This window comes from Convolutriloba macropyga, chromosome 10 (genome assembly GCF_964194025.1).
Source record: "Convolutriloba macropyga chromosome 10, txConMacr16.3, whole genome shotgun sequence".
NCBI classification, from domain to species: domain Eukaryota; kingdom Metazoa; phylum Xenacoelomorpha; order Acoela; family Convolutidae; genus Convolutriloba; species Convolutriloba macropyga.
In genome coordinates this window covers 49,405,445-49,537,350 of record NC_134477.1, presented here as the reverse complement: position 1 = coordinate 49,537,350, position 131,906 = coordinate 49,405,445, and the positions used below count along the sequence as shown (strand labels likewise).

General features: G+C 37.1%; 1 protein-coding gene across 1 annotated transcript; it reads right to left on the bottom strand.

Moving 5' to 3' along the window:
• Positions 1-17,950: 17,950 nt before the first annotated feature.
• On the bottom strand, positions 17,951-84,959 carry LOC142348181 (uncharacterized). The gene is given in 20 exon segments (XM_075399423.1): positions 17,951-19,027; positions 22,654-22,941; positions 23,313-23,397; positions 23,399-23,484; positions 23,863-24,056; positions 26,717-26,849; positions 27,150-27,284; positions 31,148-31,388; positions 36,194-36,211; positions 45,011-45,218; positions 61,539-61,654; positions 62,014-62,103; positions 62,575-64,276; positions 69,923-70,074; positions 70,757-70,878; positions 72,708-73,692; positions 82,178-82,428; positions 83,312-83,373; positions 83,814-84,175; positions 84,593-84,959. Coding segments are annotated over 20 exon segments (6,129 nt in total). The 5' UTR covers positions 84,866-84,959; the 3' UTR covers positions 17,951-18,401.
• Positions 84,960-131,906: the final 46,947 nt, after the last annotated feature.

Genomic DNA, 131,906 nt, shown 5'->3' with positions numbered 1-131,906 from the left:
GAATCAGACTCTAATTCAAACTCTGATTTTTGTCTGAATCAGACTCTGATTCAGACTCCAATTTTTCTCTGATTCAGACCCTGATTCAGACTCTGAATCAGACCTTGATTCAGACTCTGATCTTCTCTGAATTAGGGAAATTTCTTAGCTATGTTTATGAGCCAGGCTGAGTTTTACCATTACTTTTGATCTCAGGTCCCTAAAATATATAAATTCATTTAATTAATACCTGTAGAAATTGAATTTTATAGTATAGGTTGTCGGAAATCTCCTCAAATCAATTTAGAGAATGACTTTTTGAGATATTACCCTCTGTGGTTTTTACCCTCCTACTTTTTAATTCCGGGCCAGAGACGGGCAGCGGCGGAATTACATGAAAACGTATAGGAGAATCGAGCAGAGTACTATGTAAAAAAAACTAGGCTCAAAACGATCTCTCCGATAAATGGAAAGTCTATGGCTAAAACTTTTCACAAAATACGTACATACCTTCATACATATATATATATATATATATATATATATATATAAATAGATACATACATACATATATATACATACATATAAACATACATACATACATACATACATACATACATACATAAATACATACATACATACATACATACATACATACATACATACATACATACATACATACATACATACATACTTACATACATACATACATACATACATACATACATACATACATACATACATACCTACATACCTACATACATACATACATACATACATACATACATACACACATACATACATACATACATACATACATACATACATACATACATACATACATACATACATACATACATACATACATACATACATACATACATACATACATACATACATACATGCATGCATACATACATACATACATACATACATACATACATACATACATACATACATACATACATACATACATACATACATACATACATACATACATACATACATACATACATACATACATACATACATACATACATACATACATAAATACATACATACATACATACATACATACATACATACATACATACATACATACTTTTTCAAATGAACACATTCGGCCTAAATCATTTGTCATGACATCATAATGTCACTTTTTTTCAAATACTCGTATTCTGACCGAATCCGAGTTCGTACCAAAGGCTTATTTTTTTATTGTATTGTTGCGAAAAATTTTCCTCTGTTTTTCTACGAAAACTAGGCTTGACGCAAGCAATCAAGCAATTTTAAGGAGTGTTGTTATTGCTATGACTTTGTTTGTTGACATGCACACGCATTTTTATTTGTTGTGAATAAACGTTAAAAGTTAGATTTTTTTGTGTAAATTTGGAAGAGTAAGAAAACTTGATGCTTGTATGAGGACTTTTCTCAGGTTCCCCTACAGCTGTTGTTTGTTGCATAATCCATTATGAGTCTAATTTCTGAAGAAAAAAATTTAATAAAATTTGAGTTTTATGGAATTATCTGTCAAAGACATGTTCCTGATTTTCACCATTCGTATTCTACTTTTGACTGTGGAATTTAGTTACAAATAAAGTGGAAAAATTTTACTTACAAGGTCAAAACGGTTTTACATTTTGAAAAAAATTGAAAAACTCCATTGCAATCGAAATTCTTTAAAAGATGACAACTTTAAACGATGACAAGTGTTTTCTGACCAAACTTCTGGGAGCTTCACAGTTCAAGGACTTCGTACAGTTGATTCGATTTGAAAAATCAGGGAAAACAATGTTTTACTTTAACTTCAAGACCCACTATATAACTGTTTATAGAAAAAATTGCAAGTTCCTTTTCTATAATGACAATTTCTTTTCAAAGAAACGCTTTCTGGCCAATTTTTTTTGTAGATTGGCAGTTTGCTTAGACCCGCTAGTTGTATCAGTGAACAAGGTGCTCAGATATGCGGCAGATTTTGTGAAAATGATCAGAATCATAGTTATTCTTTGTATTCGAGAAAGTTCAAAAAAACTCAAGTTGCCTATTTTTATCACTGCTATTGCTGCAGAGGCCTATTTCAAAGCCGGTTTTGAAAATTTTTTGCTTTTCTGCCGCGTTAAAATTTCCGATTTTTTTTCTGAATTAGAGCTGATTCAGAAATTGTTATTCTGATTTTTCTCTGATTAAGAGATTTTCAGAGAAGTTGATTTTTAATTTTTCTCTGAATCAGAGAAAGTCAGAATTTGTTCTGTATTATCTCTGATTCAGTTCTGAAAACCCAAATTTCTCCGACTTTGTTTTGATTCAGTACTGATTCTCTCTGAGGGTTAGGTACGGGCGTATATACACTCTTATTATCTCTGAAACTGAGAATCGAAATGAAAAATCTTTGTAAACTCCTGCACTTGATTGAACAATTGAAAAGTTAACCTCCCAAAATAATCCCACAAAATTTCTTCGGAAACAACTGTAGAAAAGAACGAAACAAAGTTTAGCCCGTACTTAACTCAAAAGCAAATTCAGTACTGAAACAGAGTAAAATTCAGAAATTATCAGTACTGATCCAGACACTGATTCAGGTCACATTTCGCTATGAATTCCTCTGATTCAGAGTCTGATACAGAATCTGAATCAGACGCTAATTCAGACTCTGATTTTTGTCTGAATCAGACTCTGATTCAGACCCCAATTCTTCTCTGATTCAGACCCTGATTCAGACTCTGAATCAGAGCTTGATTCAAACTCTGATCTTCTCTGTATTAGGGAAATTTGATAGCTATGTTTATGAGCCAGGCCGGGTTTTACCATTGCTTTTTCTCTCAGGTCCCTAAAATATATAAATTAATTTAATACCTGTAGAAATTGATTTTTATAGTATAGTTGTCGGAAATCTTCTCAAATCAATTTAGAGAATGACTTTTTCAGATATTACCCTCTGTGGTTTTTCCCCTCCTACCTTTTCATTCCGGGCCAGAGACGGGCAGCGGCGGAGATACATGAGAAGGTTTATGAGAATCGAACAGAACACTATTTTAAAAAAACTAGGCTCAAAACGATCTCTCCGATGAATGGAAAGTCTATTACTAAAACTTTTCAATAGATATATAGATACAATCATAAATACATGTATATATATATATATATATATATATATATATATATAATTATATATATGTATATATATATATATATATATATATATATATATATACATAAATAGACAGAGACATAAATACATATATACACATAAACATACGTTCATGATTATTGTTGCATGATCCATTATGAAACTAATATTGGAAGAAAAAAATTAAATAAAATTTGAGTTTTGTGGAATGATGTGTCAAAGATATGTTCCGTTTTTCACCATTCGTATTCTACTTCTGACTATGGAATTTAGTTGCAAATAAAGTGGAAACATTTTACTTACATCGTCGAAACAATTTTACATTTTGTGACAAGAATTCATTTAAAACTCTTTGAAAAAATTGTAAAAGCTCCATTGCAATCGAAATTCTTTAAATAATGACAACTTTTTTAAAAAAAAAGTGAATAAGTGTTTTTTGACCAAACTTTTGGAAGATTCACAGTTCAAGGCCTCCGTACCGTTGATTCTATCCAAAATATCAGGGAAAGCAATGTTTTACTTTAACTTCAAGACCCACTATATAACTGATTATAGAAAAAATTGCAAGTTCCTTTTCTATAATGACAATTTCTTTTCAAAGAAACGCTTTCTGGCCAATTTTTTTGTAGATTGGCAGTTTGCTTAGACCCGCTAGTTGCATCAGTGAACAAGGTGCTCAGATATGCGGCAGATTTTGTGAAAATGATCAGAATCATAGTTATTCTTTGTATTCTAGAAAGTTCAAAAAAACTCAAATTGCCTATTTTTATCACTGCTATTGCTGCAGAGGCCTATTTCGAAGCCGGTTTTGAAAATTTTTTTTATTTTTCTGCTGCGTTAAAATTTCCGATTTTTATTCTGAATTAGAGCTGATTCAGAAATTGTTATTCTGATTTTTCTCTGATTCAGAGATTTTCAGAGAAAGTTGATTCTGAATTTTTCTCTGAATCAGAGAAAGTCAGAATTTGTTCTGTATTATCTGATTCTCATCTGAAAACCTAAATTTCTCCAATTTTGTTCTGATTCAGTACTGATTCTCTCTGAAGGTTAGGTACGGGAGCTTGAAGTAACAATAAGTTGTTTCGCAGCTTTAATTCATATAATGGTTTTATAGTTAGACGAAACCTGATGTTGGTGGGAGCTGTCCAGGGTAATTTGTGAAATTAATTCTTGCCACAAATCAATACTACAATCTAGACTATCCCAGCTATATTTCTGATTTCTAAATGTAGAAAAACTATTTCCTCTGTCTTGAGAAACTTAGCAACGCTACCTAATTCTAACAGCTTTTATTTGCCTTTGAAAATCCGTTGTCCAACATTTTATGGGACCAAAAATTTTCTTTTTTGATATCACAATCCTGTCTGCATAATTTTGTTCCTATTATATTCGGAAATGTTGGGCCAGTCAAATCACATCAGAACAACAAATATGGAAGTTGCCTGACCACTCAAGGTTACTAGCACACAATTTTTACATTTGGAGCACGAGGTTTGCGGCTATGATGCAAAAACGGTTCTTCAAACAACTGCCGGGGACAGAGCAGTAGTCTCAAAGAACTCCATGCTTTAACCAATGGAGCAAACAAGGAACAGGTGGCTACGAAAAGATAAGAAGATGATTTTAAAAATAGGAGTAGCAGATATCAAGGACAAGAAAAATAACAATTGTGTAGTATCGTCGAGCACTATATTAAGATGCAAGAACTGTAAGTGGGGCGTAACAATAATAGGTTGCTAGCGATAGGCCTGACATTGACTACATCAAAGGAACAATACCTCGCGCCTATTACCCTTAGAACAGCAGCGGGTGTAATGGGAGAGAATGGTTGCACAGATTAAATAACTACAAGTATTAATGCATCTTAGACTACGTAACATATCAATCAGTGCCCAAAAACCGCAACGAGGAGGCTTATAGAGTGGCCTGAAGAGGCGTTGTACGTAATATCTTACCCTCGAATAGAAGAGACTTTAATTCAATTATGTCCCGTGTGCTTGAATGTTTCTTCTCCAAAATCCGATAATTGAACAACTTCGTAAAAAACGGCATGCGCTGATGATTTGGTTGAAGAATCAGGTCTAAGAAATCAAAACGCTGCACTGAATTTCCGGTAAAATGTATGCAAAAGAAAGGTTAAATCTACACATGAAGAGTTCTGTAACTTAAGATCGTTTGCCTTATCTTGGAACTGGGGAATAAGAAGAATAGTTCAGGTTGAGAACACAGATGGCAGTGACCTCTGATCAGTCCCAAATTGAGCGCACACGGTGTGTTTCTGAACCAAAATTACAGGGTCTGTTATTTGATTCAAGCGCACAATAGTATGACCAGAAGTCTTTTTGATCCGAGGATGGTCTGATCTGAGGTCAATTCCGAATGGTTAAGTTATGATCAGAGTTCATTTCCGTCTTGGTTGGACTGATCAGAGGCGGATTCAGACGCACATTAGTCTGATCAGAGAATAGTTTGAGCGCAATTGGGTGTGATGGATGTGATCAGAGACCATTTCGAGCGCTTTTTTCTTTCCATTTTGTATTTTTTTTACTGAGAGACGTTGGCTCTACTAAAAAAGCATCATTCTGATCAGAGACACATCTGGAGTCTGATGGCTGTGATCAAAACCAAAAGAATCCAGCTGATAGCAGATGCCGGTCCACGTACGAAGAAATTTTGATTAACCGTAGAGTGCAACGTTTCTTATGGAAAGTTGTCAAAGTTCATCCATTGAGTTAAAAATATGCCCTAATGTATATAAAATATTTTTTTTCTAAAAAGTTGTATTTTATATTCATTAGCAAAACTTTCAAATCGGGTTTTCCGTAGATGAATTTAATACTGCTAACATCAATTTTTATGAAATGATTAAATTATAGCAAAATTATAGAGATTCGTTCATTATGAAAACCATTTATTGAGCAGACTATTTCGAGTGCAATCGAGGCTGATCAGAGGCGATTTTTAGTGCACGATAGTTTGATCAGGAGTAACTTTCAAGCGCACAATATGTCTGATCAGAAGTAATTTTGAGCGCACAATCGTCTGGATAATGGTCTGGGTTTGATCTGGGCCATAGTCACACAATCGCCTGGACAATGGTCTGATTTTGGTCTCATCAGAGGTCATTTCCGTCTGGCAAGGTCTGATCAGAGAAAACTTCGAGCGCATTCCGAGCGCAAAAGATGTTTTGAGCGCACACCAGTCTGATCAGTGGACACTTTGGTCGGGATTGTCTGATCAGAGGATACTTTCGTCTGGTACGGTTTGTTCAGGGGTCACTTCCGGATGGCACCTCAACCTGGGATACATATGTTTTTATTGGTTCTTTAAGTGAATGTGACCTAGTGAATGAAAGTGTCAGAGACAGGAGGGAAACCAAAGAAGCATCTATTGTTTGCGTCTTGATAGTATGACAAAGACTCTACTGTCAAGGGCAGCGGAGCCATATGCAGCAAAGAAAAAGGAGACAATGGAACCTGCCAGAGTGGAACCTGCCCGTGAAGATTTTGGTTGTACATTGTGTTTGCTTAACGTTTCACAACGTTTGCGTTCGAAGATCAGCTGAATGTAAAGAATGTAACAATTTTTAAAAGACTTCCTTATTTCAGACGGACGTCTTTTTGATCACCCAGTAATTATGGAGAGCATCAAACTCACGCACAACCATTGACAACGGATATCCGGTGAACAAACCTAACTAATGCAACTTAAAGGCAATTCCAGATGTGATCTACAAGGAGTCTAAAGTGAGCTGTATCACCTAAAACAGAGACGTCGGACCTACAAAAAGAGGGGGCAGATTAACACAAAATTTTAAAACCAGATGCAAGTCAATGCAGAGTAAGACGTGGTACGTGTACTGCAATAAAACAGGAGTGCTATCCCGGAGCTTGCTCTCAGAGTAATTCAGTTCTGATACAAGGAGAATCAATTTTAAACAAAACTGAAACATGCTGTTTACAATCAAAATCTATCGTTAAGGCTATCCGGAAAATAAATAAGTCTGCCTTTTTTCTGAGCATGGTTAATTTTGCTGTGGCTTCTTTCTGAACCAGCATGTTTATCGCCACATACTGGCCAGTCGAATTTTGCATTTCGAAAATTTGGATCAACTCACATGAGTCTCACGCCAAAATTTAAAAGTGGTGAACTTTTGATCTTGGGCGTATTTGATGAAGACGGGATTGAGTGCATGAAAAAAATTAGCGTAGGTTTTACTGTGTTTCATCAATTAACTAAACTTAGCCCATTTTTGTCTAATTAACACTGTTTAGAGGTAGAAACCGAAACTATAGAATGATGTTTTTTTGGTTCAGAACTCAATTTCAGTGCGATAGGTCCGGGTGATAGGTCCGCAGTGATAGGTCCGGGATGCCACAGAGAGTGTGGACAAACATAGAGAAAACACACCAGAGAAGACCTGAGATGTTCAACGAGCGGAACTATGTTTGAAAAACTAATTGCAGTATGCTGTATTCAATGGTCTCAGGGCCATGTGCACAGAGAATTTCTCACACAAAGAAGTGTAAACTCCCAGGCGAAAATAGCCAAAGCTGCACTCAGACGGAATGAACGAAGAAAAACTTTTCAGCAATTTTATTTTTTGGGAAATTAGAACAACTCGCATTGAAGAGATCGCCTAGAAAGCAATGAAGGATTCAATCAATTCCTGGTTAACGAGACTTGAAACCTAGTGAGTAAAATCACAGACATTTGTGGAAATGGGTGTCCCAACCGAAATCCTCCAAGGTGACTCATTGGTCAGTAGAGAAGTTGAAAACACGCTCTGTGGCAAAAAGTTTCAGTGGTTGCAAAAAAACGAGTAGTAATAAGTTAGAATCGCGAGTGTTGTTTCGTGAATTGGTATCTTCGAGGAGGACTGGAAAAATTAAAGTAGATGTGGCAAAGCATAATTCACATTTCAAACAAAAAAATCACAAGACAGTAATTATTTTGGAAAAATAAATTAAGTAAATAGTAAAAATAGTAAATAGAAGTTACAAAAAAACAGCAATTAAAACCCCTATTTATCTCAACTCTGTGTCGCACTTTAGCGGGCCGCTGACCCAAAAAATTTACTTCTGAAAACAAGGATAGAACTTTTAAAAAAATTAGAAACAAATTTTTCGCTAGTGATTTTTTGTTTTCTACTATCAAAAGAAATAAAATGCAACCTAATAATTAAATACACTTCAATTATTGTGTGCTCCGGCCATAACTACCATATCAGAAGAGCAATTTGACTATCAGGTACAATCTATGGCGTGGAACTCGTGAATCAAGTCGACATTTAGCGTTTATTACGTTTGTTTTTTTTCGACGTCTGCCCTTTTGTACAGCACTCATTGGCCAAAACAAATTCGTTTTGAGACACGTTCTGCAAATAAGGACCCTGGGTTTTAATTCAGAAATTTATGAAAAGCAACAGAAAACGATATTCTGCTCCCGACTCAGTTCCGATTGTCAGTTTCAAAATTTTTTTCCTACTTTTGTCAAATATGTCTCTATAAGGATGACGTACAATTTTGCCAACGCAAAACTGTGCTCATTTGATGAATTCTCGAAGCATCTTACTCTAAGATAGTCAACACTTGTTATTAAGGTAAAATAGTAAAATAGGGGATCATACTTCTGAAAATTAATCTTGGTCAACCTCCAGTAATTTTGCTTTCAAAAAGCTACCCAGGATGAGACCCGTAACCAAAGACAGGTAGTGGCCTGACCAAGTTTGGTCGCGGTTAAAGGTAAATATAAAGAGGGTTTACTTTGGTTGCAGATAGTCTGAACATGTACTGGGCGATCATGCCGTTTCATGTGATAGCCGGGGTTTTATGATAGTTCGTCATGATCATCGTACACGAGGCAGAGTTAGTTGTGTCAGCTTGTTTGGGAGCCACTTTGTGACCGATCTCTGAGCAGAAGAGTTTACTACCCCACTACAATTCCTGAAGGAAGACATACAATTACCTGTATGAAATGTGCGTCAGCCAGCAGAACTGGACCAGTGTCCGATATTTTAAATCATTGGTCCGCAATCTTGCAGAAATAATTAAGAGGCAAAAATACAGAAATCACCGTTTTAATCAGTTTTTCTGTTTGAAAAATAGTAAAATGCAGATGTCGAGAATAACCACATCAGGTCAAGTCTTGTTCTACAGCAGGGTCAACAAACAAAACAACTAGCCCTAGAAAAGCTAGGATTTGATTTTGAAAATTAAACATTCTTTAAAATCTATTTCAGAAAGTTGTGAAATGAAGGCAGAAAAAAAATTGCCATAAACCTGAATTACCCACAATCGTGAGAGCGAAATTCTTTTTCAAACACATTTGTTCTCACTCTAATTAAAAATAAAATAAAAAATGACAGCATAAGTCACTTATTTTTTCGCACTTTCTGTTTCCGTGTTATTAAAATCCCTTCTCATTTCTGGTTTGAAAAGACGCCAGAGCATGGAAAAAATGTGAAGATTTTTAAACAATTTTTCCAGTTCTGCGACCGTTGGTTGTAATTCTCTAGTTTCATACAGTTGCAGAAACAACTGGTTCCATTGTTTTTCCCAAAAAGTTTTATGTAAGTCTTTCAAGTATTTTTTAAAGCTAACGTTTATCACTTTTGAAAAAAAATTGAGTTTCAAAAAAATCAATGAATTTTGAGCATTGCGCAGTTTATTGACTTGTTACTAATTCTCATTGATGTTTCCAGTGAAGCAGATATTTCTGTTCAGTTTAGTTTTTATCTGTTAGTAATTTGGCTTTAATATTCTTTGTTAAAAAAATTACTCAGTTTAGATAATATTTTTGTAGCTGTTTTTTATTTGACTTGTTTTGTAGTCCCATTACTGGTACGTCTCATGACCTCTGGTACGTCTAATGCGGCTTTTAAAAAACTGAAATTTAAAAAGTCCAAACATCAAGACATACGAAAAAACCAAGATTAAAAAAACCACAAAAATTGCTTGAAAAATTGATATCTTAGTAGGTATCATTAGATATTAAATAGCAGCATTAATTTATTTAACGAGCAGTTTAATAAATATTTAGGCAGCAGCTAAAAACTCTATATAGATTGATTTTTGTTTTCCTATACAATTTTGTGGGACTAAAGTTGACAAATACAGCAGCAAATTGTGCCAAACCCACTAAATTTCAGTTTTTTGAAAACAAAAAAGAAATTCTACCATAACCTTATCTATCAAATGAATTAGAGGAAGGTTGTTATACGCCTTGTCAGAAATCCGACGACATCTGTCAACCATGAGACTTAAAAGTTGAGATGTCTAACAGAACCCCATGTAAACTTAAAACGCAAAATAGTCAAGAAAGTATATAGTGTCAAAGCTTTAAAAAAAACCATCAGCCACACACTGGAAACATTGAATGGTTTATGACTATAAACCACCACAAAATAGAATAGAGGCAATAATCAAAATATCTCAATATTTTCATTAAAAAAGCGTGAGAAAAAAGCAACCATTTTAACGATTCCAGAAACAGCATACATCCGCAATTAAAACAAAAATCAACTTTAGTCGAATTTGTAGAACACATATATCGAACTAAAAGAACAAACAATAAACAGTTGAGCATAGTAATTCTCCCCACTAAGTCGGGTCGGAACTGTCGAATTGTTTTTAAAAAAGAATTGTTGCGCAGCAGAATGTTCAGTTTTGCAAATCCCACTTGATTTGTGAAAACAAAATTGTAACAAACGAGCGATTCTGGCATCTTTTTTTGTCAATTGTTAGAAAATTGAGAGAGCAACCTACCGTAAATTGTGTATGGGATAAGCTTGATTTAGCTTGATCGGAAGCTCTACTTGTTCAAAGTATATTTGGCTAGAGAAATGAAACGTTGAGGAGAAAGAACATTAAAATGTGTAATAACAGATGCCCAAATTCGAGAACCTAAGACCAGTTGGTGCAATGGTTAATACCGGGCTTGCGAGTAAGAGATTCTGGCGAAAATCTAGTACTAGACCATTTTCACAGTTGTTGCGCTTGAACCCTAACATCTCTTGGATGAAACCATATTCAACCATGAAGAAACAAACAATTGGAAACCTTGGTTCGAAATCGTTTTCCAGGCACGTTTGCAAATGTAAACATAACCGAATAACGTTGCAAGAAAAACTCTCGAACAACTAGTGGGAGCTCAAATCAATTGCAATTTGCTTCAGAGGGCTAAATTCATTCAGGAGGCTTAAAATGATGTCATATGAGGATATTATATACCACTAGAACCACTAATGAGATTTAGTGAAAGCTACACTAATTTCTGCACACTTTTTCATTTGAATTTTAGTTGTGAACTACCGCCACTTGCGCTCATCTGTTGAACTACGAGAAAGAGAGCGAAATTTAGATCACGCAAAAAAGTCAAGGGCGTGAAGCCACTCGAGTCCATAGGATCAAGCAAAGATTTTCTATAAAAGAACGTCGACGGTAAAATACCAGCATGCACTCGAAGTGTCATATATTATATAATCTAATCAACCTTACCTAATTCAGAAGAATAAAAAACTTGAAACCAACCAAAAATATTATAAACCTTCGATACAATTTTTAGTTAATTTGAGCGGGTAAGGGGGAGTGGGTACGTAGGTGGAGCGGTGGCTACGTTGACAGCGAGGAGATAGGGTTAGGTGCAGGTAGGGGGTTTGATAACTGGGAGTGGGGTTGTAGTTTAGATAAGCAGGAGGTGCTTATATGTGCTCTCAAATTCTCAATCTTTTTACCTTGAACATTACCACTAGTTCCTAATTACTATACATAAAAAGCTGTTGAGGTCCAATGATCAGAAGTCAAAGTTCAAGAAAGGAGTTAAATGGTCAAATATGAAGTCAAATTTGAAGTAATGAACAAACTTGCTTCAGCTAAGCCGGTAGAATGCGAAGAACTTCACTAAGAAAACCATAATTGCAGCTGAAATAAAAACCTTTTGTCTTAAAACAATCTTTCGTAACCTACACAGGAATTTGCTTAAACAATTGCTAAAATCTACACCACTGTCACCACCAGAAAGATTTGAGCATCAACATCATTGCAGCAAGTTATATTAAAAACTATTACACCATTCAGTAACAATACAAAAAACGAACAGATTCAAAACACAAGAAATATTTTTGACAGAACAATTCACTGGACCTTTTATACCGCAAAATTGCATATTATTAAAAAGAACTCAACCAACTGTGCGATCCAACAGACACATTGCGAAAGCAAAAATCAGAAGTAAACAGAATTTTTCATTTAAAACTAATACAAATTTTTGTTTTCCGGTCACTGCGGTTAAGACAAATTAAAATACTTCTCTGGCTGGGGATGTCAAAATGAATCCTAACTATTGCAAAAACGTGATTAATCAACAAAACATTAACGAAAAAATTGCAAACAGGAAACCAACACCAACACCCCAAGAATATTTGCAGAGAGTAATAATCAAACACTGAGCGCATATTCAGCAATTACTCAGTGCTGCATTATAATAAACGCAAATGCAGAACTATGAGGAAAAAGCAGAAATCAAAAAACTTTCTCAACGATAAAAGCAGAGCGAACAAAACTATAGCGCGTATAGCAAAAGCTACAATTATACATGTCTTAATGTCGAGAACATGGACACAGTGTTAAAACAGAAACAACAAGATTAGTTCTTGTTTTTTGAAAGTTCAAATTAAAATTCAAAAAATGAAGTAAGAAAGCCACTACAATTCATCATTTACCGTTCGAGGCTTACGAAAGCTGACTAGCCAACGTCCTGTACAGATTTTAAAAACTGAAAACGGTGTTCGATGATTTGAAAGATCAACATTTTTTGCAAAGTCAAACTTGAATAAAATTGCTCCTTATTTTTTGAAAATTTTCAACGAGTTTCAAATATTTGATGTCAAAACTTAAAACGCAAAATAGTCAAGAAAGTATATAGTGTCAAAGCTTTAAAAAAAACCATCAGCCACACACTGGAAACATTGAATGGTTTATGACTATAAACCACCACAAAATAGAATAGAGGCAATAATCAAAATATCTCAATATTTTCATTAAAAAAGCGTGAGAAAAAAGCAACCATTTTAACGATTCCAGAAACAGCATACATCCGCAATTAAAACAAAAATCAACTTTAGTCGAATTTGTAGAACACATATATCGAACTAAAAGAACAAACAATAAACAGTTGAGCATAGTAATTCTCCCCACTAAGTCGGGTCGGAACTGTCGAATTGTTTTTAAAAAAGAATTGTTGCGCAGCAGAATGTTCAGTTTTGCAAATCCCACTTGATTTGTGAAAACAAAATTGTAACAAACGAGCGATTCTGGCATCTTTTTTTGTCAATTGTTAGAAAATTGAGAGAGCAACCTACCGTAAATTGTGTATGGGATAAGCTTGATTTAGCTTGATCGGAAGCTCTACTTGTTCAAAGTATATTTGACTAGAGAAATGAAACGTTGAGAAAGAACATTAAAATGTGTAATAACAGATGCCCAAATTCGAGAACCTAAGACCAGTTGGTGCAATGGTTAATACCAGGCTTGCGAGTAAGAGATTCTGGCGAAAATCTAGTACTAGACCATTTTCACAGTTGTTGCGCTTGAACCCTAACATCTCTTGGATGAAACCATATTCAACCATGAAGAAACAAACAATTGGAAACCTTGGTTCGAAATCTTTTTCCAGGCACGTTTGCAAATGTAAACATAACCGAATAACGTTGCAAGAAAAACTCTCGAACAACTAGTGGGAGCTCAAATCAATTGCAATTTGCTTCAGAGGGCTAAATTCATTCAGGAGGCTTAAAATGATGTCACATGAAGATATTATATACCACTAGAACCACTAATGAGATTTAGTGAAAGCTACACTAATTTCTGCACTTTTTCATTTGAATTTTAGTTGTGAACTACCGCCACTTGCGCTCATCTGTTGAACTACGAGAAAGAGAGCGAAATTTAGATCACGCAAAAAAGTCAAGGGTGTGAAGCCACTCGAGTCCATAGGATCAAGCAAAGATTTTCTATAAAAGAACGTCGACGGTAAAATACCAGCATGCACTCGAAGTGTCATATATTATATCATCTAATCAACCTTACCTAATTCAGAAGAATAAAAAACTTGAAACCAACCTAAAATATTATAAAGCTTCGATACAATTTTTAGTTAATTTGAGCGGGTAAGGGGGAGTGGGTACGTAGGTGGAGCGGTGGCTACGTTGACAGCGAGGAGATAGGGTTAGGTGCAGGTAGGGGGTTTGATAACTGGGAGTGGGGTTGTAGTTTAGATAAGCAGGAGGTGCTTATATGTGCTCTCAAATTCTCAATCTTTTTACCTTGAGCATTACCACTAGTTCCTAATTACTATACATAAAAAGCTGTTGAGGTCCAATGATCAGAAGTCAAAGTTCAAGAAAGGAGTTAAATGGTCAAATATGAAGTCAAATTTGAAGTAATGAACAAACTTGCTTCAGCTAAGCCGGTAGAATGCGAAGAACTTCACTAAGAAAACCATAATTGCAGCTGAAATAAAAACTTTTTGTCTTAAAACAATCTTTCGTAACCTACACAGGAATTTGCTTAAACAATTGCTAAAATCTACACCACTGTCACCACCAGAAAGATTTGAGCATCAACATCATTGCAGCAAGTTATATTAAAAACTATTACACCATTCAGTAACAATTCAAAAAACGAACAGATTCAAAACACAAGAAATATTTTTGACAGAACAATTCACTGGACCTTTTATACCGCAAAATTGCATATTATTAAAAAGAACTCAACCAACTGTACGATCCAACAGACACATTGCGAAAGCAAAAATCAGAAGTAAACAGAATTTTTCATTTAAAACTAATACAAATTTTTGTTTTCCGGTCACTGCGGTTAAGACAAATTAAAATACTTCTCTGGCTGGGGATGTCAAAATGAATCCTAACTATTGCAAAAACGTGATTAATCAACAAAACTTTAACGAAAAAATTGCAAACAGGAAACCAACACCGACACCCCAAGAATATTTGCAGAGAGTAATAATCAAACACTGAGCGCATATTCAGCAATTACTCAGTGCTGCATTATAATAAACGCAAATGCAGAACTATGAGGAAAAAGCTGAAATCAAAAAACTTTCTCAACGATAAAAGCAGAGCGAATAAAACTATAGCGCGTATAGCAAAAGCTACAATTATACATGTCTTAATGTTGAGAACATGGACACAGTGTTAAAACAGAAACAACAAGATTAGTTCTTGTTTTTTGAAAGTTCAAATTAAAATTCAAAAAATGAAGTAAGAAAGCCACTACAATTCATCATTTACCGTTCGAGGCTTACGAAAGCTGACTAGCCAACGTCCTGTACAGATTTTAAAAACTGAAAACGGTGTTCGATGATTTGAAAGATCAACATTTTTTGCAAAGTCAAACTTTAATAAAATTGCTCTTTATTTTTTGAAAATTTTCAACGAGTTTCAAATATTTGATGTCAAAAAATTTAATTTCAGTTTTTCTTAAGACAAAAATAAGACCCATGACTGCACAAAAAGACAATTTCTAACAATAAATTATGATACAAACAGAAAATGGTGAAAAATTTGACAAAAGCTATCAAAATCGGATTGTATAAAATTTTAATAAGTATCTCTTTATAAAGAGGCATTTAATGCATGATTATTCATAGAGTAGTTGCCATATGCACTAATTTTTGAAAAACAAACAGTTTGCTGAAAGATCCAAAATGAATAACTAAACAGTTGCGAAATGTCATATTTTGAAGTTCAATAGGATTATTAGGCTCTCAAAAGCACTCTGGCATAAATTTCAGATGGTTACATAACAAAGCATCGGATATAATTTATTTCCACGAAAAAACTGCAAGCAGAAAAACTCGGCCAATTGGACGAAAAAACAGCTAAATTTGTTATCTATGAGCCATTCTGTCAAAAAACACAGACGAAAAATCATTCCCTGAACGGAGCGCATTATCAGAAAACTTCTCTCCCTCGGAAATCAGTTCACATAAAATTTTACTCACTTCCGTACCAATACTCCTCTACAAGTCGTAGAAAGACAAACACGTTTACAAAAATTTCTTCGAAATTCGTTCGAGAGCAATTGATCAATTTAAACTGATATAAAAACCTGAATGTGCAATTGCATGGGTGCATCTGTTTCGAAGTCAAATTATTCAGACAAAAAATACTCTATAAACGAACAAGGGCGTGAGAAGCTAAAACACTCAAATTATTTCTCATCTCTGGATTGAAAACAGTGATAGCGGTAGAAAAATAGGTTTTGAATTTAAAAATGCGCTCAGCGTAGAAACAATAGTGAATAATGTAATGTATGTAATAATGCAGAACAGAAACTATTTTCAGCTGTCAAATTATAATCACAAATTGTGCGTATGACACCACACGACACACTATCTAATTGCCAAAATTATCAACGACATTTATTTTTTTAATCATCCTATTATTCCAGTAGCTTCAGTACTTTCAGTCGTTTCTCAAACATTTAACATATTAGCCGAATTTCCACAGGGTAAACCTGATAACGTCTCCAGAAATTTAGCTACGTAATATAGTATGTTCACTGCCTGTAAACATTTGAGAAATGTTTCAAATTTCATTTCATTAAAAAGGTTATACCAACACAAAAGAAGTTTGATGGAAAACTTTTAGCCCTGTCTAATTTCTGATCGCCAAACTTTTTAATGGTTATATAGGACTGCATAACCTTTTACCTGCACTCAAAAGCCATCAAATATTCATCAATACAATAACACATCCTTGTTAAGTTTCATTTTATAACTCAGCGACACTTTGAATAGAGAAAGAGCGGGTTTTAAAAATAGAGCACCAATTTTTAAAGAATTACAAATTTCATTTTTAACTTTTTCAGTGGAAACTTATTTAAATAGTTAATTAACAACTACTAAAACAAATTAATGTACGATTTTTTTCAAGTATAGTATTTAATCAAATCATGTGCAAAACTAATCAGCATCAAAATTAGCATTTCGAGCTGAATCATCATTTAATTAATAAACAGGGGCTGACAATAATTGCAATTGTAATAACCAGGATTAATTTCTCTTATCATTAATATTTATTGTTAAACCGGTGAGTTAAATTATGATGAGATTCGAGTTTTTACATCTCGGGTCAATAATGTTCAGGCTACAATTAGGGGATGGTTGCGTTATTTATTTTCAAAATATTGATTGATACGTACACGAAGCATTTGAAACAATGAGATGAAACGAATATTCATATCACTTTAGGTAAACGCGCGAACAGTTCAATTTCCCAATAATTGATCTCGTCTCTTACATAAACAAACGAAGAAAATAATTTAAACTATTTCGAATCTATGAGGCATAGCAAACTCATTTTTACCTGCTAAGCAAAGCAGAAACGTGTTAACGAAAATGTAAAGAGACGTTAGCAAAGTTCATCAAAATAGTTCTTCAAGAGTCTTGCAAAATAATAATCCCTTTTAACAAAAACGAAACACGGCACTTCTACATTTTTTCAAGTATTATCAGAAGCCAGTATTAACTAAATACGTTTTCAAGTATTATCTAAATTCACACCTAAAAATTTCTCCAGAAAAAACTTTTTTTAATCTGAACTCAAAAACAAATCAATTATGAAAAGCTAGTAATTGTAGTCAATTGTCGGGAAATCTGTTCATACACAACATTACAATTACAGTAGCGAAATCTTTGGGGTTTATTCAGAATTGAGTGAAACAATTTCACGCCCATGAAAGCATAATTATGGACACAACACCTCCTCCTCAATCCAACATCACTAACAACAATTCTTGTATCAAAGCAAGTTTGTTCATTTTTGTTTGTTTACTGAAATTGCACTGAGTTTAAACTGCACCACCACAATGAAAACTTGCCCAAACAGCAACACTGGGCAATAATTTTCCACAAAATGTGTAATTCTAAGTTTTGTCAAAAATAGCACAACGAGTTCAAACGTCAGTTCTGATAACTTTATTTAACTTGAAAAAGTTGACAATTATTTTTTACTAAAATCGGCGAAACAACGGAGATATAATTTACAGATAGATTGTTGACACACAAAAATGATGCTTAACAGTATGAACTTAATCAATGTTTGCAAGACTTGACATTGACGCACTAAACATGGTCAAAATCTCTCAAAATAACAAAATCCAATACAATTTTGATTTGTGATAAACTACATTGTTAACATTCTACTATAAGTTCATGTTCCGGCTTAACAAATCTAAACTTTTATTAAATAATTTCACATCCAAATCGCGCGTCAACTTCGGGGCGTTACCGGTAGGTCACTTTTACCGCCAGACTTTTCCGGAGTAAAGCTTCGTCTCACCGACTCCACAAGCGGTTCCGGGCTACTTAGAGTGGTGTGGCGGGCATTATGTGGTAAAGACAAAGACAAATGATCACCACTTTCGTGTCCAGTTCTAAAATGTTGCCCCCCAGAGAACCCTCCGCGTTGTTGGAAACTATTTTCACCCATTGAAGTCACGTATTGATTGTCGACTGCTTGTCGTGGTTGTGGCGAAAGACTTCCACCTCCGCGAGAGCGACCCGCCGAAAATGATTTTGAAGGTCCAGAAGTTGAAGGCATTTTGCCCGGAGCTCTGAAAGGAAACCTCAAAATTGGGTTTCCTCCACCTGCACCGCTCGCTTGCTGAGGCGGCAATGCTACGAAGTTACTGCTTTGTAAAGAAAGAGCTTCGTTTGTGAATGACATTTTATGTTGTTGCTTCTGTGTGCTAATTGTGGTTATGTTACTTCTGCTCGTTGTCGAAATGTTGTGTTTGTCAACAGCATTGGGATCGACTGAAAATTCTTTTCCCAAGGAGCCTGTAAAGGGAACTCGTGAACTCGATGTTTGCAGCTGTTTGGTGTTGTGACGTTTACCTGCAGAAATAATTTATGTAAAATATCTCCGCCTTATGGAAACAAACATAACAAAATAGGATCGGGAGAATTCCTCTAAAACTACGTGATGGGTGTCAATTGCAGCCTTCTTCAGCCCGGAAGATTTCTCTATCAGCCTTAAATTTATGTTATTCGAGCTATGTTATTTTATAAGTAAAGTGCAGCCAATTGAGTTCAGCTTCTTAAAAATTTTTTAAAAGTTTTGGAGACTGGTAAGGCCTATGGCTATACAAATGCTACAAATTTCGTTTGAAAGCAGCTAAGAGACAAAACAAAGCACAAAACGGTGCGGAGCACCTAGACAAAAGTAGTCTGAGATAACATCACCAAAGTCGCAACTTGCCTGAGATAGGCAAAAACAGAAACATAGCTGGTAGATTGCCAGAAAATAGCAGCAAAAGCTACGTAGATCTGCAGTCTCAAGAAGATATTAAAAGAAACAGACCAAAAAGAAACTCTTTTATTAAAAACTGAGATGCAATATTTTGATTAAGAATATGTTTAACTTATTGATGCTTCTATTAGCTATTCTCAAATAACCTTCAATTAGAGTGACACTTACCTCATCTCATTGAATTAAAGAATTAAAGTCACGCCTGACCAAAAACGTAATCACGCAAATGAACGAAAAGCTCGCTCCACAAAGAGTGAAACATAAACCGACTAATGTCGGAAGAATTGCTCTTGAACGACAGGCGAGGCAATTTAATTCAGGGGCTGTAGCCTAGATAAATTTTTTGTGGGTGCAAGAACAGTTTACCACGCCGGGATACGAACCATTGACCTCCCTCTCTCTGATCAGAAACACTGCCCCCTCGGCTATCAGGCCCTTCTTCCTATGCTGCAATCGATTTTATTTTAGCAACAAGCTTTACTTCCGAGTGAGAGCAAAAGAGATCACTCAAAAATGAAGAACGAACGCGTGAAAAAGTCAATTGAGAAGTCAAAGAAAGTTCTAGAAGAAAAGCGCAAATGGTGAAGCGAAAAACTTGCATAAAAAGACCAACACATTTATAATAATTGCTATGAATTTCGTTCAAAAGCAATTAAAAACATACCCAGCAGGTTCCCGGAAAATAGCCGCCGTTGATTCCAATAAGCATAATTGGGATTGAAAGAAAAGAAGATATTGAAAAAAAAAAGATTTTTGTACAAAAACATTTTTTAAATCCGATTTATTTTGATGGCATTTCGTAGTTGAACATAACGTACTTCTGTTTCTTAGAGAGAGGATACAGGGGCTACTATCAATACCAATAAGCATTAAAGATGGTAACTAAGACTTATAGGAACGACGTTAAAATAGCGGGCATTTAAAATTGGGCTTTATGGGTTTATCCCGTTTCTACTTCTGACTTCAATTTTTTATACTGATTCTGTTCATTTTGAATTGCTTTGCTGAGCAACTGATGTTCAAAATCACTTTTAGCAGAATGAGAGAAGAGAGAAACTAGCCTAGAGAAGTCAAAAAAGATATCACGCAAAATGTTGAAAAAGCGGCAAAATGAGGTAAAGCGAAACATTTTTTTATTCGACGAAGTAAAAAAACATAGCAGGACAAGGGGCGGGTTTCGAGCAGCTTCCGGGGTAAGAGTTACAAACAAATACGACTGCACCAAAATAAGTGCTAGATAGGGGTAAAAAAATACTACGTGACTAATATAATTCTAGTTAGGAAGACTAATAAAATTGCAACAAGCCTCTTTTAAGAGCAATTATTAAACTTAGAAAACGAGCTAAAATGGAAAATCCAATAATATCGGAGCGCAACTAACTACAAAGATTGAAATTTTTGTGCATAGCCTCGAAGCTTACAGCTGTTATACACTAAATATCTCGAAAGGAAAAGAAATGACATGACACTATTTGCTTAAAAAACTTAATGATAATATAAGCGACACCTGTAACACCATTGTAGTAAATTTTAAAACATAGCCGTCAGATTGCCGGAAAATACATGAATTGAAACAACTATAGAAAACATAACCGACTAAACGTCTAAACAATTGCTCTCGAATGACTATTGGGAGCTATAATCAATTGCAGCCTGCTTGTCGGGGGCGGGGGGGGGGGGGGGGGGGGGGGGGAGGGGGGGGGGGAGGAGGAAGGGGGAGCCTAAATGAGACTAAAAAGTTCAATAGTGAACTTCAAATAACCACATTAGAGGTTAACATATACCACTATTCAGATTTAAAGTAAAAAAATGACACCAGTTTCGGCGCATTTTTTATTTGACTCTTAGTATTAAATTGCCGCCAATTGAGTTCAGTTGCTTGAAATTGTGATTGAGAGAGAATCTTAGATCACGCGAAATGCAAAAAGTCACTAGCGAGAAAGCAAATCAACACCGTTTTCTCACTCTGCTTTAAAATTAGAGCGAAAAAATTTCATACCGCAAAACCACTCGCTTTTTCGCTCCACTTCCTGTTTCGGCGTGACCAAAATCACTACTCTAATTTGACTTCAAAAATCATGAAAATGTGTGAACAGATCTTAAAAAACATAGCCGGCAGATTGCCGGAATAGCTGCGAAAGAATAGACCTGCGTGCCATATAATAGAGATAGAAACATACAGATCTAAATTGAGAAAAAAAAATCGACGCCGCTCAAAAAAACTAGGTAAAAAACATTCAGCGATAAATTAATAAAGCTTGTTAAAATTCATTCCGCAGAAGCCTCTTATTAGGGACCTTTACTGCACAAATGAGTTCCTTTGACCTTAAACAAATTCAAATTAAACTTAAACTTTAAAGTGCAAAAGCCTATTTGCTGAGTGAGGTAAGTCACGTATGATCAAAGTCTAATCACCAAATGACCTAAAAACTTTTGCTAAAGCGAGTGAGAAATGACGTCACGCGTGCAAATGCCATTAGTGAGAGGATGAAGTCATTCAGAAAATTTGACTTTTTCAGCTTTTCTGTATGAACAAATGTAAAACGAAAAAAGAGCGTCAGACGACGAAACAAAAAAAAACATAGCAGGACAAGTCCTGACGTACAATTCAAAGAATTTTCATTGACTAAACAGAAAACTAGACCAAGAACGGACTCTGAATGGATTGGGAAAACCATTTAGAAAAAAATCCGATCCAAAAAATCGAAAAAACTGAAAATCAAAGTGATATTGCCGCATGTGAACAAAAAACCACTAGCCAGAAAGCGAATTTTTGTTCAAACCCCGTTTTCTCACTCTACTTTAAATTTAGAGCGAAAAAATTTCACGCCGCAAAACCACTCGCTTTTTCGCTCCACTTCCTGTTTCGGCGTGACCAAAATCACTACTCCAATTTGACTTCAAAACTCATGAAAATGTGTGAACAGATCTTAAAAAAGACAGCGCCCCAATACAATTCAAATTCTTTGAATTGTAAAAAACCAAGAGCACCGCAATATAGCTTCGCTTAGCTTACAGTTTCGCAGCTATAAAAAGACAGCGCCCTAAAACAATTCAAATTCTTTGAATTGCAAAAAACCACGATGTCCCTAATAATAGCCGCTATCGCTTCGTGGCTATTAATAAAAATCTTCATAGCATAAGATTGTTTTAAAAATTTCAGAAATGATAAGAGACGTGCAGATAACGACGTGCAGGTATCTTAACTTGCCTTCTAAAGTTTGCTTCTGTTGTGAAGAATTCTGCTCTGTCGTTTGTTGTGGTGGTGGCGACGCAGTAGGATTATTTGTAGGTACAGTGCTGCCCGTGGAGCTACTGTTGTTACTAATCGCAGTTGGTGTTGACGTGTTAGTAGTGTTGAGTGTGGATGGAGGGCTGGCTGTCTTAGCCCACAGAATGATGGCTGTGTGTCTCTGGTATGCAAATAAATGACGTCTATTCTCGGCCACCAGTTTGGCTTTTACTTGTTGCGGACATTCCTCGTCATTGATCTTGGACGCTAAAACGACAATAAAATTCACATCATTTTTTTCAAGTTATCAGTTGAAAAAGGAACCGCAAAAGTGGGCATTCGAGAACACCACGTCATTTCACTTTTCTCTAAACTTGAACTTCCCCTTCTCCTACGCGCGCCCCACCCATATCCCCTTCCATCAAAAATATGTTAAAACATGCATTAGTTTGTTCACATACAATGAAAAAATTCTGTTCACAGGTGGACGAAAAAGTTATTTGCAATTTATACAACCCGCGAAACTACACACCCCATTATGATCTAATTACGGTAATTCCTGGGTATGTACATTTTAGCCTGGCTAAGCTGGGGATGTAATTTAAAATCCCAAGCAGTAATTGCAAAAAGTGACTTACGCTCCCCGTCGACCACAACGTAGAGTCCAAACTCCTCAGGATTATGTGATATTTTGAGTTTATTGGCTACCATGGCACACACGTCCTGCAGCCGAGAGAGAAGGTGGCACTGGAAGAGACTTGGTGATGATAGTCTCCGTCTTCTCATCCGGGAACACCACTTTCAAACAACCTAAACATTCACATCAACGACATTAAAGCATACAATTCTCAACTTATAGATCTCTCTATTTCATTGGTACTCACCCCCCCCCCCCCCCCCCCCCTCAACTTAATGGGTGCATGTTATAATGCTATAATTAACACCTAAGTGAGCATGATGTCTAAGAAAATAAGGATTTACTGTGTATTGTACATTTTTAAATACGGATCTTGAAGAACGGATACCTTCGTTGTTTGATTAGTGCATAGTGGAATAACAATTCAAGCAACCAAAATAGTTTAACAGTGGTAACTGTCAAACAGCTCTCATGAGCATGAATAAAACAACAGACCAATCGAGTCCGGTGCAAATGACCAGCCCCCCCCCTTCTCGCCCCTGTTCACGTACCTTCCCAATCAGCCAGACATGGAAGTTGTTGGTGTGTAGTGGCCGTTCCATCGGAGCCTGCTCCTCCCAATGGCGAATGGAGAAGAGATCCAGACTTGTTGCTGGATGCGACTGAAGTTGTGTTCAACGCAAAGAGAGACGCGGGAGTGTTGCCCCCACTTCGCCCACTACCCATCGCAATTGGGGATCCACCCCTGTTAAATACACAAATAGCATCAATTTTTGTCTTTATCCGGATAAAATAATCGGGTTTCTATAAATTAAATGACTGCTACCGTTTTCTGTTGTTTCGGCGTGAAGTCTATCAAGGTCTTACTTTTTCAAATGTTTTTGAAAGAATATGAAACATACCCGGCAGATTGCCGGAAAATAGCCGCCGTTGATTCCAATAAGCATGATTGGGATTGAAAGAATAGAAGATATTGAAAAAAAAAAGATTTTTGTACAAAAACATTTTTTAAGTCCGATTTATTTTGATGGCATTTCGTAGTTGAACATAACGTACTTCTGTTTCCTAGAGAGAGGCTACAGGGTCTACTATCAATACCAATAAGCATTAGAGATGGTGACTAAGACTTATAGGAACGACGTTCAAATAGCGGGCATCTAAAATTGGGTTTTATGGGTTTATCCCGTTTCTACTACTGACTTCAAATTTTTATACTGACTCTGCTCATTTTGAATTGCTTTGCTGAGCAACTGCTGTTCAAAATCACTTTTAGCAGAAAGAGAGAAGAGAGAAACTAGCCTAGAGAAGTCAAAAAAATATCACGCAAAATGTTGAAAAAGCGGCAAAATGAGGTAAAGCGAGACATTTTTTTATTCGACGAAGTAAAAAAACATAGCAGGACAAGTCCTGACGTACAATTCAAAGAATTTTCATTGACTAAACAGAAAACTAGACCTAGAACGGACTATGAATGGATTGGAAAAACCATTTAGAAAAAAAACCGATCTAAAAAATCGAAAAAACAGTAAAAATCAAAGTGAAATTGCCGCATGTGAACAAAAAACCACTAGCAACAAAGCGAATTTTTGTTCAAACACCGTTTTCTCACTCTACTTTAAATTTGGAGCGAAAAAATTTCACGCCGCAAAACCACTGGTTTTTTGCTCCACTTCCTGTTTCGGCGTGACCAAAATCACTACTCCAATTTGACTTCAAAAATCATGAAAATGTGTGAACAGATCTTAAAAAAAAGACAGCGCCCCAATACAATTCAAATTCTTTGAATTGTAAAAAACATAGCAGGACAAGTCCTGAAATACAATCCAAGTAATTAAATGAAAGACACACCTAATGAACTTGACCAGAAGATCAATTGAACAATCCCAGCCAACAAGACAAAATCTCAAAAGCTGAGAAACTAAAAGAATCAAACAAACTAACCAAAAAAATTGCTATAACCCTTGAAGCTTTTATTTTGAAGGCCATATATGACTCATTTCAAAATACTCATTAACTCACGCATAAACCTTGAAAGATATGAATCTGCCACTAAAAGTAGATAAACTGCACAAATATGACAAACGCATCAAGAAACTGAGAAAAGAAAATTTAAAGAAAATTTCCAAAAATAGGGCTATAAAAAAGGTTAAAACATTTTTTTGACTCTGGAGTTCTGTTTTGTAAACCGTCTACAATATTTAAAAAGTTTCGTTGGCCAGTAAAGATAGTTAAACTCAGAGAATGACAAAAAAATCGAAAAATTTGAAAACATTCGAAAATTTTAATTGCAAGCTTTATTAAAAAATTCAATAAAATTGCAAAATTAAAAAAATGGAAACTATTTTATTGCCCTAAGAAACTATGCAGTAACATACTAGCAAACCCTATAGGAGGTTCCCTGGCCGCTGAATAAAAATTTCAAAAATTTAAAGCAAAAAATTGACACTTTATCAAAAAATTGGTAAAAGATATTAAAATGTTGATTACCATTCCATGGCCAAAAAAATTTTCAGTAAGATGTTAGCAAACCCTAGATGAGGTTTCTTGCCCCTGGGGCTGGAAAACTTGAATAATGACAATAAATGTCAGAAAATTTGAAAAAAATACAAGTTTGATTAAACAAAATTGAAAAAATTCATGAAGTTAAAAATGTTTAAAACCACTTCATTACCACTAGAAACTATGCAATAACCTATTATTAAACCCCAGAGGAGCTTTTTTGACATCAAAGTCTGAAACAACTCAAAAAATGACAAAAATTTTCAAACAATTTGAAAAAATTAGTATAAATTACCGTGTTTATGTTTGGAGTAGCAATAGATATAGCGCTTAAAGTGGCCGTAAAAAGCAATTACGTCTTGCAAAGGACCTTTATCAACTATAATAAACCTCAATTTTAGACTGGTCAAACAAAAGATCCAATAAATGAAAAAATGCTAAAAATTTCATTCTTTTAGGCTCAAAACTCCCAAAAATGACCTTTTAACCTTGAATTAAGGCCTTCCCAGTAGCTTCACCACTCTGTGTGCTTGAGGGACTACTAAACGCGGGCCTCTAAGGAAACTTGATGCCCGCTGAGCTTTACCTGTTTATCCCGTTTTAAAGCTCAAAGTCATGAAAAAATAAAAAGACAGAGCACCAATACAATCCAATTCTTGGATTGCAAAAATAGGAGCCCTATAATAGCCGGCTGAGAAGATGAGGGCGGCTATTAATCAAGATCTAAATTTCATTTCGGAACAGCGGTAACATGGGACGAAACTCATTTTGAGATGCTGCCTTTATCACCAAAATTTCAATTGATATTAACTTATGTACAAGTTTAAACTTATTTTTTATTCTGAAATAAAAAGTCCCCGTTCGCGTGTCAGCGTGAATAGATGACAAAAACAACCAAAAGCTCACCTTAGATGCTGCGATGTCTCTTGTGGCGACAGATGTCCTGCCATGTTGAACCCCCCTCCACTTCCAGGTCTCATTATCCCTCCTCTCAACTCTTCCCTCCTCGAAGCATCAGGCGATGACAGTGTGTCACTTCCTAAAAATCATACACCATTGGTTTCCGTGCCTTCAAACGTCCGCCTTTCTTCGTTCAGATGAAAAATTCAAACTTTATTTTTGTTCATTAAAAAAGTTCGTTCATTCATTAGTTGGTTTTTGCTCTTTCAAAAATGGTGTTGGAGGTCAGCAAAAAGCACTTGACAGAATATACAACTAATGTCGTTTTGAAGTATTCCAATAACTCGGCAGTCCGCAAATAATCAGCCTTTATAGGTAAGCAGTTTTTTGTAAATTCATTTCTCGCATATTGGAAAACGGAATAGAAAATAAAGAGCACCTCGTAGAGTGTGACTAGACTGTTGCTGCTGGATGTTCGAGGGTGGAGATGGTGATGCTTCTGAAGTTGTGGTTGTTGTGACTGGGGATGAAGGTGTCAGGGTTCCATTTTCAGGCATGTTCTTCAAGATGTGCGCTGTCAAAAAAATCAAATTACAACTTAGGTGATACAATTTTTGCATTATTTTGCAAACTCTTATACCTATTCGTCTTTGCGCATTCTTCAAATTTGGGCATAAATACATTATCTGAAGATTTTAAACAGCACGGCAAAAAATCATGATTGAAAATCATAGATCGCAGTTCAATCAATCTCAACTCTGACTTCTTTATTCTTAACTATTTTTCCTTAAAAACGTCTCAAAATTCGCTTATAGTTGGGAAAACCTCTGTCTCCAAAAATGCAGAGAATTATCATTCTAACAGTTCTTCCCCATTTCGCAGCTCAGAGCAGGAATTTTCCAAGAAACTGTCAAAAAATTTTTTTCCAAGATTGACAAATTGCAGAAATCGGGAACGTGATGATATGGTTCTCTGTCACGCAACTATTTCGTACCTCATAGTTACGCGATGTTTTCCCTCGATAAAGCCCTAAATATCCTTAAAAAATTGCTATAAATTGGTTCATAACTAAACAGCTCTCAAGGCCATATTTTGTCCATCTAGGACTGTATCCTCTAATTGTTCCGACCCTCTTGAGGGGGGAGGAACTATATACTCAACTGGGTTTTTTTTTGTTCCGTGAATTTTCGCCGCTCGATATATTCATCGTAGAGAGTTGAGACTGGTATCATTAGAAAGCTCATCCAGCGTAGAATATGGAATTAAAAAGATTTTTTAAATTTTCGATTTCTACAGAGAGTTATCGAGGTTTAAAGTTCTGAGAAAAGAAGAGTGAATTCACGTTGTTTTTATTCACATTTTCCGGAACTTTTGCCTAAATTTTCGTCAATTTTGCTAAAATTTGTTATAATTTTTAAGAATAGTGTCGTTGATTTTATTTTTGAAGACGAACAAGCATTGTTGATTGTTTTGATTTAATTTTTTTGGTCAAAAAATCTGGATAAACATTTCAAAATTTAGACTTTTTCATCAAAAACAGCACGAAATAAGCTAATTTAGTCCACTTTGATTAAAATTGCCGACAGTACATCCCCAAACAACACTCAGAAAATCTTTGTAGACTCAGAGGGGGGCTATTTCTACTTCAGAGTCCGCTGAGAGTGCACTGTAGTTAAAACCTTGCCGTTTTTTGCCAACTTTACTCGTTGATTATCAAAAATGCAGAATTTATTTTGAGTTTTCAACTAACAAATTATCTATATCTACAACATTCGAAAAATCAGTTATTCCTAAGGGACAATAAGTATTATTAGGGTTTGTTTCTGGCCATTCTAGGACTGTTACAATCCAAAAAAAATCTGGTTTTAATCAGTCGGTCTTTTTTTAAAAAAAAAAGACTTTTTTTTAATAATAAAAAACAGAACATATCAAATCAAAGCTCAGGAGTGATAGGCCCAACCGATTTGCTTGTTAAGCAGCTCCAAGCTAATGCATTAAGTTTTATAATTGAAAATTTATGGTCGTTTCTTTTTTTAAAAATAATTGACCTTTCAATAAATAATGGCTTAACTTTTTCTCTACTTTTTTTCTTAATTTGTACAACTTCCAGCTTAATGTCAGCAAAAAAACGACCGCTTCTTCTTTCTACTTATTTAACATTTATTCTCAGTTGCAGTTTTAAGCCTGAAATTATTGTTTTCTGGCTTTGATACAAGATTTCAGATTTTTTTTTGTTTTGATATTTGCCAGTTTTTCACGTTTTCTAATTTTGTCACATTATCACATTTTTGACGTTCTCATGTCACCTCATTAGCATTCAGAATAAGGCACAATTAAACATATTAAAATTCTGAAAGATATACATCATCGTTTTAACGGCCTCGACGCCTCTTTCTTGAAATCAATTGAATTTTTTAATTTTGTCTCTAACTGTCATTTATACTTTGTCATTTCGGTCGTATGAAATTTCCTGTATAGTGATAGCTTTCATTGGCTTTTCATAGAAGAAAAGAAGAACCGATCTTCTGATATTAGTAGATAGCTGATGGCTTCCATGACGATCAAAACAATCGTTTTCCAAAATTTAAAAAAAAAATTTTTCAACTTCGCAATTTTGTTCTTTTTATGTTTCTTTTTGTTACCTAATCTCGTTAGTTAACTACAGGTCAAATATAACATTATGGGTGTCAAAGGAAAAAGAGGGATTGGTGTCCCAAAATCTTTTAAAGAATTTGTTATGACCTTACTGGCTTCGACACCGGTTTTTCACAAAAAAAAAGTAAACTAATGTGATTTTTGTCATATTTGACGTTCTTTTTGTAGATGCAAGAAATATTCTGGATAATTAAAGGTCTCGAGGGCTTTTTTTGAATAAACGACCCTATTTAAATAGCTCTTTTTGTTATTAATGCCTTTCATGACATTAAATGTAATTTTGTTTCGAAAGAAAAATTACATACTTTAGCACTTCGCTTTTTTGTCTGCTTGTTACCTAGTCTTACTAATGAATAGCGACGTACTAAATTATAGCTGTTTGAAGAAGGCGCAATCAAATGTATTTTGAGTGCCAATAATTGGCTTGACGGTTTTGACAGCGTTTTCTGGCAAGTTTCAATTGAAATTTTGTTTGTTCTTTGTTGTTCTTTTTAGCCGCTTTAAAAAATGAATAAAGACAGGTCCTAATGCCCTTCTATAGAAGTAGTGGAAATCGTAAATTTGTGGTAATATTAATTGATTCCTAATGGTATTTATTACTTTGAAGTTAACTGTTTCAAAAAAATAAGTTAATTTTTTTACTTTACTGTTTTTGTTCTTTCTTGTATAATTGTTACCAAACCTTTTTATGGACTGGTCGCATATGTTTTCTGGGGATTTATAAGTTATTTTTGTTTAGTTTTGGGTTTATCTGACGGTATGTTGATTTTGTTATTAAATTTAGTTTTTAAGAGGGACATAAATTTTTTGATGTAATTAATGTTTGTTGTTGTTGTTGTTTGATTTTGCTTTTCGTCTTGACTCGCTTTCTTAATATTGACATATTACAGCAATCTAATGCATCAACTTTTACTCCACTGAGTTATTTGCTTTGGAGGCTATCTTATCGTTGATACAGAATTTTTTGAAAAAGACTTGGGCTTTTTTGGGAATCGCAAAAAATAATTTTTGGGTTCTTCTATCTGTTCCTCATTTGGTAGACAATTATGCCAAATTTGTGGATGGGCGGGGTCGGAACCTTATGTGCCATCGCACATTACCGAGCCGCCTTGTTTGTTTTATGTTCATTCACTGATAAACATTACGTACCAAAAAGTCTTTATATGTACCTTTTTAAGTTCGATAAAGATGAATTTGTATAATTGTTAAACACTTCAACGAGAGAAGTTATGTACTTGGTGAAGTAATTATGCTGATAAATTAGATGCTAATACGGAATTGTATTCGTATTTAAACATCATCAAGGAACGTAAAAAAGCCAGAAATTGCTCAAATTGAAGATCAGTAAATATTTACGGAGGACAAATACAACTCGAGGTACAAACTATAAAACTCAATCAACAATCACCAGAACACCGGAGGACCAGCCTGAAAACCAGTTGAAAACTTGTCTTGAAAATTTTTCAATTTCTTGTAAAATTTCTGATTCTAACTTCAAGAGGGCAAAATTATCTAAAAGCTTTAACTGGAAATGACATCTGAAAACACCGATACAATTCCTTTCGTATCGGTGTTTTCAGATGTCAAGTTAGTGCGAAATGAGAACACACAAAATGAGAATAATACTCGATCGCATCAAACAAAATTCAAGGACGCTATTCATACGAGAAGTCAAAAATACATCCACAATAATTGTTTAAATTTTCGCTCAAGGTGAGTCCAGGCCATTGTTGACCGACTACTGTTTCGTTGCAATTACGTCGTAAGCCTAAAAAATGTTACCTGCAACAGAAAGTGCAGTCAAGTAATAGCCAGCCTCGCTCCTCGCAATATGAGAGGGGAGCAACTTCCAAATGTATTCAGCTTCGATCTCAACAGTTGAGAACTTGTAGTGCGCCAAACAGTAGATCAACATCGGCAGGAACTCTTCCGCTCCCAAGTTGGACGAATTGTGACTGCTGCTGCCAATGGCTGAGGAACCACTGCACGGTGACGTCACTTTCAGAGTCCCGCTGCACTCCACCTGCAAAGAACCGCAAATTTAGCGCAACAGAACTTAACACGTAAAGTGTAGGGTTTGTCTTGAATCAATTCCGTTATACTTCGCCAATTAGCAGGCAAGTGCTATTTTATAACATCAAAAAGTATCTGACAAATAAAGTATTTCTTGCTTCAATTGAACAAATGCTCAACATATCCATTATTTGAGTTACTGATTTAGGCCATAATTCTTTTGTTCTTAAAGGCGTGTTTAAAACCTCTTATTGAATAACAAGTGCCTTTATGCACAACCTTGTGGCATTGTTTCTTCACTTTCAATATTTTCACTTCAAAAATTTAATTAATAAAATTATTGATTTTTTATTCAATGTGTCATGACGAATATGCACTTTTCAGTCGGTTTTTTTCTGAAAATCATTACACTCTGGCGTTGATTTAATAAATTGTCACCGATAGTCATTTTAAGAACTGGAAAATTTTTGACTTATCGGAAAAATTCCACAAAATATACAATTGACAAAAAAGGACAAAACCGACTAGCGTCGAAAGAATTGATCTCAAACGAATAGTGGGAGCTCTAATCTATTGCAGCCTGCATCAGTCGGGGGGGGGGGGGGGGGTAACTAAAATCTCTCAGGGGGTTTCAAATGACGTCATTACACATTATTATATACCACTATAACCACTAATTAAACGTAAAAAGAAAAAAATAACACCAATTTTGGCGCACCTCTCATTTGCCTTTTAGGGGTGAACTGCCGCTACTTGAGTTCAGCTGCTTAAAAGTCGCTCGAAAAGTCAAGTCGGCCAGGCGAAAATTTTGCAAGACCAACACGTTTACAATAATTGCTTCAAACTTCGTTCGATAACAAACTCAGGACTTTACGAATGTAAATGAAAAGCAATGAAAATCCTCTATCGAATGCGAAAAGATAACGTCGTACTCTTACAATAAAAATTTTGAAGAAAAGAAAGATACAAAAAGCAAAGAGTATTTTTCAATCATACAGACTTGTGTAAAAATCACGATTGATCCTTTTGACCTCCATTAGGAGTAAAACCCAAAAACATAACAGGCAGAGTGTCACAAATTAGCTCCTACAGCTTGATAACCTTTGTCTCTAATTACGAATCAAAAGAACGAGACCTACAAAGAAAAGAAAAAACGGTTTCTTACTAGTTGTAATATTTTAAATTGATTCACATTAATAAATTCCAAAAGCTTACCTCAACTAGCCACCAATTGGATTTTGATATTTTCAATTGACCTCAACTAAAAAAGTAAGAAGAAAACTTGGGGAGGAAAGGTCACATTTTTAAGTGAAGTAAGCCACATGTGGCCGAAAAAGTCTCCACGCAAATGAAAAGTAAGGTTTCAATAAGTGTGAAAAATGAAGTTATCAAGCAATTAAAAACCGCACCAATGACCGGAAAAAAGCTTAAAATTTGACTTGAAGTCAGCGTGACCGTCACATATTCAATTAAAAAGGTTAACAAAGAAACCAATAAGGCCGATAATGGCTCCACTCTGCTGTCGCTATCGTAACTATAAATAAAAAAAACAATGAACGGTCAAAAACAGCTCTGTTCAGTTCTTAAAAAAGAACATGGCTGCTTTTCCAGTGTCAAAAAGTGTTGAAGCTATAAAGCCATGTTTTAGCCGGATTAGATACAAATGCAAAAAAAGCAGAAATAGCTGCGAAATAGACGGGCGTGCTGTAGAATGCAGAAAGATTCTGGAATGATTTGATGAAGTTATTGACTCCACCTAGAAAAATATTAGATTTTCTAACGATAAATTGATATGCGTTAATAAATATCAATCCACAAAGACTACATTAGTGATCTCCATTACATTAGTTAGGTTTCTTTGGCATTAAGCTATTTAAGTTTAATCGAAGCTTTAAAGCGAAATGTTTTGTTATTGAGTGAGGTAAGTCACGTATGATCAAAATCTAGTCACGCAAATGACTTAAACCTCTGTTTACTGAGAGTGAGAAATGAAGTCACGCGTGCGAATGCCTTTAGTGAGAGGAAAAACTCAAAGAATTTGACTTTTCAACATTTTTGTAAGAACAAATGTTAACGAAAAAAGAACACCAGACGACGAAAATCACCTCAATAAAACTACGAACAGCAGTTTCGTAGCTATGATCAGCAATAATTTGAACTACAGAACTTAGCACTAATATTACTGTGGATTTATTGAAAAGATTTGATCGGATTATCTTTTTTTCTAGTTACGCTTTTAACTTGCTATACTCGCCTAGTCATTGATTGCGTAGTACGATGCTAAAATGAACCAAATCCATTGAAATGAAACGTAAATAGAAGTCACTTCACGCCTAAAAAATTAGCCGCCACGCCATTCAAAAACTACTTATATAAGAAAAGCATGATTCTTAATCTTTTGCATTTTAACATTCTATTTGTCTATTTGTACTCTGATTAGAACACAAGACCTGTCTTAAGCTCACAAAAATCAGATACTAGAACATAACCGACTAACGTCGGGCGCATTGCTCTCAAACAACCGGCGAGCGTTGGCTTCATCAGTACCTAACCACTGTTTAGTGAGCCTAGCTGTAGCTTGATGGAAGCGGCGTGAGGTTAGGGTAATAGAAAATGACATCACGCCACATAACAGCCTCTGAGGTTCGGCATCAACAAAAGAGTTAAGGAGAGATAGAGAAAGTGCGAGAGATTAAACGCGAACGAGAAAGAAAGAAACCCCAACCAACAGAGAGAGCGAGAGAGAGAGAGAGAGAGCCAAGAATATTTTCCATGATGAGATTCGACTGTGAAACTTGTAGTTTTCTAGCCTTGTTAGTAATTAAATCACATATAAAAAACTAAGTGCAAAATTCAAAAGAAAGGTTTCCACATTTCGCATTGAAGAAAATATCTTCAAAAACATTTTTGTCTCGTGATTTCTGCTATTTAACCCAGCTACAAGACTTAAAAAGGTTCGTTGGCCAGTAATGATCGTTAAAAGGACCAAAAACATCCAAAAAATTTTTAAAAATTTTAACAATGCAAATTAAAAACAAGGCAAATTTTAACACAATCTTGCAAAAATTCGCGATATTAATATCTTCATAACAATTTCATTGTATCAAGAGACTATCCAGTATCTTTATTTCAAGCCTTGAACAGTTTCACTTGCTCATAAAGATCCATAAACATGGAACATGATAATCTGTCGAAAAGTTTCAAAAATAAATTGTATAGAACTCGAGTTGTTAAAATATTGATAACCATTACATTAACTCAGCAGCTTACTATCAAACCTCAGAGGAAGTCACTGGCCCATGGTGCACAAAAAATCAAAATATTCAAAAAAAAATATTAAAAAACTTGAAAATTGCAAATGTTAAAATTCGTGTTAAAATCTTGAAAAACATTCCATTACATCCAGAAACTATACAGTAACCTATTATCAAACCCCAGAGGAGGTTTTTTGAGACTTGATACACCTAAAAAAACGACAAAAGTGCAAGTTTTGTCAAAAATTGATAAAACTATTCCATGGCCGATAAAAATTTTTCAGTAACTTATTATCAAACCCTAACGGAGATTAAACCTTAACGGTAAGGCCGAAAAACTTAAAAAATGACAAAAAATGTCTAAAAAATTGCAAGTTTTGTAATAAAAAATACTAAAATTTGTGGTGTTGAATTCTAGAAAACCATTCCATTACCTTTAGAAACTATACGGTAACTCATTGTCAAACCCTTGACGGCTTCTGGGTAGGCAAAAACTTGAATAATGACAAAAATTGAAAGACTGCAAGTTTTGTCAAAAAAATGCTAAAGTTCGCAATGTTAAAATGTTGAAACCACTCTATTACCACTATAAACTATGCAGTGACCTATTTTTAAAACCTAGAGCAGGTTCCTCGACACCTAGGGCTGATAAAATTCAAAAAATGACAAACATTTTCAAAAAGCTTAAAAAATTGAAAATTAGTATAAATTTGTCTGTTTTTAGAGAGCGGTTGTTCGTCAGTAGCTAGCCATGGAGGGGAGGGGGCGGGGTGCAGATGGTGGGGGAAACAGTGGGGTGGGGGGAACAGCGCTGGGCGCTATCTGTTTGCCCGTTTTTGAGGACGAAAAGTCAAATGCGTCAGACGAAAAATCGGTCAAGCGAAAAATCGCATTAAAAAAAAGACCGACAGGACTAATATAACTGCTACAAACTTCGTTTGAGATCAATTAAAAAGTTTACTTAAGACATGAAGGTTCTACGATTCAGCCATTACGATCTATGATACAAGCAAATTGGAATTAAAAACCCGTCACCAATACTCAATTTCCCGGTAGCATGTCATGACTACACAGCGTCTTTCTACTCAAAATATCTCAGTTGAAGCTGGTAATCAATCTATCCGAAAATCTTTTATATATTATGAAACCCACTCAACTTTCTCTGTTTCACACCAAATGTCTAACAATTTAAAAAATGGACAAACTAAAACAACAATTATTGAAATCAGTTTTGAAACGAGGTGTTCAGATTATAAATAATAATCTAAATAAGTTAAATTATAACGCTAGATGTCAGTATCAACTGTTAGATCACTTTGCTGTTATTAGCATAAGTCGCGGATTATAAATTGAAAAACATCAATTACAGAACAAAATATAATTTAAAAAAGATTAAAAGTATTAAAATTATATTTGGCGAAGCTGTTGGATTAGACTAATTTTGATTTCGTTAATATAAACGTGATTTAAAACACATTTGATCAATCACTTCAAAGTAGTGACTTAAATATGATACAGTTCCACGTGTCATTCATTGACTTGAATCCATTTCTATACGTACCGTTTTCGACAAGTTGATCTGTTCAATCAAACAACAAGTCATCCCCTTCTCCGATATATTTGACGTGAAAAAGTGCCTAAATTCTCTTCTTATCACGCAAACAAATTTTTGATACAACTAGCTATAATTTACATGTTTGATGTCAAGATCGGCCGCGGTGTGCCCGTAAATACTTGAATTCATCAACAACCGCAAACTTCCATTTGATATATTTTCAATAATTTGAAAATATTTTCAATAATTTGAAACAGAACACTTTTCGAAGCAAAAATTGAAAAAGAAAAAAATCATCTGGGGTGAATTTTGAGTAGATGGGGGCAACTTTTTCAAAGTACCTTTGCAGACAAATTTCCAAAAAACAAAACATAAACAAAAGGCTGAAACAAACTTTCTTTTGTTCGTTTATTTCGTATCAGTATATATTTGCATTTTAAAATGAACTTTAAAACTAATTTCCTGCAGCATATTATTTTGGAAAAGTCGACACTTCACCGGAAACCGGTTTTTGAAATCAGGAATTGATAACTGATCAATGATTTTGATTGGAAGCATACATCAATAATTCTTTAACACTTATTTTGAGAATAATTGCCTCCCGTTTTTCAAAGAAATCGTCAGTTTTCAAATTGAAAACACGAATAACAAGGGTTAAATTCCAACGCCTTCTATATATAATCAAAAATTAATAAATATAAAGTCTTCTGCGCACAAAAAAAACTAAGAATCAAAAATATCGGCTTGACATTCGTCAAATAAAGGGTTGTACACATACAAAAGACGAACAAATTAGGAGTACAATACACGTTACTTCTTAATTGATAAAAATAAACCGACGAATGTCGGAAGAATTGCTCTTGAACGACGGGCGGGTAGAAAATTTTTTGACCATGCCGAGATTCGAACTATTTACCTCCCGAACCCTAACTACATGCACTGGCAACTGCGCCATCAGACACTTCGTTTGTTACACTGCAACCAATTTATATTAGCAATAAGCTTTACTTCGGAGTGAGAGCGATGGAGATCACTCAAAACTGAAGAACGAAAGTGTGAAAAAGTCACTTGAGAAGTCAAAGAATGCTCTAGAAGAAAAACGCAAAATGGTCAAGCAAAAAATTTGCACAAAAAAGACCAACACGTTTACAATAATTGCTATGAACTTGGCTCAAGAGCAACTAATCATACATAATTCTATTTATACATATTCATATAAATATGTGGAGTACCAAAACGTTCTCAAAGGTGTTATTTTCTAGTTCATTCCGAAGAAACTTACACTGAGCTAAATAATTTTGGGCAAGCTTAAGAGGTACGTTGGAACAATCTGGGCTACGCACAGCGAATAAGCCTGTTTTACATTTCTGCTAATTCGCGATGAATTTTTGTCATTTGGTAAACTATCACTCGACCATTTCTTGCAACTATCCAGAATAAGTACAAAATACAAAAACACAATTCTCTTCAACATACTTCGCCAAACACTGATTAAGTAAATTAACGATAAAGTTAACGACTTTATCTCAACTTGTAGGGTTGGAACATGAAAACTTTGAACACAATCAAACCATGACTTGTGACCTAATTTGTGAAAAAAAATTAACATAAACCGACTAACGTCGGGTGACTTGCTCTCGAACAACAGGCGGGGGCAATTTAATTTAGTGGGGATGTAGCCTAGAAATGTTTATTGGTTCGAAACAAAAACGGCGTTACAGGGGGTTTGAACCACCGAACTCCAGGTTGGCAGTCTGCCATCTTAACCACTAAGATACAACGGCATTTCAAACAATTTGCTTCACAACTACTTCGATTTCAGAACGAGAGCAACTTAGATCATTCAATGATAACGGACTATCGTCGTAAGAACTGCTCTCAAACAACTAGTGGGAGCTCTAATCTTTTGCAGCCTGCTTCAGTCGGAGGTGGGGATAACCAAAATCACTCAGGAAGCTTCAAATGACTGTCATTAGAGCTCATTGTATACCACTAATAAAATTTTAAAAATTACACCAACTTCGGTGCACTTTTCATTTGAGTTTTAGTATTGGACTGTCACCACTTGAGTTCAGGTGCTGACACTTCTGAATGAGACAGAAATTTAGATCAAGCAAAACCCGAAAGGTCAAGGGCGCAAAAGTCATTCGAAAAGTCAAAACGGTCAAGCAAAAAATTTGCATAAAAATACCGACACGTGTACACTAATTGCTTCAAACTTCGTTCGGGAGCAATTAATTACTAAGAAAACGGACCACAAAATATATTTACGCCACATTAAATTCCAGTTGCGAAAGTTTCAAAGTCAATTGCTAATCACTGACAATAGCAGTCTTCATGCTTTATGAACTTAAATCGGTGTGAAATAATTCATAAACAACTGAAATCGCGACCTAAATCTATCCAATTCAGCCCAACATGAGAATCCAATATTAGCTGAGTGGTCTCAAATTCAAAACGTAATTTGACGCCTATCGAAGCTCTGATTGATATTTAAAGAGTGCAATGGTCCCAAATTACCACACCTTGCTTATTGCAATTTAACTTCAGGTTACACTGTAGCAAAATCTAGAGAAATTGCACGAACAAAATCAAGCGCAAATCAAGCATCTGTCGACACAAATCAAGCATCTAAACTCCATCAGTTTATTTCTACAATATAAAGTTAAGCTAGATTTTGGGAACCTTGAAATATTGATAGCTAAAACTTTCAAGATCTGAGATTTCTCCGAAAAAAGCGAGTGAATAAACTGAGTAATTCGTTTCCTGTAACAACTCGTTAAGCACACATTACACAAAATTGTCGAGAAAGTTTCCTTTTCAGAAAGAACTTTTGTACGTAATCATTGGGCAAAACCCAAAAAAGAGCCTCTTTTCAAGTACACTGTAGCTTGTTAAATTGTTTCATATTGATAAAAAATGACCCTAATAGGACAGACATGCAGAACATGAGCGCCTGAAATACTTTGTAGAGCACGTTCTTGTTTCGATCGTTTCTAGCATCCTGTAACCCAATAAACAACCCTATTCTGACTATTAGACGAACCCATAAAACTAGAGAATCTCACTCGGATCATCTTTTATTTACTAATTACAACTTATTCACGCAACAGGCTAAAATTTGGTCACGAATTATGCCAGAATTCAAAACAAAATAGAAAACAGGTGCGTTGATTGACGCCTCACAGCAATCAATCACTCAAAAGTTGACAATGCCATGTTTGCAAATTAATTAAAATTTACTGGTAAAACTCAGGTCAAAACTACTCAGGTCTACTGGTAAAAACTGCGCCGTCATTAGATGTGACCAGCATGAAATTTGACTAGTAGCGCGTTTCAAAATCGAACTTTATCAGTTTTGAGAGCAAACATATTAAGAAATAAATCTTTGTTCAATTTGTCGAAACCTTTGAGAGATTTTATCTATAAGATAGACAAAACATACAACCCTACTACAACAGATTTCAAGGACAAATTAGAGATTTGAATAGTAGTCTTAAATGGAAATAACTTCGAGCTGAACAATACAAAAGTATGTCATTTGGATTAAAGAGGAGTGAGTTTGAACTTGTATCTCCTTCGCTTGACCCTTTCTGAACAACACTTCAAATCGCTTAAACTTGAGATTTAAACCATAATTTGGCTTACAGAAAAAGAAAGTTTAAACACAAACCTACAAGGCCTACTTTTGCGCTTTACAACGTTGAAAAATAGAGTAAGACGACAAAACAAGCATAACATCTCAGAAACAGACTCTCAGCACTCCAACTTTGCATTGAATTAAATTGTTCCTCAGTTAAACTCCAGTAAGCTGGCAAATGAAGCTTTTTTAAATGGGCTCAAATACCTAAGGTCAATACTCGTTTTTCGTTTTTAGCTAGAAAGCACCAATGGTTAGAAAAATTAGCCATGTGAAACAAAAGAGCAATAGAAAACAGTCGCCATCGTTTCATTAAAACAAATTTTCATAAATTTTTCTCGAGATGGACTGTGGTTCTTGTAGCTCACTTCAGCCGAGGCGGTGATTGGTTGAGTGGGAGCGAGGATAATTGTACTACATCCGAGCTTCAAATAACATTATTGGGCTTCAAAAGATATTATTAATTAAAATTTATTACAGACAACATAATTGAAATGGAAAAAGACGAACCAACTTTTCTCGCCCACTTTTCATTTGACTTTTAGGATTTATTTGACGCCCATTGATTTTCCTGACTAAAATAGGAAGAGTTCAATTCAAGATCGCACAGAACTAAAAAAGATGGATAAGAAAGGCAATAGCAAATGTCAATTTGGTCAAGCACAGGATTTCCACGTACAGGACAGATACGTTTACAATAAATGTTTCATGGGCAAAAAACAAGACAGCCGCAATTTAGCTACAAACCTTTATAATTCAATTATAGTGAATTCCAACAACCAGACAAAAACTGGCTTAAGTTATTAATTTCATCCACAGTGGTGGGAACAACTTTATAACTCTCTGTGATATCGCTTTGGCACATTTAAATATTTGGCCAGGCCTTCGAAAAAAATTGTTTCCAGGAGGAAAAATCTCCTAATTTGAGTAGCAAGTGCATACTTTATATACATGCAGCCTGCTCGAAGGTTATCAATACCTTATTGGTTTTCTTAATAAGAGCAAACAGCAAACATAAACCGACAACATCGCAAAAAACGCTATCGAACAACAGGGGGGGGGGGGGTCAATTTAATTCAGACGGCGTTTTAGCCTAGGTATTTTTCGTAATGGGTGCAAAAAAATCCGATCAGGGAGTGGTTCGAACCCGTGACCTCCATCGCGCTAGACTGAGGCCTTCAAGAATCGGCTATCTGTCCCGTGTAATTCCCAATCTTAGTTTCTCAATAAGAGCAATTAAGATCACGGAAAATATAGGCACTCAAGCGCGAAAAAGTCATTTGCAAAGCGAAATTGAAAATAACGTTCTAGAAAACTGTCAAGCAAAAATTTTTGCTTCAAAACACACACATATTTACAATATGCTTCAACTTCGTTCGAGAGCAATTAAAGTTAATCTGATCAAACATGCTTCAAGTTTCACTTTGCTTCTAAAGGTTTCTATAAACATAAACTTATACGGTTTCGTTGCTCCTAGTTAAAAATCTCCGGCAACAATAATCTATAAAACTCCAGAGAGAAAAAACTATTGATCTTTTCTACTACAAAATTCTCGTGTTGTTCATTACGTATGAAAAAAAAATCAATTTGTTCACTGCCCTAAGAAACAGTATTATATCAAAACATTTCCAAAGCGAAATGATGTTTTAACCTCACTTCACATTCGATTGTTTTGCATCCAATATTAAGCGCTGCATTCTGACGTAATTTTGTCCAATAAATTTAATTCTCCTCAAAATCCGTGACTGGTCACATTTCTTATAACATACTAACCCTACACTATCTAATCTTGAAACATAACCGACTAACACTGACGAAATTTTTTCTCACAATGACGACCAGTTGGCTTCGGCAGAAGCTAGCTTTGGCACAGTGAGGCTAGATTAAGCTTAAGAGGTGACAAGAGGGAGTAGAAAAAGGGATGTTTTTTTGGTGGAGCGGCTGCATCAGTATGAGGGTGGAGTGAGGAGCGTGGACAAAGCAGGGATGAACGCCGGGTGGGGGAGGGACAAGCGAGGTGTCCAAAAACGCCAAAACATAGCCGGCATGTTGCCGGAATAGCTGCGAAAGAATAGACCTGCGTGCCATATAATAGAGATAGAAACACAGATCTAAATTAAAAATCGACGCCGCTCAAAAAACTAAGCTAAAAAACATTCAGCGATAAATTATTAAAGCTTGTTAAATTTCATTCCACAGAAGCCTCTCATTACGGACCTTTACTGCACATATGAGTTCTTTTGACCTTCACAAATTCAAATTAAACTCAAGTTTTAAAGTGCAAAAGTCATTTTATTGAGTGAGGTAAGTCACGTATGATCAAAATCTAATCACGCAAATAACTTAAAAACTTTTGCTAAAGCGAGTGAGAAATGACGTCACGCGCGCAAATGCCGTAAGTGAGAGGAAGAAGTCATTCAGAAAATTTTCAGCTTTGCTAAGTGAACAAATGTAAAACGAAAAAAGAGCGTCAGAAACAAAAAACATAGCCGGCAGATTGCCGGAATAGCTGCGAAATAGACTTGCGTGCCATAAAATACAGATGGAAAAAGACACAGAAGTGAGTTGATAATAGTTATCGCCGCCTATAAAACTTACAAGTTTATTTCAAAGGAGGTTGTTTTTGGGTGCAAAAAAGTTTCCCTGTCGAGTCTCGAACCGGCGATCTCCGGATTAACAGCCAGTCGCCTTAACCACTCTGCTGTCGGACCATACAATCTGTTTACTTACAATCAACTTTGTTTTAGGAACAGATTCTGTTTCTGAATAACCGCAATTTAGGTCACGCAGAAAGCGTGAAATCAAGCGCGAAAAAGCCATTTAAGCAGTGACGAGACAGAATGTTCTAGAACAAATGTAAAACGAAAATAAAGCGTCAGACGACGAAACAAAAAAAACAAGAGCACCGCAATATAGCTACGCTCAGCTTACAGCTTCGCAGCTATAAAAAACCAAGAGCACCGCAATATAGCTACGCTCAGCTTTCAGCTTCGCAGCTATAATAAATGACATGCGCGGAAACGTTAGAGCTATCAAGCGACTGGTGAGCGGTTGCCTATGCTTTATCGACACTAGCCTCAGCTGTATTGAAATGGCGTATGATCCGCGCAGCGGAGAGGGTGGAGCATACGGGAAGAGATCAAACCCAAGTACCATCCTTCACACCCTGAATTTATGTCTATAAAATACTATGTGAGTCGTCGCATACTAGAGTTTAGCAAGCCGAAAGACTGTAAGAGAACTTAAAATGCCCTCCCTGATTTTATAAACATGCAGCCTGCTCGAAGGTTTATCAATACCTTATTGGTTTACTTACTAAGAACAAATATAAACCAACAACATCTCACAAAACGCTATCGAACAACGGGGTCAAATTAATTCAGACGGCGCTTTAGCCTAGGTATTTTTTGCAATGAGAGCAAAAAAATCCGATCAGGGAGTGGTTCGAACCCGTGACCTCCATCGCGTTAGACTGAGGCCTTCAAGAATTGGCTATCTATCCCGTGTAATTTCCAATCTTAGTTTATCAATAAGAGCAATTCAGGTCACTGAAAATATAGGCACTCAAATGCGAAAGAGTCAATTGAAAAGCGAAATTAGAAGTAACGTTCTAGAAAACGGTCAAGCAAAACTTTTTGCATCAAAACACACCCATATTTACAAAATGCTTCAACTTCGTTTAACGCATACTAGAGTTTAGCAAGCCGAAAGACAGTAAGAGAACTTAAAATGCCCTCGAACACACCACACCATTCACACCCTGAATTTATGGCTACAAAATACTATGTGAATTGTCGCATATAGAGTTTAGCAAGCCGAAAGACTGTAAGAGAATATAAAATACCCTCCGGGCCGTACCTCTTGATTACGTTTGAGGACAAAGAAGTCAAAAGGTTCAGACAAAAAATCGCATAAAAAGACCGCAGGACTAATAAAATTGCTAAACTTTGTTTGAGAGCAATTATTAAAAGAACGCATAATTTTCTCTATTTTCTTGCAAGAACTCCACCCAATCATCGACATAGTGTTTGAGACTACCTGCATGACCGAAAAGGTATTGACAATAGCAAGGAACAACCACCAGGGCAAAGCAAAACCATTTCGTTAATTTAAAACTGGTCCAAAAATTTTCAAGTTGCATCCAGAGTGAACCCAAAATTCGTTTCAAGATTTGCAATTTTAACACGGAAACTACTAACCAACAAAAAAAATGGGAAGAAAACTTCATTAATAGGCAAAATAGGGCCAAAAATTGTCCTCAATCACTCAATTGAAAAAGCAAATGGATAACAATAGAGGCAATCGCTAGAAAAACGAACTGCAACCCAGAAACATCTCAGAACAAAAATTTGGAAAAAGACCCGAAAACTGCGAACATAACCGACTAAAGTCGGACAAATTTCGTTAAAACTGGATGAAAAAAAACTTTCAAGTTTCACTCATAGTGAACACGAAGTTCTTTTCAGGAGTTGCAATATTAAACATAGCCTGCAGCTTGCCGGAAAATAGCCGCAGTTGAGGCACTAGACGCACATCGGGATTGAAACAGAAAAAAAGCAGATAGAAATTGACAGAATATTTTTACTAGTTTCAAAAGTTGTTCTAATTCGATGTGTGCAATTTACGTTTGAATCCTAACCTATTTTTAATTCAGCTTCTAAACTGAAATGTATTAAGATTAATCCTAATATCAACTAGCAATCGCTCTAGTGAACTTTGATAACCTAAAGCATAATGACTTACTGACCGGGCTTTATCGGTTTATCCCGTTTTTTTGATTTTGCTCTTTTGACATTGACCGTATTCACTAAAATAGGTAATACAATGCTTGAAAGAATTTAAAAACCATTCAGTTGAAACGTGAGTGAATATGTCAGGAGTTAACCGTTACAATAAAGATTACGCATAGTATTTCATTTGACATGTAATCCAGAGCACCAAAGAAACGTAGTTTTTAGACATAGTGTTTGCGGGAACAAGTTGACCGCTGTCCATGCCCATGCCTCTCATCCGCTGTGGGATGTAATCCGTTAACCGCGGGCCGGTTATCACGGCAAAGCGCGCCCACAGACCCGCGAGGGTCACATTATAGTACAAATTTCTGCTTATTTTGACCCCTTTTTTTCAAAATTTGGCTTGCTTGACCGCCACCACTGTCTTCAGCTAACTGCTGCATGACTTACCGCAATGTATATGGCCTTGGATGCTGCTAGAAGATGTTCCAGTTTAGCAGTGGGTGAGAATGAGCAGTGCATGCGCTTGAAGTAGTACTTAACAGTCTCCAGCTGTTTCCCATCCGGGGGCTGAAGTCTCTCGGGAATACCCAGTTCCTTGGGCGACTTCAACTTGGCGGATATCAGATTCGCCTCCATCTTGTCAAGGCTGCCATTGCTGAACACAGAACAACTGATTAAACAGGTTTCAAAAGATGAACATACCGACTAACGTCGGCCGAATTGCTCTCAAACGACTGGCAAGGGAGAGGGATTGGATTTGTTAATTGCTAATGCTTGTTTAAGCTGAGAGGTTACTCTCACTGGATGTATGCGGGGGAAGGATGCGATCTCAGAACACAAGAGGGCTCCAAACTTCCAAAAATGACCTTTAAATCGTAAAATTATAACTCCACAGCCGTTTTGGTAAACAGTATAATAAAACACTAGAACTTTACCAGCTTAGTCCGTTTCAAGGACAAACTGTCACACCGTCAGAAAAAAAATGATCAAGCGAAAAATCGTTACAGGAACCAAATTACTACTACAATATTGTTTCAGAGCAGTTTAAAAGAGCCCACAAATTAAAAACAAACTGAACATACAAATTTAAAGTTGAGCCATTGTTCAAATTATATTAAGGACATACCAAAAACCTAAATATAACCGACTAACGACGGGCGAATTTCTCCCAAACGACCGGCGAGCGGTTGGTTTCGCTAGTACCCAGCTGCGGCTCAGATGCAAGCATTATGGGGGGTGTCAAGTGATTGGGGGGGGGGGGAACAGCTGGACGAGAAGGGGCTCCAAACCGCTAGGTCGAGGAGGGTGGACTGGGGATGGGTGAATGGGGCATGGGGGGGCATTGTCGCCACAAAAGTTTTGGAGAATTGCATTCTTAGAAAGTGGTTAGGCGTAATGCGCTAAGAGAACGTAATGCCCTCCGAGCGTTACCTGTTTATCCCGTTTTTGAGTGGGTCAGACGAAAAATCTGTCAAGCAAAAAATCGCATTACAAAAGACCACAGTACTAATATAATTGCTACAAACTTCGTTTGAGAGCAAACTAAAAGCCGTCCAAACAAACTTGAAAGCAAATTCCGTACAATTGCATATTCCATGAAGAAATGCATATTCGAAATAGATTAATTCAAACGTAGCCGGCAGATTGCCGCAAAATAGCCGCGATAAAAGCTTGTGACCTTCCATGGAATTGAAAAAACTAAAGAAATAAGATAGACAGATTAACAACCAGTACTTTAATAGACCACTAGACTTCTTAGGTTAGATTCAGGCCGTCATTTTTATTAAACACATACGCTCTAAAAGGAAAAAACCCTAACAGAGTTTTTTCAAAACTAATATTCAAAATCAAAAACCCCAGACTCTAATACTTATGAATGAGGGCATATACGTTTGTCACTACTTAGATGCAAACTATAGATCTTCAACTACTAAATGTTTCTAAAACTTGAAGTTCATTAAGTGTGCTTAGAAGCGATTAATTTTATTGAGGTAAGTCGCGCAATTGACCTAAAAGCAGAACACTATGACGTCACGCGCATAAATTTTTACTGCAAAGCAGAAGTCACTGAAATTGAAAAAGTCAATGGTCGAAATAATCATCGACTGAGACGAAGAATATAAAAAACAAAGCAGGACAAGTCCTGAAACGCAATCCGAAGAATTGAATGAAAAATTGAAAACTAATGTACATGACCAGCAGATCACCTGAACAATCCCAGCCAAAAAGACAATTCGAAAAGTTATGAAACTAAAATATTCAAACAAACTTAAAATTAATCACTGCTAAAACTCTTGAAGCTCTTACCCTGACGGCCAAAAAAGATACAGTTTAATTTACTCAATAACTAACGCACACGCCTTGAAAGAGACTAATTATCCACTAAAAGTAGAAAAACTCGATCAACATGACAAATGTCTTTTAAAAAGGAAGGGAAAAATTCAAGAAAATTTCTAACTTTGCGTAAATAAAATGACCTAAACCATAATTTGGTCTGTGAAGCTCTGTCATTTAACCCATCTGCAAGACAAAAAGGTTCGGTGGCCTGTAAAGATCGTTAAGCTCAGAAAATGACAAAATTCAATCGCCAATTTTAACAAACTCTTGCTTATATTTGTGATATTAATATCTTCAGAACAATTCATTGTCTCCAGATATTATCCAGTATCTTTATTTCATACGTCAAAAAGTTTCATTTGCTCATAAAGATAATTAAATTTGGATCATGAGTAATTTTAAACACTGAAAATTAAATTTTTATCAAACACTAGCTTAAACTTGTGATTTTACTACTAGCAGTCCCTAAACGAAGTTGCCGGCCCACTGAGGCAAAAGAAGAACAAAAGACAAATATTTCAGCAAAACTTGAAAATAGCACATTTTATCAAAACAAATTGCTAAAATTCGTGACATTAAAATGTTGAAATTTAGTTCATTGCCAGCAGAAACATAGCAGTAACCTATTAGCATACCCTTGAGTAGATTCCTTGGCCCTTGAAGCTGGAGAAAAATAAAAAATGACAAGAAATTTCAACTTGAATAGAACTGCAAATATTTTATCAAATTATCGCTAAAACTTGTGATATATAAGTGTTGAAAACCAATCCATGGCCGATCAAAAGTTTTCAGTAAACAATTATCGCACCCCAGAAGAGATTTCCTGGCTCCTGGGTATAAAAAAACTTAAAATGTTAAATTTATTGAGAAATTTGAAAAATAGCTAAAACTCGTGATGTTAAAATGGTGAAAACCATTCCCTTGCCACTAAAAACTATGCAGTAACCTATTATCAAGCCCTAGAGGAGGTTAATTGGCTCCTAGAAAGGAAAAAACTCAACAAAAAATTCGAAGAACTTTTGACAAAACTGTAAAAATTAGTACAAATTTGAGTGTTTATGCTTGGAGTGCCAAAAACATATAGCTCTTAAAATGGTCATAAAAAGTAATTATGTCTTGGAAAAGACCTTTTGTAAACTTTAACAAAACTCCATTTTTGATACTGCTCCAACAAAAATTTCGAAAAATGAAAGGCGAAAAATTGAAAAAAATTTCGGCTCAAAAACTACAAAATGACCTTTTAAACTCGAATTACGGCCTTCCCAGTAGCTTCACCACCCAAAGCACTTGAAGGACTACTAAAAGCGGCTACAGGCCTCTAATTAAACCTGATGCCCTGAGATTTACCTGTTTATCCCGTTTTGAAAGCTCAAATTCATGAAAAAGGTGTGAAAACGTCTTAAAAAAAACAGCGCACCAATATAATCAAAATTGTTTGGATTGTAAAAAGACAAACATCAATACAATACAATTCTTGGAGTTTCAAAAACCACAATGTCCCCAATAATAGCCTCTATTGCTTCGCGGCTTCTAAAAAACAAACCGGCGGCTAATGTCGGAAGAATTGCTCTCAAACGACCGGCGGGTGCAAAAAACATTTAACCCCACCAGGATTCGAACCATTGACCTCTCGCTTTATAACCATCCGCATAACCGACTGTGCTATTTGGCTCTTACTATTGGTATGCTGCAACCAACTTTATAGTAGCAACAAGAGTGAGAGCAATAGAGATCACTAAAAAATGAATAACGAAAGCGCGAAAAAGTCACTTGAGAAGTAAAAGAATGTTTTAAAGAAAAGCGCAAAAAGGTCAAGCAAAAAATTTGCATAAAAAAGACCAACACGTTTACAATAATTGCTATGAACTTCGCTCAAGAGCAAATAATAAATTAGAAAAGAGACCCACCGGAGAGGACAAGCAACGTTGACGTACAGTCCAAAATATATGCAGCAAATGAAAAAATCTTGAGAACATTTATTTATAATTTTTGATTATACCTTACTTCTCCGTCATTAATCAGCCGACCACACCACAATAATCTTGTTGATCGATTACTTAACTCAAATGAGAGAAAAACTGTCGAGTTTTTTGTTCGAAATCGAAGCACGATGACTCAAAATCTTCTACATTCTCTTTGAGCACTGGTGAAAAAACTAACTTAGTATCAGCGAATTCACTATTAAAACCTGCGCAAATTAACTTTAGACTGCGCTAATTAGACTAATTGGGAATCAGTTGTAAAGTAAAAGACTCCAAGTAATTACTAAGTTTAAAAATCAGCCAAAGTAAAGCCAAAGTTTGTAGCAGAAAGAATTGTTAATAGTTTTTGACACACGTAGTTTTAGTAAGATTAGCCTCACAAAGGACTAACAAAAAATCTCATATAAATAGAAAAAAATATACTCAAACGCTTTGAAAATGCAACTGAATGTTACGCAACAAAATTATTTTCCTTCTCTGCATTTTTGGCAAAAAGCAGAGAATTGGAGAAAAGTACAACTTAAAATTCTGCTAGATGTTATCATTTTTTTGGCCTTCATGGAAGTTAGGACAATGGTCCAGTTTGTTCATAGAGATTCTGCGCTATTTGAAAAACTAAATTTCACTAAGTTTATTTCACGAAGTTCAGAGGTTTAAAATTTTATAACAGCCATGCTGAAAAACAGTCACAATGTCAAAAAGTCCATGTACCACGCTTGGTTATAAAATTTTCCTTAAAGGTCATGTAAAAGAAGCTTGATCTTAGAAAATATAACACCATATCCATGGAACTACGTTAGTCCAAGAGAACACTAGCGACCTTCGAAAACCTATCTGAAAAGGAGCATGAAATGTTCAGAATTGAGGCGCTTTTAGCCAGTGCTCAAAATCTATGAGGTCAAGCTATTTTGAACCAAATGAATTTCATTTCCTCAACTAGCCAACTTTCAACCTTTAGGCCGAGAGCAGGATTTCTTCAATATGGTGCTACAGTAGTAATAATAGTAATAATAATACAACTACATGCAGGAGAGCTTGCACACACATTCTAGCGTTGAAGACAAGACTACATAGAGAGAGAAAGAAACACATTTAGGCAAATTTTCAGGCGTGAAGGGAAATTTATGTGAATGAAAAATAACGGGCTAACCATTTCACGTGCATTTACTACAGCTAGGCTCAGATCGTGGCTAAGAAAGCAAGAAAGAAAGAAAGAAAAAGAGAGAGAAACATGAATGGAACGAAATGACGGTAGCGCCAGTAGTAACAGTAGTAGTTCATTCATACATTTTACTTACTTTTCCATTCAGAAATATGGAAAAGCACAAACTGGTGGTGGGGAGGGAGGGGTGACAACTAATACATAGCATGCTTTACCATGGAGAGTATTCGATTATCCCTCCACTCTTACTACCACTACTTAATACTCTACAGCTCTAAGTTAAATATACAATAGTGGCGGTGGTAGTAGTAGTAGTAGTGAAGGAATATACCAAAAATTCCATTTATATATTTACCTACCATCTAAATTTACAACCAATTTATGTCTGAAGCTTACACTACACAGGCACTGCAAGCATCGCTTAGAGCTTTGAACAAAAAGCCGAGGAAAACTTAGTCAAATATTTCATTCTTTGACTGTTTGGTTCTCAAGTTCGTATTTTCTGAATCTCATAATCAAACAAGCTACCTTCAAGTAATCTATGTATCAGTAAGAAACCGCCACCCAAACCCCCTTTGTGCCGGCAAGCACACACACACACATGCGCGCTCACAAAAACAGATTATTATAACAAATTATATAAAAAAATGAACCATGGCCCTAATGATTGGTTTCTCATATTTGGAAAACTTGAACATTAACAGGCCAAATCTGTAGAAAATCAGGCAAAATTAACGAAAATTTTGGAATAATCAAACTGTCAGAGCTTGTACAACACGAAGTTATTTATGACTTCAACTATTTTACAAACCAAAAATAAACTTTTTACGTTAACTTGGCTAAATTTTCTTTTTGAAATGCAAATGCCACAAATGTCATTTATACAGTGGATTCATAGAAGTATTTTAAAATCTTCATATTCAACATCTTCATATTGTAATGCTAAACAAACGCTTGTTTTAATATTTTATTACGGGCAGTATAAAAATTTGAAAAGTGAAGAAATTCTGCTATCTCATCATTAGTTTGTTTGAACAAATGAAGTTATTTAACAAATTAGGTTAAGAACTGCGTTCGAAAAGCACAATATGGCTCAACACGTTGTGAAACTTAGTTTCAAATCACCTCATTCTAATTTTTTCCTCTGACAAATTACAATTTATACTCCCCCAGCCACTAATACTATTTCCATTTCAACTATTGCAGCCCAAAATACACACACGCCAAAGCTCAACATAATTCAACTCCACTTTAAAGGAACCTATACGCAAACATCTCTTTTGCATTGACAATGGGGAAAAGGAACATAGCTGAAAATTTCAATTAATTGAGTCTCTAATTCATTCGCAATTTGAAAAGGGAACACAAAAAAGAAACTGAACACTCTGCTTAGCAAACGGAGGCTAATCAAGAATGCTCCAAAATACTGTCTTTAGAAGAGTCCGAAAAATGCCACGAACATAAACAGTGTTTTGTTAAAATTGTGAATATTCAATTAATACGTGGAAGCTGTCAATATAAAATCGTTTTAAGCGAAGAACTAGTTAAGCGAAGAAATTATGTCCAATTACTTCATCATTTTTTTCATAACTCTACTAGTTAAAATTGGACACGAGGAAAAAGCGAACCATGGAAGAAGAAAATCATTGGTTGCTATGATTAAAATTGAGAGGCGAAAGTCTCTTAGGCAAAAATTTAAAGATATTGATGAACATAGCGGGAAGACACTCAGAAAACATACTGGCTAGTATTACATAAAAAAACTACGAAAAAGTAATAGGAGCTCATATCTGCAATTGAGCCAAGCAAAAATGATGTTTGAGGTTAATCTAAGTTCAACCATTTAAATTATGTATGGATGCCGAAACTTGCTTCTCACCAACTTTTGATCAGCATGATATGCCCTCATTCTGCAATTAGACCTCCAATTACAGTGTGCAAAAACCATTTTGAAGGCGATGTGCGCGATTTGAAAGCATAGCGGGCAGATTTAAAGAAAATAGCTGCACTTGTTTAAAAAAAACATGACAAGAATGAGACCTAAATTTTTTTGAAGAATTTATTATAATTTGAGATAATTTCTGACTTACTTATGTACTGTACAGCTGCCCTCATAGTATCTTAAATTAGATTAATAAAATCTCAATTGATCTCTACTCTTATAAATACAGTAAGTTTGAGATTGCCGTAGGTCACGTGTATGCAACAGTTCAAGCGAAGACGAAATTCAGGCGGAAAACTCGCCCTAATAAGCGTAAAAAGGACATCACACATGCAATTTAGTAAAAATGAATGAATTATTGAACTTAGGCTGATTTGAAGTTAGCATCACACGTCATATGGTTGCTAAAATCTTGACAAAACAAAAGGCCAACAAAAGTCTAAACATACCCGGCAGATTGCCGGAAAATAGCCGCCGTTGATTCCAATAAGCATGATTCGGATTGACAGAATAGAAGATTTTGAAAAAAAAAAGATTTTTGTACAAAAACATTTTTTAAGTCCGATTTAATTTGATGGCATTTCGTAGTTGAACATAACGTACTTCTGTTTCTTAGAGAGAGGCTACAGGGGCTACTATCAATACCAATAAGCATTAGAGATGGTAACTAAGACTTATAGGAACGATGTTCAAATAGCGGGCATCTAAAATTGGTCTTTATGGGTTTATCCCGTTTCTATTTCTGACTTCAATTTTTTATACTGACTTTGTTCATTTTGAATTGCTTTGCTGAGCAACTGATGCTCAAAATCACTTTTAGCAGAATGAGAGAAGAGAGAAACTAGCCTAGAGAAGTCAAAAAGATTTCACGCAAAATGTTGAAAAAGCGGCAAAATGAGGTAAAGCGAAACATTTTTTTATTCGACGAAGTAAAAAAAAATAGGAGCGCAATAATAGCCGGCTGAGAAGATGAGGCGGCTATTAATAATAACCCCTCTCAACTATCGATATCCAAGCTATTAATTAAACATAAACCGACTAACGTCGGAAAACTTGCTCTCGAATGAAAGGCGGGGCAATTTAATTCGGGGCCTATAGCCTGAGAAAATTTTTCTTCAAGGTTGAAAAAACATCACACAAAGGTCGGATTCGAACCACAACCTCCTGCGTCTGATTCCGTCACCTCGACGGAAGCGTTAACCACCCAGCTATCAGGGCCTTGTCATCGTCCCTCTAACAATCGGTTATGTTTGAACAACAAAGTTTATTTCGGAGTGAGAGCAATTGAAATCACTCAAAAAATCAAGACTAAGTGCGTGCACAGGACACTGAAGTCAAAGATTATTCCAGAAGAAAAGCGCAAAAAACGGGCGAGCGAAAAATTTGCATAAATTGACATAATCAAGAAGAAAAGCGGAAAAAACGGTCAACGAGAAACCTGCATAAAAAGGCACGCTTATAATAATCGCTTCTCATTCGAGAACAATTAAACAGACATGCTTTGATTTTTAATGAAAAAAATTAGAGTTAAAATGACCGATTACCGACGACAAAAACAGCAAGAATCACTAAAAAAGAAGCTGCTTTGAAGTTTTTGGAAGCGTGCACAGCGCTTTGTAACAAAACTTACAGCGAAAACAGCGAAAGCGCTATTAAGAACAGATATTAACGATTTCCAATTAGAGCTCAATTGAATTACACTACTGACATTGCAGAAAAAAGTTTTGAATTTTTTGAGCTGACTAAGGATCCAACGATTGCACAAAAAATACGAAGAGCAACAGGACTTAAATAACTTTTGTTCAAGATCAATTAACGACAACCATAAACCTCTATGAATCATTACAAGCTGGATATGGTGAGCCATATTGCAACAGAACCAATGCACAAAACAGAACGCACCAAAATATTTTACCGTAGAGCAATTTCAAAACAGATTTCAAATTAACTCAATCTCATATGTTCGTCATTACAGAACGATTCAAAACTTAATTAGAATTCCAAAACTCAAAAATCGCAGCAACTTTAAATAGAATTTTTTTATACTCTCTGAACTCCAATGTAAATTCCATCGTTTTTGTAACTTCAATGATATCAAGCCCGTTAAAAACAAATCAAGCTGAAAATATCAAATAAAGCAGTTAGTAGTGCCAACATCCTGGTGAGCCATATTGCAACAGAACCACTGCAAAAAACAACGCAACAAAATATTTTACCGCAGAGCAGTTTCAAAACAGATTTCAAACTAATTCAATCTCATATTTTTGTCATTACAGAACGATTCAAAACTTAATTAGAATTCCGAAACTCAAAAATCGCAGCAACTTTGAATAGAGTTTTTTATACTTTCTGAACTCCAATGTAAATTCCATCGTTTTTGTAACTTAAATGATATCAAGCCCGTTAAAAACAAATCAAGCTGAAAATATCAAATAAAGCAGTTAGTAGTGCCAACATCCTGGTGAGCCATATTGCAACAGAACCAATGCAAAAAACAACGCAACAAAATATTTTACCGCAGAGCAGTTTCAAAACAGATTTCAAACTAATTCAATCTCATATTTTGTCATTGCATAACGATTCAAAACTTAATTAGAATTCCGAAACTCAAAAATCGCAGCAACTTTAAATAGAATTTTATTATACTCTCTGAACCCCAATGTAAATTCAAACGTTTTTGTAACTTCAATGACATTAAGCCTGTTAAAAACAAATCAAGCTAAAAAAATCAAATAAAGCAGTTAGTAGAGCCAACATCCTCTTGGTTGCTTATAACTGTTGTTGATTTTTCTAAATTCTAAAGATGGTTTTTAAGTGTTTCTTCTTTTTGACTTTTTTTTATATAAAGAACTTCTTTTTCTCTTTTTTTTCTAAGTTGACGAAGTCTGGATGTTCGCTTGAGCATGCAACAATATGCCATAGAAGAGGGCATTTAGTAGTGAAATGTTTAACGTTGCCATTTAAGCTTTTTCTTTGTAATGCAATGTAATGAATCACATTGTTAAAAGAAAAGAAAAAAATTTTCAAAAATGTTAATAAGTTTATCATCTATGTTGTATACATCTGGGCACGCTGTGAAGTAGGCCAAACGACCTCGTTGCGTGTCCTTTCCTTGCTTGAAGTTTAATAATACTATGCTGATCGATCTGCTGTACTTAGCTATTCGATAGTAAATTTTGTTGATTTTTTTCCACTGAATCTATGCGGTTCTGTATTCATAATTTACAAGCGAGGATAAATTAACTCTCTCTCTCTCTCTCAATTTGAGCGTGCTTATGTTTGGACTTACAGGCAATTTTTAAGGCATGGACAAAACTAATATTGGCGGATCATTTAGGAAATTAACAAAGTCTTGAATTTTCACCAAACCTTGAGTGCAGGTCACACTCAAGCAAAAGGGAGAAAAAATCTTTTGCTTTCTATTTAAAAGCAAAAACAGCTTCGAGAGAAACCATTTCTTACATGTAGTATTTAAAACAGATAGGTCTTCTGATGAAACATGAAATTACCATCTTTCTATTTGGTTACTTTTTATTTAATTTTGATACATTTCTTTTTCCTCTCCACATTTCAAACTGAATCTTATGGCATTCAACCGTTTTTCATGACAGAACCATTCAAAAAGACGAAATCATAATAAGTCGACAAGAAATACCTTTCACGCTTGTTTCTATTGAAATTTATAATTTTGCATTAAAACCACTACCAAAAACCTCATAGGACAACTGACTTGAATTTGATTTTGCAACTAAAAACCGTATTAGATACTGAAATAGTGAACAATAGCGCGGGGTAAAATTTGTGAGCAATTTTTCGAAAACAAATTAACAAAATAAATATTAAACACCTTACAATTCAAAGTTTATTTATCTAACACATTTATTTATTCATTCAATCATTATAAAAACAAAACAATTGAGAATTTTACAACTTTCCGTTTGATTGAAAATCGCTTCAACTGCCCAATCCATTCACACCTTCTGCATTTACTACCCTTATATTTACTGCGTAATAATATAAGTAGAGGTAAACAGCTTCGTTAAAATTTTTAAAATTTTTCGGTTTGATTAAAAATCGTCTAAATTTGCAAATGTATCCACGCGTTTCGGCCTTCCCAATTCCTTTCCCCGCCCACCGCCCCCATTCTTTCGTGTGTTTTACTTTACCTTCTCCGTTATACTCTTTTGTCTGCTTTCAGACAAATCGAACAATGACCTTTTATCTCCTAATGGAAAAGCAGTGCGAAAAGAGAAACCAAGGAAGGTGGTAAAGACAAAACATAACACGCTCAGCATGGAATAGCCTTATGGAAGGGATTTAAAACGGCATATATACTACAATATTATCCATTTGAGGACAAAATATAAACTGTTACACTCAACAATTCAGTCGAATTCACTTCCGAATGCTAAACGAAAATCCAATATCTTTATTGTAGCGAGAATTCGATTCTCACTGTGAGACAGCATTTAAATGACCTTTAAAAATTAGCACGCACTAAGGTATAAGAATTCAGCAACTTTGTTTTATGAGCTCTTAGAACTACCATCAATAGGAGAGGTAGAAATCTCGGTCATCTTGAAATTTAGTCACCGTATATTGTTTACCGTAATAACTAAACAATCATTAGAAAGCAGCTCACGGACATTTTTAGGACAAATTATACAATTGTGCAATATATACAATACGAAAATGATATCATAAGAACTTCAATAAGCATTTCTGACAATAAAAATCAGATTGTTGATCCTCGGTGGCAGGTAAAATTAGTTAAAAAAAACCAGTAATCCAAGAACTTCAACTTCTGTCCAATTTGGTGTCCCAAAAAAAGACTAAAGTTTTCTATTTATAAAACATTCAAAGGAATTATTTGTTTTAAATTGAAAACTTACTCGAGACAGTTTTGAGACCAAATAGAAAATAATCCACAACTTTATTTAAGCAATTTTTTACTATGTAATTATTTAAAAATGACGTTTTGTTCTTGTCTTTCAAACTTCAGAAAACCACATAAAAGAGACACTAAAAGTTCCATTCATTAAAAACAAGCGAAATTGGTATAGCTCTTTCAACTTTACATATGCGAAAACTGAATTTTCCCAAAATGTCTTAAAAAAACAGCAGTAAATCCAATACGTATGGGCGGAAATTCCAATACGTATGGGCGGAAAATCTGACGAAGCAGAGAACTACAGGCCAATTAGTTTATTACCAACGATTGGAAAAACATAATAGTGCAAAGACTAAATTAATGACCACATTCCTCGAGAACTTGATTTGCTTAATAAAAACCGATTTGGTTTTCGACCCAAAAAAGGACCACTGACGCATTAGTAAATTTTCCTTAGGGCATCAGCTAAGAGTGGGAAAATGGATGAAAAGAAGTAAAAGCTGTCTTCATAGATCTGAAGAAAGCATTTGAAATAATTGAACAAAATTTGCTCGTGGAAAAGCTAGAAAACTTAGAATACAAAGTTTGCTGAAATCCTATTTGAGTGAGACAATAATGCGTGAAATCAGTTGGAGTCAAATCGGAATTCTTACTAATAGAGCATGGAGTGCATCAGGGTTCGGGGCTAAAATCATACCTTTTGAGTTTATATATGAAAATTGCAGCGATCAGTCAGAAAACGTCTCTTAGTACTTAGAACAAATTGAAGAAAAACTTCAATTCTGATTGGCATATTTTTGCCACATATTCAAATTATGTCTGCAACTCCCAGTTCTCTTGTTTGTTTAATAAGTTGAGATTAATTTTAACAACTGCAGAGCTTCTTATAACCCATAATGTTTACGTATAGCCAATAGAGCTTTGGTGATTTAGTCTATGGAAATAGTAAAAAGACAACAATTCATCAGCAAGAAGCAAAATAAAACAAATTGCTAGAATCATCTTCAATAAAAGAAAAACGGAATCAACATTTCAAAAACCAGAAAAGCATAAAATTTAATCAATCAAGATTGGCACATTTTTAAATGTTTATAAAATTAGCAATACTTAGATCGGAATAGGAAATAAGTAGTATAAAATAACGTATAAAAAAATTGAGTCAATTAAGTCAAAAAGATGAAAAAAATCCCGGCAGCTTCAAAGCACAAACGTGGATGTAGCCCTAAATGACTAGGAGTAAGAATAAGAAAATTGCTGATCTTTCTTAACAATTAACGCCCATTTTATTTACGAACAAATTGAGTAAAACGAATTGATATAAATGTTATCAGTATAGTTGTAGAGACAATTACATTATCAATAACGAACAATTATTTTCATTAAAGTATTAAGCTGACCATTGTTTAAATCCCTCGCACCTTAAGCATCTGTCTTCCTTTTAAAAATTTTCTCAGTGCTGCTACTAGCATCACTTCACAAAAGATCACCTTTTGATAACCTATCAAGTAAGCGGCAGTTATATGCGGCCTGGTTTGTACAGCAATTCTAACTTACTTAAAAACAGCTTACTATTATTATTATTATTATTATTATTATTATTATTATTATTATTATTATTATTATTATTATTATTATTATTATTATTATTATTATTATTATTATTATTATTATTATTATTATTATTATTATTATTATTATTATTATTATTATTATTATTATTATTATTATTATTATTATTATTATTACTATTATTATATCCGACTTCAAATATTATAAAATTTCTCACCATTTTTTACACAGTAAGAAGTCACAGTCATTAAGCAATGCCTGTCACCTTAAGAAGATTAGCGCAATTTGCTTTGAAGAGCGCAATTCTGTAAAAAGAAAAATAGAAAGACCGTCCGAAAAAACAACCTCAGATTACAGCCACCAACCAACAATTGAATCTAAGAAACCGCTCATAGAAAACCATCTGCAATTGGTTTGGACAACCCATGATAAAAGTTTATCAAGAAAAAACTCCGAAAATCTCCAACAAACCTTTAATTCAAATTCAAAAATTAACCTTACACCATTACTTTATGTATCCTCACAGCCTTAACGGTTTATCAGGTTAAGCAAATTAGTTGGTCCGACGAACAATCGAACAGACGAAACATTGGTAGTTACGAAAAATCGCAAAAGACCAACAAGACTAATATGTTTGCTACAAATATCGCGTGAGAGCAATTAAAAATCTAGCCGCATGCATCTAAGGCTACTGAGCAAACTTTTAATAAATTTCTTATTAATCAACACTGCTCGGGGAGCACGAAAGGATTCAGAAGCCTAAAACTCTTAACAGGAGCGAACTATGTGTAATCAATTTAAATCACAACACTACCACTCTACCAGCGCATACTAAAATTGTATGACTGCAGCCCATATGCACAAATCATACAGTTTTTCACCATCTAATCATTCCTGTATTTTTCAGAGCACAAAAACACTTGAATAGCTCTAGTATTTCACTTTTGCAACCAAATTGTGATTAATGGTCCTGAACTTGAAGAATCTAGAGAACTTCAGACATTGCCATATATAGAAGACAGCAAGCTAGAACATTCTCAACAAAACTTCAGCGGCAAAAATTTCCCTTTCCACCGTTTGTTGTCAAACTTTTTCTAACGTCAACAATTCCAATTTTATCTCTTCACAATTCATAATTTGACGAACCATGAATTATACATAGGCAATCCCCTTTCACCACAATTTAGAACGCATTCAGAATCAGATGAATAGTTTGGATAAAAATCACCATAAAAAGAACTTGTGAAAAGTTGCTTATCATTATAACCTTAAACTGCGATTTAGTGCCCTTCAATCATTTACACGGCACATGATTCTTGTGATACGCATTTTTAAATTATGCAACGGTTTTACAAAAAAAAACGCATTCAATTGATTTTTCAAAGTTTGAATGAAATTGTGCGAATGCGATGACGCAGCAGTTTTTTGAACAGCAAAGTAGATTAAAGATTTTTGAAACACTTAAAGACACTTTAATTTGTTTTCACGTGCTTAAGAACAATGAATTTGGTTAAAAATTAATAAGCAAAAAGCGCACAAATCATATCGCTAGCTTTCTTTTGTGCAAAATTCAAAAAAGCTCTTTTAAAATCATTCAGTTCTTTTATAATAATTTTTCTCAAACAAAAGAGCGAGGCCAGTTGATTCTTGCAGCGCTGTTGGACAATTTTATGAGTTGTAACCAAAAGCAAACAAATTCTGGATGGTTGCTTACACAGATGGTTGTTTTGGGTTATTTCAATTTTTCTAGTTTTCCCAGCAAACAAAAGCTTGAAAACAATTAGAAATAAAAATACAAGTACGCTTTTATGGAGTTCAAATTCCGTCAGCTTAAACAAAAAAGTTTCGCCCCTTGACCGCTAAAGTAACATTTAATAATGCAAAATGATCGTTTTTTATTGACATTTTACGCAAGTAAAAATTCAGTGAAGAGCTTAAAAGAGTGTTCTCTTTTCGAACAAAAAGGCGCGTCTTTGATTAATTATTCTGGTTGTCTAGTGGTTCCGTTCAACCGCCTCCCCGAATTGAAAACTATGAAAAAATTTCCTTCAAAGGTGAAGCAATTCATTGTTTGTTGGATTTGTTTATTGTTTACAGGATAATAAATGACAATTAAGGGCGTTTCTAAGCTAGTATAAAGGGCGCGTCGCACACAAAAGAACGGCTCTTATTTTTCAGTGCTGACAATAAAGTCACAATCAGACAAATAATATACAAAAGAAAATAATTTTAATGACCACGCCTGCGAACATTGACAAGCAGTGCAATTACAGGTTGCTAAACTCAGGAAAAAATATATTTTCAGTCACTCAAACGCAGATATCAGCATTGTGCAAGAAAATCTGTGAATTGACTAAGCTTGAAATTAATTATTGGCAGGCTAAGCAATTATTTTTAATAACGGAACCTCAAATTGAATTAGAAAAAATTCAGAAAATATCAAACTAAAACTCATATCTAGTAAGGTTGCAGCATCTTTTGAACAACCGAAATAACTCAAATTCTATACTGCTAAAAAGATTGCTGACACGTTGACTTTGGAATAATCTCATCGAAATTGACACCAGAAAATTTGCAAAATGGTGTTTGGATAGTTCATCATATATAGGCACGCAGATAGAAACTTTTTTTTGGCAAACTACCACATTTCGCAAGCCAAAATCATGAATTCAGCTAAGTTGAGTTTCACATTTATCAGGCAAAACCAAATCAAAAATGAAAAACTGTTTCAAAAATGTTTCGAAAAGATGTGAAAACATTCCAGAAAATATCAAAAGCATGGTAAAACATAACCGGTAACATACCGAAAGAATTACTCTCAAACAACAGAAAGTGGGTAGCAGTAGCTATGATTTTTCTGGAAAATTTTTCAATGTTGATGTGCAATATCGGCAACTACCAACTAAGGAAAGCCCTCTTCGGATGATTAACTTCACAGCAGAAGGATGTTGTTCACAACTACAAAGATGGTAACAAAATATTCAGATGCCTAAACGGGTGTATAAATGACTTCAGTGCTCACAAACATCAGCCCAAAATATTCCGTTCAAGATTTCAGAACAATTTAGTATTTATTAAAGACATGGAGTAACCTTTTGTGAAGGTTGATAAGAGCAGTCATGAGAGGTTTGTGAAGAGGTTTCAGCACAATCTTATGAAGCGCATCTTCTGTTATAGAGTCCATGTTTAGGAAATTGTTCTCCCTCATCTGAAAAACAAAAACACTCAAATTAAATGGTCAAAATAATTTTTGACATGTCAGGCAGTGAAAAAAGTGCTTTGCTACAGTGAATCATTATACCATGATACAAAACAAATGGAAAAATACAAATATTTTACCACCATCGTATCACAGCCCACCCCCCCCCCCCCACCCCCCGATTTTCTTATCAGGCTAAAAACACCAGTAACAAAGCAAAAAAAAACAATGTTTCATTCAAACAGATCTCTTGAGAGCTATAATTTCCATTTATGGAAAGGCGAAGTAATCATGAATGCTTTCTTGCTAATATCAGATTTTGTTTCTCGCAAGTTATTTTAAGTAATGGGTTAACTTTGCCAGCCTACCTTGGCTCTTTCTCTGTCTATCAGGTCTGACAAGCTCTGTTCGTTAGGCGATGTCAAATATATCTTGAGTGCATTCATCTCTTTTCTAACCTGTAACAATCAACGATCATCAAACATTATCATCATAACTGAAATTCAGATTGAAGCTACATTTCGCTATTCTGCATTCTTATCGGAGGGTAATTGTTCAATATAACCATTCTTTCTTTTACATGACCGAAAACATCACAAAGCCGGTTAGGGTAAATTTAGAACTGATTGTCTTTCGGAGGTCGTGCAACTTTGAATGTCATAGTGTCGCAATTTAAGTTCATGGTCAAAATTTAAGTACACATGGTATGATCAGATGCAACCCATTTGTATATTTTTTGCTTTTGGTCATCTTAAAAAAAACCCGTGAAACACCTCCATACAAGTAACCCAATTACATAGCCCACATTATGGTATATTTAATGAACGGGGGCATCAGTTTCTATCACTCAGACAGGAGCAGGGCTTCATAGCAGGGGGGCGAAATACATAGGGAGGGGAAAGGTAAGGAAAGATCCAGCTCAACTATACCTGGGTAAGAATTTCGCTAGTGGGCGCTGTCTCTTTCGAGTACTTTTCAATTAAACTGTTCACTCTTTGATACAAGTTTGTACTCGGATCTTGGGCCAACTCTACAATACATGTTCTAATCTTATTGGGCGGGTTTTTGCCCTTGCGTCTCAAGTTTAGCCAGAACCTTGGCACTTTTGGTACTTTCCAGGTAGCCGTCACGTTTCTTCTGGCTAACATTGACGGATCGTTGGCATTTCCTCTTAAGAACTTTGTGTCATCGTGTTCCTCGAGCGAATCATTGTCAACGAATTTCTTGCTAATTTTGGGCCGCAGTGGCAACGTTGATGATTTGCTGCTGTGCATATTATGGGGATAAAATGCTGTGTTGTAATCGAAGTTGTCACTATTTGGCGGGATCCAATTGCCAAACGTCGAGGGACTCATGCCACTCGCAGGGGGCTGATAGAACTTATTGCGACCTTTATCGTACAACCCGAAGAGAACCTTCTTTGAGAAAAATATTGACGAAGTTGAGCTCCTCTCAGATTGATTAGCGCTGTGAACACTTTCACAGGAGCTCGCCGAAACAGGAGCAGTTGTTGACTTCTGGAAGTTTTCATTTGAGTTGAATTTCTGGCTCGGCTGTCCCGCAGAACTACCGTCTGTTGACCAGTTTGACTTCATAATCTGACCAGGGTTGTTTAATGCCGCTTTGGCCGAATTATCGGACATATTAGGGGGAGTTTGTAGGACGTAGTTGTAGAACGGATTGTTTGTCGAGAAGTTCAGCACGTTCTGGGGATCCCGATCTGATGATAGACTCGTGTCATCTGAGAAAGCTTGGCTATTGCAAATTTTTGACGACGTCACTCCACCCGTTCCAAAGGATTGCGGTGTTTGGTGATACATCAAAATGTTAGAGCACCCTTTGACATTTAACGAGTCGCGATTGCTTCCTCGGTGTTTGGATGACGAGTTCGAGGGACTACAACTATCGGACAGGACGCCCGAGAGCAGTTCCGAGTTCGCCTCCGTTGTCGGGAATGTGAACGGGTTCGTGGAGCTGGGGTTGAACTGTGTCGTCAAGTGGGCCCCGCTACCCCCGCATCCGGACGTGTGTTCAGTAGCGTTGCTGTCCGAACGCGAGAAAGCAGATGCAGGGCAGGACACTGAAAAGGGATCTCCGGGTTGCAACATTGGGTCTGATCTCACGCTGGTCAGAGGGGGCGGCGAGTTGGAACTACTTTGATGTAAGTAGCAAGCATTGTTCCTGATTTGAGGGTGTTGTACGCTGTTGCTTTGCATGTTCATTTCAAAAACGTTCTTGGACGAGGTGTCGTATCCACTATCACTAGGCGTGGTCTTTGAATTCTGGAACACACTTCCAGTTGGTGAATGAACGTTAAATTCGGTTCCAGCTCCCACAAAGGAATCTGTGAACAATGCAGGAGGTCTTCGAGATATAGATGCGTCGTTACTGACCGACACCGATATTTGATGCTCTAAGTTAGAATTTTTAGCGAAGAAATCTTTCGCTCCTTTTCTAATGCGTTCTGAACTCATGAAATTGCCGTTATCGGGGATGGTTCGGCACTCAATTTGGATAAGTTGCTTGATTTCGTCTGGTTTCGGAGGAACAACCGGTGGTCGAGGATCTTCAAACTGAGATGGCGGACTATCTCGTGCTGTACTCTCAGTGTCGTCATTGTAAGAAGTTGTTCTGAAATCACAACATCTCATTTCTCTCCAAATAACTGATGAATTTCATTAAAACCACCAAAAATCTTTTTCAAAGTAAAAATATCAAAAAAGATCACATAACAAAAAATTAACGGGTCACTTTTCTCAATTGCTTTTAAAAAATCACCAAAAATGGTATTTCAGGGTTAAAACATGAAAATCACAAGATCACAAGTTGCGGCAATGAAAAGAAAATCATCAAAGCTATTGACCGAAAAAGTTACGTAACGGTCATAAGAAACGTTCGAAACATTTGATCTTTTAGGTCAATGACCTTTTAGTTTAGAAGGTCACACATCTGTTAGCACCTCTATTTTACGATCAAAGAATTAGCCATTTTCTCTTTCAAGGCACGAAAGTACAAAGCATGCATGTATACTATTAAGGACTAAGCCCAGCTTTAACAAGAATAGCCCATTTTAGGTTAACAGATTCGAAGTGAATTTGAAAGCGTCCTAATTACCGGATAAAAGCTTCAAACAAACAAGAGCTATTATATTCGTAGTTTAGGTCAAATGACTTCATTTATACCTAATAAAGTAATACTTTCTTTGATATGATACCAAAACGCAATTCGGTTAACTACAAAAGCGCATAACAGCCGCTATGTCTTTGTTGTCATCGTTATGAGAGATGAAAGAAGAAATGTTCAATATCTATTCCAAAATCACCAAGAAAGTAAAATCGAACCTTCAATTTTAATATCGTATAGAGGGGTATCTTAAGTGTTTTTGATCTTTTCAAAATGAGTACAGCACATCAATCAGTATTAAATCGTCGTTTATGTTGTAGTTTTCTGAAAAACTCAAAAGTCAGAAATTGATGCAAAAAACAATTGCGTACAAGACTAACATTACTGACACACTTTATATGACACATTTTAGATGAATAGATGGTAACCAATTATCATATCAAAAGGCCTTAAAAGAATCATCAAACCGTTTTTAGTTATATCCCCTCCTTGTTTTTTTTAAATAAAACAAACTTAGACGGAAAATTTACAAAAAAAACAGACGGACCAATTTTGATATTCGATTTCGAAAAAACAATTTAGGAAAAAAAAACAATTCTGCTCTTTGCTTAGTTTTCCAAGAGATCTGTTTGCTTCAGTAGAATATGACAAAAAAAAGCATCCAAGAACAGATAAAAACACTTTGAAGGCACTGCGTCAAATAATGAAGTAATATTTTCGTTGAAAAATATCTTTACAGAAAATATCATTCAAAAATTGAAAAACTCAGCCACATAAAGCAAAACCACTTTGAATCTATGCTATAGTTCTGTGGTGCAAATTGAAGTTCTGTCATGTCTAATTCTCTGATCGTATCATCCCGTTAGGTTTGATATGAAAGCTCAACTAGAGTTGGGAAACGAAAAATGAGAACAAATAATAAGAACAAGGTTCAAGTAATGCCGATGTAAAATTGGGCTTTATGGATTTATCCCGTTTCTATTTCTAATTTCCTTTTATAAAAAACTAACTTTTTATTTTGAATTGATTTGCTGAGCAACTGCTGTTTAACATAGCTGGCAGATTGCCAGAAAATAGCCGCAATAGCATCGTAGATCTGCAGTCTCAAAAAACAGTAAAAAATACAGACCAAAAAAATCGTCTTTTCATTGAGGCTGATATGTTAAACTTTGATTAAAAGTCTGTTTAAGTTTTTGCTGCCTCTTAGCTGCTCTCAAATAACCTTCATTTAGAGTGACACACACCCATTTGACCTTATCTCTTTGAATTAAAGTAAATAAAAGTCAATTTCAAAATGAAGTCATTTTTGAGAGCGAGGTAAGTCGTGTGACCAAAAATTTAATCACGCGACTGAACAATAAAACTCGCTCCACTTAGAGCAAAAAATGACGTCACGCTCGCAATTCAGTTGAAATTGCATGAATTGAAATGGTTGTGACGTCATATGGTCTTAACAAAAATCTTGACAACAAAAAAAAAACCAGGAGAAGGCCAATAATAGCCCCAACTATCGCTGTGCGGCTACTAAAAAGCACTTTGAGCAGAATGAACGAAGAATGAAACTAGCCTAGAGAAGTCAAAAAGATTTCACGCAACATGTTGAACAAGCTGTGAAATAAGGTAAGGCGAAACAAATTTTTATTAGACGAATGAAACAAACAGCAGTCCTGATTACAATTCAACGATTTATCATTGACTAAACAAAAAAACCAAACCAAGAAGGGAATATGAATGGATTGGAAAAACAATTTTGAAAACAAGAAGTCCGATCAAAAAATAAAAAAAAAACAGTAAAATTGAAGTCTTAATTGCCGCATCTGAACAAAAAAATTACAATCTAGGAAGCAAATTTTTGTTCAAGCACAGTTTTCTCACTCTGCTTTGGTATTAGAGCAAAAAAATTCGGCGTGACCAAAGTCATCACTCCGGTTTTTCAAAAATCACGAGAATGTGTGAATAGATCTTCAAAAGACACCACCCCAATACAATTTAAAGTCTTTGAATTGCAAAAAGCAGCGCTTTAATAGCCAGCTGAGGACGGCTATTAAACAACCGACTAATTTCTGCCGTATTGCTCTCGAACGACAGAGGGGCCATCCAATTTATTGTAGCCTGTTTTAGCAAATATTGGCTACAACTTTTAAACCTAATAACATTTATTATGCACAATCATTAGTTCAAGGTTTATTTCATTATCTAGTGTAATATCAGACAGTTAATACATACTCAAATAAAGCCTTAAAATAGACGCAAAAGCACAACCGATTAACCTCGGGCGGATCACACTCAAACGACAGGCGAGTTGTAGGTTTAGTCAATTGCTAGCTGCGCAGCTATCTTTAGATTAAATGTGGCGGTGGTGGTGGTGGGGTGAGCATGAGAGGGAGAGCGGGGTGAGCTCGGGAGTGGGGCGAGTCTTCCATTTTACGGGTTCAATGAGGGTGAGTGGGGGCAGAGGAGTGGGGGAAGCTGCAGGGGCCGAACTTTATGAGTCAAATTTGATATCATGATTCTAAATCTCTGAAACTGCTTCGGTGAATCGCAGAATTGGAGACTAGTGAGACATAAAGCTGTAGGAGTTCTTAATGCCCCGGGTTTTACCTGCTCATCTCGTTTTTGAAGACAAAAATTCAAAAGGTTCAGACAAAAAATTCAGTCAAGCAAAAAATTGCATAAACTACCGCAGCACTAAAATAAACTCAAACACCTGGCGGACGAGGGTGGACGCGTGGAGTGTTGGGCGGTGGGGGTGACTAAGGGGGTCAAACTTTAAAGATTAAGAACCACCATTCACATGAAATTGACTCAAAACAGTTTTAGTGAATCGCATACTTAAGAGACTAGTAGGGCGTCAGGCTCTTAGAAAGCTGCTGAGCCACTTAATGCCCTCCAGGCTTTATCGGTTTATGTTTCTGAGGACGAAAAGCAAGAAGGGTCAGACGAATTGGTCAAGCTAAAAATTGCATCATAAATGACTATAGGACTAACATAGTTGCCACAAACTTCGTCTAAGATCAACTGTTAAGTAAACAACATAGCTGGCAGATTGGCAGAAAATAGCCGCAATAGATTCGTAGAACGGCAGTCTATAAAAACAGTAAAAAAGACAAGACCAGAAAAATTCGTCTTTTCATTGAAAGCTGATCTGTTTTATTTTGATTAAAAATCTGTATAAGTTATTGCTGCCTATATTAGCTGATCTCAAATAACCTTCATTTAGAATGACACACACCCTTTTGACCTTATCTCTTTGAATCTAAGTAAATAAAAGTCAATTTCAAAGTGAGGAAGTCATTTGTGAGAGTGAGGTAAGTCAAGTGTGACCAAAAATTTAATCACGCGCATGAACAAAAAAACTCGCTCCACTAAGGAAAAAAACAATTCTGCTCTTTGCATAGTTTTCCAAGAGATCTGTTTGCTTCAGTAGAATATGACAAAAAAAGCATCCAAGAACAGATAAAAACACTTTGAAGGCACTGCGTCAAATAATGAAGTAATATTTTCGTTGAAAAATATCTTTACAGAAAATATCATTCAAAAATTGAAAAACTCAGCCACATAAAGCAAAACCACTTTGAATCTATGCTATAGTTCTGTGGTGCAAATTGAAGTTCTGTCATGTCTAATTCTCTGATCGTATCATCCCGTTAGGTTTGATATGAAAGCTCAACTAGAGTTGGGAAACGAAAAATGAGAACAAATAATAAGAACAAGGTTCAAGTAATGCCGATGTAAAATTGGGCTTTATGGATTTATCCCGTTTCTATTTCTAATTTCCTTTTATAAAAAACTAACTTTTTATTTTGAATTGATTTGCTGAGCAACTGCTGTTTAACATAGCTGGCAGATTGCCAGAAAATAGCCGCAATAGCATCGTAGATCTGCAGTCTCAAAAAACAGTAAAAAATACAGACCAAAAAAATCGTCTTTTCATTGAGGCTGATATGTTAAACTTTGATTAAAAGTCGGTTTAAGTTTTTGCTGCCTCTTAGCTGCTCTCAAATAACCTTCATTTAGTATGACACACACCCTTTTGACCTTATCTCTTTGAATCTAAGTAAATAAAAGTCAATTTCAAAGTGAGGAAGTCATTTTTGAGAGTGAGGTAAGTCAAGTGTGACCAAAAATTTAATCACGCGCATGAACAAAAAAACTCGCTCCACTAAGAGCAAAAAATGACGTCACACATGCAATTCAGTTCAAATTGCATGAACGAATGAAAAAAAAGTGGCTGTGACGTCATATGGTCTTAACAAAAATCATGACGAGGAAATAAAAAAACCAAGAGAAGGCCAATAATAGCCCCAGCTATCGCTGTGCGGCTATTAATAAACCGACTAACGTCAGATGATCTGCTCTCGAACAACAGACGGGAGAAATTTAATTTAGATGGGGCATCGCTTAAAAACGTATGGGTCACAAAAACTTCCCCACTGTGGTTCGCACCCGACCTCCAAGTTTTCAGCCTGACATCTTAACCACTCAGCTACATTTGACTTCCTTTCGCTCACAATCCCTTTAACCACCGAACTTTATTTCAGAATGGGAGCAACTTAGATCACTCACAAATGAAGAACTAAAGTGCGAAAAAGTCAATCAAGAAGTCAAACATAACCGACTAACGTCAGGCGAATTGCTCTCTAACGACCGGTGAGCCGTTCGCTTCGTCAGTAGCTAAGCACGGTTTAGTGAGGCTAGCTTTAGCTTAATTAAAGGGGCGTAAGTGAGCGCAGCGGGGGGGGGGTGGAGTCAATGTCTAAGAACCTCCCTTCCTTCGCACCATAAGTATAAGTCTCCAAAACAGATTCTGTGAATCGCATACTTGAAGACTAGTGAGCAGAAAGGCTGTAAGAACATTTAATGCCCGCTGGGCGCTACCTGTTTATCCCGTTTTTGAGGAATAACAGTCAAATGCGCCAGACGAAAAATTGGTCAAGCGAAAAATCGCGCATAAGACCGACAGAACTAATATAATTGCTACAAACTTCGTTTGAGAGCAATTAAAAAGAATAATCTAGAACAAAAGCGTCAAGCAAAAATTTTGAATAAAAAAGACGCACATGTTTACAATAATTGCTTCAAAATTCTTTCGGGAGCAATTAAACATATTGAATTCACCGGTCAAGATATTACGAAACAGCTAAACTTTTGTACCGAATTGTCCTTTCGAGTGTGGCTCGATCTGCTGGATCGGAAGTGAACTCGTCCGAGTTGGATCCACCACTGTCAGTGAGCTCTCCGTTCATACTCCTGATCCAAAACTGCTCACCCATAATCCAGTACTGGTTCAGTTCAAACCCCGTTGCCTGAAAACAGCAACACTAATTGCAAGTTACAATCAAAACTTGGAGCAGAAAAAACAGATTCCAAAATTTGTTTTAAAAAAGGCACCGCAACATCTCCGTACGTAAGGGTAAATCCACAACAATTTTTGATAAATCTAGTCACGCTGTGATGTCGGACTTTCAACGTTTGGCGGTGAAACGGTCACCGCTAACTTATGATCTGAAACAGACATAAGACTTAGACTGGTACGAGACTATTAGTCTCAAGGCCACATAATACATTAACAGTTGATAGTTTAATTCAATGCACCAATATTTATCGAGTAATTCAATTCAAGTTGTTAACAATCTCTTTTAGCGAGAACCGACACTTCATAACACAAAAAATCGCTCTGAATTCGACCGTCGGGGACAATTATTATGAACCGGTTTACGATTTCTCTCCAAAGAGGGAACATCATGATGCGTGCCGTATCTGTTCGCGTTGAGTTTAACTTCATATAATTTTATAATAGTACTATCAGATTTTGTTACCGTAAGAACTTTTCAAACATAAGTACTTTTTGTAATGAATTTCAGACATGATCATGATCCAATGAGAATTCTAGTTTATAGTATTTTTTTATAATATACCTTTATAACAAAACTGTTTAAAACTTGTTTCAGTTAGTACATTAGCAAAACAACGACTTTGTTTTCTTACCTTTTCTATGGACCTCGGAAGCCTTAATTGACATGGGAGACCATTGTTGTTGTTCTCGTAATAATACTGCAATAGAGACACTATGTCCACGAATGAATTCTGCGCTTCGTTAATCTGCAGACCTAATCAACACAACAAACAAATTATGTACACAACTAACAACATACAAAACACTTAACAAGTGTAAACAGTTACAGTTGCTGCTAATTTTCAATGCAGATTTTAAATCCTCGAGTTTTGTAGTATCAGTTTAACAAACTTTTTCAACATTTGGCCCACTTTCAGCACCTCAGCAATGATTTTCTGTGGTACTTAAAATGCCAAAAATAATGAAAACCTAATAATGACATAGGCTATTGCAGCTAAATTTCATAGCCAAAGCTTTCATAACAAATTTCCGGTAACTTTTTTTCCGAAAAACAAAAGCAAGGTCAAGATTTGAGAGAAATTGAAACTTTTCGTAATTGTTAAAAAAGTTCTTTCACAAAACTTTTCACAATCGTTAAAAAGGTTTCTCCAAAACTTTTTTCAGCGAAATTTTTCCAAATTCGGGTTTCCAAATTCAAAGGTATGTTAGGCATGTTAGAGCCGTATCAATTTAAATTCGATACTCAAGATGAAATTTTGTAACCTGCAAAATAACATATCTTCTAATTAAACAATATTTAATGAACCTAATTGAAGAGGTATTCAAATCGAATCTGTCATTGAAGACGCAAACGAGTTAACTTAGACATTGTAAAACTACTATGGGTGTAACTTTGCTTCAATAAGCTCAAACATCAAAACAACTCTATCTCATCACGCGACACACTCGCACAACTTATTTCAAAGACCCCAAATCTCGAAATAGTTACTGCTAGTTGTAACAGTTACTGCCATGTTTATAATATTGCATAAGGTTGAGCATCACAAAAAAAACGCAAGAATTTCTGAGTTCACAAGAGTCATGTATAGCAGAAAACTTGCAAATGTAGACATACTAATTGAACCTAATATTTGCAACAAAATCGTACAGAAAGTACTCAAGAGCTTTGATAGACAAGATCTCAGTCAAAGATCTAACGCATCAAAATTTGTAAGCAATAGTATCTTGGATAGAAGTCAAATGTTGCTTCCAAATATTAACCTTATCATTACGTCATAGTTCTACATGTAATGCTGAGATATTTTGGTTAGCAGTGATTGTCCACGAATAGATCTGCCACAGTCGATTGCGCCTATATCTATATAGGGAACAAACTTTTTCGAAAAAAAAGCCGGCCATTTGCAACAAAATTTATAGATATCTTTATAGATATCTTTGTAGACCCGTACTATAAAAAACCAAAGATAAAACTTACGATTAAGTTGATTTATAGTATTAAGTTGACGTTAAATGGTACGTTTGTCTCTGGCTTAATTTGTGCCCGGATTTCTGAAAATCTTGCACTTCTGCTTACTATTGCTCAAACTTTTTGGGGAAAAAATGGGAGAACTTCATGCCGTCCCCTTTTTTCCTTGTTCAGACAATTTGCATATTCGCTAAAGGCATCCCAGACTATCAGCTGTGCTATGTCTAAAATTCCTCAGCAAAAAATTCAAAATTTCTCTTTTGAAAAATGTTTCTGATGCACGTGAAACAAAATGATGAAATCACAAACCTTCTAAACAAGCCATTCAAACTTCATACAGCTAATTTCAAAGACAGATAAACTCATTTTCAGCGTTTCAAGCGACTCACTGACGGCGAACAAATGGCATAAGGCGATTAGTTCAATACAATAGTCGCTAAGAGCCTGACGGCGGCTATTAATAAAAGCAAACAAAAATTCTTTGCCGGAATCTTAATGAAAAACGCCAAATTGGTCGACAATTTAGAGGTCATCAATGGCATAAATTCATATCGAAAATCTATTCACATGCTTCTCAACCATCAATTAAAGATAACTGTAATAACAACAGAACGAACCTTGAGCAGTATTGATGATCTGGAAATGTTCCACTAAACTCTCCTCACTACAATCTTGGGTCGATCTCAAAGACAGAGCCATGGTTCCCGGTTGACTAGAGTGCCTCACAATGAAGTTTCCTGGCTGCCTATTTTGCAGATACTCAATGGCATCTTGGCGGGTTAAATTGGGCAAATACCACACTGTGTACGACTGCATAAGTCTGGAATAAAGGTTCTTCGGTTCCTGGATTACACTTGAAGATGATCCGGTTCCCGTGGAGTCTCTGTGATGATACTCGAACACAGGACAAGCGACAGATCTCTGCTCCGATTCGAAGACATCAGAATTAATGTTTCCTTTAACTGCTACACTTTCCATTATACTGTTATCCACAAAAACATCAGAGCTTCTTCGAGAGTAGGATAGCAAAAGCTGTTCTGGGGTGAAATTCTCAGATGGAACTACGTTTGATTTTGCTGAAATTGGGCACTGTCCGATAAAAGTTGCGATTTGATTTGTTTCTCCGGCAGTGAAAAGTGGGTGGTTTTGTGAATTAGTATCAAGGGGTGGTATACTTTGTCGAGTCGTATTTGGAAGCAAAAATACATCGCTTCCCGAGTCTCGGTTATAACTGTTCACACGGGAACTAGCTGCGGGTTTGCTTCTCGGCGAAACTCGGGGGCTTACTGACCTCGCTAACGGTAAAGGCCGTTCTGCTGCTGCTGCAGATTTGTTGTCAACTTTTTGTTGTCGAATTTGAGCGGTTGGGTTTTGATCGCTGTGCTGGTTTGGAGGCGTGAAATTTGAACGTCGTGGGATGATTTTAGGAATGACCGCTTGGTGGGGTGAATTTTGTTGTAATTGGGTTTGCTGGTGGGGGTTGCTGAATTGAAGAGGGTTTGAATTGGCGGTAGCGAATTGACTATTTGGATCGAATGCGTACGACGATAATGCATTGCTAGCTGCAGTTGTAGTTGGATTATTTCCGATGTTTCCTTTCTGCTAAAAAGGACAAATAAATATAGTTGGGGGAAAATTGCAGCAAAAATGCTGAGCGAAAGAAACTCATTATTAACAATAGATGGTATATCTGCTTGTTTGTATGTACTGATAATGAAATAGAATGAAACAAATTTACAAAACGCTTTTCATCAACTCGTTTCAAAGGAAGCAAAATTTGTCCGAAAAGAAAACCTTGGAAAATAGCGTGCTCCTTTTTTCCTGACGAATTAAAAATGCAGCTAACGATCTTCTCAAAGGTTTTATTCCTGTAAATTAAACCACAGAAAAGTCAATGCCGATTTTATTTTGTTCTTTTCATTTGTGTTGAATATTCAAATTTCAATCCTCTTGGAAGAATAAATTAAAAACTAAATTCTCATTTTTATTGTTTTCATTTTGAACGTAATGAAGCAAAAATCGATGAGTCAAAAAGCCACTCAAAAATGTCACACATTTTGAAACAACGATCCTCAAGGATAAAGTCACAATTTTTGCCTTAAAAAGGGGAAAAAAATTAACGCTTACCGCCCTTCAATAGGAAATAAAATGAGAATTTATTGTTCAAATGAAGCTGCAATAACAATCACAAATGATCGGCCATGATTATTATCAAAAGCAGTTTAAAATACTGGTAGATTAATAATATTATACAATGTATAATATAGTAATACAACACTGCATCATCTAAAACAAACTAATATTAAACGTTATATTTTAAATCAATCAACCTCACCTGAGTTTAAATACTAATGGCTTATATCGTTTCTGAACAAATTGTCTCATTTATGCAGAGTAAATATGCAAACATGAAATAAAATGCACCATCATAGCCCATCAATGCGAAGCTAGCTCTGACATCGCAATTGAGAGCAAATGAGAGGTAAAGAAAACAATCACTACTGACATTTAAGGCTTTACTATTTCAAATGACACTACAAAAGCCTAATTCTGACTAATGAAATATTGTTACACCTCCTGAACGATTATTGAGCAATATTTTAACTGATTGATAAAATCTCGTTATGTTCTCGATTTCATTTTTTTCAGTACCAATATGTCCTTGCAGCATAAACTTTCAATTTTTAAAGACTTCGAAATATAATATTTCGTTGATCCTTACAGACGTTCCAAGGATAGTTAAAATTCAAAAAGAATATATGCCCTACTTAAAAACTAGAAAAATTTCAAACTTTTTTCCTCGGTCAAAGCATGCTGCCTTTGCAAAAAAAGGAATCATTTCACAAGAGATCTTGCAGCTTGCAAAGAGCAGAAGTGACCTTGAGAGACAAATAATAACCGAAGAATACGAAAAAATGGTAGCTGCAAAAAAATTGATCTAACTCAATTTTCGTTTGGCAAAACATAAGGCCTTTGCCTTTGAGAAAGAAATGAAATGAAAACAGAGTTTGATGACCTCAACAAAGTTTGCCTGGTGGGCCTTTCAAAAGATACAGAATACAATTCACAGCAGCTATTCTCTTGAATGAGGCCATGCATACACTCCCATTGAAGCGCGGTAGAAGTAGCTAATAAAATATTTGACAGCATTATGGTGCAAAAGGTACACTCATGCAATTTTCAGTTTTTTTTGTGCAAAAAAGCGACAAAAACCTCGTCACGAATTAACGCTTTGCGTGAGTGATTTATGCGGTGAAAAATCGATATGCTAACTTCATACAGCAATGACAGAAAAAGCATGGATTTGGCCACTAGTATTCACGGATAAGTTGTCCTTCAGTTTGAGCATTTAATTCTTCAAAATTTTTCAATTAGCCTAAAACGTTATTGCTTGAATTGATTTAAACCTACTTCAGACCCAATTCAGAGACTCCATTTTTATGAGCCGTGATATGGGTATACGTAGAACTGTCGATTGTCTCCAACCCACAATAGCGTGTGACTCACTTCATATCGTTCTAAAGTTAACCCGCTGTTTACTATGGTGGATAATAGTTACCGCAACCATCTACAACAATGAATGCGTGTAAACATGGTGACATTTTTTAGTACATTTGCTCGATTTAATGTACAAATTGCACCGTTAAGAGTACACAAAAAACTTAAAACAAAGTATTCCAAGTTGAAGCTATACGGGTCCCTTAACGTATTGACTTTGACATCCAATCTACACAGCTTTCGAAAAAAAAAACAAAAAGTAGAGTCAGGTTTGAAACCATTATCGTCATATGAAAACCATATGCTAAAAAATTGCAACAAGCATACAAATTGCGTTGGCTGGCTTAAATGTAATGGGCAAGAACAATAAAAAAGCAGTACCCCGAAATCCAAAAAAAATCCGACGAAAACAAACAATTTATGACTTACTATATAAAAACTTAATTCATAGTCTAAACTTTTATTAAAAAAGTTTGAGAGATAAAAAGAAAACCATCAGATTTCAAATCTCTACGCACCACCATTCACACCATGAGTATACGTCTCCAAAACAGTTTCTGTGCATCGCTTACTTGGAGACTAGTGAGCTGAAAGGCTCTAAGAGAACTTAATGCCCTCTGGGCGCTACCTGTTTATCCCGTTTTTTAGGATGAAAAGTCAAATTTGTCAGATGAGAAATCGGTCATGCGAAAAATCGCGTTAAAATAAACACCAGAGGACTAATATAATTGCTACACACTTCGTTTGAGAGCAATTAATTAGATTTAGCTGCCTTAGTTTAACGTGAATTAATTTTTGTATACGTTTCAGGATCGTAGAAAATAGCAGTTTTATTCTGATAGGGCTTTCGAATGCTTCTTAAGGGGAGGTAAAATTATCAGCAGTTGGCTGATGGTTTTGATTTGAGTGTATGCGTGAAGCCTCAACAATTCCACAGAAAGTTAAACAAAAAATGGTCAAAAATTAAAAGGTAGTGTTCATCTTAAATTTCGAACTAAATTCAGAAGAAAATGCACAGCATTTAGATCAAAAATGTGAACTAGTACTTTCTTGATTTCTCTATTATGATTAATAGTTTTTAATTGAAGGCAGCGAAAAATTTACATATAAACTTACGTAACGTTAATTTTAAGGAAATAATCCACACAACAAGACTTAAATTGTCGGTAAAAAGTTTTCACAACGATTGAAAAATAGATCTACCCATGTAATTTTTTATCAGGACTATCTAATTTGTGAATAGCTTGAATGATCATAATCAACATAACATAACACTGCCTAAAAAACAGAGCATGTTTTTAGCTGATTTGACAGAGCATTCTACTGATTTGACCTCATTCGACTCTTTTGTCCAATGCCTAACTGGAAAACCAATTTCTAGACAAAAAATACAACAAAACTTTCTGTTTTTATATTGATGCATTTTATTTGAAACCAAAAACAGAGGAAAGCTTAGTGAGAGCAACTGGCGCAAGCCCCTGATAACTGTTTTTCTTGTACAAAAAACGAGGTCTAACTACTGACTCAATGGACGGTTCACGAAAATCAAAAGATGGACTTTTAAGGTAAAAGAGGTCCTATTGGATACATTCTCTAACTACCTGGGATATTCGACGTTTCTGCTTTTCGACGTTACCATTTTTTGTCGTTCAGAATAATTGAGAACTCTTTTACGGCCATGCAGGAAACAAGATGTTTCGCATCAAACAGTGGATAATAAGTCGATAACCTTTTATCTAACATAGACCGACCAACGTCAGACAAATTGCTCTCGAAAGACAGGCGGGGCAAATTAATGCAGGTGCCTAGATCATTTTTATATGGATGCAAAAGTCCGCCCAGGGCGTGAATTATATTTATGACCACCGGAATCCTTGCTGGAAGCCTTAACGTATCGGCTCTCAGGCCCTTGCAATATCCTATGCAACACAATCAGTTTTATTTTAGAAATAAACCTTCGGAGTGCAAGTTATTGCTATCAATAAAATGAAGAAAGCAAGCATGATAAAGTCACTTGAGAAGTCAAAGAATGTTCTAGAAAAGCTCAAAAACACGGTCAAGCAAAAATTTTGCGTAAAAAAGACCACACATTTACAATAATTACTTCCAACTTTGTTCGAGAGCGATTAATAAGAGTATTTAAGCAACAATTTTCGATATACTACTAAAATCGATTTACCATCACCATTTAATAACTTTTAAAAATCGAGCAGGCAATCATGCTGCCTCTCCCAGCAAACGTTTATCATCCATATTGGAAAACTTTTACAACTGCTCCAAATATCTGAACATGAATTTTTTTCTCGATATTACATCAAGGCTGACCAGGCATGTTTACTCAGAGTTTATTGTTCCATACTAAAATTAATATCAATTAAAAACAACATTTTTCATGTTTTCATAGCCATCAATTTAAGCCAACGCCGCTCGAAAATCTAGCAGAAATCACAAACGACCATTTATGGGCTATAAAGGCAAAGCAGCGCCTCTAAAAATAACGCACTCGTATCACTTCAGGTTGAAAACAAAGAACCGCCACAGAGCTTGTGGCAAATTTGAAAGCATAAAAAACAGCAATTAAGACAAAGCAAAATAAAATTTATTAATGAAAACTTACAAAAGATGCAGCAGCACTAACTAGCATTTGCTTTGAGTAAATTTGATAGTTTTTTCTTCGGATAACAACGAAGTCAAAACTTTTTTCGATAGCTCGATTAACAATACAAACAAATTGTTATTCGTATTTCACTGATATTATTTAATACGAATTATAACGAAAGTGGTTAATAGTTAATGAAGTTAACTAAAATGGTAATACAGAGGCCGCGTGAATATCCGAATATAAGTATAATTAAAAATTTTAGTAAATTAGTTAAAAAAATTAATTTTCACGACTTTCTAATATTAAATGAATATTGTATAAAGAGATAGATTTATACGTGTATCGTTTCAAAAACAGGCGTGTTTAAATCGTAACAAAACACACGACTATTATGAAACGATACAATAGATCGAATTGAGAAAATTCTTCACAAATCAAATTGGACTTTGAATTGAGCGATAGCCGCGCAAAATAATGACATTACTATTCGTGTGTATAAGCATTCAAAGTACATACAAAGTCTTCTTTTAGTCAAATTTCTTCTCAATATTCAGAATAACCGCAACTCTAGTAAAACAGCTTAGCTTTTCTGATAAGGTTAAACTACACTTAAAGCTTTAGTAATTATTACGCAATAATTTTTCATACAACCGAATTTGGACGTTTTTCACTATTTATTATTCACTTTTATCAATTTCAGTGAAATGTTAAGCTAATTTAGTCAATTGTGGTACACGAATAGGTAACAAGATAACACGGGAACTTTAAGTTAAAGTTATCTGATGAAATTATTTAAAGCGAATATTTTTTGTCTCTGAGAAAAATTATCAAAATTTGTTTTCACGCAACTATTGTCAAGTCGAAAGCATTGATAAATCGAGAAACGCGTGTTAAAAGCAAGTTTAAGTAAACTTGGTAGCAAAACTAGAATTGATATTGAACTAAGTTTAATTTTCTCAATGAAAGTCAAATTTGGTATCAAAATATCAAATAGCCGATTGTGCATTAAGTTAAGTCTTTCCCGTGAAACGAACTCTAGTATCTAGCACGTTAATGATAACTAATTGATATTTATCACACTAAGTTAAATTTAACTCAGTTACAATAATGAAGTTATTCTGACAATTTCGACCATAACTATCGTTTGTAAAGTACGTCCATTGACAAAAATTCAAGTTCATGATCCGAAATATGAGCTAAGTGTTTAAGAGGCCAGTCTCTATATTCTCATTCCTAAATTAGAACTCGTAATAAGTTTATAACTCGTAAAACGATAACTAGCAGTATCGGGTCGAGAAATCTGCAGTTTATTTCTTTCAGCTTTAAATTCGACTCTTTAGCCCGTGTTGTAAATGTACATTCCATTTAAGGAAGGTCAGAAAATAAGTTGAGCGACGCCAGTCAAATTTTCAGGTGGTCGCTTAAAACAAAGCAGCACTTTGTCTCAAAAACAGCAGCTGATTAATTGCTTTCAAGTTGATCTTCTCAGCAAGGCAAAATAAGAAAGCGTGATTTAATTTAGAGCTAAACAATCTAACCGACAAATTACACTCTGTTATCAATGCTCGACTATAATTTAACTTTTAATGTCAGTTCAAAGCCATTCATTAAAAAGTACAAAGCGCCAGAATTTGTGACGCTTTATGAAGAAACTCAGCAAGGACGTTCTGATATCAAATTTTAAAAAGGTGCGTTTACAAAAAAGCGAAGCCAACAATATTTTCTTTTTCTATTTAAAAAAACCTGAAAGGGCTAATAATCTCGACTTCTAAACCTTGACCTCCTTAGCAAAAAATACGAACACTCAAATTTGGTAAATTGTTAGATTGGACTCCTGGGTTATATCTTTCTTTCTGGTAGGAGGATAACCATCTATGATTGGGTATTAGAGTGATTGGAGAATAAGTACTGATATCATCAGCTACAAGGAAGCAAAAATTGTGCAGAGAAATTGAATAGAAATTCACAAAACGATAAGATAGAAAATCTGGCACAGTGAAAATAAGAGCGCAATAACAGCAGGCCAAGTAGCTGACGCGTCAATTTCCGTTAGTCGCATGCAAAATAGGGACCAATTCTGGATTTGTCTGATTCAGCATCAAAAACTGGCTTGAAGCATTTTGTATGCAATGTGGACAAAACCTGCAAACCTTTGCTCGCTGGATGCTCTGCTACGTACAGACTATAAATTCTTTTTTAAAAAAACGAGGAAAATTTTATTTCAGAATTTTGATCAAAAGAAAGAAAGAATTTATTTCGCTAATGCGAGGACAAATTACGGGGTCCTAAGACCTTCTGTTGCAAAATGCCCATATACACACAACGGTATTCAAACTCAGAAAGCAAAAACAAATTTCACTAACTCATTATGACTGACTAAATACGAGTTTTTCAATTTGTGACAGAAATCAGATATAATTTTAGTAGATTAAGATAAATTTAAAAAGAAAATTAAGATCTAAAGAATTAACATAATGCTATATACTAGTTCTCCGTATGCAGTTTTTCTATAATATACCAGTTAGAAACGTTAACTAGAAAAAAAAAACAAAGTAACCAATGTCTAAGAAAGAGGAGATTCAAAGCTGGCAGATTTTGATGTTTATATGATCAGTTGAGATAGTCAGACATCCAAGCCACTCCAAGATTGTCGCTAGAGCGATACTTTAAAGCATGCTTTCCCACAAACTAGGACTATACTTTTTAAATACAATTGAGTTGCTATGGAATTCGGGGGTCAATCTTTGGCTTCAACAAGTTCGTTAAAATCTCGTAGAAAATTTGTACATGACAGGGTTCAAAATTCACAAAAACGCAGTAAACTTTGATAAAACACAAGCGTCTGTTATTGGCCCGCTCTCGTTTCTTAATTAATGATAGTCCTCCTGAAGCGCAAAACGAATGACGCGTGAGCCTAAATATCGATACCGGTACCAAAGAGCTTCGGAATGACTTGAACGACATCACAATTGTATGCAAGCAAAAAAGTTAGTAGCTGAGTCTTCAAACTGGGTATTCAGCTGCTTTTATAGTCACGAATTGAAATATATATTTTTAAATCTGAACAAAAGCCTGAGCTAATCGATAGTCTGAAACAATGGGAAAGTGACATTGATTCTTGGCTTAGATTTATGGATCCGGTTGAACATAACGAACTAAGTCAGTCAGTTTTGTTCAATTGCCTCTCAATCGTAATGGCTGTGAAGCAACTTCTTTGTAACTAAAAGCGTTACGTGTAGCTGACTAATCAGCATGCTGTATTAGTGAATGGGTCGACAAATAGTTTTCAGTAAATCCAATTTTCAGGCCAAATTTCTTCAGAATCAATCTGAAAACAGATATCTGTAAATCATCAGCGATGAAATCGACTTCTATTGAATTCTTAACCCCTTTGACTTAATGCTTATGAACTGTTTAAAGTTGAGAAAAATTCATGACAAAAAGAGCAACAACTTGCGCATCTAAGATTTGTTTTCCTACTCTGCCCGTTTATGTGCAGTGTTTTAAAATGAGCAGTGTTTTTGCATGTCTAATGAGCACCTTATAAATTTTTCCAACATGACTGAGCTTTGCTGTCTAGAGATGATATTGTATTCGGACAAATTTGCCTGAAACTGCCCCATTGTGTAAACATTTTTTGGAAACAGTAGTCTCATTGATGAAGTATATATATGAACTGATAAAGGAAGTCTTTTAAACATAGAATAATCTTTACTTCCCGGTTTTACTACGATCAACGATACGCGAGTTTTTCAAAAATCATACGAGTTGAAGAACCTTTACAAACAAATTCGCACAAAAAACACTTCATGGGGAAAGCAAATAGGTATAATAGTTCTCCTACAGTAACACAGCCACTAGCTGTTGCAACTTCATCATAATGAACTACTCAACTGGTCAAGAATCAAGGAAATAATTAACAGCGCTCAGAAAGCAGTCAAAATATTTCACGCACTAAGTTTTGAAGCATAAATTGTTTGAACTAACGGTGACAAATGTTGTACCAAACTCCGCGTCAATATTAAACTCTCCGACTGGACCCTGATGCTGGACTTGGTGACTACTTGTCACCACATATGAGGATGACATTCTGTGCCCAGACCGACCTCCGGGTCCCATTTCGCCTCGGGTACGACCCATGGCACCGGCTGAGCACTCTGGATCACTGGAGTAATAGTCGGAGGCGCCGTCAAAACTTAGCCCAGTTGGCGAGTAGACACTTCGATGGTCATCAGAACCTAAAAGTCGCGAAACCAAAATAATACTTCAAAGTAATTAACTACCCATCTAATCATTAAGTTATTATTGTAAGAATAACCATTATTGTACGCAAGCGAACGTTCGAAAAACTTCAGACACAAATAACGCCAATAACCTGTAATTACAGTACATCAGCTTACTTAATTTAGATCCGTTTGAACGGCATTTCATGGATGTTTTTATTTTAGGTTAGCTTTGATCTTCGCGGTGTCTAGCACTTTTCGAACGTTCGTATGCTTTGAGACATTATTACTCGTTCTAAAAATTGCAATATTCGACAAAGCCATTCTAGAAAATAGGATTTAAAATACAAGGAAATTAACGGCACGGCCACTATTTTGCAGACAGTTATTCATTATTCACTCCCCCTTTTAAATTAATCACGCTGGGGTTGTAGCTTTTTTCCCTTTTGAACGCTTTTATGTTTTTTTTTCTTCACAGTATAGAATAGAGCAGACCTTTTGATAACAACCGCAAATTTAAATCTATCAAAAACAACTCAAATGTTCCATAACTCAGATACGAGACTTGTGAATTTAAATCAGGCTAACAATTTTAACTTTTGATTTGAGTAGTCAAGCGCACCAAAGATACAAACTACAAAATTCCAATTTCTTGCGCAGTACAGTCAGCCTAATAACGTTTTGCGCCCCGTAAGATATTTCATTTATTTTTCAACGGTGGTTTTTTTTATCTGTTTCAGTAGCCCTGAATCACAAAACTGAGGAAGCAGATCAACACCCCCCCCCCCCCAAGGACCTATGATTTGATTATGATGATGACGTAGACATATTATGGCCATCAAGCTGTGTTGGTCTGTATGTGTGAGTTTATGGGGGGTTGCTTAATTACAATACGTACTCATGATGTCAACTGCTTCGTCTGCAGAGCCACAACTCAACTCATATGCAACACTGTCCGGTCTAAAATCACAAAATTCGTCACCGAACATTGAAGGAACATTTAACATACTATTTAGTTTACATTTATTTCTAACAAATACGTATGACCTTGATGTCGTTATTCCCATCGAAAGAACTTAATTCACTTCTCAATCAAGTTTACTAGACATTTGTAAGCGTTTACAAAAACCAGTTAAGCCTAAACGAGCAACCATAATCTTGAGACAAAAATGGTCGTCCATAATTTGGCGCCTTCTTTTTGAGACCAATGACTTTGCAGTTACTCTTTCTGATAAAACTCTACTAAAACTCTTAAGCTAACCACAATTTTCTTAACTATCACTGGGGTAAACTTTCACACTTCAAAAACTTCACGCTCACGATGTACTACGGCAAATCTGAAAATTTACAGGGTTATAAAATCTCAAAAACTCCGATCAACTTTTTTGAAGTAAACTCACATTGTGGCAACGGAGCTAATACTGGCTGCACTGGTGTCAAAACTGGCACTTCTAAGTAACAAATCGTCCCGAACATGCTGATCTGGGTGACTGTAACAGCTATGTCTATTAGATCCAGCAGCAACTGCTCCACACGTACAAGGTGGTCGATTTGCAACTCCGGTTGTATTTGTACTGATATCCGGGTCCACGTTAGAGCCACCCGATGCCGGTTCTGGAAGTCGCTGGCTATGGAAAATAGCCGAGTTCTGGGACTCAGAATCTAGGTCCGGAATCAACGGATGTGATCGCAGGAACGTTCCGCTGTCTCTATTGCCCTCACGGAACATTTCCAAATTTCCGGCGTAAGTTCGGAACATATTCTAAGCACATATTGCCTTCTACTACAAACTACTGTTTAGAAAATTGAATGCTCAAAAATTAAATATGATATTAAATACTAAAATAATCCAAAAAACCATAAATGGATAGAATTGTAACAAAATCTCAACTCATTGACCGCTTATTGCTGCATAGTTTTAAGTTTTAATACAAACTCTCAATATAAACAGGCCTCTCAAAGAAAAAATAAAACATGCGTAAAGCTCGATGAGTGAACTTTGGCAAGAAACGCATAGAAAACTTTCGGCAGAGTTAATAGTTTGCTTGTAATCAAAATTCTCTTTTGAAAATTTTAATTTTGAAGCTAGCAAAATTCAATGAATAGAGTAGAGTGGTAACAATTCAGTTTGCAATTATACTGCGTTGTTTCTTTAATGATTGAAAGGTAGTCGCCTTACCTGAAAGTACAAAGATTGAGATACATGTGAGTCCTCAATGGTAGTTGGCGGAGTACTATCGCTTGATGTACCAACGCTATTGCCTCTGTCAGTAGCACCGCCGCCAGCTGGCTCTTCCGTGACTGGCAGCGGATCAACCGATTGCTGTACTGGAACGGAGGAGTCAGGTTCCAAAACATTGTTTACAGAGTTACATGAGCGAGATCTGTCAGATTCTGTCTTTTCGGTCGCCTTTTCAGTGTCCGTGTGCTGCTCTTTATCCGTCGCAGACATTTTGCAGAGGTTAAACCCATGGAATAATTAATAACAGTTACAACGCGTACTAATCTTAAACAATTCAACTTCACGTAAATACCATTAAAACACCTCGTGGATCTACTCTGATCTTCTGCCCCACCCCAATTATAATTTGTTATTACATAGGTCGTTTTAAAAAGAAATAATAGCAAATGGCTGCGTTACGATCTAAGTGTTATTTCCAAATATAAACTGAACAGCAAAAGTAAGTTAACGCCCCCTATTTTCACGAAGTAAAAATTCGATTTTTGAGGCAATATTACACTAACCTAAAATCAAATTTTGACAACACTTTTTGCGCCATTGTCCCCATACACTAGTCCTCTTGTCTATCTATGAAACTCAGATAAAATGTCACGTTCACTTAACCACAAAACCCAATTCAAAGTCGATGAACTCCATCCAAGTTTTACAGAAATAAGAACGTTGTCGCATGATCTGATGCGTTGAGGATTGTTCATCTATGGCTTGGATTGCACTTGTGTTAAGCAATAGAGAGAATAGATAAGGATAAATTGTGATCTTGTGTCAACTTTCTTTTTACTGTTAAACTTAGATGCAGTTCATTGGGATTGAAACTATACATTGGGATTTCTGGTAAAAGACTTTTGCGTTCTATCTGAATTTCATAGGTAGACGAGAGGACTAGTGGGGTAGAAATTGTTTTAAATTTGATTTTGACTAGGAGTAATATTGCCTCAACAATTGAATTTTTACTTCGTGAAAACAGAAAGTGGTAACAGACTTTTACCGTTCAGTATAGTAAAAAATTGAGACAATAAACTATTGGATTAGTCAATTTATAATCTTTCATTGGTAAATTGAAGCACCCTATGAGCATCGGAGTCGTTAACACAAATGTAATTCAACAGACGAAAAGTAATTCCAAATTTGCTTATTAGGTCAGGTTCTCTGGTCGACAAGCGTTGCCTCAGGGACCAGCTCAATCGTGCCAATCCACATCTCAAATAATTATTTGGAGGTCAGTCCAAAGTCTGTATAGTCTTGTTTGAAGATGTTTAGACTGGGGCTGGACGTAACATCTTCTGCCATATTGTTCCAGTCTTCAGCCGTTCGAACACTGAAGCCGGTCCGTCTGCTTTCGATTCTTGCTTTTTTCGACATCACCGTCTGGTTTCCTCTGAGATTCTGGCGTTCGGCTCAGAGATATTAAAATGAATGAGGTCTCGTTATCGTGCCCTTCCAGTACACCGCGATTTGAAGAAAAAAATTGGAATCAATTGACTGCAATTATTGAAACACTTATTTGCCAATAACTGAAGAAAATTTTATTATCCCATGAAGATGCCAACACTGGATTAATACAGCATCGCAAGTTTGAGTTAATTGTCTTTATACAAAACCTTTGACCCAAATTATTTTAAAAACTTTCCCGCTGATATAAAGGTGAATTCTCAACGACGAAACAAAAACATTACAGGACATAGCCATCCAAAGAAAATACTTAACTAGTGACCTTACAATTAAAATTTCAACATCAATCTGAGACAGTCAAAAAAGAAACTGACCCTATATGCGCAAAAATGAGCAAAAAAACACTATTAGAAAATTTCTTTTCGAAGATTTAGTTTTTGGAAGACTTGAAGACTTTGAAAATCTTCTTTCAAGTTTTTGGGAATACCCAAAAATATCTACAATTTTTGAAAAATTAGACTATGCGTTATAAGAATCAGAACAAATCAGTGCTAAAGAATGACTGATGAAGCAAAAAAAGGGAAACACTGAAAATTGGCCAAAAACAGACCACTTGAAAAGCAGTGGCGCCAAAATTAAGAAAACCTAACTACAATCCAAAACCGTTAACCACAGCATATCATATCAGAACGTTGTAACATACTTTTCATCAGTTCTAATGGCTGAAAAAGGGACAACAGTACTACAAATGACGCAAGATTCGCACAATATCACTTAAACCTTAAAAAATGGTATCTCAGTGAAGGAAAACGCTAACCAAAGGTTGGAACCAAGTTTATTTTTCGAAAGCAGGTGCCAGTCTTTAAAACAATTGCTGTGAACTCAAAGCAACCGATAAAATCTATTATTAAAGATAAAAAAGTAATAATTACAACAAATACCAATAGAACTCAACGATGCGGTAAAAGTTTTGAAAACGAAAAGCTTATATTGTTGTTGTTGGGAATTTACGACTGCTTGTCGAGGGGTCGTTCTGACCCTTGAGTCTTGCTTTTAGAGAATTGTCCGTAAATTTCTGCATCGGTGACAATCGCAACACAGTTGCCACGTGCAGATATTTTGAGTGTTGAACGATTTATTAACAAACTTCCACATCAAGTTTAGTATTCAGTTTTACAGTCCTCGCGGTTCCATAAAATTTAATTCATTGTCGATTCGGTTTGCTAGTCTACAATTTTTGAAAACGAACTCATTTCGCACCTTTTCGAGCCTTACTTTTCAGAGCGTGTACAATTCTGTGGATCTTCCTCGAAATTTGTTTATTTCAGGTATTTCGATATCGTCTCTTCCTTATTGAGTAAGCTTCGAGAGAGTGAGTAGATCGTTCATCTGCATGTACATTGGTAATGGCAAGATGTTCAAAAGCCTCAGTTGATTCTCGTAGGGCTCATTTCGTCCTGTTATCCACTTCACTGCTTTCCACTGGAGTTCTTCAAGATTGCCTAGATCAAATTTTGAGGGCGTGGTACAGTTGATTCCGTATAACAAGACTGGCAGAACCAGCGATTTGTATAATCCCAGTTTTATGAAGGGTTTTACGGCAAAGGCGACGTTCCTCCTTATCAAGTAAAGGACTCTGTTTGCTTTATTGGGTCTAGCATTTATATGAGCCGGCCAAGTTAGTTTCATACTGACGTCTATACCAAGGTCTTTGACTGCTTGCAGAGTTCAAATTTTGATTTAAGAGTTCAAAATCCTTTTCCGGCCCTCTTATGTTTAGTATTGCAAACTTGTCGACTGCAAGTTCCATTTTGTTTGTCGCTACCGAGTTTTGTACTGCATTTATGTCCTCCTGGAATTCGGTGTCACTGTATCCTATTGAGAGAATCTTCAGGTCATCGGCAAACAGGTATAGATCGCTAAATCTTAGGACATCTGGGAGGTCGTTGATGAGTATACAGAACAGATGGGGTCCAAGAAGAGATCCTTGGGGACGCCACTTGTGATTTCAAGAATCCTGGAGCTTGTGTTATCAGCTCTGACGAATTTTCTTCTATTGTGGAGATAGTCAACCAAAACTTCGAGGAAGCATCCGCCCACACCAATTTGACCTACTTTGATGAGTAATTCTTTATGCGGTACTTTGTCGAAAGCTTTGGAGAAGTCAGAGTAGAAGGTAACTATTTTGTCACTTGTGTTCTTGTCCATTGCCTGGTAAATCTTTTGCAGGAAGGAAAACGTATTTGTAGTTACAGATCTACCTCGAAAAAAACCATGCTGATGCTTGCTCAAGTGTTTTTCAAAGTGTTCATATATATGTCAATGAAAAAACAGCTAGAAACTGAAACAATGAACTCGATTAAATTAGGCATTCTCTGCCACCAATGGGAGCTGTCATTGAAAAGACTAAGAGATAAGACAACAAACAGCAATAACAGCTAGTAAAACCTCAGAAACTCAAGAAAATTTCTTGAAAAGAAAGAAAGTCAAAGAAAAAATTATTTTGGACTGAAACTATTAAACCGAATAAAACAATTTATGCTAGCTACCTATGAGACATGTCCCTAAGGAGATTGAAGAATGAGATCTCAAAAATTTCAAATTACAGCAAAAATTCTCCCAAAACTTTGCAAAATGAAGGAGCGTCAAAAACTCGGAAACAACCAGTCATAAACTCAAACACTTAATTAGGTTGATCAATGATATAAGGTGATAGGACAACAGAGATTACAATCGAAATAAGGAGAAATCCATTAATAACACTCAAAGGAAGAGAAACTGAAAACAGCAGTCAAATTGCTGCAGCGAAAATTCGCTTTCAAAAACCTAAAATTTGTTCAAATAAAAAATTTTTAATTTCACTTTAAAGGCACCTGGAAAAAATCACGGTTCAAAATCACTCACTTTTTTGCTCCTTTTACTTCCCCAACGTGATTAAAACCACCGCTCTAATTTGACTTCTCACTGACGAACAAAACCGAAAAAAGCGTGGAAAGATCTTTAAAAAAGCGGCACACCAATACAATCCAAATACTTTACATTGTAAAAAACCGAGGGAAGGCAAATAATATCCAAAGATATCGCTTTGCAGCTACTAATAATAGCGTTTTTTATGCTTAAAAACGAAACATTTTTTGAACGAAAATGAGCTTAAGAGCCCAGTCAGAGCAATAAATGATTGTTACTATATAATTCATAGTTTTTCTATGGCATTGGTTGCAGTTTTTCAATTTCTGAGCAGCATTACATTACATGACGGCTATTAGTCACAGAATGTTGCAACATAACATAGCAATAGCTTTCTGCTTGTGGATAAGTGACGTGAAGGATGACGTCTTTAGGTTGTAGTCAGTTAACAGGACTTCCTCTATTGAGATTTGGTCATTGGCGTAGAGCAAACGACGCAAAGATCCACTATAGACTTTTTGAAATATTTTAATCAGTCTTCTTCTAAGCAGTTTCGAGTCTATCGTTCTTACACCCGACCGCATTTTCAATCACAAACACATTTTTGATAATTCCTATTAGCATCCATCCAAGAGGAAATCTACGTCTTCGATTACTCATGTTCGTCCGCAACAATCTTTTATGTTGAGATCTTCAGCAGACTAGCATATTACTGTCCCTAAAGCTTGCCAGACGCATACAAGTAGCAGGAATCCATTATAAAAGGCGACTACGACCAGCGAGTGACGATCTGTGGTTCAACTGAATATATTGTACAAGGTTACTGTTCTTACCCAAAAGTTTCCATCGCTTCTACAAAATCTTTTTGACTACCTCCGAGTTTTACAAAAATGCTTATTTTTTTTCCTTTTTTTCTTGATATATAGAATACTTTTTGTCTTCTTGGAGATCCATGAGATTTTCTAACGCCAATTATTCAATTTATTTCAGGCATTTTTAATTGATCTTTAGTTGTTACTTTTTAGTAGTCAGCGTAACCATAAGTAAGACTATGATCTATTGATTCAGATGTTATAACACTTTCTTTCCACTGCTTAGAAAACATGCCTTCAGTGAGACGATATAAAAATTGAAAGTAATGAGACATTGAGAGTGATGGATAGCTGTTTCAAAATCAAGTTACATAATTCCATCAAGCCTTCTATACTTTCAAGGCCTTCGAGCCATCAGGCCTTCTATACTCCTTTTAGTTATTTCTTCATTTAACTCAATGATTTTAGACAATGTTGTTTGATCATTCTTTTTCATTTACCGTTGCATTGAACCAGCCTCTTAATGTTTACGAGATGTTTCCTTTGCAACTCAAGGAGGCCAATTTGCTCAATGCGTTGTCCCCTTTTGCAAAACTTTTATTAAGAGTTGAGTGAAATCTTCGATACATCTGACTGAGAAGCTTGTCAACATTACTTTAGCGATACACTTGAAACGTTTTTTCGATGACTATCTCAATTAACTTTTTCCAATCAATTTTTTTCGAGCAATTTCTGTCCTTCTAATGATTGCTACTTCATCGACAATGAAAAAGAACGTTGTCTAAAATGGTGATCTCAGCAGTTAGAATAGCCTATTTTATATTGTTAGCTCAAACTTTTGACAATGATAGACTCTATCCAGAGCTGATGTTCATTAACCAAAATACGTCAAGTTGTTTGATATTACGTTTTAATAGATAGATGAAGTTCATGCAAGACCGGAAATGGTTTTCCTTGTCGGAGCAAGCTGCACCACTAAACTGAAGAACAGTTGTGGACAAAAGACGAGGAAACGACTAGAGACGATTTCATACTCCAAACCTTGACTCTCAGTTAACCCAAACACGGAAAATCCTACAAAAACTGTACAGTATTTGTTTAAAAACAAATTTTTCCTCAAGAATAGAAACAAACTAATCATCTGGTACGACGTTTTCAATAACAGCATTATTGAACACAGAAGCGACGGCTGCTCTATCATAAAACCTCAACGCCCCGCACCCCAACCAGCTGGTAGGAACCCTAAAGAAACTTAACATCAACAATCGCATCATCGCAATTATCTATTCCCAATCTGTCCTCTAAGCTGCTTGAAACGGGCATTCTAGTCCCTAAGTGTCTTAAGAACTTAATCCCCCGAAATAAGAAGAACTATTTAAACTTGCTAGCAGAATCTGCAAAAGTGCACCCGGATTCCATCCTCGAGAGCTGCTTTGTTTCTTGTGTACATAGTGGGAATCTACGCCGTCTGATAAAGAAGAAAGGACCGAAGAAACCAAAGAAAAAGACAAACAGAAACAGAAGGACAGGATAAAGAAAAGAAAGCTTCAACAATCATTGGTGAGTACCCTCTTTTACTTCCTACCTTTTCTTTTCGTGAATCAGGAGGCTCTTCAAAGTATCGGAATTGTATCAGAACAAGGTAGTAGTAGTAGGAGGAAGCCCCTCCTAGAAATTTTTTTTCGTGAATCCGGATGCTCCTCGGATTATCGCAATCGCATTAGATAAATCAAACGTACGAAGCTTTTTCTTTCCCTCTTTCTACCTCTATCTTTTTTGTTTCGTGACTCCGGATGCTCCTCGGGTTATCGGAACTGCATCCGAAACTGATAGTTGTAGAATTTTATTCCCATCACTAAAGCTATCTATTCGTGAATCTGGAGGCTCACAGGAGTATCGGAATCGCATTGGATTAACAAACCTAAAAGTTTTTCTCTTCTCTTTCTTCGTCTACCGTTGTTTGCACTTCGTGAATCCGGAGGCTCCTCGGAGAATCAGAATTGCATCAGAAACTGATAGTTGCAGAATTTTATTCCCACCACTAAAGCTATCTGTTCGTGAATCCGGAGGCTACCCAGAGTATCGGAATCGTAAAAGTGAAAATGAACCGTGTCCGTAGTAAACGCAACTGCAAAAATCTGCAAAAGTCCCATCAGCAACGACGAAGCTGTCTTCCACTGTGTCTTCTGCGGTGACTCAATGCATCTCACACCCAGCTGCACTGGAATGCGCAAAAAGGCTATATATGGCATCCAAGAAATAAGCCAGAATGTTCTCCTTGTGTTCGATCAAATCGCAAGTACCAGAAAAAGGGCAGATATTGAAGCAATCAACCGGTGTGTAGAAGAAGTCAACCAAGAAATGGCCCAAATCAAAACTGAAGTTAAGGCAAAACCATCACCAGAGCCAACAACGGCCCATATCCCTGCTTGCGTAAACCCGTAAAAACCAGTCGATACCCAAACAACAAACAAACAACGGAGTCAAAGAGAACTATGACGGCATCCGCTTCCATGGCATCCCTGAATCTAAAGCAGGAAGTGGAAGAGAACAATTTGACGAAGACGTAGAACAAGTGAAGCGAATATTTATCTTCCTAGCAGTCGAAAACTGCCCAATTGACGATGTCAAAGGTATTGGAACATACGATCAAAAGATAATCCGAACAATTCTGGTGAATTTCAGCAACGAACACCAAGCACGGAAAAATCTCCTTTCTGCACATAAAATGGTAATCTACGAGAAAAGAGTCTACATCTCCAGGGAACTCAACCCCGAAGAAGAACAGACTGAAAACGAAATTCTCCAACTCCGCAGGAGCATACTGGACTCCGGGGTCAAACCCAGAAAACTACGCATCCGACACCTGAGGCTACAACAGAGAATTGACAACAAATGGGTCTTTACAGACAACAAAAAAGTTTCGAAACAGAAAGATTCGTCACTCGAGTTCGATTCAATAGAAAACACAAAGCCAAAAATCAAAACGCTAATCTTCAACGTTAGAAGCCTCCTCGACTTCAACAGATGACTAGCCTTCGCAAATGAAATTGACAAAGTGAGATTTGACTTCCTTTGCCTCACCGAAACCTGGCTGAACGATGAAATGCGGGATGAAGCCCCCTTCCTCCGCGGATACGAAATCCATGGGAGGGACAGACCATCGTGCAACCACAAAAAAAACATGGAGGGGTACTCATTGCAATCAATGATCTGCCACAAAAAAGTGTAAAGATCTGGTCAGAGCTGAAAGAAAAAGACAGTGAACTCGCCGCAGTAGAAATACCTACAAAACCAAAACCAACAATACTTTGCTGCATAATTAACCCACCGAAAAACTGTCCAAACTGGGCCGTCAAAACTATCTCGAAGCCTTTCTAAACGAACTAAAGAGAACAGCAGCAGAACAAGAATCCATGATTGTCATCACTGGTGTTCTAAACCGTGAGACAGCTGATTGGGAGAGCATGACGTCCAAGGACAAGTACGATAAAAATGTGGGCCGCAATCTGGACGAAATGGATTACAACAAACCCTACCACATGGAGACCAACCACCCTTAGACGTATTGGTCACGCAGTCACTCGAAAGCATCGATATCGCCAAATAGATACAAAACTTGAAGTAGGGTATTCTGTTAACTAAAAATCATGCTCCGATCACGGATCATTCCAAATCACCATATCGACAAACATATCAACCAAGCCAACGTCTCCCAAAATCCAACATGCGCATCCAAAAACCGACTGATAAAAAATGAGCACTTACATTGTTGAACATCCATTCACGGCATACTGTTATAGCAACACTGATGAACTAGTGACGCAATGGTACAATTGGCTCCAAGAGATCATCAAAAACCACATCCCTCGTGTTACCCATCACCGAGCCTAACTTCTACCTGGATAACCCCTCCCACCTCCCACCAAATCGAAACGTTGAACACCAAGAAAATGAAATATGAACGAAAACCGAATCTATCTCTCCTCTTGAAAAGGAAAAGGAAAGAAAAAGACATCAGAGACCGGATGTTAAATAACCAAATTGCATACGAAGAAAAACTATTCCGGAGGCTCCTCGGAGTATCAGAATTGCATCAGAAACTGATAGTTGCAGAATTTTATTCCCACCACTAAAGCTATCTGTTCGTGAATCCGGAGGCTACCCAGAGTATCGGAATCGTAAAAGTGAAAATGAACCGTGTCCGTAGTAAACGCAACTGCAAAAATCTGCAAAAGTCCCATCAGCAACCACGAAGCTGTCTTCCACTGTGTCTTCTGCGGTGACTCAATGCATCTCACACCCAGCTGCACTGGAATGCGCAAAAAGGCTATATATGGCATCCAAGAAATAAGCCAGAATGTTCTCCTTGTGTTCGATCAAATCGCAAGTACCAGAAAAAGGGCAGATATTGAAGCAATCAACCGGTGTGTAGAAGAAGTCAACCAAGAAATGGCCCAAATCAAAACTGAAGTTAAGGCAAAACCATCACCAGAGCCAACAACGGCCCATATCCCTGCTTGGGTAAACCCGCAAAACCAGTCGATACCCAAACAACAAACAAACAACGGAGTCAAAGAGAACTATGACGGCATCCGCTTCCATGGCATCCCTGAATCTAAAGCAGGAAGCGGAAGAGAACAAATTGACGAAGACGTAGAACAAGTGAAGCGAATATTTATCTTCCTAGCAGTCGAAAACTGCCCAATTGACGATGTCAAAAGTATTGGAACATACGACCAAAAGAAAATCCGAACAATTCTGGTGAATTTCAGCAACGAACACCAAGCACGGAAAAATCTCCTTTCTGCACATAAAATGGTAATCTACGAGAAAAGAGTCTACATCTCCAGGGAACTCAACCCCGAAGAAGAACAGACTGAAAACGAAATTCTCCAACTCCGCAGGAGCATACTGGACTCCGGGGTCAAACCCAGAAAACTACGCATCCGACACCTGAGGCTACAACAGAGAATTGACAACAAATGGGTCTTTACAGACAACAAAAAAGTTTCGAAACAGAAAGATTCGTCACTCGAGTTCGATTCAATAGAAAACACAAAGCCAAAAATCAAAACGCTAATCTTCAACGTTAGAAGCCTCCTCGACTTCAACAGATGACTAGCCTTCGCAAATGAAATTGACAAAGTGAGATTTGACTTCCTTTGCCTCACCGAAACCTGGCTGAACGATGAAATGCGGGATGAAGCCCCCTTCCTCCGCGGATACGAAATCCATGGGAGGGACAGACCATCGTGCAACCACAAAAAAACATGGAGGGGTACTCATTGCAATCAATGATCTGCCACAAAAAAGTGTAAAGATCTGGTCAGAGCTGAAAGAAAAAGACAGTGAACTCGCCGCAGTAGAAATACCTACAAAATCAAAACCAACAATACTTTGCTGCATAATTAACCCACCGAAAAACTGTCCAAACTGGGCCGTCAAAACTATCTCGAAGCCTTTCTAAACGAACTAAAGAGAACAGCAGCAGAACAAGAATCCATGATTGTCATCACTGGTGTTCTAAACCGTGAGACAGCTGATTGGGAGAGCATGACGTCCAAGGACAAGTACGATAAAAATGTGGGCCGCAATCTGGACGAAATGGATTACAACAAACCCTACCACATGGAGACCAACCACCCTTAGACGTATTGGTCACGCAGTCACTCGAAAGCATCGAAATCACCAAATAGATACAAAACTTGAAGTAGGGTATTCTGTTAACTAAAAATCATGCTCCGATCACGGATCATTCCAAATCACCATATCGACAGACATATCAACCAAGCCAACGTCTCCCAAAATCCAACATGCGCATCCAAAAACCGACTGATAAAAAATGAACACTTACATTGTTGAACATCCATTCACGGCATACTGTTATAGCAACACTGATGAACTAGTGACGCAATGGTACAATTGGCTCCAAGAGATCATCAAAAACCACATCCCTCGTGTTACCCATCACCGAGCCTAACTTCTACCTGGATAACCCCTCCCACCTCCCACCAAATCGAAACGTTGAACACCAAGAAAATGAAATATGAACGAAAACCGAATCTATCTCTCCTCTTGAAAAGGAAAAGGAAAGAAAAAGACATCAGAGACCGGATGTTAAATAACCAAATTGCATACGAAGAAAAACTATTCAAAGGAAAACGTATGTCCAACTTGCAAAAATACCTCAAATCTCTCCACAAGACAAAACAATTCCCCGACGAAATGTACTACACCATCACTGCAAAAGGACAATCCCAGAAACAAAAGCATATACCAACACCGAGAAGTGAAATTTGTTCAACAACTTCTTCTCCGATGTCTTCATCGACAAAGGGCAAATACGGCAAGAACAAACATACCCAAAATCAAAGCTCAATTATTTTACCATCTCCGAAAATGAAATCGAAGAACTCTTACGTGACCTCCAGATAAACAAAGCATGTGGACCAGATGAAATTGGTAACATCATTTTAAAGAACACTCCAGCGTTAGCGAAATCACTTAAACTAGTCTTCCAGACCAGCCCAATCAAAGAAAATGTTCCCGCTATCTGGAAGATCTCCGGGATCACACCAATATATAAAGAAAACAACCGCGCTGACATATCACAATACCGTCCAATCAGCTTACTCAAAATCGGGTCCAATGACTTTTAGAGGATTTTCTTCGCCAGGATGTACCCCCTGGTCGAACATCAACTCGGAGACGAACAATGCGGCTTTCGACAGGCACGATCAGTAGATCAGCAACTAGTGGTTTTTCTAGATGAGATTTTCAAACGCATGGACAACAAAGAATGCGAAGAAATCCTCGCTCTATATATCGACTTCGTCAAAGCTTCCGATAAGGTTACCCACCAAAAACTCATATCCAAGCTGGGAGACATGGGAATTAGTGTAAAATTGCTAAAGGTGCTCGCAAGCTACCTGAAAAACAGACACCAAAGGGTTAAAATTGAAGTCTGAAACGTCGAAAGTCACCAGTGGAGTAGCACGGGGCTCAATCCTGGGGCCTTTAATTATCATCGTGTACATCAACATCATACCCAACTGCGTATAAAGAACACCGACATCTGAATACGCTGAAGACTTCAAGGTTTTAACATCATGTCTCCAGAATGCTGATCAAGCAACCAAATCCATTCAACAATGGGGCAACGAAAACGATATGGTCCTTAACCTGAATAAGAGCAAAACCTTGTCAATAAGTGGTGAAACCCCGACCACTGAAGAAAATCAAAGTCTCGAAATCGTGAGAAATCAAAAAGACCTTGCGGTAATCACGACTTCAAACTTATCTTGGGCTCAAAAATGGCAAAAACGAGTTGGCAAGATCTTGAGATAATTCTCTGCACTAAAGAGATACCTTTCACCAATCGCGAAGCTGCCAACCAAGCTATATGCTTTTATTGGTTACGTTGTACCAGTACTCATGTATGCATCTGATGTGTGGTACCCCTCCAAATTTGAGTCCAAGGCGCTCGCGAGAGTACAAAAAACAGCAACTAAATGGATAGGTAGTTCATGGGACGACTATAAAACACGACTGACCCAACTCAATATACTCCCCATCTCCATGTACATGCAACTACATGATCTCCTGTTTCTTCTATCTGTCATAAATGGAAACTACAACATCAATAGTTTGACGATAATCAATTTTAAATCAACACAAACGAGAAAAAGCAAAGAATTCGAAGTTCGGAAACACAAATTAAGAAAATGCGAAAAAAATTTCTTGACCCGAGAAAAGAGACTATACAACATAGTGAAAAAGAAAGACTGGCAAACCACTGATAAAGAAGCTTCTGAAGCAAATGTACATGACAATTTATCTTCAATGAACTTAACAGCTGCAAAACTTGTGCTAGATGATATACGAAAAGGTTAAACACCCAAGGGCGAGACCCTAAAGCCTCTCTTATTACTGCTCCTCTCTGAATTCGAAAAGCTGCTCGATATTATGTTTGGTTAGGAGATTCAAGCAAACAGTTTTGTAGCCATCGCAGAAGTCCATGGTTTTCTAGTAAGTGCTTAAGAACCTAACATCAACGGTCAAATCGGTTGCGTTACTTTCCAGTAATTTTAGCTGGTTTGAAAGATAATTTAGCAAAAGATGAAAGATTTCAAAACTCCATCTGTAGGGGCTGACTGTTGGTTGATTAAAAACACATGCAATTAAAATCGAGAAGCGGATTTTGGATACGTTATTTCTTACAGTTTTCAATTATTTGATGCTTGGCAAAATGTCTTTTGCATTCAAAGTTTCTCTGACAGCGATAAGGATGCCTACATGCTTCGCTTTCCCATTGTCAGAATTTCTGCCACCCCAAAAGACTTTTTTTACCTCTTGAAAACAAAACCTCGTTTAGAACTGCATCAGTAAGCCACATTTCGGTTAAGCAAATAAAGTCTTAGTTCTGACTGAGACAGAAATTGCAATTGAGCATCTGCGCTTGAAGTCCAAAGTTTTTCGGACATAAAAAGGAAGATTTATAATTTCAGCTTGGTTCAAGTTTTTTGGTCAGGTCTTCCAGTTCTCAAAGCAGTCAATTTTATTCTTCCTGAAGTGCTTAATGTATAGGGTTTTCATTGCATTCCAGTTGATGTTGCCCGTTTGGACAACTCAAATTTTTTTTTGTCAGCTATTCCCAATTTTTACTTCTTGTTGTGTAAGTTCTTTGCTTCTTCACATTTTTGTGGCTGTTCCACAGTTTTGATACAGCTATTAAAAAGATGGATTTATCACAGCTGTTTTGCTTTCTCCGACTCTTGCGATCCCTACACCGTAGCCAACAGGTAATGGTTTGTTATAGACCTCCATGTTTTTGACAGGAATCGATTTCGTTCCCTCCCCTACGCATGGATGACGTCTCAAACTTCTCTTCAAACTTTCTTTTGGTAGTTTTGGTCCCCGCACTCGCAACAACTTCCTGGTTGTCGTTGCTGGTTTTAATTCTTTGATGATTTTTCACTGCATCAATTTTAATATCTCTCTTGTTTAGAGAAACGCAATGACTGCAGAGGAGAAAAATGTTAATATTTACTTCTGATTTTGCAACTATAACCTCTTCGTTCAATTTGGTGCATTTAGTTGCCAACTGAATAATCCATTCACAAGATATGCACCAAAAAAAGGCTTCGTTCTTGTTTATAATTCGAACGCTTGTATTACATTTGATTGTAAGGGTTTCTGATTGCTTGCTATGGGGTTTTTCGGATGATGGGCCTACCACTGACCGTAAGTCTTTACCACATAAAAAAAGTGGACCTGTATACCCGTACCAAAACAAGCACTCTCGGACTTTAATCCAAAATAAGCGATCTTATTGCGATTGTCAGACATTTCTCCGCTAGAATCCAAAGGCAATATTAGATCACTGCCAATGCCTTCCGCACTTGCTTGATACTGCACAATTTATATGCTCTGGGTGGCCACTGCTGTCTGTTGCAAAGGAGAAACGTTGCTATAAAGCTTTTTTCCTAAAATCTGTTTTAATCCGCTCAGGCAGTGCCCGTAAGTTGCATACGGTTGTCGTCCATATGATGCCCGTTGCTGTAGAATTCGTGCAATGTTCCACGGTATCGCCACTTCGCGTTGCGACTCATCTGTTGTATCAAACCCTTGTTGGAAGGGAACGTTATTAGATTCGCCTCGTGGAGTTATCCCGATGAGAAAAAAGTTCATCTGCTGCTAGAACTAATTCGGTAGCAAGCTTGCTGAATTCTTCATCAACGTCAATTGACTCTTGTAAAGAAAATTGGTCACAAAAAAATAGGTCACTACCAGCAATCAATAATAAAAGTTCTTGGTGTTTACCTGATTGAGGAATATATTGGGACGCGCGTTGTATTCGTCTTCGGGGGGGGGGGGGCAATAAGATATTTAAGTTTTGGAAGACTACCCAGGTCGAGGTGGCCAGACCGAAGTGACCCCTGATCAGACGAGTTTTGAGCGCACACATGTTCCCGGTGCGCTCGAATTACATGGTCTGGAAAAAGCTTCGAGCGCACTTTTGTCTGGACAATGGTCTGGAACTTGCCTGATCAGAGGCCACTTTGTTCTGGGACGGTCTGATCAGAGGTCACTTTGGTCTGGGACGGTCTGATCAGAGGCAGTTTCAAGCGCACACAAGTCTGATCAGAGGCCGATTCGAGCGCACACTAGTCTGACCAGAGACCAATTCAAGCGACATTTTTTTTCCAGTTTTTTTTGTTTTCTTACTGACTTTTGTTGTCTCGGGTAAGAGACAACAATAAAACAGCATTCTGATCGGAACTTCATCTGAAAATCTGATGGGTTGGATCAGAACCAAGGGGTCCAGCTGATAACAACTGCCTGTCTCCTCAAGAAAAGATTTTGAATTAAAGTAGATCAAGACGTTTTTATGCAGAGCTGTCTAAGTTCATTTTTTCAGTTAAAAACTTAAAAAAATGGCATACTCAGTAATTTTTTTAATCATTTTTTTTTCGATTTACTTTCATTAACAATACTTTCAGGATTGCTTTTTTATTGTTAGGTGAATATAAGATTGATAAAATGATATATGAAATGAATATATTATAACGATATTGAGAGATTTGTTCATGTTTAAAATCATTCTCTGATCAGACTATATCGAACGCACTTTAGTCTGGACAATGGTCTGGAACTCGTCTGGACAATGGTCTGGAACTTGTCTGATCAGGGGTCACTTCGGTCTGGAACTCGCCTGATCAGAGGCGGCTTCGAGCGCACTTCGAGCGCAATATGATCTTCGAGCGCATTCTCGTCTGATCAGAGGTCACTTCGGTCTGGGACGGTCTGATCAGAGGTCCCACTTGTCTGGGACGGTCTGATCACAGGCGATTTCGAGCGCGACCTCAACCTGGGTAAATTTTCGTTTGCGATTCTGCTCTTAATGATATTGTCTGAGTGTTTGTGTTCTCATCGACCTTTACTCGTTCATGCACGGAACGCATGCTGGAAACGCCAGCAAAAATTTGATATTGGTTCCGGAAAAATCCGATTGGTCACTTTTTGGCAAGGAAACAGATGATATTTGTTTCTATTTACAGTTAATCTCAAATCACACATTTTGAAAAAGAGAAGCAGATTTTGTTTAATAGGTTTATCACAACAATTGATTAGTTTGATGAAACGATCTAAGAAGTTTCCATCAGAGTCAGATTTTCTCGGTTTGCCCATGATTAGAAAAGCGTAGAGGACTTTCTGGGGCTTAGTTGGGTTTGAGATGGAAAAGCTATCTGTCAACATGATACTGTCTGCTCTTAAGTTGAATGAGCAAGAATAGGTCCTCAAGCTAAAAACAGTTAAGATATATGTAGACATTTGCAGTCGTTAACGATAGCTTGGTCAAAAGGAAATCCACTTAGTACAAATGTGTTGGAACGATCCCATTTGTTTCAAGTAACATGTCACTTTTGAACGGAAACCAGACTTGAGAATAACGTCACCAATTTGATTGTAGATATGGTTTGTAGCGCATAATTTTCCTTGACATTAGAAGGTTGAAATCTCGCTTAATAACGGTGGACTAGGGGTGGACACCTCGGCCCGGGGAGACAAGTATCGCATAGGACAAAACGATTAGATATATGTTTGGAGAATTGAAACCCATTTGAAATCAAGACACAGAGGTCGTTAACATGCTTTGATGCACCAATATTTGAAGATTGAACTTTCAGCTCTATAATTCTTTTTGTTTTGTTGCCAATTACCCGAATCTGAGCAAAAATGTTAACTCCATTTAATTTGTTCTGATGATACATTCATCAAAAACCGTTTGTAGGCTAGTGACATTAGTATTTACTTTTATTAATTTTTATATTTTTCACCTATCAAATATCTGGGCATATGTGCATTTGGTAATCAACCGTATTGTCACACGAGAAAAATTGGTATGTGTTTTGCTTATTTACACTTTTGTTACAGCTTTAACAAGATAGGTTTATCCCAGCTGTTTTGTTTTCTCCGACTCCTCCGATTTGTACGCCGTCAATAGGTATTCGCTTGTTATAGACCTCTGTATTTTTTTACTGCATTCGCATTCGTTCCTCCTTTACACATGGGTGACGCTTCAAACTTCTCTTTAAGCTTTATTTTGTAGTTCTGGTAACCACACTTGCAATTACTTCTTGGTTGTCCTTACTGGTTTTATGTTGTTTTTTATTTTTCACTGCATCAATATCAGTATATCCTTTGAATAGAGAGACGCAATGATTGCAGTGGCGAAAGATGTTAATATTTACCTCTGATATTGCCGCCTCGACCTCTTTGCTCAATTTGGTGCATTTAGCTTTCAACTGCGTATACTTTTAACAAGATATGCACTAAAAAAAGGGTTGGTTTTTGATTATGTTATCAGCGCTTGTCCCACATTTGATTGTAAGTGTTTCTGATCGCCAGTTGTGTGGTTTTTCATGTTGTGGGCTCATCATTGACAGTAAGGCTTTTCCCCTGTACTTAGACAAAAAAATTGTTGACCTGTCGTACCAAAAGGAGCACTCTCGAAATACTAATCCAAAACAATTACCTGTCTTACTTCGATTGTCAGTCACTTCTGCGTGAGAATCTATAGGCACTAATAGATCACTGCCAATAGCTTCCGCATTTGCATGATACAGCACAATTTATCTGCTCTGCGTGGCCACTGCTGTCTGTTGCAACGGAGAAACGTTGGTATAAAGTTTTGTTCCTCAATTTTTTTTCAATCCGCTGAGGCAGTGTCCTTAAGTTGCATACGGTTGTCGTCCATATGATGCCCGTTGCTGTAGAATTCGTGCTATGATCCACGGTATCGCCACTTCGCTTTACGACTCAAATGTTGGATCAAATTTTTTTTTTGATCAAATTTTTCGTTTGATGAAATTTGGATCGAATTTTCGAAGGGAACATTTATTAGATTTGCCTTTTGGAGTTATCCCGATGACAAAAACTTCGTCTGCTGCTAAAACTATTTCGGTATCAAGCTTGGCGAAGTCTTCATCAACGTCAATTGGCTCTTGTACAGAAAGTTGGTCACCAAAAAATAACTCGCTACCGTCAATAATTCATGCAACTGTTTGGTATTTACCTTATTGAGCAATATAATAGAACGTGCGTCGTGTTCGTGCTACGGGGAGCATTGAAGTATTGAAATTTGAGAAGAGCAACCATTTGATTCTGCTATCAATAAAATTGTTCGATTTTATGGAATGTCATCGGAATTCACCCGCGCGCGCTAGGAACGGACGGGTATTAAAAATTCTAGATTTGTTCCGGAGAAACCCAATTGGGCATTTTTTGGCAAGAAAACAGATGATATTTGTTTTTATTTACAGTTGATCCTAAATCACACGTTTTGAAAAAGAGAAGCCAATTTCTGTTAATAGATTTATCACAACTCTTGATTAGTTTGATGAAACGATCAAAGAAGTTTCAATCAGAGTCAGATTTTCTCAGTTTGCCCATGATTAAAAAGGCATAGAGGACTTTCTGGGGCTGAGTTGGATTTGAAATCGAAAAAAGCTATCTGACAACATGATAAAGTCTCTTCATATTTTGATTGAGCAGCAAAAGGTCATTAGGCTGAAACATTAAAGAGTTGGGTAGCAACTTACATTTGCAGTCGTTAACGATAGCTAGTTCCAAAGGATATCCCCTTTGTAAAACTGTGTTGAATTGATCCCACTTGCTTCAAATCACTTGTCACTTATGAACGGAAACCAGAATTGAGAACAACGTCACCAATTCGACGGTAGATTTGGTTTGTAGCGCATAAATTTCCTTGACATTAGAAAGATGGGAACGGATTTCAACCGAGACAAGTATGGCAAAGGCGTTGTCAACAAGTAATCGTTTGTCATAGATCTCCATATTTTTCACTGGAATTACCTTCGTTCCACCCTTACGCATGGGTGACGTCTCAAACTTCTCTTCAATACTTCTCTTTGAGGTTTCGGTCACCACTCCTGCGATAACTTCTTGCTTGTCGTTGCTGGTTTTATTTTTTTGGTGACTTTTCACTGCATCAATGACAATATCTCTTTTGTTTAGAGAGACGAAACGATTGCATAGGAGAAAATTATTCATATTTATTTCTGATATTGCAATATTTTGCATCTTCAAAATTGTGTAAAAAAAAGCAGCAGTTTTCCTTGTCATATGAGTCAAGTCTTTCAAAAAAGCCTAATCAAACTCCGAAAGGACCCTCTTTTTTCACATTAAATTGCATTGTGTTTTTTTCTTAAAAGGAAGCTGGCAGAAGGATCAAATCTTGATGTTACGAAGCTAATTTCACGGAAAAATTTTAAGTTTCAGTTCTCTGAGTCAATTCTGATTTTCCAAGATGACAACCTCTTCCGAAACCTTTAAAGAAAATTAAATAGATTGACATGAATCTAATGCGTGGTAAAGCCAATTAGGAAGTGCCGGGGGATGAAACTTTTTTTGTTTTTGAGGCTGCTTTTGGATTCGTTTTATCCCAATTTCCTGAAATAATATTTGATTGCATATTCAATTTTTTTACTTAATTTTTTTCTTGGAAAAAAACATAAACTGAAAACAAATATTCGAAGAAAAGGGAAGTTTTGCACTCCAAAACACAGCTCCCAACATTTAAACAGCCCATCTGATTGAAAACCCGGCTCATAAAATAGATTAGAGACCTTTTCTTCTTTAATGATACGGACGCATCTCTCTTAAAGGTATTTGTAATACCTTAAAAGAATAATAAAGTCTGATGGAAGTAGTAGATGTTTCCATTTGAGTTAAATTTTGCATTACCATTGGCTTTGATGCTTGGTTTGTTCTATTTTTGAAAACGTCTTCAAAGTTCAGTAAACTTTCATCCCTGGTTTGCTCCGCAAAGTCACCAGAAAAGGTTAAGTACTTTTGTTACTTCAGATATTTTTTAATTTCAATTACTTTCAAATATTTATTTTTTTTATTCCGCCTCTAAAAGATATGAGCATATATGCATTTTGTAATTAACTTTATTGTCAAACGAGAATAAAGTTTCAATAGTTTTTGTAAGACTCATTTCCCATAAAGAATTCTATTCATTCATGTTAAACTTTATTATGTTATTTCTATAAGGAAGCTGGCTGTATGATCAAATCTTGATGTTTCGATGCTAATTTTACGGTAACAATTTTATGTTTTGGTGCTCAGAATCAACCCCGATTTTCCAAGATGACAAACTCATTCGAAAGCGTCAGAGAAAAGTAATTAGATTGAAATGAAAGTATTGTGTTGTGTGGAAGGACACCAATGGCGATTTGCTGAGGCTTGGAAATTTTAATATTTTCAAGCTGCTTTGAATTCAGTTTATCTATCTCCTGGATGAAAATTTGATTACAAAATCAAATTTTTTTATTTAAGTTTTCTCCTGAAAGAAACATAAACTTTTTTGACAAATATTTGAAGTAAAAAGGAGCTTTGCAATCCAGTTTGCAGCTCTCAAGATTTGAACAGCCCATCAGATTGAAGAACAGGCTCATCAAATAGATTCGGGAACTTTTCTTCTCTAATTATACGGACGGATCACTCCTAACAGTAATTATAATGTCTTAAAAGAATAACAAAGTCTGTTGGCAGTAGTAAATGTTTCTACGTAAGGTAAATTTTTGCATTGCCACTGGCTTTGATGCTTGGTTTGTTCTATTTTTGTCAAAATTGTTGTAAACTTTTACCTCTGGTTTGCTCCGCAAATTTACCAGGGAAATTAATAGGAATGAGTCTAGAAACGGTATGAGGAATTGAAGTTCTGATATTAAAAAACAAATGAAATCACCAGCCTGTCACCTATCAGGTGCGCACTATATCTGATGACTGCTGTTTCCAAAATTTGCGGAGCTACATTAGCCTTTTCTGATGACCAATCTCTTTTAGTGATAAAAGGCAGTCGTTTATAAAAACACGTGTCCATAATCTAAAACTGGATCTTTGGTAAAGTACAGTTTTCAAAAGGGTTTTCATCATGGAAACTCAGGCTTTTTATCATATGAAGAAGATTTTTTAAACTAAAACCATGCCCGGGTCGAATGTCCTCCCTAAAATCCTCCCATTTTGATGTACGAATGGGGGGTAATTTGTCTATGGGGGGTAAATTGATGTAAGACTGTGGGGGTAATTTGTTCAGAGGGGGTAAAATGATGTAAGAGTTGGGCTGCAATGGGACGACTTTTAAGAAATTACCCCCCTGACTGAATTTGCCATGTAAGAGTGGACTGCAATGGGCTGCAATGGGAGGACTTTAAAGGAATTAACCCCATAACTGAAATTGTCATGTAAGAGTGGGCTGCAGTGAGGGGGTAATTTGTTCAGAGGGGGTAAAGTGATGTAAGAATTGGGCTGCCAAGGGGGGTAAAATTGTTTAAGAGTGAGGGGGTAATTTGTCCAGAGGGGGTAAAATGAGTTAAGAGTTGGGCTGCCAAGGGGGCTAAAATGGCGTAAGAGTGAGGGGGTAATTTGTTCAGAGCGGGTAAAATGATGTAAGAGTTGGCCTGCCAAGGGGGGTAAAATGGTGTAAGAGTGAGGGGGTAATTTGTCCAGAGGGGGTAAAATGAGGTAAGAGTTGGGCTGTCAAGGGGGGTAAAATGGTGTACGAGTGAGGGGGTAATTTGTCCAGAGCGCTAAAATGAGGTAAGAGTTGGGCTGCCAAGGGGGGTAAAATGGTGTAAGAGTGAGGGGGTAATTTGTTCAGAGGGGGTAAAATGATGTAAGAATTGGGCTGCCAAGGGGGGGAAAATAGTGTAAGAGTGAGGGGGTAATTTGACCAGAGGGGGTAAAATTAGGTAAGAGTTGGGCTGCCAAGGGGGGTAAAATGGTGTAAGAGTGAGGGGGCAATTTGTTCAGAGGGGGTAAAATGATGTAAGAGTTGGGCTGCCAAGGGGGGTAAAATGGTGTAAGAGTGAGGGGGTAATTTGTTAAGAGGGGGTAAAATGATGTAAGAATTGGGCTGCCAAGGGGGGTAAAATGGTGTAAGAGTGAGGGGTTAATTTGTTCAGAGGGGGTAAAATGATGTAAGAACTGGGCTGCCAAGGGGGGTAAAATTGTGTAAGAATGAGGGGGTAATTTGTCCAGAGGGGGTAAAATGAGGTAAGAATTGGGCTGCTCAGGGGGATAAAATGGTGTAAGAGTGAGAGGGTAATTTGTTCAGAGGGGGTAAAGTGATGTAAGAGTTGGGCTGCCAAGGGGGGTAAAATGGTGTAAGAGTGAGGGGGTAATTTGTTCAGAGGGGGTAAAATGAAGTAAGACTGGGGCTGGCAAGGGGGGTAAAATGGTGTAAGAGTGAGGGGGTAATTTGTTCAGAGGGGGTAAAATGAGGTAAGAGTTGGGCTGCCAAGGGGGCTAAAATGGCGTAAGAGTGAGGGGGTAATTTGTTCAGAGCTGGTAAAATGATGTAAGAGTTGGCCTGCCAAGGGGGGTAAAATGGTGTAAGAGTGAGGGGATAATTTGTCCAGAGGGGGTAAAATGAGGTAAGAGTTGGGCTGCGAAAGGGGGGAAAAATTGTGTAAGAGTGAGGGGGTAATTTGACCAGAGGGGGTAAAATGAGGTAAGAGTCGGGCTGCCAAGGGGGGTAAAATGATGTAAGAGTTGGGCTGCCAAGGGGGGTAAAATTGTGTAAGAGTGAGGGGGTAATTTGTTCAGAGGGGGTAAAATGATGTAAGAATTGGGCTGCCAAGGGGGGTAAAATTGTGTAAGAGTGAGGGGGTAATTTGACCAGAGGGGGTAAAATGAGGTAAGAGTCGGGCTGCCAAGGGGGGTAAAATGATGTAAGAGTTGGGCTGCCAAGGGGGGTAAAATTGTGTAAGAGTGAGGGGGTAATTTGTTCAGAGGGGGTAAAATGATGTAAGAATTGGGCTGCCAAGGGGGGTAAAATTGTGTAAGAGTGAGGGGGTAATTTGTTCAGAAGGGGTAAAATGATGTAAGAATTGGGCTGCCAAGGGGGGTAAAATTGTATAAGAGTGAGGGGGTAATTTGTCCAGAGGGGGTAAAATGAGGTAAGAGTTGGGCTGCCCAGGGGGGTAAAATGGTGTAAGAGTGAGGGGGTAATTTGTTCAGAGGGGGTAAAATGACGTAAGAATTGGGCTGCAAAAGGGTTAAAATGGGGTAAGAGTGAGGGGGTAATTTGTCCATAGGAGTAAAATGAGGTAAGAGTTGGGCTGCCAAGGGGTAAAATGGTGTAAGAGTGAGGCGGTAATTTGTTCAGAGGGGGTGAAATGATGTAAGAGTTGGGCTGCCAAGGGGGGTAAAATGGTGTAAGAGCGAGGGGGTAATTTGTTCAGAGGGGGTAAAATGATGTAAGAATTGGGCTGCAAAGGGGGTTAAAATGGTGTAAGAGTGAGGGGTTAATTTGTCCAGAGGGGGTAAAATGAGGTAAGAGGTGGGCTGCCAAGGGGGTAAAATGGTGTAAGAGTGAGGGGGTAGTTTGTCCAGAGGGGTAAAGTGAGGTAAGAGTTGGGCTGTCAAGGGGGTAAAATGGTGTAAGTGTGAGGGGGTAATTTGTTCAGAGGGGATAAAGTGATGTAAGAATTGGGCTGCCAAGGGGCGGTAAAATGGTGTAAGAGTGAGGGGGTAATTTGTCTAGAGGGGTAAAATGAGGTAAAAGTTGGGCTATCAAGGGGGTAAAATGGTGTAAGTGTGAGGGGGTAATTTGTTCAGAGGTGTTAAAGTGATGTAAGAATTGGGCTGCCAAGGTGGGTAAAATTGTGTAAAAGTGAGGGGGTAATTTGTCCATAGGGGGTAAATTGATGTAGGAGTTGGGCTGCCAAGGGGGGTAAAATGCTGTAAGAGTGAGGGTGTAATTTGTCCAGAGGGGTAAAATGAGGTAGGAGTTGGGCTGTCAAGGTGGGTAAAATGTTGTAAGTGTGAGGGGGTAATTTGTTCAGAGGGGATAAAGTGATGTAAGAATTGGGCTGCCAAGGGGGGTAAAATGGTGTAAGAGTGAGGGGTTAATTTGTTCAGAGGGGGTAAAATGATGCAAGAACTGGGCTGCCAAGGGGTGTAAAATTGTGTAAGAATGAGGGGGTAATTTGTCCAGAGGGGGTAAAATGATGTAAGAGTTGAGCTGCCAAGGGGAGTAAAATGCTGTAAGAGTGAGGGTGTAATTTGTCCAGAGGGGTAAGATGAGGTAAGAGTTGGGCTGTCAGGGGGGGTAAAATGGTGTAAGTGTGAGGGGGTAATTTGTTCATAGGGGATAAAGTGATGTAAGAGTTGGGCTGCCAAGGGGGGTCAAAATGGTGTAAGAGTGAGGGGGTAATTTGTTCAGAGGGGGTAAAAAATTGTAAGAGTTGGGCTGCCAAGGGGGGTAAAACGATGTAAGAGTGAGGAGGTAATTTGTTGTGATGGGGCAATTCTAACAATTATTATTTATATATATAGACCGTCAAGAGTTGGACAAGCATCGATGGTCTGGAGGATAAGGCGACGCAGCTGAGGGTGCAGAGGTTGTGGGTTCAAGACTGGCAGTCTATGAGGGCTAAAAGATTGAGGGGGTTAAATGATGTAAGAGTTGGGCTTCCAAGGGGGGTAAAATGACGAAAGAGTGGGGCTGCAATGGGAGGATTTTTTAGGAAAATGCAGCTCAAAAATCTTAAGTCTTTTTGGGCTGCAATGAGCTTCCAAAGGGGGTAAAATGGTGTAAGAGTGAGGGGGTAAAAGACAAATTAACCCCCCACTCTTACATCTTTTTTGGTCTGCCAAGGGGGGTAAAATGGTGTAAGAGTGAGGGGGTAAAAGACAAATTACCCCCCAACTCTTACATCGTTTTACCCCCCTTGGCAGACCAAAAAAGATGTAAGAGTGGGGGGTTAATTTGTCTTTTACCCCCTCACTCTTACACCATTTTACCCCCTTTGGAAGCTCATTGCAGCCCAAAAAGAGTTTTGAGCTGCTTTTTCCTAAAAAAATCCTCCCATTGCAGCCCCACTCTTACATCATTTTGGGCGGAAAAATTCAACTCGGGTGATTCGTTTTACAAAACTGCAATTGACAAAACCGCTAGAGTTGATGTTTCTCTAGCTTCCAAGGATAGTTTTTCAAAATTTATATTATATCCTTTTATGAAAAACTGGGGCCTTTACTTTAAAATTGAGATCAGTGAGCTGCTTAAAATTTCATTGGGAAAGTCTTTTTTGCAAAATATATGAAAATTTATTTCAAATAGATATATAATATTTTTTAGATTTGTCTCTTTTTGTTATAGTTTTGCAGTTGCCCGGTTGATATATCCAATTGGTTAAAACAAATAACCAACAAAATAAATTGTAAGGCTCATTTCCTGTTTAGGGAAATATATACAGCAAAGTTCCAAAATGGCACCAACATTTTATATAAAAAGAGCACGAGTTTTCCACGCCAAATGAGTCAATTTTTCAAAAAAAGCTTTATGAAACTCAGAAATGAATATTTTTTATTCATGATAAACTGTATTATTTTTTGTTTCAAACAAAAGCTGACAGCAGGCGCAAATCAATTCATTTTACCGAAGTGCAATTGACACAACTTTTCACCTCTTGAGTTGATGTTTCTCTAGCTTCCAAGTAAAATTTTTCAAAATTCATATTAAATCTTTTTAAAAAAACTTAAGTTTTTTTAAAATTGATGTCAAAGAGCTACATAAACTTTCATTGGAAAGGTTTTTTTTGCAAAAAAATGATTATTTATTTCAAATAGATATATAAAATTTTAGTCGCCAATTCGTAGATCTTTCTCCTTTTATTATAGTTTTTCAGTTGGCCGGTTGATAATCCATTTGGTTAGAAGATTGACCAGATGGACAAAATGTCCTGATCATTTTGTGTTTTGTTGCTTAATTAAACAGCAAACAAATTAAGTTCATCGCCATGAATAAGGCAGTCAAAGTGTTGTTCTGAGTCATTGACTTTATCAACTAAAATGATAAAATGTAGTCAAGGAGCCAGGTTTTAAAGACGCTCCAAGGCTTTAAAGAGCTCCAGATGTCAACAGTTATTCACTTTAAACATTTCCGCTCTCTTTGATATCCTGCTCTGGACCGTTTATATATGATTAAAAACCACTAGGAGACGATAATCGAAACCAAATGAAGTGTCAATGCTAGCGTGCGCAATCAATTTAGAACTGAGCCATGAGCAATATTGGCATCAAGGAAGCAATCAGAGTTTCCTCGAGAGTGTCTTTAGCTTTATAAATCGGAGTTGACAGACTGTGCTACGGTGTTACCTGAAGCCGTGTTCTTCTGTTTTAATATTATGACAGATAGTGGATTAAAGGAAGTCGGATTTACTAATTTGGGGAGACACTAATAGATCTATGGGTTTTCTCACATCAGTTCGATTAAAGGAAGTCGTACAATTGACTTATTTGGCGAAACCAGTAGCTCTTTGGTTTTCTCACAGCATTTGACCCAGTTTTGTGGAGCAAGAACAGTTTTCGTTTTACTTTACATGGCCACTGCACAGGTCCAATTATTCTTGAAAAAAAAGAAATGGAACCATACCCATTCAAGGATCGTTAGAACTCATTTTCAGCAATTCAAAATCAATGTAAATTGAGAAGCATAAATTGGTTGAGTGAAAACTATTATCCACTTCAATGTCTGGTGGATCAAACGAACCCATTTTTAAAACTGAATTCAAAAACGCATTCACCAATAGCGTCATCTCAAAGCGGCTACCAAAGTTGATCTATCCAAAAACAAAACTTTTAAGTAGAGATCTCTCACTTAGGACATTTTTTTCACTTTTTTTGTTGCATCATTGTTTTCGTCCATATTTATCTGCTATATATTTAATCTTGTAGAAAAAGGTTTTGGTTGTTTTCTAGTATTTTTCTCACGTTTGTTCGGTAAATTTTTAGTACAAGATGAAAATAAGTATTGCAGATCGGAGCGTTTTTTTTAACTTTTATTGTTAATAGATTTCAAGTGAACAGAAGAACAGTAGTCGTACCGTTTGATAGTGGTAGTGTTGCTTTTCTTTTTTTGTCTCAAATTGTAGTGTTTAGTGGTTCTTAATCTCAACATGTGTTTTTGCGTAGATATTTGATTAATAGCAGAACAAAAAAAAAGTCTAATTTATTTTTTCGTTCGGTGCCTGCTTCAGAAAACTTCTTGTTAGTTTTTTTTGTTTTATTTTATCTGCTGGTTTGTTTACTTGTATTTCTTCCGCAGAATATATCTAATGTGAGTCTGGGCGTTTTTTGAGGCCGTGCAGGCTAGCTTCTATTTCTTCGGCCTTTGTCTCAGATGTGTGAAGTGGAGTAATCATTTAGGTTTTCAATTGAGAAGGCCACTGCTTAGTTGTAATCAATCGCAAAGCAAGTTTGACGTCCGAATACTACCTCTACTTGTAAAAAATATCTCAGAATTTTAGTATCCTCTGGTATGAAAAAAAAATGCTGAAACATTTCACAAAATAACATGCTCGAATAACTTTAACACGTCAATAACTCTCCAAATAACAGAGTTTGTCATCTTGTATACTTCGAGCCCCTTTCTATGGCTGGACGATACACTTTCTGATTGCCCGGATTTTGAAGGACCTTAAAAAATCCTGTGAACGCAAGAAATTTTGCTGTGAGTGCTGAAATACTGTAGAAGGTCAAATTGTTACCCAATAAGCTACCTTTGGATTGCTTATATCTGATGCATTTAAAAAGGTTGTTGATTACAAACCAAAACCGTGGTTTGCGTTCTATATTCGGGAAAAATATTCCAATCAAAAGCGTTCGAAGTGAATTAAATCAAGCAACAAAAAACTTGTATGCTCGGCGTTGAAAAAACCAATCACAAGAACTCTAAAACGCATTTCCCAAAATTTGAGCACCCCATCAGACTGAACACGAAACACTTGTAATTGATTCGGGAACAATTATTGCTGCATCCCAGTCATTAAACGGCCCGTTTTTTGATATATGACAGTAATTTTAATGCTAAAAGAGTACATAAAAATTCTTTAGAGTAAATGTCATCTTTCTGCTTTGGCGCTAACGTTGATGGTTTGCTGTTTTAATTTTGTGATATTTGTTTGAAATCATTCAAACCTTCACCCCTGATTTGCTGCACAAAATTAAATGGAAGTTTTAAATCAGTCAAAGCACTCAACTGAATGTCCCTCAGGAAAACTTTTGCTGTTCCGAAAATGTCTTGAATTATTTTTATGCTTTTTTGGTGATTAAAGTATCTTATTAAATAATCAATTCATGAATGGGAGGTAAAATCTCAGTCATCAGAAAATACTTTACATTTGAAAAGACATTAAACGTTAATTTACCTGCTTCTAAAATTTTCAAATAGTGTATTGAAAATATGGAAATTTATTGAAAAAATATTTACAATAGCTGAAGAGGGCATTCGATAGCAAAAACTAAAATATGGTCTGTCGTAGGCTTCATAGCAGATTAAGCGTTTCATCTTAGTTGACTCCCTTATTCATGAACGGATCCTATTGATGTTTTGACGGTTGCAAGACTCCGGAAAAAGGAAGATCCTAAAATGCCGATAAAGAAGCTTTGCAGCTGGGCAAAGCTAATCTTGGTTCTAATGTAAGTTTTGACGTTGGCGTAAAACACCTTTCCTTATTCTTGGATGTTTTGGAGACAGAAGGACTTGCTCTTCCAGTGCATGATAGAATAAGTGGTTTGAAGTTTGCTTTCTATATCTCTTGGACCTCTTGTTCATGTTTCATCTTTTTTAAATGCTGCTGATGTTTATAATCCTCTTTGTATATTTTGGGCAAATTTTTGAGTACGGGTTATTTTTTCTACATCAGAAGACGCCTTTAAAAATCTGTCCTTCCTGTGCTCTGATACTGAGTTAAAATTCGTCTCCAGCTCTTTTGCCTTAACTTGCGAAGGTTTCACTTTGCAAATTGTGAAGAGATGGATCGATTTCTACATCATCACTTACGCCAATAGGTAGATTGGCAATATAATCCCGAATATCTTTGTGTCTCATATGAGCAAGCACGTCCACCCTTTTGACAATAGAGAGCAGGCGCTGTTGTAAAAGTTTCTCTTATTGCAAAATTTGAGGGGAACTTATTCGGTTTCAATCCATACCTAAGCGTAATTCCATCTCCAAATTCACTTTAAGGTGAATAGAAATTGTTATTTTCAGTGGCTATGCGTTTAAGTCATCATCATGTTCTTTTTTACGTGGCTAAATCAATTGCTCTGATTATTTCAATTTGTCTTTGACTTCCGCTCTTAGAACTTCATCTTTTTATCGTTTCATGCTATCAAGGATCAATTTCTGTTCAACTACTAATTGTGTTGTATTATTACTCGATGAGACCCCAATCCATTTGCATCTCTGGTATTCACACCTCCCGTCAGACTGCAGCATTTTATTTACTCCGCTCTGACGTACTGGCATGGGTAGTTTTTTCCGGTATGTACCGTGGTGTATTGTGAGACGAAGGACTGATAGCTGAGTTTTCCATCTTTTCTAGAAGATTATGGGAGTCGAGATGGTTCAAGCTATAATGGCCAGCATATCTTGAGCAGCACTGGTAAACGCTTTATAGAGAATTTGACCGTGAGATTTTAAATGATTACTAAATTTGAATGAAGGCAGTATATCTTCAAAGAGTGATTCTACATGCTGAATAATCGATGGAAGTTCTTTTTATTAGAAGTTATTACTTGAAAAAATGAAACTTAAATCAACAGCACAGCATTTGTAAAACAGGTGATGGCTGTTGTTTTTCCAATTTGCTGGGATTATTTGCATTGTTACTTTTTTGAAAGGGGAATTTTTATTGTGGTGACCTCTTCTTGAAGTTTTTAATAAAAACAGGTAGTAGTAGTAGTAGTAGTAGTAGTAGTAGTAGTAGTAGTAGTAGTAGTAGTAGTAGTAGTAGTAGTAGTAGTAGTAGTAGTAGTAGTAGTAGTAGTAGTAGTAGTAGTAGTAGTAGTCAATGGCCGAAACGTGGTGTCCCCTGGGGGTAGGTCATGTGCTGCGGCTCTCCGCTCACATGGTCGAGCTAACGAGGCACTGGTCTTCTAGTTTGTGGCGCAACTAGTCGTATCTCAGCCTTCAAACACCAAAGCAATGAGTAGAAAATGAGAGTCGGTCAGTGGTGGCTGACCAAGAGTCTTTAAGATGTCAGAATTGTCAGCGGCAATTCAGTACAGTTACCGGACACAAAGTGCACCAAACAAGATTCTGCAAAGCCGGTTTGTCAAAGAATGTCGTCGACAAGTCAAAGTTCGAGCAACTAGAGGCGAGCCTTACCTGTGACAAGTGTGAAAGAAAGTTCAAAACAGTCAATGGCCGAAAAGTTCACCAATCGAGATACTGTGGCAAGCCTAAAGCAGTTGCCACACGCGTGTTTTCCTGCAAAGTACAAGATGTTCTCGGAAACGAGTTTGAAAACATAGAAGCGTTCAAGTATCTCGGATCATATGTCAGCCTCAAGCATGGAGACCTGCAGGAAGTCAATTGCAAACTTGCAGCAGGCAGACAGCGGTTTGCTAACTTCCAAAATCTCTGGAAGAGCAAGCAGCTCAGCGTGCACCTCAAGTGCAATTTGTACAATGCACTCGTTTTATCAGCCGTGCTGTACAGCTCAGAGACTTGGACTCTTTCGAAATTAATGGAGAGAAAACTTGAGAGTTTCCACTGTGGTTGTCTTCGGAGAATTCTACGTGTGTCATATTTGGAGAAAGCAACGAACGAAGAAATTATGTCAAGATCACGAATGCCCCAACTATCCACGATGATCATGCTCAAACGGATAAAATGGTACGGACACATCCAGAGAATGGAACCAGGAAGATTAGCCCGCAGTGCCTTCGATTGGGACCCGCCCGATCAATACGTCCATGCTAGACGCGCTCCTGGGGGCAACGGAAAACGTGGATGAGCCAAATCGAAGGAGACTGTGTACGAAACAAAGTATCGTTCACCAGATTGCAGGAGAAAGCAGCAACCGGGTCAAAGAATGCCTTCAACAATTTCGTCATACAGCACTTCACAGAATAACCAAACAAATAACTCTTCTTGTTTTGTTTGTATTTGTTGCCAACCGTGCCTTTATTTCATATTTGGAATTAAAGTGTTGAAACAGTAGTAGTAGTAGTAGTAGTAGTAGTAGTAGTAGTAGTAGTAGTAGTAGTAGTAGTAGTAGTAGTAGTAGTAGTAGTAGTAGTAGTAGTAGTAGTAGTAGTAGTAGTAGTAGTAGTAGTAGTAGTAGTAGTAGTGGGGGACAAAATCCAACCTCACCTCCACGTGGTGTCCCCTGGGGGTAGGTCATGTGCAGCGGTTCTCCGCTCACATGGTCGAGCTAACGAGGCACTGGTCTTCTAGTTTGTGGCGCAACTAGTCGTATCTCAGCCTTCAAACACCAAAGCAATGAGTACATTCAACCATGGCCCCGAGTCCCGGGTAAGGGGTGCTAAGAATCTCCCGAGGAACCAACTCAGAATTGCAACTTTAAACGTCAGAACACTGACCCAAGCCGGATCTTTAGAGGCTTTGAAAATGGATCTGGCGCAATACAAGTTGGATATTCTGGGAGTGCAGGAGACGAGATTGCAGGAGCAAGAAATTGATCTCGGAGACCACAAGCTCTACCTGTCTGACTCGTGGTTGTCTGGTGTAAAGTCGAGACAAGGAGGAGTGCGCGTTGCTGTAAAGAAGTCATTGATAAACAGCATCGTAGAACAAGTGGCTCTAAGTGAACGTATTTGCTACGTCAAGTTCGCGGCTCGGAGGAGAGCCAATCTAGCTGTTGTTGTCTGCTACGCACCTACGAATGAAGCTAGTCTCCAAGAGAAGGATTTGTTTTGGAGTCAACTTTCAGACCTAGTTTCCAGCTTCAAACATAGGGAGCGTATTTGTGTCATCGGTGACCTCAATGCAGAGCCTGGACACCAGTTGAATGACACCATGAGCTGCAGAGGCCCGTTTGGAATGGGTGAAGAAAATGAAAACTCGGAAAAGTTGTTATCATTTTGCACTTCACACAAATTACTCGTAGGTGGTACATGGTTCCAGCATCGACAAAGGCATCGGTACACCTACAACCCTCCCGATCCGAGTTGTCAAAAAAAGATGCTGGATCACATTCTGTTTGCAGAGAGATACAGAGGATGTCTGACGAATGTGAGGACCAGAAGAGGGAAAACCACAATTACCGATCATGAACTGGTCATTGCGGAAATATCTATGAAAAGTTTGTCTAAAAAGCCATGTTTCACGCCCAGAATCAGTTCTGCAAAGCTGCAAGATGAAACAACGCGTGACTTATTCACGCAGGAGGTCAAGTTACATCTTGATAAGAGCGGCGATTTCGAGAATACAGAGCAGTCTTGGGACAATTTTCGAAAAGCCCTGAACCAAGCAGCAGTGAAATGCCTCCTTCCGGACAAGCGAGTGAACAAACCTTGGATTTCTCCAGATTCTCTGGAACCGGAACGAGCTTATCCGGAAACGAGCTGATCTACAGTTGAAGAAACACAGCAGCGCGGTGGCGTTGTTAGAGTTCACAAACTGCTGTAAGGAAGTCAGAAAAGCTCTACGTGCAGACAAACGGGCATGGCTTGAACGCAAAGGCCAAGAAGTGCAGAGCTTTGCAGAGGTTTTTGGGGCATCACAGCAGATTTGCCGAAACTGGAGTCCCCAGTTGACCAAACTAGTTTCAAGCACTGGCGTCAACTTACGGACGAAAGAGGAACGACTTGAACGCTGGACGGAACATTTTAGTCAACTCCTGAATCCCTCAACATCCAGTTGCAGTACGAGATTGGATCCCGAAGAAGCAGCTGAAAGCTTGTCGATTGACCTGAGCCCAATTCGATTTGAAGAAGTGCTTGAAGCTGTCCGCAGGTTGAAGAATGGCAAGGCAAGTGGACCCGATAACATTTCCTGTGAGATGTTGAAAGCACACAAGGGTATTGTCGAGTGGCTCTGGGACATCATAGATAAGTGTTGGTCGACGGAAGTTCTGCCCGATGACTGGAAGGTAGCAGAAATTGTCCCATTATACAAGAGTAAAGGAAAGAGGTCAGACTGTTCGAACCACCGAGGGATCTCTCTATTGTCAGTACCAGGCAAAGTGTTCGCTTCCGTTATTCTCAATCGATGCAAAGATTCAGTGGATCGCGTCTTAAGGGAAGAGCAGTGCGGCTTCAGAAAAAGCAGAGGATGCGCCGATCAACTCTTTGCCCTGCGTCAAATAATAGAGAAATCAATGGCGTTTCAATTGGATATTATCTTTTGTTTCATAGACTTTCGAGCGGCATTCGATTCTGTCGATCGTGAGCAGATGTACCAGATAATGAAACACTATGGTCTTCCGCAAAAAGTGACAAACATCATAAGAAACAGCTATGATGGATTCAAATGTCGAGTCAAAGCCGAAGGTGAGAAAGGACGCTTATTTGATGTCAGAACGGGCGTTAGGCAGGGTGATGTGTGGTCCCCAATCCTATTCGGCCTTGTCATCAACTACATTTTGGCTAACTCGGTGCATGGAGGATTAGACATTGGGAGATTGGTGGCTGACTTAGATTTTGCTGATGATGTTGCTCTCGTGGGGGTCTCAGACAGTGAGGTGCAAGAAAACCTACATCGAATCGAGGCCCTTGCAAGCCGCTGGTCTGAAGAATAATGTGGCCAAAACAAAGAATATGGGCGTAAAATGCGACAGTCCAACTGTGGTTGCAGTGCCTAGTATCCAACAGAACGTGGAGATACTCACTGGAACACATAAAGGCAAACTAGGACTCCTGGCAGAGACATCTAGCCAGTCACGACTAACCATCAGCACGGAGGTGCTGCTGGGAACGAAAAAGAAAGCGGGCTGGTTCGAAACACAAGATGGCCGGAAGCTAAGATTGAAAAGCTTAGCGGTGGCTAAGCCAGCGTTGGTAGCTTCACAACAACAATCTGCGGTAGCAGATTCAGAGTCGCTAGAAAATGAGAGTCGGTCAGTGGTGGCTGACCAAGAGTCTTTAAGATGTCAGAATTGTCAGCGGCAATTCAGTACAGTTACCGGACACAAAGTGCACCAAACAAGATTCTGCAAAGCCGGTTTGTCAAAGAATGTCGTCGACAAGTCAAAGTTCGAGCAACTAGAGGCGAGCCTTACCTGTGACAAGTGTGAAAGAAAGTTCAAAACAGTCAATGGCCGAAAAGTTCACCAATCGAGATACTGTGGCAAGCCTAAAGCAGTTGCCACACGCGTGTTTTCCTGCAAAGTACAAGATGTTCTCGGAAACGAGTTTGAAAACATAGAAGCGTTCAAGTATCTCGGATCATATGTCAGCCTCAAGCATGGAGACCTGCAGGAAGTCAATTGCAAACTTGCAGCAGGCAGACAGCGGTTTGCTAACTTCCAAAATCTCTGGAAGAGCAAGCAGCTCAGCGTGCACCTCAAGTGCAATTTGTACAATGCACTCGTTTTATCAGCCGTGCTGTACAGCTCAGAGACTTGGACTCTTTCGAAATTAATGGAGAGAAAACTTGAGAGTTTCCACTGTGGTTGTCTTCGGAGAATTCTACGTGTGTCATATTTGGAGAAAGCAACGAACGAAGAAATTATGTCAAGATCACGAATGCCCCAACTATCCACGATGATCATGCTCAAACGGATAAAATGGTACGGACACATCCAGAGAATGGAACCAGGAAGATTAGCCCGCAGTGCCTTCGATTGGGACCCGCCCGATCAATACGTCCATGCTAGACGCGCTCCTGGGGGCAACGGAAAACGTGGATGAGCCAAATCGAAGGAGACTGTGTACGAAACAAAGTATCGTTCACCAGATTGCAGGAGAAAGCAGCAACCGGGTCAAAGAATGCCTTCAACAATTTCGTCATACAGCACTTCACAGAATAACCAAACAAATAACTCTTCTTGTTTTGTTTGTATTTGTTGCCAACCGTGCCTTTATTTCATATTTGGAATTAAAGTGTTGAAACAGTAGTAGTAGTAGTAGTAGTAGTAGTAGTAGTAGTAGTAGTAGTAGTAGTAGTAGTAGTAGTAGTAGTAGTAGAAGTAGTAGTAGTAGTAGTAGTAGTAGAAGTAGTAGTAGTAGAAGTAGTAGTGGTAGTAGTAGTAGTAGTAGTAGTAGTAGTAGTAGTAGTAGTAGTAGTAGTAGTAGTAGTAGTAGTAGTAGTAGTAGTAGTAGTCAGTACCAGGCAAAGTGTTCGCTTCCGTTATTCTCAATCGATGCAAAGATTCAGTGGATCGCGTCTTAAGGGAAGAGCAGTGCGGCTTCAGAAAAAGCAGAGGATGCGCCGATCAACTCTTTGCCCTGCGTCAAATAATAGAGAAATCAATGGCGTTTCAATTGGATATTAGCTTTTGTTTCATAGACTTTCGAGCGGTATTCGATTCTGTCGATCGTGAGCAGATGTACCAGATAATGAAACACATTTTGGCTAACTCGGTGCATGGAGGATTAGACATTGGGAGATTGGTGGCTGACTTAGATTTTGCTGATGATGTTGCTCTCGTGGGGGTCTCAGACAGTGAGGTGCAAGAAAACCTACATCGAATCGAGGCCCTTGCGGAAGCCGCTGGTCTGAAGATTAATGTGGCCAAAACAAAGAATATGGGCGTAAAATGCGACAGCCCAAATGTTGTTGCAGTGCCTAGTATCCAACAGAACGTGGAGATACTCACTGGAACACATAAAGGCAAACTAGGACTCCTGGCAGAGACATCTAGCCAGTCACGACTAACCATCAGCACGGAGGTGCTGCTGGGAACGATAAAGAAAGCGGGCTGGTTCGAAACACAAGATGGCCGGAAGCTAAGATTGAAAAGCTTAGCGGTGGCTAAGCCAGCGTTGGTAGCTTCACAACAACAATCTGCGGTAGCAGATTCAGTGTCGCTAGAAAATGAGAGTCGGTCAGTGGTGGCTGACCGAGAGTCTTTAAGATGTCAGAATTGTCAGCGGCAATTCAGTACAGTTACCGGACGCAAAGTGCATTCTGCAAAGCCGGTTTGTCAAAGAATGTCGTCGACAAGTCAAAGTTCGAGCAACTAGAGGCGAGCCTTACCTGTGACAAGTGTGAAAGAAAGTTCAAAACAGTCAATGGCCGAAAAGTTCACCAATCGAGATACTGTGGCAAACCTAAAGCAGTTGCCACACGAGTGTTTTCCTGCAAAGTACAAGATGTTCTCGGAAACGAGTTTGAAAACATAGAAGCGTTCAAGTATCTCGGATCATATGTCAGCCTCAAGCATGGAGACCTGCAGGAAGTCAATTGCAAACTTGCAGAAGGTAGACAACGGTTTGCTAACTTCCAAAATCTCTGGAAGAGCAAGCAGCTCAGCGTGCACCTCAAGTGCAATTTGTACAAAGCACTCGTTTTATCAGCCGTGCTGTACAGCTCAGAGACTTGGACTCTTTCGAAATTAATGGAGAGAAAACTTGAGAGTTTCCACTGTGGTTGTCTTCGGAGAATACTACGTGTGTCATATCTGGAGAAAGCAACGAACGAAGAAATTATGTCAAGATCACGAATGCCCCAACTATCCACGATGATCATGCTCAAACGGATAAAATGGTACGGACACATCCAGAGAATGGAACCAGGAAGATTAGCCCGCAGTGCCTTCGATTGGGACCCGCCCGATCAATACGTCCATGCTAGACGCGCTCCTGGGGGGCAACGGAAAACGTGGATGAGTCAAATCGAAGGAGACTGTGTACGAAACAAAGTATCGTTCACCAGATTGCAGGAGAAAGCAGCAACCGGGTCAAAGAATGCCTTCAACAATTTCGTCGTTTAGCACTTCACAGAATAACCAAACAAATAACTCTTCTTGTTTTGTTTGTATTTGTTGCCAACCGTGCCTTTATTTCATATTTGGAATTAAAGTGTTGAAACAGTAGAAGTAGTAGTAGTAGTAGTAGTAGTAGTAGTAGTAGTAGTAGTAGTAGTAGTAGTAGTAGTAGTAGTAGTAGTAGTAGTAGTAGTAGTAGTAGTAGTAGTAGTAGTAGTAGTAGTAGTAGTAGTAGTAGTAGTAGTAGTAGTAGTAGTAGTAGTAGTAGTAGTAGTAGTAGTAGTAGTAGTAGTAGTAGTAGTAGTAGTAGTAGTAGTAGTAGTAGTAGTAGTAGTAGTAGTAGTAGTAGTGGGGGACAAAATCCAACCTCACCTCCACGTGGTGTCCCCTGGGGGTAGGTCATGTGCTGCGGCTCTCCGCTCACATGGTCGAGCTAACGAGGCACTGGTCTTCTAGTTTGTGGCGCAACTAGTCGTATCTCAGCCTTCAAACACCAAAGCAATGAGTACTTTCAACCATGGCCCCGAGTCCCGGGTAAGGGGTGCTAAGAATCTCCCGAGGAACCAACTCAGAATTGCAACTTTAAACGTCAGAACACTGACCCAAGCCGGATCTTTAGAGGCTTTGAAAATGGATCTGGCGAAATACAAGTTGGATATTCTGGGAGTGCAGGAGACGAGATTGCAGGAGCAAGAAATTGATCTCGGAGACCACAAGCTCTACCTGTCTGACTCGTGGTTGTCTGGTGTAAAGTCGAGACAAGGAGGAGTGGGCGTTGCTGTAAAGAAGTCATTGATAAACAGCATCGTAGAACAAGTGGCTCTAAGTGAACGTATTTGCTACGTCAAGTTCGCGGCTCGGAGGAGAGCCAATCTAGCTGTTGTTGTCTGCTACGCACCTACGAATGAAGCTAGTCTCCAAGAGAAGGATTTGTTTTGGAGTCAACTTTCAGACCTAGTTTCCAGTTTCAAACATAGGGAGCGTATTTGTGTCATCGGTGACCTCAATGCAGAGCCTGGACACCAGTTGAATGACACCATGAGCTGCAGAGGCCCGTTTGGAATGGGTGAAGAAAATGAAAACTCGGAAAAGTTGTTATCATTTTGCACTTCACACAAATTGCTCGTAGGTGGTACATGGTTCCAGCATTGACAAGTGCATCGGTACACCTACAACCCTCCCGATCCGAGTTGTCGAAAAAAGATGCTGGATCACATTCTGTTTGCAGAGAGATACAGAGGATGTCTGACGAATGTGAGGACCAGAAGAGGGAAAACCACAATTACCGATCATGAACTGGTCATTGCGGAAGTATCTATGAAACTTTTGTCTAAAAAGCCATGTTTCACGCCCAGAATCAGTTCTGCAAAGCTGCAAGATGAAACAACGCGTGACTTATTCACGCAGGAGGTCAAGTTACATCTTGATAAGAGCGGCGATTTCGAGAATACAGAGCAGTCTTGGGACAATTTTCGAAAAGCCCTGAACCAAGCAGCAGTGAAATGCCTCCTTCCGGACAAGCGAGTGAACAAACCTTGGATTTCTCCAGATTCTCTGGAACTTATCCGGAAACGAGCTGATCTACAGTTGAAGAAACACAGCAGCGCGGTGGCGTTGTTAGAGTTCACAAACTGCTGTAAGGAAGTCAGAAAAGCTCTACGTGCAGACAAACGGGCATGGCTTGAACGCAAAGGCCAAGAAGTGCAGAGCTTTGCGGACAGAGGCAACTTGAAGGAGGTTTTTGGGGCATCACAGCAGATTTGCCGAAACTGGAGTCCCCAGTTGACCAAATTAGTTTCAAGCACTGGCGTCAACTTACGGACGAAAGAGGAACGACTTGAACGCTGGACGGAACATTTTAGTCAACTCCTGAATCCCTCAACATCCAGTTGCAGTACGAGATTGGATCCCAAAGAAGCAGCTGAAAGCTTGTCGATTGACCTGAGCCCAATTCGATTTGAAGAAGTGCTTGAAGCTGTCAGCAGGTTGAAGAATGGCAAGGCAAGTGGACCCGATAACATTTCCTGTGAGATGTTGAAAGCACACAAGGGTATTGTCGAGTGGCTCTGGGACATCCTAGATAAGTGTTGGTCGACGGAAGTTCTGCCCGATGACTGGAAGGTAGCAGAAATTGTCCCATTATACAAGAGTAATGGAAAGAGGTCAGAGTGTTCGAACCACCGAGGGATCTCTCTATTGTCAGTACCAGGCAAAGTGTTCGCTTCCGTTATTCTCAATCGATGCAAAGATTCAGTGGATCGCGTCTTAAGGGAAGAGCAGTGCGGCTTCAGAAAAAGCAGAGGATGCGCCGACCAACTCTTTGCCCTGCGTCAAATAATAGAGAAATCAATGGCGTTTCAATTGGATATTAGCTTTTGTTTCATAGACTTTCGAGCGGCATTCGATTCTGTCGATCGTGAGCAGATGTACCAGATAATGAAACACTATGGTCTTCCGCAAAAAGTGATAAACATCATAAGAAACAGCTATGATGGATTCAAATGTCGAGTCAAAGCCGAAGGTGAGAAAGGACGCTTATTTGATGTCAGAACGGGCGTTAGGCAGGGTGATGTGTGGTCCCCAACCCTATTCGGCCTTGTCATCAACTACATTTTGGCTAACTCGGTGTAGGGAGGATTAGACATTGGGAGATTGGTGGCTGACTTAGATTTTGCTGATGATGTTGCTCTCGTGGGGGTCTCAGACAGTGAGGTGCAAGAAAACCTACATCGAATCGAGGGCCTTGCGGAAGCCGCTGGTCTGAAATTAATGTGGCCAAAACAAAGAATATGGGCGTAAAATGCGACAGCCCAAATGTTGTTGCAGTGCCTAGTATCCAACAGAACGTGGAGATACTCACTGGAACACATAAAGGCAAACTAGGACTCCTGGCAGAGACATCTAGCCAGTCACGACTAACCATCAGCACGGAGGTGCTGCTGGGAACGAAAAAGAAAGCGGGCTGGTTCGAAACACAAGATGGCCGGAAGCTAAGATTGAAAAGCTTAGCGGAGGCTAAGCCAGCGTTGGTAGCTTCACAACAACAATCTGCGGTAGCAGATTCAGAGTCGCTAGAAAATGAGAGTCGGTCACTGGTGGCTGACCAAGAGTCTTTAAGATGTCAGAATTGTCAGCGGCAATTCAGTACAGTTACCGGACGCAAAGTGCACCAAACAAGATTCTGCAAAGCCGGTTTGTCAAAGAATGTCGTCGACAAGTCAAAGTTCGAGCAACTAGAGGCGAGCCTTACCTGTGACAAGTGTGAAAGAAAGTTCAAAACAGTCAATGGCCGAAAAGTTCACCAATCGAGATACTGTGGCAAACCTAAAGCAGTTGCCACACGCGTGTTTTCCTGCAAAGTACAAGATGTTCTCGGAAACGAGTTTGAAAACATAGAAGCGTTCAAGTATCTCGGATCATATGTCAGCCTCAAGCATGGAGACCTGCAGGAAGTCAATTGCAAACTTGCAGAAGGTAGACAACGGTTTGCTAACTTCCAAAATCTCTGGAAGAGCAAGCAGCTCAGCGTGCACCTCAAGTGCAATTTTTACAAAGCACTCGTTTTATCAGCCGTGCTGTACAGCTCAGAGACTTGGACTCTTTCGAAATTAATGGAGAGAAAACTTGAGAGTTTCCACTGTGGTTGTCTTCGGAGAATTCTACGTGTGTCATATCTGGAGAAAACAACGAACGAAGAAATTATGTCAAGATCACAAATGCCCCAACTATCCACGATGATCATGCTCAAACGGATAAAATGGTACGGACACATCCAGAGAATGGAACCAGGAAGATTAGCCCGCAGTGCCTTCGATTGGGACCCGCCCGATCAATACGTCCATGCTAGACGCGCTCCTGGGGGGCAACGGAAAACGTGGATGAGTCAAATCGAAGGAGACTGTGTACGAAACAAAGTATCGTTCAACAGATTGCAGGAGAAAGCAGCAACCGGGTCAAAGAATGCCTTCAACAATTTCGTCGTACAACACTTCACAGAATAACCAAACAAATAACTCTTCTTGTTTTGTTTGTATTTGTTGCCAACCGTGCCTTTATTTCATATTTGGAATTAAAGTGTTGAAACAGTAGTAGTAGTAGTAGTAGTAGTAGTAGTAGTAGTAGTAGTAGTAGTAGTAGTAGTAGTAGTAGTAGTAGTAGTAGTAGTAGTAGTAGTAGTAGTAGTAGTAGTAGTAGTAGTAGTAGTAGTAGTAGTAGTAGTAGTAGTAGTAGTAGTAGTAGTAGTAGTAGTAGTAGTAGTAGTAGTAGTAGTAGTAGTAGTAGTAGTAGTGGTGGTGGTAGTAGAAGTAGTATTCGTAGTAGTAGTAATAGTAGGAAAAGCTTCAACGTTTTTTTTACCCAAGGGAAGAATTTTGTCGATATAAAAATAAGAGTTTCGGTGAATTCACTTTTCCTCAGTGGTGCCATATTTGCAATAACTTAAGAGTCGTCAAGACCATAGATCATTTCCTTAAAAAAATTCCGCAAAGAATGGTGAAAAAACGTTTGATAAGAACACTTTTGCCGATATTGCAGTTTTTTAATCTCATCTTTTTCTTATATTGCATTTGAAAGGAGAGCTGTTCATCTTTCAAAAATCTGACTTAAGTTGCCTCTTTGCCGTTAAATACTTATTTTTTTACGTTTCGTCTAGTTGAGGTGCATCTTAGTCCTTTTCACTGTTCACGTCAACATCCCTGTACAGTTCAGCTGAGTGTGTTGCATGATTATTTACAAAGAAATGTTTATAAAATCGTGCATTTCTGTGTACAATGATACTGCAAGTAGTTGTAGCTTTAGTAGTCCGTCTTTGTAACTGGGTTCACTATAAAAATCAATTAGTTGCTTTTCGCTGTGTTTTTCAATTGTCCTGAGATTTGACTTGGATAGACAGGAGGCTTCACGTAGACAGGAGGCTTCACATATGTGAGAATTGCAACAATGAATGCGCAATATGCATTGAGTTTTTGTCTATTGGCTGAAAGTGAGGACAAATTTCCATTTGACAAACAGAAGGCCGAAATGGTTCTTTCACATCTATTCACTGTGTATGAGTTTTCTATTCCACGGCAAGTTAAATCTTCGAATGAGACTTGAGACTGAGTTTTTTCTGTTGAGTTGGCGTCTCTATCAGTGTTCCAACATAGTTTACTGAAATAGAATGTTTCTCAATTTGGAAGAACCAGGTCTAACACCATTGACAATGAACTTTTGATAGATTAATTTGAGATATTTGGGCAGTGTTGGTGACAGGTTCTTGGAACTATGTTTCGGATTCTATTTTACTTATTTTGATTTAAATTTACTTTTCTTTAATTTGCCGCTCGCTAAATGTCATTGTATACAGAGTACGACATGAATTTTTTTGTGTTTTTTTCTGCTAAACACGCTGCCGAAAAACTGAATAAAGACCAATGCTTTTCCACTTTTACCTGTAGTCTTGCCTCTTTTGTTTTAATGTTTTTGTTCTATATCTGACTTTTCCTGATACTTCAACGAAAAGTTTGTATGATACAAATGTTTGCAACAGTTCCCCTTTTTCTTCGGTATTATGTGAAGGTTGACACTACACGCGGTTATCATTTTCATACCGTCAGCATGAGGAAAACAAGGTTTCTTCACAGTAGTTTTCATTAATTATTTATTAATTCTCACAGTCAATTGAAGTGTCATTGTTTTTATGAATGACTTAAAAACAGGGAAAATTATGGGGCCAGTATTGAATCCTGAACAATTCCTCTTGACACTTCAATCGATTGTGAGAATTAATAATTAATTTTTACCATCTGACTTTGATTCTTTAAGAAAGATTTTAGCGATTTCAGTAATCTTTCTGCTATACAGAAATTCTTCAGTTTATTGTTTAGAAAGTTGTGGCAAACGAAATCGAATGCTTTTTCGAAACCTAAAAACAGGACTGATAGATTTTCTATCTTACAGTTGTCGGACATATTGTATAGGTTGTTAAATTAAGATTAATTGCGTTTCAGTTGATCTACGTTAACACAATTATTGCTGGGCATCCGAGTGATTTGTTGTTATGATTTTTTTTCAAGGCTTTCGGTTTCTGAATCACAGGTATTTTTTGTTAGTGAGGAGTTATAGCGATGTGATATCTACGAAGGACAATTAAATTGGTGCTAAGTGACAAAAGGAATATGCTAAGACAATGTCTTTCAACGGCTTACAATATTGCTAAAGTAAATTATTTTAATCGCTATAGCGGGGTGGAGATAAAGGCAGCTCAGTAATATCTGCGTCATAGCGCAGCCAGTATAATTTTTATATGCATTTGATTTCGTAAAAAGTTTCTAAAATATTTATCTTAACTTGCTGGCAGCATAGTGGTGCATATGGTCTCGTTATCAGATATCATAAAAGACTTTCGATTTCTTCCTAAGACACTTTGCAAATAAAATTTAGTTTTTGAGCCAGGTAGTGAGAAAAACATCAAAGGTTTTTGTTAGCTCTTTACTGTGAGCTTGCTCGAAAACAATTTTGAACACTTTTTTGGTTACAGAAGAAAACAGGGCAAATAATTTACATTTGATCCTATCATCAATTGCAGTTTTAGTGTGTCTGCAACGCGCTAAGTTGGTTTAGACTGACTTTAGGTGTCTGGATAAGACAAAAAGATTATCAAAAACTCGTATTAATCCAATCTTTTTGTGTTGCAAAATCATATTTTATTTTTATTGCTTTCAACTCAAGTTGAAAGTTACTCCTAATAGCAATGAGGAAATTGCCCTGTTTTGATTTTATTGGTTCTGTTGCCCTGTATGTTTTGTAAATGTTTCAAATTTTTGACTGGTAACTCTGCCTCCTCCGTAGTACAATTTCTGTGGTAAACCTGATTATTTCCTCAGATGTCTCGGATATTTTTGTATAATGCGAAGGCTTGTACCAATTCTCTTACTTTTTAGTTATTATTTGAAAGCTGCCATTACTCGTCGTTTTCGGAGGGTTCTTTTCAATTTTTATATTAGATGATTGTCGCAAATGCAATCAAATCAATATTATAAGATTAATCGGATCTATTTTGTTTCCCCCCCCCCCCCAGTGTTTTTTACACCACCAGTTAAAAATTCTGTGTTGCATATAGATAGCACGTTACAATGTAAGAAAATAGCGCGCGCTCCTGGGGTTGTAACAAAAATAAGCTCACTAAAGTGGGGGACGGGCAACTCAGGCTGTTGAGGTTCCATTCGGAAGTGACCTCTGATCAGGCTGTGCCAGATGAAAGTAACCTCTGATGAGACCATACCAGACCAAAGTACCCTCTGATCAGACTAAAGTGCGCTCAAAAAACCGTTTGCGCTCTAAGTTTGCCCGAAACTGTCTCTGATCAGACCTTTCCAGACGGAAAAGACCTCTGATCAGACCAAAATCAGACCATCGTCCAGATGATTGTGCGCTCAAAATCACTTCTTATCAGACTATTGTGCGCTCGAAATCACCTCACAGCACGAATTTTGTTATAATACTTTCATTTCATAAAAATTGATTTTTTTACTATTAAATTCATCTAAAGAAAAGACCATTCTAAAAGTATTATTGCTAAAGAAAAGAGAACCTAACTGGTGGTAAAGAATTTATTTAGTTTACATTAGTGCATACTTCGAACTCAATGGATGAATTTAGACAGTTTTCCATATAAAACGTCGTGTTCTACAGTTACACAAAGTTTCGTTGTAAGGGAAATGGCGTGTTCTATCAGCTGGACCCCTTTGGTTCTGATCAAAGATATCAGACTCTAGATTTGTCTGGGATCAGAATGATGCTTTATGTTGCCTCTTGGCAGAGCCAACATCGCTCGGTTAAACAAAACAAAAAAATCAAAGAAAAAAATAGCTCGAAATGGTCTTTCATGAGACTAATTTGCGCTTGAACCCGCCACTGATTAGACCATTCCTATCCTGAAGTGACCTCTGATCATACCATCCCCTGACCGAAGTGACCTCTGATCATACTATTCCAAGACCGAAGTGACCTCTAATCATGTGACCTCAGTGGTGCCATATTTGCAATAACTTAGGAGTCAAGACCATAGATCATTTCCTTAAAAAAAAAATCCGAAAAGAATGCTGAAAAAGCGTTTGATAAGAACACTTTTGCCGATTTTGCAGTTTTTTAATCTCATCTTTTTCTTATATTGCATTTGAAAGGAGAGCTGTTCATCTTTCAAAAATCTGACTTAAGTTGCCTCTTTTCTTTGCCGTTAAATACTTATTTTTTTTTGCGTTTCGTCTAGTTGAGGTGCATCTTAGTCCTTTTCACTGTTCACGTCAACATCCCTGTACAGTTCAGCTGAGTGTGTTGCATGATTATTTACAAAGAATGTTTATAAAACCGTGCATTTTTGTGTACAATGATACTGCAAGTAATTGTAGCTTTAGTAGTCCGTCTTTGTAACTGGGTTCACTATAAAAATCAATTAGTTGCTTTTCGCTGTGTTTTTTCAATTGTCCTGAGATTTGACTTGGATAAACAAGAGGCTTCACGTGCATATGTGAGAATTGCAACAATGAATGAATGGATCTTTCACATCTATTCACTGTGTGTGAGTTTTCTATTCCACGGCAAGTTAAATCTTCGAATGAGACTTGAGACTGAGTTTTTTCTGTTGAGTTGGCGTCTCTATCAGTGTTCCAACATAGTTTACTGGAATAGAATGTTTCTCAATTTAGAAGAACCATGTCTAACACCATTGACAATGAACTTTTGATAGATTAATTTGAGATATTTGGGCAGTGTTGGTGACAGGTTCTTGGAACTATGTTTCGGATTCTATTTTACTTAATTTGATTTAAATTTACTTTTCTTTAATTTGCCGCTCGCTAAATTTCATTGTATACAGAGTACGACATGAATTTTTTTGTGATTTTTTCTGCTAAACACGCTGCCGAAAAACTGAATAAAGACCAATGCTTTTCCACTTTTACCTGTAGTCTTGCCTCTTTTGTTTTAATGTTTTTGTTCTATATCTGACTTTTCCTGATACTTCAACGAAAAGTTTGTATGATACAAATGTTTGCAACAGTTCCCCTTTTTCTTCGGTATTATGTGAAGGTTGACACTACACGCGGTTATCATTTTCATATCGTCAGCATGAGGAAAACAAGGTTTCTTCACAATAGTTTACATTAATTATTTATTTTTATGAATGACTTAAAAACAAGGAAAATTATGGGGCCCACTATTGAGTCCTGAAAAACTCCTCTTGACACTTCAATCGATTGTGAGAATTAATAATTAATTTTTACCATCTGACTTTGATTCTTTAAGAAAGATATTAGCGATTTCAGTAATCTTTCTGCTATACAGAAATTCTTCAGTTTATTGTTTAGAAAGTTGTGGCAAACGGAATCAAATGCTTTTTCAAAACTTATAAACAGGACTGATAGATTTTCTATCTTACAGTTGTCAGACATGTTGTATAGGTTGTTGAATTAAGATTAATTGCGTATCAGTTGATCTACGTTAACACAATTATTGCTGGGCTTCCGAGTGATTTGTTGTTATGATTTTTTTTTCAAGGCTTTAGGTTTCTGAATCACAGGTATTTTTTTGTTAGTGAGAAGTTGTAGCGATGTGATATCTACGAAGGACAATTAGATTGGTGCTAAGTGACAAAAGGAATATGCTAAGACAATGTCTTTCAACGGCTTACAATATTGCTAAAGTAAATTATTGTAATCACTATAGCGGGGTGGAGATAAAGGCAGCTCTGTAATATCTGCGTCATAGCGCTGCCAATATAATTGTTCCGACCCTCTTGAGGGGGGAGGAACTATATACTCAACTGGGTTTTTTTTTGTTCCGTGAATTTTCGCCGCTCGATATACTCATCGTAGAGAGTTGAGACTGGTATCATTAGAAAGCTCGCCCAGCGTAGAATATGGAATTAAAAAGTTTTTTTTAATTTTCGTTTTCTACAGGGAGTTATCGAGGTTTAAACTTCTGAGAAAAGAAGAGTGAATTCACGTTGTTTTTATTCACATTTTCCGGAATTTTTGCCTAAATTTTCGTCAATTTTGGTAAAATTTGTTATAATTTTTAAGAATAGTGTCGTTGATTTCATTTTTGAAGACGAACAAGCATTGTTGATTGTTTTGATTTAATTTTTTTGGTCAAAAAACCTGGATAAACATTTCAAAATTTAGCCTTTTTCATCAAAAACAGCACGAAATAAGCTACTTCAGTCCACTTTGATTAAATTTGCCGACAGTACACCCCAAACAACACTCATACAATCTTTGTAGACTCAGAGGGGGGCTACTTCAGAGTCCGCTGAGAGTGCACTGTAGTTAAAACTTTGCCGTTTTTTGCTAATTTTACTCGCTGATTATCAAAAATGCAGAATTTATTTTGAGTTTTCAACTAACAAATTATCTATATCTACAACATTCGAAATATCAATTGTTCCTA